The sequence below is a fragment of the Astatotilapia calliptera genome, chromosome 11 (assembly GCF_900246225.1).
Source record: "Astatotilapia calliptera chromosome 11, fAstCal1.2, whole genome shotgun sequence".
Lineage (NCBI taxonomy): Eukaryota > Metazoa > Chordata > Actinopteri > Cichliformes > Cichlidae > Astatotilapia > Astatotilapia calliptera.
In genome coordinates this window covers 12,309,672-12,429,998 of record NC_039312.1, presented here as the reverse complement: position 1 = coordinate 12,429,998, position 120,327 = coordinate 12,309,672, and the positions used below count along the sequence as shown (strand labels likewise).

The 120,327-nt window shown below is 40.4% G+C and overlaps 9 protein-coding genes, 2 long non-coding RNA genes and 1 other non-coding gene across 20 annotated transcripts; 3 read left to right on the top strand and 9 right to left on the bottom strand.

The window, feature by feature from the left end:
• Window positions 1–6,110: 6,110 nt before the first annotated feature.
• LOC113031585 (major prion protein) lies at window positions 6,111–18,063 on the bottom strand. 3 transcript variants are annotated; one of them, XM_026183783.1, is made up of 6 exons: window positions 17,983–18,063; window positions 17,566–17,834; window positions 17,212–17,431; window positions 16,972–17,107; window positions 16,195–16,515; window positions 6,111–7,454 (listed from the first exon to the last, which is right to left on the bottom strand). In XM_026183783.1, exons 4-6 carry the CDS (start codon window positions 17,095–17,097, stop codon window positions 7,296–7,298), a joined length of 606 nt encoding a protein of 201 aa, XP_026039568.1. In that variant the 5' UTR covers window positions 17,098–17,107; window positions 17,212–17,431; window positions 17,566–17,834; window positions 17,983–18,063; the 3' UTR covers window positions 6,111–7,295. The 3 variants fall into 3 exon arrangements, with proteins under 3 accessions (XP_026039568.1, XP_026039569.1, XP_026039570.1); XM_026183784.1 differs by having other exon boundaries at window positions 17,212–17,340; XM_026183785.1 differs by having other exon boundaries at window positions 17,566–17,625; window positions 17,983–18,058.
• A 1,653-nt stretch (window positions 18,064–19,716) lies between these two features.
• Window positions 19,717–31,219, bottom strand: fxyd3 (FXYD domain containing ion transport regulator 3). Its single transcript, XM_026183786.1, has 8 exons — window positions 30,934–31,219; window positions 24,926–24,959; window positions 23,364–23,396; window positions 23,156–23,179; window positions 22,845–22,919; window positions 22,698–22,734; window positions 22,209–22,252; window positions 19,717–20,440 (listed from the first exon to the last, which is right to left on the bottom strand). The coding sequence occupies exons 2-8, from the start codon at window positions 24,957–24,959 to the stop codon at window positions 20,421–20,423; spliced, it is 267 nt and encodes an 88-aa protein (XP_026039571.1). The 5' UTR covers window positions 30,934–31,219; the 3' UTR covers window positions 19,717–20,420.
• A 2,123-nt stretch (window positions 31,220–33,342) lies between these two features.
• LOC113031587 (uncharacterized) lies at window positions 33,343–33,997 on the bottom strand. The gene is made up of 3 exons (XR_003273753.1): window positions 33,944–33,997; window positions 33,586–33,600; window positions 33,343–33,391 (listed from the first exon to the last, which is right to left on the bottom strand). It is a non-coding gene; the product is annotated as an uncharacterized LOC113031587 (long non-coding RNA).
• Window positions 33,998–43,737: 9,740 nt separating this feature from the next.
• Window positions 43,738–44,223, bottom strand: LOC113031340 (uncharacterized). The gene is made up of 3 exons (XR_003273719.1): window positions 44,122–44,223; window positions 43,938–44,036; window positions 43,738–43,795 (listed from the first exon to the last, which is right to left on the bottom strand). It is a non-coding gene; the product is annotated as an uncharacterized LOC113031340 (long non-coding RNA).
• A 1,077-nt stretch (window positions 44,224–45,300) lies between these two features.
• On the top strand, window positions 45,301–45,372 carry trnaa-ugc (transfer RNA alanine (anticodon UGC)). Its single transcript has one exon. It is a non-coding gene; the product is annotated as a tRNA-Ala (tRNA).
• Window positions 45,373–47,114: 1,742 nt separating this feature from the next.
• On the bottom strand, window positions 47,115–51,686 carry LOC113032171 (uncharacterized). The gene is made up of 6 exons (XM_026184877.1): window positions 51,436–51,686; window positions 51,003–51,117; window positions 50,398–50,624; window positions 49,762–49,909; window positions 48,414–48,536; window positions 47,115–48,324 (listed from the first exon to the last, which is right to left on the bottom strand). The coding sequence occupies exons 2-6, from the start codon at window positions 51,085–51,087 to the stop codon at window positions 48,242–48,244; spliced, it is 666 nt and encodes a 221-aa protein (XP_026040662.1). The 5' UTR covers window positions 51,088–51,117; window positions 51,436–51,686; the 3' UTR covers window positions 47,115–48,241.
• A 721-nt stretch (window positions 51,687–52,407) lies between these two features.
• On the top strand, window positions 52,408–59,006 carry LOC113032351 (B-cell receptor CD22-like). Of its 3 annotated transcripts, XM_026185233.1 has the most exons (7): window positions 52,408–52,531; window positions 57,201–57,551; window positions 57,648–57,869; window positions 57,958–58,230; window positions 58,417–58,498; window positions 58,599–58,632; window positions 58,737–59,006. In XM_026185233.1, exons 1-7 carry the CDS (start codon window positions 52,492–52,494, stop codon window positions 58,770–58,772), a joined length of 1,038 nt encoding a protein of 345 aa, XP_026041018.1. In that variant the 5' UTR covers window positions 52,408–52,491; the 3' UTR covers window positions 58,773–59,006. The 3 variants fall into 3 exon arrangements, with proteins under 3 accessions (XP_026041018.1, XP_026041017.1, XP_026041016.1); XM_026185232.1 differs by lacking the exon at window positions 58,737–59,006 and having other exon boundaries at window positions 57,204–57,551; window positions 58,599–58,705; XM_026185231.1 differs by lacking the exon at window positions 58,737–59,006 and having other exon boundaries at window positions 58,599–58,705.
• Window positions 59,007–61,233: 2,227 nt separating this feature from the next.
• Window positions 61,234–67,431, bottom strand: LOC113031560 (lachesin). Of its 2 annotated transcripts, none has more exons than XM_026183736.1 (9): window positions 67,084–67,431; window positions 66,837–66,979; window positions 66,522–66,604; window positions 66,218–66,423; window positions 64,336–64,596; window positions 63,610–63,921; window positions 63,350–63,449; window positions 62,498–62,561; window positions 61,234–62,150 (listed from the first exon to the last, which is right to left on the bottom strand). In XM_026183736.1, the coding sequence occupies exons 1-8, from the start codon at window positions 67,136–67,138 to the stop codon at window positions 62,501–62,503; spliced, it is 1,221 nt and encodes a 406-aa protein (XP_026039521.1). In that variant the 5' UTR covers window positions 67,139–67,431; the 3' UTR covers window positions 61,234–62,150; window positions 62,498–62,500. The 2 variants fall into 2 exon arrangements, with proteins under 2 accessions (XP_026039521.1, XP_026039522.1); XM_026183737.1 differs by having other exon boundaries at window positions 66,837–66,907.
• Window positions 67,432–67,591: 160 nt separating this feature from the next.
• Window positions 67,592–90,507, top strand: hpn (hepsin). Of its 2 annotated transcripts, XM_026183735.1 has the most exons (13): window positions 67,592–67,989; window positions 69,780–69,922; window positions 78,112–78,219; window positions 78,400–78,441; window positions 78,656–78,785; window positions 78,872–78,991; window positions 79,181–79,221; window positions 79,508–79,673; window positions 79,986–80,176; window positions 81,083–81,178; window positions 81,437–81,579; window positions 81,763–81,927; window positions 88,978–90,507. In XM_026183735.1, exons 2-13 carry the CDS (start codon window positions 69,886–69,888, stop codon window positions 89,020–89,022), a joined length of 1,284 nt encoding a protein of 427 aa, XP_026039520.1. In that variant the 5' UTR covers window positions 67,592–67,989; window positions 69,780–69,885; the 3' UTR covers window positions 89,023–90,507. The 2 variants fall into 2 exon arrangements, with proteins under 2 accessions (XP_026039520.1, XP_026039518.1); XM_026183733.1 differs by lacking the exons at window positions 67,592–67,989; window positions 69,780–69,922 and having other exon boundaries at window positions 74,835–78,219.
• LOC113031561 (uncharacterized protein C14orf93) lies at window positions 84,190–85,847 on the bottom strand. Of its 2 annotated transcripts, none has more exons than XM_026183738.1 (5): window positions 85,507–85,847; window positions 85,127–85,424; window positions 84,679–84,996; window positions 84,514–84,572; window positions 84,190–84,424 (listed from the first exon to the last, which is right to left on the bottom strand). In XM_026183738.1, the coding sequence occupies exons 2-5, from the start codon at window positions 85,253–85,255 to the stop codon at window positions 84,316–84,318; spliced, it is 615 nt and encodes a 204-aa protein (XP_026039523.1). In that variant the 5' UTR covers window positions 85,256–85,424; window positions 85,507–85,847; the 3' UTR covers window positions 84,190–84,315. The 2 variants fall into 2 exon arrangements, with proteins under 2 accessions (XP_026039523.1, XP_026039524.1); XM_026183739.1 differs by having other exon boundaries at window positions 85,127–85,275.
• Window positions 90,508–90,578: 71 nt separating the features above from the next.
• LOC113031558 (B-cell receptor CD22-like) lies at window positions 90,579–95,964 on the bottom strand. Of its 2 annotated transcripts, XM_026183732.1 has the most exons (10): window positions 95,912–95,964; window positions 95,459–95,797; window positions 95,159–95,383; window positions 94,274–94,552; window positions 92,913–93,203; window positions 92,655–92,733; window positions 92,040–92,070; window positions 91,729–91,878; window positions 91,533–91,642; window positions 90,579–91,210 (listed from the first exon to the last, which is right to left on the bottom strand). In XM_026183732.1, exons 1-10 carry the CDS (start codon window positions 95,949–95,951, stop codon window positions 91,150–91,152), a joined length of 1,605 nt encoding a protein of 534 aa, XP_026039517.1. In that variant the 5' UTR covers window positions 95,952–95,964; the 3' UTR covers window positions 90,579–91,149. The 2 variants fall into 2 exon arrangements, with proteins under 2 accessions (XP_026039517.1, XP_026039516.1); XM_026183731.1 differs by having other exon boundaries at window positions 91,143–91,642.
• A 2,307-nt stretch (window positions 95,965–98,271) lies between these two features.
• Window positions 98,272–116,411, bottom strand: LOC113032876 (B-cell receptor CD22). Its single transcript, XM_026186035.1, has 20 exons — window positions 116,348–116,411; window positions 107,900–108,018; window positions 107,724–107,834; window positions 106,922–107,020; window positions 106,668–106,779; window positions 106,416–106,561; window positions 106,226–106,346; window positions 105,686–105,822; window positions 104,594–104,716; window positions 104,194–104,340; window positions 103,584–103,689; window positions 102,847–103,010; window positions 102,560–102,709; window positions 102,278–102,409; window positions 100,674–100,755; window positions 100,409–100,457; window positions 100,183–100,269; window positions 99,890–100,023; window positions 98,969–99,091; window positions 98,272–98,769 (listed from the first exon to the last, which is right to left on the bottom strand). Exons 3-19 carry the CDS (start codon window positions 107,770–107,772, stop codon window positions 98,989–98,991), a joined length of 1,941 nt encoding a protein of 646 aa, XP_026041820.1. The 5' UTR covers window positions 107,773–107,834; window positions 107,900–108,018; window positions 116,348–116,411; the 3' UTR covers window positions 98,272–98,769; window positions 98,969–98,988.
• Between the last annotated feature and the right edge of the window lie 3,916 nt (window positions 116,412–120,327).

The window sequence follows — 120,327 nt, the reverse complement described above, 5'->3', positions numbered from 1 at the left end:
AAAGACTGCATTACTTCTCGCTTTGGCTTCGGCAAAGCGAGTGGGTGACCTTCATGCGCTCTCTGTGCATCCCTCCTGCACACAGTTCTCTTCTGATGGCCACAAGGTCGTATTGCGTCCAAATGCTGCCTATTTTCCCAAGATCATGCCTGCATCTTCTAGCTCAATGGAGTTTGAGTTGCTGAGCTTTTGCTCCCCTCCTTTTGCATCTGAGGAGCAGAGGAGGATGCATTCTCTTTGTCCAGTGCGTGTGCTACGCACCTACATTGAGCGCACTCAGAATGTGCGTTTATGTGACCAGCTGTTTGTCTGCTTCGCTAATCCAAATAGAGGTAGAGCTCTGTCGAAACAGAGGCTGTCCCACTGGATTATAGAAGCTATCTCACTGGCATACGGCTTGGTCTTGCTTTGCCCCACGGGGTGAGAGCTCATTCCACCAGGGGGATGGCAACCTCATGGGCTCTTTTTAAAGGGGTGCCTGTAGCTGATATTTGTGCGGCAGCTAGTTGGGCATCACTGCACACTTTTGTGCGGTTTTATCGGTTGGACGTTACAGCCCCTTCGATGGCTCATGCTGTCCTTTCTGCTGGGTCTACCATTCACTAAGGATGTGGTGGTCCGATTCCAGTTCGGTGGCTGCTCTGTGGGGCGTGTATATATGTCCCATACTTATGTGTTGTACCGAGTAAATCGACTGAAAGGGAACGAATAGTTATGTCTATAACTTCTGTTCCCTGAAGGAGAGGAACGAGGTACAACACAAGGTGGCCCCACTGAGCAGTTTGGCTTGGTGAAGAGCGGCTATCGAACTGAGGGATGACTGTGATGACAGCGGCTATATGTGCAGGCGGGGCCATGCGCGTGTCATCACACGTCATCTGCCTTAAAGGCGTGATTAAAGGTTTCTTCAGCCAGGACACGCGAGGGCGTGATATCCCATACTTATGTGTTGTACCTCGTTCCTCTCCTTCAGGGAACAGAGGTTATAGACATAACTATTCGTTTTACAATGGGTGTTTGTGGAAACTGGTGAACAACAACTGGTGCAACAGTGCGAACGTGGTTCCTCTCACACGCTCCTGTACACCAAATCTGGAACTACTGTCCATCATGTGTCGTCCTTTATATCTACCTCGGGAATTTACATCGGTCATTGTAAGTGCCGTTTATATTCCACCACAAGCGGACACGGTCACCGCCTTATGCGAGCTGCATGAGGCACTCACACAGCACCAGACACAACACCGGGACGCTGCGCTTATTGTGACGGGGGACTTTAATAGTGCCAACCTCAAACGCGCAGCGCCGAACTTTTATCAACACATCACCTGCCCCACCAGAGGTGAAAGGACACTAGACCACTGCTACACTACGGTCAAGGACGGCTACAAGGCACAATCCCGCCCTCCGTTTGGCAAATCCGATCACCCCGCCATCTTCCTCATGCCAAAATACAAACAAAGGCTGAAACAGGAAGTTCTGGTTCAGAGGAAGATCAATCGGTGGCCGCGTTAAAGGACGCACTCGATGACGCAGACTGGGGCATGTTCAGAAACAGCTCCGATGATGATGTCAACGTGTTTACGGAAGCAGTTGTGGGATTCATCGGGAAACTAGTGGATGATACCGTGGAGACAAAGACTATCACAACGTTTCCCAACCAGAAGCCGTGGGTGGATAAAACCAGAAGCCGTGGGTGGATAAAACCATCCGCGACGCTCTGAGATCCCGCACCGCTGCCTACAACACGGGACTCACGACGGGGGACATGGACCCGTACAAAGCCGCATCATATAACGTGCGGAGGGCGGTGAAAGAGGCGAAGCAGCGCTACGGGAGGAAACTAGAGTCACAACTCCAACAGAGTGACTCTAGGAGCCTGTGGCGGGGACTAAGGACAATGACGGACTATAAAGCACCAACAACCGGTATGACGAACGCGGCCGTGACTCTGGCAGACGAGCTGAACACTTTCTATGCTCGCTTCGAGGCTGCAGCTAAGGACTCCAACAATGCTAGTGCTAGCGGCGCTAACGGCTGCAGACAGGAAGATACTGCCAGCACCGGAAACGTTCTCGTCATCTCCGAGCATGAAGTAAGGAGAGCCGTCAAGAGAGTGAACACCAGGAAAGCAGCAGGACCAGACGGCATCCCAGGTCGTATCCTCAGAGACTGCGCATACCAGCTAGCTCCTGTGTTCACTGAGATATTCAAGATCTCTTTATCTCAGTCGGTGATCCCCACATGCTTCAAAGAGTCCATCATTGTTCCTGTCCCAAAGAAACCCCACCCTGCTTCTCTCAATGACTATCGCCCTGTAGCCCTCACCTCAGTAGTGATGAAGTGCTTTGAACGCCTGGTCAGAGACTTCATCATTTCTTCACTACCAGACACACTGGACCCACTACAGTTTGCTTACCGTCCAAATCGTTCCACAGACGATGCCATCTCTCATCTCCTCCACACATCACTCACTCACTTGGACACTAGAAGGGGGAATTATGTTAAAATGCTCTTCATAGACTACAGCTCTGCATTTAACACCATAATTCCCTCCACACTCACCACCAAGCTGGAGCATCTGGGACTCAGCTCATCTATGTGTCAGTGGATCTCCAACTTCCTAACTGGCAGACCACAGGCAGTAAGGATGGGCGGACATGTCTCAGCCTCCACCACTCTCAGCACTGGAGCCCCCCAGGGGTGTGTTCTGAGCCCCCTGCTGTACTCTCTGTACACATATGACTGTGTGGCCACTACCAGCTCCACCACCATCATCAAGTTTGCTGACGACACCGTCGTGGTGGGCCTGATCTCTGATAACAACGAGACGGCCTACCTGAAGGAGATTAGGAATCTGGAGAACTGGTGCCAGAGGAACAACCTCCTTCTAAACGTCAGTAAGACAAAGGAGCTGATAGTGGACTTCAGCACTAAGCAGGAGAGGAACTACCAGACCCCCGTCATCAACGAGTGCCCAGTGGAGAGAGTGGACAGCTTCAAATACCTCGGAGTTCACATCACGCAGGACCTGTCATGGTCCTGTCACATCAACACCGTGGTGAAAAAGGCCCGTCAGCGTCTCTATCACCTCAGACGCTTGAGAGACTTCCAACTGCCCTCCAAGGTGCTCAGGAACTTTTACTCGTGCACCATAGAGAGCATCCTGACGGGAAACATCTTAACCTGGTTCGGGAACAGCACCATGCAGGACAGACGAGCTCTACAGAGGGTTGTGCGGTCAGCTGAGCGCACCATCCGCTCCGAGCTCCCTGACCTGCACTCAATCTACAGCAGGCGGTGCTGGACCAAGGCCAGGAAGATCGTGAAGGACCTCAGCCACCCCAACAACAGACTGTTCTCTCTGTTGAGGTCAGGAAAGCGATTCCGCTCCCTGAAGACCAACACAGAGAGACTGAGGAGGAGCTTCTTCCCGCAGGCGATACGGTCTCTCAATCACACCACCACACAGTACTGACCCACACATATAGTTCTTACACACACACTGGACATTCTGGACATTGTTTTCACTTCATCACTTAAATCACTTTAAGCATATTTGCACTGCACAAGACATAATGTGGATTGCACAACACTGGTTACTATATTCTTCATTTCCAGTTAATACTTGTACAGCTGCTGTTATTGTGAGTACAGGGAGTGCAGAATTATTAGGCAAATGAGTATGTTGTCCACATCATCCTCTTCATGCATGTTGTCTTACTCCAAGCTGTATAGGCTCGAAAGCCTACTACCAATTAAGCATATTAGGTTACGTGCATCTCTGTAATGAGAAGGGGTGTGGTCTAATGACATCAACACCCTATATCAGGTGTGCATAATTATTAGGCAACATCCTTTCCTTTGGCAAAATGGGTCAAAAGAAGGACTTGACAGGCTCAGAAAAGTCAAAAATAGTGAGATATCTTGCAGAGGGATGCAGCAGTCTCAAAATTGCAAAGCTTCTGAAGCGTGATCATCGAACAATCAAGCGTTTCATTCAAAATAGTCAACAGGGTCGCAAGAAGGCGCAAAATAACTGCCCATGAACTGAGAAAAGTCAAGCGTGCAGCTGCCAAGATGCCACTTGCCATCAGTTTGGCCATATTTCAGAGCTGCAACATCACTGGAGTGCCCAAAAGCACAAGGTGTGCAATACTCAGAGATATGGCCAAGGTAAGAAAGGCTGAAAGACGACCACCACTGAACAAGACACACAAGCTGAAACGTCAAGACTGGGCCAAGAAATATCTCAAGACTGGTTTTTCTAAGGTTTTATGGACTGATGAAATGAGAGTGAGTCTTAATGGGCCAGATGGATGGGCCCGTGGCTGGATTGGTAATGGGTAGAGAGCTCCAGTCCGACTCAGACGCCAGCAAGGTGGAGGTGGAGTACTGGTTTGGGCTGGTATCATCAAAGATGAGCTTGTGGGGCCTTTTCGGGTTGAGGATGGATTCAAGCTCAACTCCCAGTCCTACTGCCAGTTTCTGGAAGACATCTTCTTCAAGCAGTGGTACAGGAAGAAGTCTGCATCCTTCAAGAAAAACATGATTTTCATGCAGGACAATGCTCCATCACACGCGTCCAAGTACTCCACAGCGTGGCTGGCAAGAAAGGGTATAAAAGAAGAAAAACTAATGACATGGCCTCCTTGTTCACCTGATCTGAACCCCATTGAGAACCTGTGGTCCATCATCACATGTGAGATTTACAAGGAGGGAAAACAGTACACCTCTCTGAACAGTGTCTGGGAGGCTGTGGTTGCTGCTGCACGCAATGTTGATGGTGAACAGATCAAAACACTGACAGAATCCATGGATGGCAGGCTTTTGAGTGTCCTTGCAAAGAAAGGTGGCTATATTGGTCGCTGATTTGTTTTTGTTTTGTTTTTGAATGTCAGAAATGTATATTTGTGAACGTGGAGATGTTATATTGGTGTCACTGGTAAAAATAAATAATTGAAATGGGTATATATTTGTTTTTTGTTAAGTTGCCTAATAATTATGCACAGTAATAGTCACCTGCACACACAGATATCCCCCTAAAATAGCTAAAACTAAAAACAAACTAAAAACTACTTCCAAAAACATTCAGCTTTGATATTAATGAGTGTTTTGGGTTCATTGAGAACATGGTTGTTGTTCAATAATAAAATTATTCCTCAAAAATACAACTTGCCTAATAATTCTGCACTCCCTGTATATATATATTTATTTATTTATATTTCTTCATACATTCTTATATAGTTCTATACTGTTTATTTTGTTGTACAGTTATTTTATTTTCAACTTTAATTTATATATTTTATCTTATTCTTTCCCAGTTAAATTTACCCTTCATTCTAATTTGTGTTGTACAGTTATTTCATTTTTAACCTTAATTTTTATATTTTATTCCTTCCTAGTTAAATTTACACTTTTTAATTTTTTATATTTATTTCCTATCTTATTCATAGCCTTTTCCTTTTTTTTTTCTTTAGGTCACGAGCAGTTGTCTAAGCATTTCACTGCATATCGTACTGTGTATGACTGTGACAAATAAAATTTGAATTTGAATTTGAAACTGCGTGTCACAGAAATAAAAGGCTGCAGTGGAAGCTGGTTCTTCGAAGTGGTCTGACACCAAGGGCAGAAGGGCTGCTCTGAGATCCTTCCCTTGCTAGCATGTGAAAACCGGTTGAGCTGCTCTGTCTTGCTTTGTTAACAGAAATAAGTCTAAACCAGTGGGACCTGTGGAAGTGCAGGCCCCGCTCAAGTCTAAACTTGTTGTTTTGGCACGATGCTTTCTCAAATGACACTCAGACCCTTGAGGTTTTTATACCGTGTGTACATTGGAAAATAAAACCCATCGCTGGTTTGTGTTATGGTTTCTAGGGGGGTGGGGGAGCTAATAATATCCACTCAAATCATTTTGTTTTTTTAATGGAATAATTTTGTAGTTGTGTATTAACAGAAACAGTTTTCTTTAAAATGCACCTGTACACCTGTAAAATAATGTATTCAACAGTTAAGCTGCAAACTCACTTATTCCACAGTTGTGTTCCCAAGGTTTCTATGGGAAGGCTCTGAAACTGGTCTGATAAAACTCATCCAATTAAACAACACAAACATTTTTCTCATGACATACTTCAACTTTATTTATAAAGAAATTTGGTATACAGTCTTAAGCATTGGCTACAAAGAAAACACAGAGCGCAACAGAACACCAGCGATACCTACACAAGTTTGAATACAGAGCGAATTGGAGCCCGACTGAACTGCTCCTCATAATGCCTCAACTGTTTCTACTTTACTGCTGATTTCGTGAGAAGCTTTGCACTCCTCTAAACAGTCTATGACATCCTGTTTAAGATTGCAAAACTGATGATCAACAGACTTCAGTCTTCCACTGTTTTTCAACATGGACAAAACACATGTCTCCATCAGTGAGGAATTTTAATGTTCGTAAACATTTTAGCCTTTTAATACTTTCACAAAACTCAAAGTCAAACTTTAATCTCACAACCTAAAGTTGTGATAATCATTTGCCATTTAATCATGAAACATAAACTTTGTATGGCATGAATTCTGCTTGTGTAATGACAGCACAATAAACTCTCATTCATAAGGCATCAAAATTGAGAAACAAAACCCCATACATGTCAAAAATGTGACGATAGATGCGTGATAACATACAAAAGCAAATCATAAGCAAAATAACTGATTAGTAAATATGAATCTTTGGCAATAGATGCTAGTCTTCACACTGCTGAAGAGTAATGGGTTGCAGTGATTTGGATGTATTCAGCAAGATCATAACAATAAATTGCCAATCACTGTTGATAATAATTTGATTAACTCTGTAAGACCCAACCCATCAAAAAATAACCAGAAAAAATTCAAATTGTTTTGGAACTGAGATGTTTAATAACCCTTATAACCAAATCCACATTTTCTGTGCTATATTATGTTGTTTATGAGATATTTATGAGATATTTTCTTTGTATCACATTTGATACATTGGGCGTTTTTGACAATTTTTTGTTAACAACAATGTTAAATTTAGACTCTTTTAAAAAAGAGTTTTGTCCATAACATTTTAAAATTATGGAAGGTATTGATTATGTTGATGAGAAAGAGGGCAAATATGATACAAATGCCATTATAGGGTTAACGTCAAAGATTTTTCAGCACATTAGGGGCCACAAATTTAAAAAGTTTCCAATAAAACGTCATCCTGAAAGCCAATAATGTTCCTGATATGATCACATAACCTGTTTCTGAGCATGAAGAGGCAATATAGAAAAAATGTTAAATCAGTATTTGCCAACGGCATTTATCACAACTGCCACATAAACAATTGTGAGGATCAGGCCAGCAATACCGAGTCCCAAAGCCACATGGTTCAGTGTCCTGGCTGTCCTGCTGCTCCGCTCCGCTGACATCCGATCGCCAACGTGGTTGGATTCCCGAGTCTGAAAGTGATAAGGAAGAAAAACAAAGCAATTTGGTTGTTGTTGCTGCTCTTGGTTGTTGGACCTCCACTACACAGGATGATACTTGTTTAGAGCTTAAAAACCCAGAAAGCATATACTCTGATCTTCTGAAAATGGAAACGTGTGGAAGATGTAATGTTTTCCAGCAGTTTGAACATTGAGACATTCTACAACCGTCAACATTCATAATGTAAAGAAAATTATTAAATTACATAATAAAAAGAATGAGAAGTAGCATAGCCACGCAAGCCAGGACGTTTTACATTATCTCAGTAAGAATTCCAAACCAAGTTTTCCTGCTTGATTATCAGAATCAGAATACTTTATTAATCCCGAAGGAAATTATAGGTTACAGCAGGCAGCACGCTAATGGCGCATGCACACTTACAAAGGAACCTTCTGACCAAACTTACACAAACAACACATTGGGAAGACATGTCAGAGAGGTAGGCTGATAGGAAAGGATGTGTATTGCTGTTCTGAGTTCTGGTTCAGGTTTTCATTTCCCTATTTGGAGTTTTTGGTTACATTTTGGCTTTAGTATCCTGGTAAGAACTGGTTGTGTCCCTCTGTGTTCCCTAATTTGGATTTGTGTTAGTGCGTGTGCCCCTGCCTCTATCATCATGTTTACTGTGGGGATTTCTATTGCTGTGTGGCATTGCTTGCTTGGTTCCTGTTTTACTTTCACAGTCAATTGTCTCTTCTAACCGTCGTGATGTTTTCCCATATCTCATTCCCCATTGGTTTCCTGTGAGTCCCACCTTCCTCTTCCTCCTTTCAAATTGCCCGTTGCTCCTCCTAATGTGCCTTAGATTTACCTTGCCTAAAGAAATTGTGTCTCATATGTACGTTTCTAGTTACATCCTTTGTTGGATTTTTGGGTTCTCCAGTTTAGTACAAACCCTTTTGTCAAGTATTGTTGGCATCCTATGATTCTGCACTCTGCATTACTCTGTAGTGGACATGCATCAAGTTCATTTTTTCTCATCAGCCATCTCATCTCATCCTGCATCCTGTTCCCTCTTAATGATGATGTAAACAAAGATTATTTTTCACTTTGGAAAATTTGAAAACGGAGTATTGAGGAACTGATGCATGCACTTTCAGAAACACAAAAGCTTAGCAGTAACTCTTCACAAACACAATCATGGCACAGAACACTCTAAATTACTGTACCAACTGTTATGTTGTTAGAGGTGTGGCAAGAACGTTTAACTTACGGAAAACAAGCTGACTGTTGAGACTGTGGAACAAATGGCCCATGACGGTGATATGCACACACTGAGAAGGAACTCTATGTGATGATTACTACTTATGGGTAAACTGTAATTTGCGAGCAATTGCTGTTTAAGAGCCACACTGCAGAATATTTACTGAGGCAATATGAAGCACTCCCATCGTTTTATCTCTTAAATAGAAGTTTACCAAGAGTTTTAATCCAATATTTACTCCATTAAAAAAAACAAAACCTTTTAGGCCACATGAAAACTTTAACTGACATGTTGGGACAACGTGGGAAACCACAGGACTTTTAATAAAATAAGAAACAACAGACCAGCTGTTGTTAGCATACTTTATTCAGTACTTAGACTGGACCACACCTATCCTCCATCTTTATTTTGAGCTCCCACTAAAAATGCTGAGGAGACATCTGCTTAATGTTTGTCTAATCCATTAGTTTAAAAAGTACCTTGAAGCCTTGAAGACTAATAGGGGCCACAACATACAAAAACAACATCACATTGCATTCAGTGACTCTTACAACTAGCAATCGAGCACAACCTCATCAAGTGAGGTTGTACACAAGAAAGCAAAGGGCTGTTTTCCTACAAACATTTAAGAACCACAGAGTCATCTCTGCTGCCAATTAGGGGGGGAAAATTCCTACAAAAGCCAAGGAATAAAACATTAAAATATATTCTTATGGTGATATTACAGCTGAATTATTTGTAGGAAGGAGCTTGGCTAACAGGATTAGACAGTCCATTCAACAGAACAGCAGGCCCAAGGGAAACAAACTAATCTGATAAAAACACAGCCCAAACTGGTTTGTAGAAAGGGCAGCCTTATACAGACTAATGCACTAGTGTCCCAAAATCGAGAAAGTGCTCTTTGAAAGCACGGCTCTCCTTTCCTTCTGACTAGCTTGCCTTGTTGTAGGTTAGACAGTATAATCTGTGTGCCGTCTCAATGGAGGGTTATCAGTGTGTCTGCCCGTGCTGCTTCTTCGTCTTCTTTCTGCATGGGATTTGGTAACATTGCAGCAAGCACAGCTGAACGCAGCTGATAAAAAAGTCTGCATAGTTTTGCCACAATGAAATGAAAGCAAAGTGACGGGCAAAGAGTAGTTTAGCTAGCTTATTCAGTGAGTTAATATTGTTCAGATGTTCTTGTTCTGTCTCTGTCTTTTCAACCTACAGTTTACCAACAGTTTAGAGATTTCCTGGAACATGTACAACATCCTCAACACATCTTAACCACACAAAATGTCACTCACCTCTGTGAGCCATCCGAATCTTGTGGTAAGGCTAACAGCAGGGGGGTTGAGTGACATTTTGCTCTTTAACAGTTTTATGTATTTGTGGTTGAAACTCAGAAGCATATTTCTATGTTAAACACGTACCAACACGTACATACTTGTGATATATATGGAGTCATGGGAAAAAACGTTTTCACAGCCTTTTGGCCAAAGGTCAGACTGTTCAATACTCAAAGAAATTAAAAACTAATAATACAACAACAACAACAACAACAACAACAACAACAACAACAACAACAACAACAACAATAATAATAAGAAGAAGAAAATTCAAGAGCCAATGACAGTACAATTAGAAGAAGCACAGCTTGTATGGAAGGGTTGCCAAAAAGAGTCTTTCCTCTCTAAAAATAAGATAGCAACAAAGCTTAGGTTTGGAATTTTCACAAGACTCCTGGAAAAATGTCTTTTGGATGGACAAGCACAAAGTAGAGATGGTTGTTACGGTCATAATGCACAGTGCCATGTTTGGGGAAAACCAAACGTGGCATATCAACACAAACAGCTCATACCAACTGTCAAGCACAGAGGTGTGGAGTGATGATTTGGGCTCGTTTTGTAGCTATAGCATTTGGGCATAGCTCTAAAGTGATTCTGTTTCCCACACTACGCCGCCACAGTAGAACTTGGGGTTTTTCATTATCTGCCAAATCACAAATCTGTCTGCGGGCAGGATGTGGACCTAAATGTACTCAGAAACAGGAAGCTAACAGTTGCGTTATTTGCTAAAACACTCTTTGTAAGAAGTAAACTTTACAAAAACAAAACAAGAACCTCAAACATGAACTAACTAGACTCAGGAAACTAAAACTAGGAAGCATAGACTAGGAGAGTGGAACTGGGAACCAGAACTTCACCAGAACACAGAGGGATGAGACACAACACGGAGAAGGTGTGGATGACGTTAAAGATGTGACACAGACAGAGAGAATCGCAAGGCTTAAATACACAGACTGACAACGAGAGGATAGGGAACAGGTGATAACACAGCAGGAATAAATCAGAGCTAACAAGACACAGGAAGCAACGCAGACCAAACGCAAGACACGAAAACTTAACACAAAGACATCAGACACAGCAACAGGGAGGGAACACAGATGTGGGACCAGGACAGGCACAGAGACACAGAACAGGAGCTAAAAATACAAAACAGAAATCAAACCCTAAGAACAAGAAAATCTTAAGAATTAATCTAAAACATAAGATAACAGTATTCAAAACCAGTGAGTCAACTCAGGACCACGACAAAATCTCAAATTGAACTTTTAAAAACCCAATTGTTTTTTTCTTCATTACATTTGCAATTTAACTTGAAATAAAGATTGTATTTACCTGCATTATCATAATTATTTTATTATTATAACTAAGTGGCAGGTGAAGGTTCAGATAACACTGCACAAAAATAGGTGCTACACAAATACCTGTGCGTCTACTTAAGTGACAATTGTATGTGCTTTTCGCACTGCTCTGTTGCCCTGCTTTTAGATTTGTTAGCGATGACTTTAAATAAATAAACTTTTTACAGTCAAATATGCCAAAAGTTTTAGACATCAGAAAGGAAAGGGTTAAAACCGGATTCAGTACACTCAGTGATGCATTCTTACCTCACTGCACAGCTCTAATCAATGTCTTGCTAACCACTTATCATGGTGAAAACAAAATAATCTCTCATTAGATCTTTTTCACATCTTTCTACAGTTCTCCTGTCATCAACTGTTATTTCATTTAACCGAGTGAACGTAGAAAAGACGCCATTCACATCTGTCAAATAACATTTTCAAGTAAGTTTAATGTAATGTTCAGATAGAAAAGTGGTTATTTCTCTTTAGAAAAAAAAATATAATGTAAAAAAACAAAACAACCAAACAAAAAAAACAGCTTCTTGTTGCTATCAGGTAGTTGGTCACACTGATCTGAGTAAAGTCCTGTCGGAACAAATATTTACTTTGGCTTTATCGGTTTTGGTGACTACAGACAGTTTTACATGAAGATCCTTTTACAGAATAAAATCTAATTTTCTTTAGTGTTGATCAAACATTTTACACTTTAATATTTAAATTTACCTCAATCAGATGCTACAGAGCACCTGACATTACAGCCAATGACCAGTGTTTGCCTTTATGTTGCTCTCTGTAGCTCCGTGGTTAAACACAAAACTGTCTCCACTTTGATTTCAATACGTAACATGACAGTTCAGTAACAAGAAATGCCATGTTAGACCAAAAATAAATTTGTATCACATTTTAATGTGACACAAACTAAAATGTATGCCACATTTTAAGGTCAGCAAGAGGAGCTGAGGTAACTGACTGCTCGAGCCTGATTGCGACAAAAGTGGGGATTTTTGGAAAGCCCGGGGGCATGTAGTGCTACTGAAAGCTCCACAGTATTTTGTCATAAAGCAATTAATTCAGAAAAGCTCACAGAAAAGGAAGAAAAACCCGGAACTTTTCCATTAGAAAGAATGGAAACAAACACGAATCACCGTTACCTCAAATTGTTCATAACAACAAGCCACAAGCTGTTAAGCCCCTGTTGCAACTGGCGTTGTTGCTTTCACAAACAGCAGCGTGCACCAAAACCTTTGGTCTTTATTCCGCTGGTTGTGCACCTCTCAGTGTCTGTCACCTCACACATGTGGTGTGGCAGGTGGTGCCAGGTTGAAGACATACAGTAAGTGTACCATGTCTTCAGGCACATGCTGCTGTAAATGCCATAAAATTGGTTTTACTGCTGTTTCAATGATTTGTCAGTACTGAAGCTAAGAGATTCACAGATTACACAGAGGCAGATTAAAAACAAAAATAAATCAGTGGGCATTCTCCATATTGCCAAAATGATGAGATCCTCATGACCGCGTGATCACCAACAATCTGAAATTCCTCAGCTTGACAAAAGAGCCAGTGTCTATGAGAAGAACTGCATTATTATGTCTAATGTAGACCAAAATGACCAGCCCCAACACAGAGATACTGTTTCTACAAGACAACACCAGACAAAGTGTTAGACCCAGCGGCTGTGATATAGTAATGGAAAGAGGTGGGGCTGCTATAATGCCAACTTTGTGTAGGCACAGACAAAACAAGGGCCAGGATGCGTGAACCTGCAGGAGAGACGAGGAAGACAGAGAGGGAGACATCGAGGAGTTCATGTTCTTCCAGCACGAACTGAAAGTGTGTCTATGCATGATTTGGGAGAGCAACAAATCATCAACCTTACATAAGTGCCCTTTATGAATGTGAGAGTGAATGAATAGTGGTATTGTAAAGCGCTTTGAGGGGTCCCGAAAAGCGCTATAGAAATGCAACCCATTATTATTATTATTAAATGCTAAAAGAGGCCGAAATAAGCCTTGAGTGATTAATTTTAAATCTTCTGCCTTAAAGCATAAACTTAGTGAATAGAGTTTGTTGATCTTATCGTGCCTTTGTCGTATCCCAGCATTTGATGCTAATTTTTTTCATATTTAATCCGCACTGGTCAATATAGATGCCTTTTTAAAAATTGTATTTATTTATTTTTAAGCAATAATCCTACAATGTTATGTAATGGTAAAAAATATGTTTTAGTTTTATTCTAATTAGGTTCACAACAGCAACTGTGGGAAACTGTGGACAACCACAATGTAAATACTGAAAGATACATGTGTAACATTTTAAAAATAACAGCTCGGAAGCATCTGCTGCTTTGGAAGGTATGTGTCGCGAGTTATAATTAGCACAGCATGACATGTGTAGTCTCAGCCATAACTTTAACAAAACCTAGCACAGGAAATTTAGAAAAGCTTAAAAGCTTAATGACTCTGTTTTTTCATCTGTCATTTTCTTTGTCTCAAGAAAGGCTAAAAAAAAAACAACAGAAAATGCAGGGCAATATGCACGCTTTGTGTTTCTGTAGGCTTCTGAATACTGATGAAAAAATAAACATAATATAAAACATTGTGCACAGTCACATAGAAGTGCATTGCAAGTCACTATGGCAAAAACATTTACATTAAAGCTTCAGAAGTCACCTTTATTTAAAAGTGATACTCTGCAGGAGTCTCTGCGAATGCAGTAAAATGTAAGGTTATTTTTGGCCTTTAACTACAAACATGGAGGAAGCAAGGGTGTCTTTTCCATCCTGTAAGAATCAACTACCACAACTTCCAGAGACAACGTGCATGCAGTAGCACTCTAATGAGACCGTGTTAAAAAAGGCATTAAAGAGGGCTGTTCTGCTCATTTTCACCTCCATATTTGTATTCCTGGACTAATTGTTGTAACTTTGAACAGTTACTAAAACTAAGATTTGTTCTAGTACAGCTATAAAGCAATGGCTTTAAGCACATCCTGCTTTATAGCCCTTCTTGACACTAATAATGACCATATTTTACAAAATAATCATCATATTGTTTTCAATACCACTTAAAACCAGGGACCATAAACTCATCAGAAAAGGCTTTACTGAGACCATGGATAAAGGGAGCCGTAGACTGTTTTCCCCATATATTCCTGTTTAACAATATTTGTTACCACAAACATAAGAATTGCCCCCTGCTGGCTGGTATAAAGAATGCAACTTCCACATTGGATTCACTTTGAGACCCCTTTTATTTGCAGCCTACGGAAATTCTTTTTTCTGTCCCTTTAAAGCCCCTCAGTAAAGACCTACTTTCTTTTAATTGCTCTTAATTGCAAATGACAATTTTTCAAATCTACAGTTATGTCTTGGAGCCAGAATCTCGACTCTACCAGAATACAAAGAGCCCAACGTCAGCAGCAACAACGATTACAGCAGGACGTGCCTGTAAATATTGCATTCACTTATTGTGGTGGATTTAGTCCCTGAATAACTGGGATGGTTGTTGCTGATGATCTCTTTTACAGGACAACGCCTCTTTGCTGCTCACTGTGTGCCTCAGAGGAAATTATGTGGGTCTATATTCAATTACGCCGGTAATTACAGCTGCCTTCTTTCAAATGCAAGTGAAACCCTTGCACTGCAGAGCGTTTCACCACCAGCGTGTTCTTACTGCTGAGTTTTCCCACAATGGTTATCTACTCTACTCTCTCTCTGTCTCTGTGAAAGTCACACCTGCTGACTCGAAAAGACAGCCAGCTGTTTTATGATGGCCACACCCAATGCAGCCACTACTTACTCTTCTCCCTGCCCTCTGCAAAGACATTCAGGTCAATCAAGTCCAAAACCAACCATTTAAAAAGCCATTCGTTCCAGATGGAAGTAAAAAGCAATACCCATCCTCCCCTCCTCAAGACTGTGGGTACAATATTTTTTGTTTTGTTTTTAAACATCTCGCTCTCATCTCTCGTGCCACATTGGATATGGCATCTTTACTTATTCCCCTAGTCTTTTTGATTTCCATGTGAATTCTTGTCACACAGTTATTGCACATCTTTGCATCTTTCACTTCTCCTTTTCTCTGCACAAATTTTTACACCTTCTGGTAACCTAAGCATGTTCTCTAATCTGGTTCCCACGCAGTAACATGTGGGTGTTAGATGTTGTTCTGAACAGCATGGTTTACTTTAATACCTCAATGAACTTTATACTGAATGTTTTAAAACTATGGAGGGCTAAATGTGCTAAATGTGGGCTAAATAAAAAAAACTGCGTAAATAATAAATGAATACATTAAATTTATCATTAATTAATTAACATTTCAATTTGTTTAATTAAACATATCTTTAAATATTCCACTTTTTAATCAATTACTTCATGGTTCCTGTCCTGGAGTGCACCATAAAATTATTTTAAAATGTAAATTCTTGCTGTGGCTTTTCAACAGACCCCAACATCTAACAGCAAGTCAACACAGATTATCCAAGGTACTGAGTTGATGCAGTGTTACAGTCAACTGAATTGGTGCTGGTGTGGACTTGATGTAGCCAGGTCTCCCAAAATACATTATAAATGAAACCACAAGCATCAGTGGTGGAAGAAAGCCACCAGAACTATTAGTAATCTTTGAGTTTATTATTTTGATTATTAGTAGAATTATTATTTATTCCCAAATTTAATTACTTAATGACAAATTTAATTTATTATTTCATTTCATTTTAGAACTCTTGGAATTCTTTAGGTATCATCTCATCTCCTTAAACAAACAGCTTTATGATGTGTATTTATTGCAGTGCAACAGTCCATGAAGAATGAAAAACTTTCTTTTTTGAGACTCACCAAGATGGAGAAGATAAGGGCAGCAATTCCAAGTGGCAGGCAACAGCACAACATGGTGAAGATGGAGTAGCCCAAGTAGTCATTGACGGGGTTAGTTAGAGGACCCTGAGCCACATACACTGTGGGCTGGACCACGACAGTACCCTGCTGAGGTGCAGGGTACTGTCCACCCATGGGATGAGCTGGCTGTCCATATCCTGCCCCTGCAGGCTGTCCATATCCTGCCCCTGCAGGCTGTCCATAACCTACTCCTGCAGGCTGTCCATAACCTACTCCTGCAGGCTGTCCATATCCTACTCCTGCAGGCTGCCCGGGATAACCCTGCAGGACACAGAGGTGAAATAAGACCAACTCATTTCCACTGCAAACGAAACAGGTGGTTGAAGTGGGAAAACGGGTTGGATAAGTGATTTATGGAAAAACGAGACTGTTGTTGATAGAGGTTAAATATAGAAGGAGTACATCTTACCTCGTCTTTAGATCTCTCTCTCTCTCCATATTATATATATATATATATATATATATATATATATATATATATATATATATATATATGTATATATATATATATGCAGCTAACCAACTCAGCAGGATGAATATCATAATAACACAACCGAACGAACTGATGGGAAAAGTCATGATTACATGATAACATTGTTTAGCAGTCTATAGGTAAATAGAGAAAATATAACTAACGTTTTTATTGGATTAAATACCTCTCTCTCTCTCTCTTTTTTAGATTGTCTTAAAAAATGTGTCTTTAAATGTGCTGGTTACCTGCAGTGGATATCCAGGGCCAGGGTTACTGTCGTCCTGGTAGGGTGGAGGGGGCGCTTGGCCCATGGAGGACTTCTCACTGGACCATCCCGCTGGTGGAGCGCATGGGTGTTTCCCCGAATCCATAATGCAACTTCTAGGTTTTCACACAAAAAAGAAAGTCAGCCTTGTTTTTTTGGCGCCGGGTTCGCGTATAGCTTACTTCTCTAAAATATTTAATTTTTTTTTCCTTTTTCTTACCAAGCCCTTTTTAATTTTACAGCTGAACACGGTCCGCTACACGTCGTAGTCCTATTCCAAACGCTTGACAGTCAGCGTAGCCCCTCGTCGAGCATTGCATATCACACTTCCGCTTTCAAATTAAAAGAGCTGCGGAGCATATTCGCGGTTTTATTTTATCTTGTACCTGCTCATGCCGCGGTATTTTTGGTCTTGATCAATATTGGTCATAATGAGAAAACTGAAAATACAAAAGTAAAACAAACAAACAAACAAAAACAGCTGGGTCTGTACTCGATTTCACAACTTGAATTTGATTATGGTTTTCAAAATTAAATGTCTTATAGTTAACATATAAATGTAATTTACACGCACCTAGGAAAAATGCATAGGACAATGTGCTTCAAAAGGTCCCCCTGCGATGCTCAGGTCCTGCTGTAATGTAATTTTAGTCCGTCGTTAGGTGGTTGCCAGGCAAAGTGGGTGCGTCATGACTTGTCATGGTAGGGATTATGGTTGGAGTTAAAGTGACGTGATGCTTTAAGATAAGTCTTGGGTTCATACATGTTTAAAATTTGTAATTTTTAGTCCGTTAGTTGGTGGTTGTTAGGAAACGAGATGATGCCTGCCTTTCTATGTAGGCTCTGGAAACAGGTGAAGAGACAATATAGAATGAAAACAAGCTTATTTTTACCCTCAGCCTCCACAGACACATGTACAATTTAACCAAACCAATCTTATGATTATATGGGTCACACGAAACACATATCAACAATAAAACCCGGAAAATACCTATCTATAGCCACAAAAACACGTATAATTTCCACATCCAAAATGGTGTCTCCGTCTTGTTTCTTTACGGTCTTCAACGCAGTACGCTTTTATTTTGTGAATGCAAATATGCTTAATTTCCGGTCTCAATAGCTGGCTGGACATATGTAAATCAGGACCTATAGAGCCTATAGTATGGGTCGGCTCGGTGGGCATAATCAGGGGTGACGGTCTCTCACAAAAACTGCGAGTTAACTGGAAAACAGCCCTTTATGTGAATAACTGAGAAATATTATGGTCTTATGGTTTGAAGTTGTCATACAGTTAATTAAAAGAACGACTCATGTCGAGTTCTTCTCTGTAGATTTACACACCATGTAGTTTTGTTACTCAAGTATTTAAGTCTGTATCTCACGGGTAAACACGAGGGCACCGCATGATTGGAAGGCTCATTATGCGGTCTCACTACCTTAATCAGGCAGGGGGAAACAGATTGTCCACTAGATGGCGACAGAGCATGTCTAATAAAGAAGAAAGAACATGGCTATGAAGGCCACTCATTATACTTCTATTCATTTACTTACTTTGAAAACCCCTTTAACGCTTACACAAGATGCTTTATGTGAGCTCCCTTTTTGATATAAAAACCAGCACAACTATTTTCAAACAATAAAAGTGAAAAGACAGCACTTTGTAACCAGCTTTTACGTCCCCTCAAGTCATCTTAAAAGACAGAAGCTACGGAAGTTTCTGGATTGTTTTTGTGGATGCAGTGGCACCCTGTGTTCACTGAACATAGGTAATGTGAGGATTTCCACTTTAAGGTTGTCTGTTTTTTATCCCACGACACAGAGTGACACATTTTTATTTATTTTTTGTTCATTGTATACTTTTTTGTTGTCTTTTTCACCCTTGTATACAGCGACTTAAACCTCAAATTCTTTTCTACATTTTTCCAACAGATGAGGAAATCAGCAGTTGATACATAACATGGTACACAGCCTTTTAAAAAGTGGTCGACTTCTTCTCTCGGGTGCTCCCTTTAGGGGTCGCCACAGGGATCTGCTCCCATCTCACCCTGTCCCTAGCATCCTCCGGTCACATGTATGTCCTCCTACACTACATCCATGAATCTTTGTGGTCTTTCTGCCCCCTGACCGCTCCATATTCAACAGCCCTATGCCTCGTTTACACATTTCCAGCTATTCCTCTCCAAATTGCTCTGATATGATCATTTCTATCTTGCTAATCCTTTTCACTCCCAGTGAAAATCTTCATTCTTCTACTACTTCCAGACCGACCTCCTGCCTTCATCCAAACATCATAGCAGGTCTCACTACCACTTTCTGTCACAAACCACCTCTGACACTCATCTCCACCCACTTCACCCTGCCTGCACTGTATTCCCCACCTGTGTTGTAAACTGTCCGTTGCGTCAGAACGTTGACCCAAGGTATTTAAATTCATCTACCTTCACTACACCTACTGCTTGCAGATTGTTACACCCATGAGGTGAATCTTTCCAATTCTTTACTCCTTAAAACATCTTTCAGAAAATCAGACACACAGCGTACAATGAGAAACGTATCCAGTTAAGCCTCATTCAATTGTTGGAAACAACACAGCTCACTCTCAACAACTACATCATTTTTGTCTCTGTATTACTGCCTTCGGTATACTGGTATTGTACAGCAGGCCTTAATTTGAAACTTCATAAAAAGCCCCTTTGTAAAAAAGTAAGAAGTAAAGAGCACATAGGTGTTTCAGCATTTCTTTTATAGAAACATGACTCTCTGAACAGTGCAATCCACTACACTCTTTCAAAAGGCAAAACATGGAAACGAACAGATTTTGATGAATTCCCAGCAGCACCCTAATTACTCATGAATACATGGATTTCATATAATTCACACAAAAGCACACAGGGTTAGGCCGGCCACAGTAAGTGACTAACATCTACATCAATGTTTGACTCAGACATACAGTACAGGTATGAGGAGTAATGTGAGACATTTATTTGGGAATAGGTTTGTGCTACTATTTTACTTAGATACATTCAAAACTACTAACATAAAAAAAGACCTGTGTGTCAATGACCAATTTCTGTCGTGAGCAGCTGGGTATCACAGCTGGTTAATATCGATTTATTCATTTTTATTTTTACACAGTGTGCAGTATCACAAAAGGTAAACTGATTGAAATGAAAGTGGCAAAACCGTGTGTGTATATGTATATATATATGTTTTTGAACGTGGGTGTATGGGTTGAGGGGCGGATTGAAGATCAGTAGCTCAGGTAGAAAGCGCCACACCTCAGATCAGGTGCACACAGACTACTCTTTGTTTATCTCTCTAAATAAACAACAGTAGGGTGTTGTGGGTTGTCACGAGTCCCAGTGCTCATCCTCTGCGGTGTCTGTTGCTTGCAGATTTGGGAAGTCGGTGTGTTCTGGCTGACATCTAGCAGTCGCAGGCACGACCTACAGAGACACACACAAAGGAAAGCATGGTTGACTTTCTTCCTGAAAATATGATCGCCAACATGAGGCACAAACGGGGTCCTTTAGTAGGGTCTGCATGACTTTGCTTTAATCTGCAATATAACTCAAACTGCATTTTTAAAAAAAAAAAAATTAAACCTCTAGACTTTAGAGAACACTGTGACAAAACATTGCAGATTTAACTGGGATCTTGTGACAGCAGTAAACATATTTAGAGAAGTAACTACTGAAAAGTGTGACTTTTTTTATTAGGCATTAAAAAAAGGAAAGAAGAAGCAAAATACTTCAAAAACAAACAAATAAAAAACACCCCCCAGCTCAACCCCATCATGGCAAGTGAGGCCGTAACAACGTAGCAATCATAATTTTATGTAAAATGATGAATGTTTGTGGCTCTTTGTAGAAAATCCACTCTTTGTTATATGCTGCTCATCATCTGAGAATGAACGTCAGAAAGAGGAAGAGTGTGTGGGCCTGTGAGTGGAAACTGCCTAACAGTGCAGTATGTCCCTGTGGGATCCTGCTGAGTTGCCTGTATACACACCCAGTGTTTTTTTCCATATGGGCCACCTGTGTGTTTGTCCTATATTAAAGCTGCTAAAATCAAAACAGCTTGGCCTCAGTATCAACAGCTCCAACACAGAGTATACAAATTAACAATATTTCTGTGTTAAAAAAAAAAAAAAAAACGCTAAAAAATGCAAAGTTAAATGAAACAGCAGTACTTTTTGCCTTCCTCTCTCCTTCCCTTCTCTGCCTGCCAGACTCCCAGAGTCCCTGCACCTGTTGAACAGCGAGGTCTGTGCCATCTCAGTCCAGCACTATGAGCGTTTTCCATTCTGTGTCAGTGTGTGCGTGCGTGTGAGAGACACATGGGGATGTCTACAGTGAAGCAGATGGACCGAGTATATATAACTTGAGATCTAGGCAGGATGCCAAGTGGGTGATAAAATTGTGAATATGTTGATAAGAGAAGAAGTTGTTTATCCGGCTTCACACAACTCATAGGTATGCATTAAAAAGCTGAAATAGAGTGTCCTATACAGGAACAAAATATTCCATTTCCAATATTTATAACTTCATCACATGACAGAACATCAAACTTTTTTCCTCTTTTTCACTCAGTTTAACTGTCTAATGAGTGTTTTTGTTATAAACATTTATGTGGTTGTTCCCCCACTTAGAAGAACTTTATCTTTGCTCTCTGAGAGGAGCCTGCACACTGTGCCGAATGGGACATTAAATGGACTGGCCTGTAATCGGACACACGTGAGGCTGACCAGTCAGTCACTGATTCAGGGAGAGAATGCTGGACAACAGTCTCTGGCCGGTCGACTGGTGCACCTTTAGTTTGTGAACCAGTTAATAAGGTAAAGAGTGTTGTCAATGGGGCGACCGTGGCTCAGGGGGTTGGGAAGCGTATCTGTAACCGGAAGGTCGCCGGTTCGATCCCTGGGCTCTCTGTCCTGGTCGTTGTGTCCTTGGGCAAGACACTTTACCCTACCGCCTACTGGTGTTGGCCAGAGGGGCCAATGGCGTGAAATGGCAGCCTCGCTTCTGTCAGTCTGCCCCAGGGCAGCTGTGGCTACAACCATAGCTTGCCTCCACCAGTGTATGAATGCGAGAGTGAATGAATAGTGGTATTGTAAAGCGCTTTGGGTGCCTTGAAAAGCACTATATAAATCCAATCCATTATTATTATTATTATTATTATTATTATTATTATTAATCAGGATGTATGCATTACCTTGATCGGTAAGCATCTGCTGAGCATTGCTTCCTGTCCTCCGCCTGCAAAGAGAAGCAAGAATTCAAGAATTGGGGTTGAAAAAAACAAAACAAAAGCCTAACATGACTTGCAAGATAATATTTGATATGCGGTGCCATTAAGGTCCGTCCACACTGGAAGTGCTTTGTTTCTTGTGCATTGCTTTGAAACTGAGGGCTGGTTGCAGATATTCGAGGCTCCAGTTGTCAGGAGTATCCTGTGCTCTCATTGGCAGTTGCTTCAATCGCTTAGCTGGAAGTGCCACACAAAATGTGAGAAAAGTTTATCTCAGGTCCTGGCCGCTTCATGTTGCCAGCGGTTATTTAACCTGTAGTCACTTGTAGTCAAATGTGATCACTTTCTGTGGTCTCTGGTGGGCACATTGCTGCAAAACATTTCCGGTGTGGCCGCAGCGTTAGTTTACTCCTGTTACACAGATGTTTTTTAAATATTTCGATGACAGATCACCTCTTATTCTGGTTGAACTTGCACCTGCAGTGGCCGCCTGAAGTGAGAGAAAAGAAGCAAAGATGACTGCGTGCCTTTGATGGAGTCTATTTATAGCTGTGCATATATTTGTATAATGCATGTATCTGTGAGTATTTTGCCACTTACTGAGAAGGATGGTGATGCCAATGAGACAGAGAACGGCAGCTAGGATGAGGCCTCCGACACGCAGTCTGTGATAGTCTGCACGAACACATCATGTTAGCCATTGGACAACAACAACAACTTGAAGTAAAAAAAAAAAAAAAAAGTCAGACAAAAATCGATGCACCAACAAGTAAATAAATATTATAGACATTTACCCAACAATATTTATATTGCATTCTTCTTTTATATAAGGGTGCAACAATCAATATAAGGCATCATCTTCTTACTTTAATCAACTGACATAAGACAGTAATAAATTTACAGATAATTACCAAAGGTGAAGGGGTCATCTTCCGCTGTAGGAACAGAAATAAAGAGGATCAGTTAAAAGCAGACACACGGGAAACATTCAGAAACATCTAAGTAGTGTTATCATCAGTGGTATTATCAGAGTTACTAAATCGTGGCATGCCTAAGTGTCAGGAGGACAGGTTTCAAACATTAGGCTCTATTGAATCTGACGTCCAGGACTGTACTTACCGTTCTGTTCTTCTGCGAACACCAGGGACACAACTGCAAGGGATCAGACACAACAGTGAAACAGAGCCAATCTCGTGCTGCTGATAAGAGATCTTGAAAGTGGAAGCTGATGTTAAACTATTTCATGCAGCATTCAAAGACAGGCAATGAAATTCTCTCAGTGGCAATTCATAAATACCCCTTAAAGCTTTCGTATTTAAAATTATAAATAAAGCTCCGTTTCACCAAATATCATCTCTAGTTTCCACTTGATGAAGCCTCGCTTCATTACCAATGGAAACTACACTGTCAGAAATTAGTTCCACATACGGTGCTGTGAAAATGTATTTCCCCCCACTTCCTCATTTATTGTTTTTTTTTTAATGTAACATATTAATGACACTTAAATGTTTCTGATAAAACATTTTATTTTTAGACAAATATAATCAAAGTGAATACTAAAATGCAATAAAAAAAAAAAAAAAAAAAGGATTTTATTTATCATGGGAGAAAAGTTACCCAGACCTATTTGACCCTGTGTGAAAGAGTTTGGTTTGAGGTCACAATAAAATATCTCGATCAGTTTTCACTCAAGATTGTTTTTTTTTGGGTGGGTGGGTGTGGGGGGGGGGGGGGGGGTTGTATTTTGAGCCATTCACAGGTGGACACGTGGTATATCTAACTGAAGTGTTCTTGAGCTTTAGGACATGAACTGATGGATGGACATTCTCCTTCAGGACTTTCTGGTAGAGAGCAGAAAGCAGCCCAGACCATCACACTACTGCCACCATGTTTGACTGTTAGAATCTCGTCGGTGTTTAGAATATTTTCTGCAAAGTTTTGGGGGTCATCAAGTTTTTTTGGTAAATGTGAGAAGAACCTTTGGGTTCTTTCTGGTCAGCGGTGGTTTTCTCCTTAGAACTCTCCAATAGATGCCATTTTTGCTCGATCTTTTTCTTGTTGTTTAATCATGAACTCTGACCTTAACTAAGACTAAGTGAGGCCTGCAGTTCTTTAGTTGTTGTTCTGATTTCTTTTGTGACTTCCTGCATGATTTCTCCAATCATCAAGTATTTTTTAATTTATGATTTAATAATTGAGGCAATTACTTTTTCACACAGGTAGGTTTGAATACCCTTTTCCCTTAATAAATTACATCATCATTTAAAAAGTGCATTTTGTATTTACCCAGGTAGTCTTTGTCTAGTTTTTCAATTTGATGTGCAAGAAAAAGGAAAATCAGAAAGAAGCATATACTTTTACACAGTACTGCATTACTGTAAACCTAATTAAACCAAGACTGAAATGGTGACCAGATGATATCTGTAGCCACTCATGAACTCTGCTGTTTATTTTCTCCCCCCACCACGTTATCAGGAGTCCTCAAATATTTGTACAATGTTCTGACAGGAGAGAGACTTGCAAGCTCTGTTAGAAGGAAGTGAAGCTAACTGGTCATGCTTTCCGATTTAACAAATGAATGAAAATAACTTAAGTTTCTCATTTTAGAAAAAGAAAAAGAAAAAAAAACGTGATACAATTTTTTCCCCCACACTATATTAAAAGACTTGAGTTTTACTTACTTGTCATTAACACCAAAACACAGATCTTCAACATCTTCAGGATTTACATAAGGACAGAAACACAAGCTCTAGTTAGTTGAAACATCCAGAACTTCATGTTTCACTTGTGCATGCATGTTGACTGAAACCATTAACTTCTAGTCAGTACAAGGCTCTGGCTAGTACCAGCCAACAAAGTCAACAGACATGATGCAACATTTAGCCTCACAGTATTTTCTGAGGGGCAGTAAAAGGACTAAACACACAGAGATACGCTTACAGGACATGCATCTGTCCCCTTTGAAGCACACACAAAGTCAAATGATCAAATTCAAATGGATACAAAGTGGCCCCTCCTGCTTTATTTTCACACACAGAAACTTGAGCTGATGTTGATGGACACAAAGTGCTCTAATGGAGCCTCAACAGGAGAATTACATCTCTCGTGCATACTGCATTGCACTGCTGCCATCTTAAAGCACCGAAGCATTAATGTTCTATAGCCTGAATATAGACCACATTCTAATGTCATCATGCATTATATATTGTGTGGCCACAGCTATGGTGACTGTCCAGGTGTTTGAAGTTTCCTGTCAGTTTTTTTTTAAGTCTTCTTTGTAAATTAGCTTTCACTTGCAGATAAACAGGATAAATCCACAAGAATATGGTAAGTGCACTCAAACTTCACAGCTATTTCTGTCTGAAAAAACAAGAACAAAACAACTGAATTCAACTTTTTTTAAAGGTGAACTGTGCATTGGCCAATTGAGCTATTTCTACTGTTGCCTGAGGAGCTTGGAAGAAAAGCATCTGGACTTCTTTAAGTTTCTTGAAGACGTTTCTCCTGTCATCCCAGAAGCTTCCTCAGGTCTAGGAGCAATGGTGTTCCCTTAGAAGTGAAGAAGATTCTCAGATGAGAGGTGAAATGTCTTCAAGAAACTTGGAGAAGTCCAGATGCTTTTCTTTCCAAGCTCCTTAGACTAAGACGACCTAGATACATCTATAAACTTGTGTCACTGTTTATAGAGAAATGTATTTCCAGAGAAGGGCACCCATATTAAACACACTATCTGAGGTATTTGTGCTGTGTGAGGTGGAATATCGGAGCAGGGGTATCATGTGCTCTCAGAAAGGACACGCCTTAACCCCCTGCCCCTGAAAGAAAAAAACCAGGGCAGCGATTTTCCACTTGGCATAAACATTCACACATTGGAAACCTTTAAAAAGTCTGGCATCCCCTGACATCCTGAGACAATGGGTTGGTCTGAGTTTTCAGTCATAGACTATAAGACTTTTGCAAAGATCTGGGATCTTGACAGGATTAGTTTTTTTTCCCCCAAGACTGCAACAAGATTCTTTTTGGGATTATTCTCCATCATGCTCCTGGTGGAAATTTACAAGAAGAAAAGCTGTTGATCCATGGGGGAGAAACAGAAGCAGCGTTTAGTAACGACTGCCTTGGATTGAATGTTGTTTGCATGAGGCCAGACACAAAAGTTAAGATAACATTAAAGAGAGAGGGCTCCGACTGAGCTTTGCGGCCACCTTACACCAAACAAACCAGATGGGGGACACAAATTTAGCAAAACTGTCATGTATGCCCTGCAGCATTTGTCTGTGAACTGAAAGGCTGCCATAAGAGGAGATCTGAGTGCACCCCTAGTTACTTGTCAAATTTGATGCCCCACTTAGCTTGTCTAAACTGTCCTGAAACCAGTAACAGCTTACCACTTACCCCCCTCTGTTTTTCATGAAACTACTATTTCCTGTAATTTCATGAGAAACATGAGAAATTATTGATTTTCTCCACCATACTTGATATGGGAAAGACTATCTTTGGATTTTGGACTGACAGACAAAAACAGACACCTGCCAATGATCTGATGGGTCTGTGAGAAAATCTGTATTTTTCACGTGTCATTTTATATACAAAATTATTAAATTGGTCAATTAATCTGGTATCTTCTAGCATTTTTGCTTGTGTGAAAGGGAGACATGCTGGTCACTATAAAGAATGTAAGCAAGAACAATGTGTCTCCCTGTTCAGCTGGTGGTATTTCGGAGTTTGGCAGCAAAGAGGAGAAAAAGAAGATCAGGACGAGCGCCTCCATCACAGTGCCTCCCCACAGCAACCCAAGGCGAGCCAGGGGGAATGCACAGTTGCTGGAAATAGGCCAACAACCACTGGAGAATGGTTTACCTAGTTAGAAAGGCACCGGGGGAGAGAGAAAGGTGGGAGAAACAAAGGCAAAAGCAGACAGAAAGACAGTAAGAGAGAACAAAGATGGAAAAAAAGAAGGGCAGCTGAAAGGTCAGGCAGGGGAGAGAAAGGTGGCGCCTCCCAGCTCCTACTGAAAGATCATATTCTAACGCAAATGTTAGTGTAGGGTGGGGCGAGGCAGTAAGTGATGAAGGTGTGTATCCCAATCATTGTGTTCATGACTTGCAGAAACATAAGAACAAACCACCTGGTGTGTAAGTAAAGTGTTCAAACTTGGCCAGAATATGCGGATTGTTCATGAATAACTCACATTTACACAACTACTAGATTTTTCATGTATAAAAAGAACAAGAAAAGCTGCAGATCTTCAAATTGTAAATGCTGGAAACATCAATCTATATTGTATTTTTGTTTAAAAACCTACAAGAGTTACTGGCTAATCATCCTGTTGTTTCTGACCTAATTTAGTTATGGTTTCAGGCCACTTGGAAATCACAAATGTTTCCAGAGAACCACTAAAAACCTATATTCACAACTGCGGGCACCAACTCCCCGTGGAGCTTCTTCTGCTCCAAGGATAAAGAGCTTTCTGTTCTGGCTCTCCCCGCCTGTCTCCAACTATCCCTCGCGTTTTGTTGTCAGCTCTCGGAGCATCCCTCTCCCTCCTGACCTCGGGAGTGCTTTACACTCCGTCTCATGCTCTCTTGCTGCGTCCTTTCACCCATTGCTTCTTTCACTTCATCTTCTCTGTCCTCATCAGAAAGTGTTCAGCAATCGCATGTTTGTTTAAACACTGCTGTTTCATACAGCTCTTCTGTTTTTTAAGCTCCTGTTACCCTTCCAGTGCCCTCCAGTCAGTTTAGACCTCTCCTTTATTCTCTACACTCTTCAGTTCCTGGACACGCTTCGTCACGTCCTTGCACTTTCCCCAGCATTCTCTCGTTTATCCCTTCCCTTACAAATTCCCTTGAAGATAGGCTCTCTACTCTATACACTCGAGCCCATGGTGAGCTTCCCTTTTCCGCCCAACACTCCTTCTCCTCCCTTTTCTACAAGTGAGGTTACGCAATAAACTTCAGCTACGTTCCACTTCGACTTCTGCTAACAAGTAAAGCTTCTGCAAACTGATTTTTAAGTAACGTGAACATTTTGTGATCAGAATTTTTTCCTTGTGTTGGTGCTACTGCAGGAAAGATCGTAGGGATCCAAAATACACAAGGAGCGCTCCTCGGCTACCATTCAGTGTCAAGAAGATGATCTTTGGGGAATGAAATGAGCAAAGCACACAAACATGTGAGCACCTCGGCTTTGAATGTGAGCCAACTGCCAGTTCCACCAGATCATGCTTAAGCTGCTTAACTATGTTTTGAGCCATGAGGGTAAAGTACAAAATGAATCAGTGATACAAGTACGCGTGTATGAAAAACACACGCATGCAGTACGTTATAACTACACTCTAAGTCTTAATATCAGAGCTTCCTCTACTGTGTGTGTGTTTACAGCATGTATGACTTGGTTTCTGTCTTCTAACAATCCCCCCACCCCCCGTCCACCTGTTTGAATGCTGGACACTGGTGTGCTTGGGGTCATGTAATGCACTACAAAGCCAGCTGCCTATTTTCAGAGGCATTTTTTTATTCCTAAATTAGAAGCAGTGAATTCCAGTATGCAAAACATCCTGTACGAGTCACACACCCACAGGGAAGTCTTTGTCCTCGAAGAAACACACTGCACACAGTGTGAACCTGCTTTAACCAATACTTTTCCTCTACTTGCCCAAGACAGAGCAGAACCTCCCTTCACTTTGTGACTCCGGCGTTTGATGATTTTCCAGAAACGAAAGGCTGGAAACAAAATGTGTGATCACAAATGCAAGCTGAAAACAGCAACCACAAAATGGGCTCTGTTGTTGCAAAACTGTGTGGACTCCATTGACAAGTAAAGAGAAACAAGCAACAGAGAAAGGAAGGAAGAGGCATGAGGTGGAGGAGATCAGCACTGGCAAAGAAAATGAAAGAGTGACAAAACTGAAAAAAAGGGAAAGAAATACATCACATGACATAAAGTTTTGAAGTAGGATTTAAGCTGACAGTGAGTGGGAGAGAGGAAGATGAGGGAGAGTGCGGTTGGGTAAGAGAGGGGAAGAGGAGGGACACAGAGAGGGAGTGGAGCATACTAAAGCCATGAATCACTCATGGAAACCACAGTGAGCGGCTAGAAACAGTCTTTATGTTGTAGAGTCATACTCAGCAGATCAACAAAGACCGTACATTTCCATAATTTAACCTCCTCTTACACCCATCAATCTCCCAAGTGCTGACTAGCAGCTGCTCAAAACAAAATTTTTTGGAAGACCTCTGTTTCTCTTCCAACATTATCCCAGAGAAGGAAAGGAAATGCTCTGAAGGTCACAGTCACATGGCTGATCTAAAATCAATGTCTTCTTGTTGCAGTTTCTAAATTTGTGTTTGTCAGCCACTGAACTGATGCAATTAGGAAAGGTGAGCAGCAAGTGTGCCACCTAAGAGCGCTTCCTCGTCCTCCCTTTTCTCTCCACTGCTGGTCCCGTTTTCTTTTTAGGCTTTTGTAATTTACATGAGGAGGAGAGGACGTCCAGACAAGTCTGTCTCAGCTAAGAAAGGAAAGAAAACGCCATTGCAAATACTTTGACTATATAAGTGAAGTTATTATCATCACAAAATCATCTTATTTAGCTTCTGTCCTGTCTTCTTACCATCTCTTCTATTATATCACCAGCCTATTATCCTAATGTTTGCCCCCTAGCTTATATCACTGGAAAAACAGGGAAGAACTGTTGGGAGAGAGTTGATCATCATTTTCCACAGAGTACATTTGCTCTGCAGCACTCCCATCACGTCTTTGCACAACACATTTCACAGCCTCACTGTGGTTATTTGGTTCTGTGGGGGCTTTATTTTGGTGGAAAGTTAACTTATTTGCTCCATATCTGAATTCCTTGTGCTCTTGCAGAGTCTTCTTTGCACATGCACAGTCTGTATCTGAAACCATGACGATCAAATGATTGCTTTGATAAATTAGCAGCATGCTATGCATGTCCTGTGCAACATAATCTGACTGCCTGTGTCCTTGTCCCACTCTGTCCTGGTGGCACACAGTCACTTCTGCTCTTATCAGCTGGTCACACATACCATTTTGCAGTCCTGTTAAAAAAAAGACCGTGTATACAGCCTACAGTATGAGCACGTTAGAAAAGTCTAAAGTAGGAAAGCTTACAACCGAAAACGGAAAAATAATGTGCGCTTTTTAAAAATCCAACTCCTTATTGGTGCGATAAAATATGCCGCAAATATTCCTTTGAGTTTTTCCTCTTATCTGATGAATTTAAACAAGGACCTATCTACAAAAAGCTGGTGTACATTAAGCCTGTTGAGCACTTAAAAAAATAGCAAAGAAGGTGATGGACACACGCACGCAAATAAGCGCGTGCAGTCCCGTTGTCCTGGCACTGGTGGGCTCGATGGAAACGGCCAAATAGACGTTATAGGCGCCTGACGCTCTGCTTTTCCGCCTACGTTGTATTTACTCGTCTTATTTGAACCTTTAAGTGTAGAAAAACACAATAACAAAGTTTTTCCCCCCAAAAGTTCTTCTTTTCTAAGATGACAACCTAAATGTGACGTGACCCTACAATTAGCCCGGAATGAGATTAACGCTTTCAACTGACGAAAAAAAACGTAACTTCATCAACAAATTTCCGCAACTAAGGATAGACGAGGGCGTCACTGCTGTGTGAAATGTGAGCTAATTTATTTGTTTCGGCACTTACCTTTGTGTTTAGCAGCGACAAGCAAATCACGAGGAAATTTCTCACGAGCGGACGGATACGTGACACTGAAACTGCGACTTCTCTCCACGCGCTGCGCCAACACCCTGCCTTCAGCACTCCGTGACACTCTACAGGTTGGCTGGGTTTTAGGGAAAAGGGGGCAGAGTTTAAACTGCTGGAGCTTTGTTGCCGTATCCTGATCCCAGGTCAGTTTTTGGGGGTTACGTTTGTCAGCAGAAGGGTTGGCGGCTGGAGAAGAGCTGGGTGTGGAAGCTGATCCAGAGTCAGTTGTAGGCGCAGAGTTGGAGAGGAGGGGAATGTTTGCTTGTGGAGAAGGAGACGAGGTTTGTGGGGTCGGGGTTGGCTTTTCCTCCGCTCTGTGATGTATGTTTACAAAAACGGGCAGTAATAATTTTATAAGTACTGTAATAATAGCATTTGTCACCATTACAGTTGAATATGAAATAACGTCTTATTTTACTGCTGGAAATGAAAGTTTGCTAATTTGCTGTAGGGAAGTTATGAAAATGAGACTCTTGGTTATTGACACCGACATTTATTTTGACTTTAATTTCGAATTGACTCAGGATATTTGACAGAATACACTTTTCATGATTATTCCAATAGTTTAGAGTTTGACAGCATCAGTATGGACAACTGATCAAAACAGCAGGTAGTAATGCTAAAATGCTAACTGTGTATTACTTAATCAGCTTTACACAATATTAATAACTAAAGAAGCACCATATGGCAGACTGGATATGATGCATGGATGAGTGTGTATTTACAAAAATAAACATCAACGTATCAGCACAGAAGTGGACATTTACTTTTTCTCTTTGCATCTCCTTCTAGCAGACCGGAAGGAAGTGATGTCAAATTTGAGCAGTACTTGATTAAAAAAAAAATAGGATGTGTCTTCACACAGGTATCTGAGCAGGTGAGCCTCCTCTGAACCCCCCTGCTCTCAGGAGGCAGTCAATCTCTCCGCCCCATCTCCTGCCAGCTCTTCTTTCAAGGCCAAAACCAGTTTGTCAAGCATCAGATCAGATTTCACTGCTGTTGTCAGTATGTTTTCTACAAAGTGACAGAGGAGCGAGAGGAAGTAATTAGTGAAGTTTCAACAGAAAGACGGAGATGAAGACAATAAATAAGAGTCACTCAATTAGGGCTGTCCCAAACGATTATTTTGATAGTCGACTAGTCACCGATTATTTTTGCGATTAGTCGACTAATCAGATCATGCATCCATTGAACGTAAAACGTACAGCTTATTGCACCAGCATGCATCTGCTCTTATATAACTATCATTAGCTTACAGCTTTAAGTGTTTAAAGTATGTGCTAACTAAAAATAAAGACAAGATAGTTTATTAAATTTAAATGAAATTTGCAGATTGTTTCGGTGAAGTTTAATAAACTCAGCCGTCTGCTCCTTGCTATCTAAAATATAACAGGACACCGGAGTATATTCTCAAGCATCTCACACTTCTGATAATCAGCTGTCTGCTTGACGTTTATTCAGCTGTGTATAAACTATAACTTTAATCTCAGCCAAACCGATTTACTCAGGAACAAATACTGAAAAAAGCCAAACACTAACATTTTTAAGTTATCTAAGTGACTTATATTACATGTTTAACCTGAGTAGCGAAAGACGGCGGTGGGTTTGAAAACGATTTGCCGGGAGTCCGGTGTTCTCACAGGCTCTAGTGAGCCTTGCCCCCGGCTAACTATCGAGCTAGTGGGTAACAGACGTCTCTGAAAACTTCGGAGCACTTTTGAAAATATGTGGTGTCTTGATAAACTGAGCAGATATTTCAAGTTTACACAGCTACATTAACATAAAATATGTTAAACGTTTATTTTGTGACCAGAAAGAATAATAAGAGTAACATTAAAACTAAGTAGCTGCCGCCATTGTTGGAAACTGAGCTGGGCTGCACTATGAATTCTGGGACACAGTTTCTTCTTCTCCGGGGTTTAACGGCAGTTGGCATCCTTGTACATGCAGTGCTGCCATCTTCTGTTTCAGTCCGTTATTACACTCTTAAATCCTGCTATTATTCCTGCGTCTTTTGGGATCTTACAAAGCTTCAAACAACGCGTCGACTATTAAATTAGTCGTCGACGATTTTGATAGTCGACGTAATCGTGACTAGTCGACTAATCGTGGCAGCCCTACACTCAATTTATTTTACAAAGTGAGGCTTAAAAAAGACACAAAAAGAACAGCTTACCCTCTCTTCTTGCATTTGCCATCTGTGGAGAGAAACCATGATGTAGTCAGTCCCAATTCAATTACAGTGACCTTTTTTTTCTACAGAGGTTCAGAGGCACATTTTTGTCCATGTGTGTGTTTTTGTTGCGATTACAGTACTTACAAAGCAAAAAACCGATTCCTGCACTGATCAACAAGATGGCAAAGACCAGTCCTCCAATCCGTAGGCTTTCATAGTCTGTTTGATGCAAAGCAAACACATCCGCAAATCAAGCAGAGAACCAGCACATTTTCATTTATGATATGGATTAAACTGAACAGAATACACATTGTCATACTCTGTTCTTTTATAACTTTTTAATGAGCACATATTATTGATGTGGTAGATTTCAAATTGTATATGATAAAAGAAATAAGAGCATGTACACTTACTGTAAACAAATGAATCTTCAGACACATGAAGGAGGCGATATAAGAGAGGGAAAAAGAAGTTAGTGACAAATTTGAAGTAGTCGTGAAGTGTGACAGCATTTGGTTTCCTTGAACCAGAGGAAAGAGAGAATGTAAAGCAAATGGAAATAAATAAATATGGTGTAGTAATGACATTCTGTGAATTATCAGTTGAGTAGCTATTATTAGAACTAAGCAAACTGATTTATCTGCTCTGCGATGACCTTCTGCAAACAGTTTGACTCTAAAAATATTAGTCAGGGCTGCAGAAGAATGACTTTGATTGTAGGGAGAAATACATTTGTGGATGGCTTGTTTATAAACCAGGACTGCGACAAACCCATTCTCAAGGTTAGGTGCACGTAGTTTTGACCTTACTTGCTTCGGCTTCCACAAAAAGGCCGAACAGCACTGCAAGAGAAGCAAGGGTGATAAAATATGAATTCTATGGATTTTATGTGGACTTTGTCTTTAATGTCATTTTCTGCATTTCTGTTTTGTTTACCTGTGAGAAAAGCCACAAGAGTGAGATGGCCCATCTTCAACACAACTGAATGAGACAGATGGAGAGAAATGGTGAGACACGATTGCGAGACATCACTTTTTCTCACATGCATACATAAGAGAGCCAAACAGCGCACGCTCTGCCCTCTCCTCGGGAAGATTGCCCTTGCCGTGTGAGAGGTCGGTGTCTCGTCAGCAGGGATGCACTCCGAGTGTTTGGAGAGTAAACAGCGGATCGCTTTTTGTTTTGGGGAGGAACCCAGCGGGTCCTTTCCCTCAGCCTACGCTCAGCTCTGCAAATGTTCATTGCAACTGGATGAATGCTGTCATGTGCTTTCCAGTATCGTTTGTTTTGGAAGTAACATGCTCAGTGGAAAAAAAAAGAAAGAAAAGTTTTGCAGTCTTTTAAAATGTATGGTGTCTGAGGAAATTAACCTCAGCGTCATCCCCGAGTTCTGAATGACCTTGGAAGACCCCTGGGCTGGCAAGAGTCAAGGCATTCTAGAAATTTAGCACCTTTTCTCTTATTGGCTCTTCTCTCTCTTGCTAAAAGTGATTTTCCATCACTGTTTGGATTTTTAACAGCCATGCCTCTTTTCAAACCACGCACAAAACCCAGCAAGATAAAAGACACCTCGTGCTTTTAAAACACATCAGATTTGCCTGTCAAGAAGATCAAAAAACACCTTGATGCATAAATATGCCGTCTGATTTTTTTTCACCATGCATTGATCCAAAATCACAACTGCACAGAGTGATAACGGAGTTTACCAGGAATGGGAGAATTTCTGAAAAAACCCATCAAAAATGAAAAAAACAACAACAACCCCAAAACAAACAGACCGTGGTTGCAGTGGACACCTTTCTCAGTTTCACTTCAGCTCTTTGTAAGCTATAAGTTTGTAGTTCTCTATGGCTCACCGATGGACCAATGTCAGCAAAAACACAAGTAGTACGAGGTAGGTAGACCGCTTGTTTGAAGCTACATTCAGACTGCCAATGCATCGCCAGTGCACTAGAATGGCTGAACCATAATTTGCCCATCAGAAAACAGAGCAGCAACATGTTTCGTTTTTACAAGATCATTGATTTGATCTATCCAGAATTGACTTTTCAATTCTGAATATGCAAAGAAGACACCAAGACAAAAAACATCCTAAATATGGAAAAAGATAAAGTTTTGCAGTCTTTTAAAATGTATGGGGTCCGAGGAAATTAGCCTCAGCGTCATCCCCGAGTTCTAAATGACATTGGAAGACTCGGTGCATAAATAAACCAAATATCCTAGATGCCCTTAACAAGTCTACAAAACAAAAAAGATTTGCTAAGCACTCTCTTAAAGCAAGCTCAGCACACCTACACCATCACCGAACAGCAACTACAAAGAATCATAACCTTGGCGCCTGATTCCTAAGTCCTAATTCCCATTGTACCTCGCTGCACCATACCTGTGCTTACCTGAGCTGATGGTTCAGTGGCAGTGGTGTGTGCGGTGACAATGTTCTAAGACACTGTCTTGTTAAAAGCGTCTTTCTTATTTTACCTGACTAAGTGCTCCCTCCTCCTCCTCCTCCTCTTTATTTGGGATATAAACAATTGTGTGTACACGTGTCCGGTGTGGATGTGAGATTGGCTGCTGTGTTGACGCATTTACACATGTATCAGAGACCAAAGTCACTGTTGCTACATAAACATCTGCGTGTGTATGGGGATAGCAGGAACAAAGCCTGTCATAATGTCCCTCAGAGAGGACATTCTTAAACGTAGTTGAGAAACTCTGTTATATATGTTGATAGACATTATTATCATGCTCTAAGCTAAGCACTGCTTTGAACTGCAAAGGATGCTTTGACATAACGGTGAGTCGATGAATCCTTTAAATAGACTCATTTGCTGTCCCTGCTGCTTTCAGAGTGGATAGAAGTCAGGAAAATACACACACCAACTCCCTGACAGTAGCATATAGACCACCTTGCTAGCAACAGGTTAGGTCCCTTTTGCCTTCAGTTCTTTAATTTCCGAAAGATCAGCAGTTTCTGAATTACTCAGACTGTCCGGTCATGTCTCCTTCAAAGTCACTTACATCACCTTTCGTTCTCATTCTGATGCTGGTTTGAATTTCAGGGGGTCATCTTGACCATGTCTACATGCCTAAATGCATTGAGTTTTTGTCCCAGGTTGGATTTTCTAGCGTATTTACAGAAACACTAAATCAAGTTGAAGCTTCAGCTCCCTGCACAGGTTTTTCTATGGATTTGCTACGGATTGGCTAAGCCCCTCCATGATCTTAATGTGCTTCTTCTTTAGCCCTTTCTTGCCTTGGCAGTATGTTTTGGGTCACTGTTATATCATGAGACCCATCTACTAAAATATAACAGAATAGCTCTTTATTGTCATTGTACATGTACAATTTGTTCTGGCTGAGGGAAATAAGTTCTTATGGTAATCCACAACCAGTGAGGCAAGACCTTGCTTGGAGATTCATACTGAGGGCGATTGATGGTCTTTTTTATATTTCTTCCATTCCTGAATAATCACAGCAACACTTGTCACCTTCTCGGCAAGCTTCTTGGTGATGGCCATGTTGTTCAGTCCATTGTGTGTGTTTATAATCTTGTCCCTTACATCCTTTTGCATGGGATGGAAGAAATTGTTTCTGCGGACAGGTGTGCTTTGCACATATAATGAGTTGCGATCAGGATTGATTGATCAGTGGGTCACATGGGCACACAGCCAAGCTGTGGGAACCAGAATTCTGGCTGTTATTCGAGATCAAATACTTATTTCAGTCAGTGACATGCAAACCGTTTTATAACTTCTATGTAATGTGTGTTTCTGGATTTTTGTTTTATATGCTATCTCTTTTCATTAAAAAATTAAAATACCATAAAAAGTAGAAACTGTTCATTCCTTTGGAAGTGGCAAAACTTACAAATTCAGATATCAAGTAAGAATTTTTTCCTATTTTCTACTCTATTCATTTTTTGTATAGTGTTATATATTTATCAGTTTTTATGTTTGAAAGTAAAATTTTGCCTGAATTATTAAGGCTTACCTCTAAATGTAGCCTTAAATAAAGACATGCTTGTGTGAGCCTTTGTCATACATGTTATTTTTCATTTCCTTCTCCTTCTCCTTTTTTGGTCATGCCCCCCCCCCCCCCCCCCCCCCCACACACACACACACACACATATTGTCCTGTTTCTGCCATTTGAAGATCTGCTAAGTTTCCAGGTATCCCCGGTGCTCATCTTTCTGTGGAATATGTTGCACTGTTTTGGTCTGATGGTTGCTGGGCATTTTCCGTTTATTTGTCCTGGGCAGGATATAGAGGTCGTTCTGAGAAGAAAACTTTCAGCTTTCTCCTTGGTTAAAAGATAGCATAAACAAAAACACAGTTTTCAAATTGCGATGTGTTTGTTTTTGTTTAATAAGGTGTTTGTGTACAAGTATGCTGGTTAGTTATCCGCGTAGATTTTCTTTGGTGTTACATTTTCTCATGCCGTATAGTGGTGCCATTCCTTGTTCTGTCACACAGCAGAAAAAAGCCGAGGTAGACTGTATCCGTCTGATACCTGCAAGGTTAGAAAAGAGAGACAATGACACAGACACAAGAATGTAAAGTATGTGTGCTGAGGTTTTGGTCTATGGGAGAGTAAAATACTTTGACACATGATAGTGGCAAAGCTGATGACAAGAAAGGAAAATGGGGGAGTGGAAAAACTAAAATCCAACATTTTTTTTTTACATCCCAATGCTATGCTTATGCTTAGCTTAACTAATTTATAATTCATCAATGGTTTGAAGTTATTTTTTATACAATTAAATCACATTATTAAGCATACAGGGGTGAAAGAATGAGGCACTCAATAACAGCTGTGTGTGTGGTGTCTGTCTGCATAAAGCACCACTTGCTTGTCATAAGTGAGGTTAAATAAAGGTCATTTTCTTCCATGACATTGGCATGTCACTGATAGAATTACAGGACGTGTCCTGTACAATATGTAAAGGACACTCATGCATTTCTTTTTGTGAAGGTAAGAGGTTTCTATCTGCAGGCGCTGTTTTCTTCTTCTCTGGCCTCCTATCTATATTAAAGAACATTTTAACAGCAATAAGAAACCACAGTAAAGTTTATCCTCGAACAGGTATGAAACTACTCTGAAACTACCCCAGGTCAATATAGCATACTATTGTTCTTTGACAGTGAAGCTGTTGAAAGTCTGGTTCTTTTCTTTAAATACAGGTTGTAAAAGTAAAACAAGCTCTCAAAAATAACATTTACAGTCGCAGGACATCATTACAGTTCGTACAGAACTAAGAAAGAAGGCATTTTCTGCCCCGTCTTCAAGGACTAGATTATAGAAGCTCTCTCGATGATCGATTTCACTTGCAGACTTTAAAAGACATACAAATGACCTTGTGAAATCATCACTGGGAACTAGTTCCTGTTTTTGACATGACTGTGTAAACATTAGACAATTCTTTGCTCTTTTTATGTTTTTTGTTTTTTTTATTGTTGTAATTTTAATATGTTGTCTCTCTTGTATTTGAGACATTGAGTCTCAGTGGGACTACCTAATAAATAAAGGTTAAATAAATAATGTCAACTACTTGTTTTGGAGACATAATGTTTTAAAGCATGGCATAAACCAAAATGTTTATAAAATATTTATGTTATGTGTTGATTTTTGGAGAGCAAAATTTAAATTTCAAATCTCTCAGGAGCTCTCCGAAGGCGAACAAATCCTCCTTAAAAGCACAAAAAAATAGAGGCTGTATCTAAAAGTTGTAAAAGCTATAAAACTGATCAACTGCCCCACAACTAACTCAACTCGGCCAGTGCTACTAGTTATTACTAGTCTACTACTAGTCATTTCTTTCGATATAATGGAACAAGTTAAATAGTTTCATTGTATTTGACAAAGGTCATCTTGAGAAGACACACTGAACAGTGGACACACACGTGCGCCTCTGTTATGGTGGTATTTGAGGGTGTTTTTCCATAAACAGGAGAAAGAAAGGTGTGAGGACAGGTAAGCTTACGTAATAGTTAGAAGTCAGACCTAGAAATGTGTATAATAATAATCCTTGCACATAATTATCCTTACAATGATATCATTATAATGATATCATAACAATAACAATAAAAGCCCAACAATAACAATAAAAATGATAAAGCCCTTCAAAATAAAGTCACAACATGGTTTATACGCAAACAGAAAGTCATTCAGATTTACTAGTTGGTGGCCATGTGAGAGTCCTGTGTGTTTAGACAGTTAGATTTAATCCCAGCCAGAGTAAGAAATAAAAAGTGAGGAACATAACCTGACTGGCTCCTAAACACATATCCATCATTTTCCTCATTCATCTTTTAGCCATGCTAACACTACGGGCTAAGATGAGACACTAGAATATGACAGAAACCTATCGTGGTGCGGACCGAGGTGCAGATGAGCAGCTGAATCAACACTTTGCTCCAAACTACCTCACTGTATCAACTAAAAGTTGAGGGAGAATTCTCTCCTGCTGATCTCACTCTCTCTCTCTCTTTCTTTCTCTCTCCCTCTCTGTCTGTGTGTGTGTTTTGCTGGGCTCGTCAGTCAGGTGTCACAACACACAGCAGAGTGAGTGAGGATCCCAGTCAAAGGCAATCAAATGGCAGGGTAAGCGCTGTATTACTAATGAGAGACTTGGTCCCTGTTTTATGCACCCAGACGTGGCACGTTTTATGAGTAGCAATGTTTTAGTGAAGTTGGAGAGAACTTTAGCAACATTAAGTTTAGAAATAAATGGTTAGTTTATTGGAAATGTTATGAGCAGCTTGCTTAGACTGACATGAGGGTGGAAAGTTAAAAAAAAAAGCAAATACAAGTAGGTAGTAGCTGGTCCTGAGACAAACTGTAATCACCACCAGGGGGAAGCAAAACACAAGAGGTCGCTAAAAGAGATTTACTTCATATCAACAGGGAATTACAGTTTTTTCTGAATGCTTAAACCCTAACTGTGATTCCTGTAGCACAATCTCTAAAACTATTCAGACTTATAGCAAAACCACTCACTGAGTTTGCAAAACTAAAAGCACAAAAACTGCTTTGCACTCAGTTTGCAATTTTGTAACACACACTTTGCACAACTGTAGGCACAATTCACTGCACAACACTCAATTACCAAATTTCCAACACACTCCTAGCAAAAGTATACACATGTATGGCTATCATTAACACTAATTTGCCAACTGTCTGGCACACTTTCACATGTGAAAACTTTCTTAGATAATTAGTTCACTTTGCAATCAGCCTAAGCACTATAATACAGGTAAGCTGTGTGTGCGGAGTACAATGGAGGGAGCAGAAAGAGTGAGAAGTAGAGGAGGCCGAGGAAGAGGACGTGGAGGTGAAGAAGTAGGATGAAGAGGACGACAAGGACAAGGAGGAGCAAGAGGAAGACGAGGAGGGGGGAGAGGAAGATGAGGAGGGGGGAGAGGAAGGGTAGGAAGAGTAAGAAATAGAATTGCTGATGACATCAGAGCTACAATAGTGGACCATGTAATCAACCGTGGAATGACCCTGAGGGAAGCTGGCCAACGGGTCCAGCCTAACTCGAGCCGCTACACTGTAGCAAGTACCATAGGGACATCTTGAAATGAGAATCGGTTAGTACAGTCACTTTGCACAAAGATTTGTAGCACTGCCATATGCTGATGAGAAACACACCAATACCATTGATGTAAAAATACTGAAATTGTTACTTTACAGAATTGCTAGATGACCAGATGCTGGGGCAGAGGAAGCATGTTCACTGCAGACCAAGTAACCCATATAGTCATTATGGCGATTGCAAATAATCCTATACTTGGAAATAAACACTTGTGTTTGTTTTGATGTGTTTGAATAAACACCAGTACTTGAAGTTTGGATCCCTCTATGCTTATGGATCTATGACAGAAGTATGAGCTCAAACTGACATAGCCTACCTTGTGCACAGAGAAAGCAAAAGCCAGATGTGTTTTGTATTCATACCATCAGTGTGCAGTTGGCGCATTGTGTGCTTAGTAGATGATGGCTTGTGTGTACTGTTTGATACGGAAACACCATTTTTACGAAGGTGTGAAGAGTTAATCTAGCTGTGTTTGCTTTTGCAAGAGAACTACAATGTTTTGATTATTGGGTGACAGGTTTTCTTATTTGTGTGAAGAGTTTTGCAAAATTAGCCAATAGTTACAAAAAATGTGCTTAAGCAATCAGAAAAAACTGTAAGTCCATGCTGAAGTGGCAAAAACTGCAGTTCAACACAGACTCTTGTGATAAAAAGTCAAATTTTAGAGGATTCAAAAGCATATTTACTCACTGTAAAAAGGCCTTTGCATGGTTTCACCATTCATAACAAAACTGAGAAGGGTGGTTTATTTATTTATTTATTTATTTATTTATTTATTATTATCATCATCATCATTAGTAGTAGTAGTAGTATGCATGTATGAGGCCACCTCTGGCTTCATTTCATGGCTCAACAGTTTTCTCTGGTATCAACTGCCTACTGTTATATGCTACTAAGTCACTCTGAGAGTAGATAGTTAAGCATACTGTAACTCAAATTTGTGTATAAAATGTGGCATGTGTAAGACTAATGCAGACATTACGCAGTGGAGTTCCATCAGGAAAAGTAAGGCAAGTAACGCTTGCCTTACTATCACATTTAGAAATAGACATTAATTAAATAATACCGAAAAAAGGGATCTCTCTCCTTTCATTTCAGACAGTGCTGTCATAAAGCTCCTTGCCTGTTTACATCCATCCGTTACATTATTGCCATCTGTATGGTGTATCCATCTCCTGTTAACAATGGCTTGAACTGGGCAAGCTGAGAGGCCAGGAGCTTTTTTCTGTTTTTTTTTCACATTTGCATCATCGATAAACCTCTGCCATGTTAAACAGATGTGGGGAATCATCTCTGGATGCCTTTCAGTGGTCCTCGACACTGACATAGCTTTGACAGGCATGATTTGCTCGTCTTGGTTCAGGTGTCCATTGTTCTTGTGGTGTTATCATTTGGAGGATTGAAGGTGAAAGCTTTTGCAGATTGAAGAGCTTTGCTATGGGCTCAACATGTGGTCATAAATATTTTGTACTTGTAAGTCAGTTTTGTACTTGTAAATCAGGATTTGTATGTGTAAAAAGAATTTGTGTGTGTGTAAAATTTTTTGTATGTGTAAAAAGATTTGTGTGTGCGTAAAAAAGATTTGTGTGTGGACTTAGCCAGAAAAAAACCCTGCAAGTTACAAGTACGAATTTTGACCCTGTTTTTCTTCCTTTCATCTGATTGGTCAATGTCATGTCAATCACAAATGTAACAATCCAATCAGAGAACAGATGGGTTTTCAAGAAGTCATCTAAAGTCATTTAAGGTCCTTGAATAATATATCTGTCATTAAAGGAGCCTTTGTCACTGTAGCTCAAAGCCATGTAATGCTTTCGTGTTTTAATGATGCAACTGATCTTGCCTGATCTGCACTTCTCGTTTTAAAGTATCTACAACCTCAGAGTACACCGTTGTTTTCAGAGATCATAACATATGTATATGGTATAATGTGTGTTACAATGAAAGGATTAATAAATAATATTAGCATCACACTTAGCATAGATTTGATTAGTGCATAACTCTAACGTACAGATAGAACAACCATTACTATCGCATTTGATGTTAAGCTGCCAGTTTCATTCACTATGGGGTCACTTCAATGCAGACAAAGTTTCTTCTGTCTGCGCAGTCCCTGATCATCCACGTGCTGTTTGTGTCAAACTTGGACAAAGTCCCACAGTGTTCCCAGTTGGACGGACAGTCCGGCAGCATATCTTTGGGACCTGGTTTGTCTCCATTTAACCAAAACCATTTTCCTCCCAGGAAGCGCAAGCCAATCCAAGCCTGAGAAACACAGGACAAAACTGGGAGAGTCACTCCTGGCTGTGGAAGTGTTGATATAAGAGATTTCTATTTGCAAATTAAGCCGGACACAAATACTCATTACCGAGGCTTTAGTGAAGCCTTTCCTGAAATGAATATTGATCCTTTTTTTAATTTACCCCCACCCCCTCCTTCCCCCCCCCCATGCAGTTGTTTTGTACAGTATAGATTTTAAACACATTGGACATGAAAGGACATCTCCACAGCACAGCCTGCCTTAAAGCACTGAACTAGTAGAAAGAGTAAAGCCACTTGAACGTGAACTCCTCTGGTGTTTAATGCAGAATCTATGAACAAGTGATGCATTTAGAAGAACATCTATAATTCAAAACTAATAAACTCAAACCTCATCAGTGGTTGCTCTGTAGATCCTGTCTCTGACATAGTTGTACTGAGAGACATCGGTCAGGCTCAGGAGGTCGTACGTACAACCAGCACATGATGCTTTCATCTCTCTGCAGTGAATCAAGGCATCCTCCCATGTCTTGTTCTCATTCACCACCACCAGGTTGTCAACAAAACAAAAAGGGTTAAACTTTTCAGAGCAAGCATAGCCTACCCAGCCTCCGATAAAAGCATGCAAAGAGCCACAGTCTGCAGTGAGTGGCTGTCCTGGTGCCCAGTTTCTGTAGCTAGATGCTAAACTACCCGTCCAGTTCCAGGTCTTGCCTCCCACTCGATACAGTCCAATCCAGCCCCGTTTGTCAACATCACCTGAGTTTACCTGGGTGACAGTGGCTAGGTAACCATAGTTTTCCATACAGTACTTTACAGCGTCATACCAACTGAGCATAACAGTGTGATACTGGATTACATCACCTCGGGAACAGTAGACATTATTGATACTTGAACATTGTGCACTGTACCACATGAGGTCATCTCCTACAACTGCACAGTAGTCCTGCTGTGCAGAGGCCCATTTGCTGGTATGTGAGAGGTCATCACCTGAGACACCTTCACCTGTTCTGAAATCAACACAACAATCATCTCAAAATCAGCATAAACAGACATGGATATTGACATAAAGGTAATTTCAAAATTGACACTGACCTTAGATTTATAGACTTCCAGAATGAGTCATCTTCAGGATCTCTGAGCAGACCAATCCAAGTGTTTGGGATATTCCTTTGGACCAAAAATGGTATAATAACTTTCATATTTATCATCTCCAAAGTAGCCAAGTCAACATAATGTGTCTGGCAGAATAGTCTTGCTTGTGTCCAGTTCTTTTTCCCAATAAAAATTTGTGTGTCACGTTCAATGTTTCCTTTTAAGCCACAGGCAGCCGTTAGTACGAGGCAAAGTGCCAGTTCAAAGTTGCTTTTCCCCATATCTGCTCCTGTTTGGACAACAAGCCACACAGATCAGTTTTCAGAGATTGTATTTGCTGTCAGTCAGTTTATGATGTGATCCGTGGCTGCTGAACAGCAATCACCCTGCTTTTATAGCAACCAGCTATGTGATCAGTGCCACCTACACACACCTCAACATCCAGCTTACCAATAGGAACTCTGCACAATTTCAAATACATTTCAAATGGCCCTGTTGTTGTACTCTCCTGTTGTCACCTTTGACTTTGTTCTTAAAGATGCTCTCCTACTCTACTGTGACACTACATGTTTTATTTTATATTTGTTGAAATAGTTTGGGAAAACTCTTCCTTTCTCTCTAATTGGGAAACTAATTGCATCTGTTTGAGAATGTCTAATTTCTTTCTTAATAAGTGTGCAATCCAGTTAACTCCCACTACTACTAATAAGTGAGGTTTTAACAACAGCTCAATCATATTCAGTCTTGTATGGAGCTTGAAACAGAGTTAATCTTAGTTCAATCTTAACCCTGTATCCCTAGCATTACCCACTGCTAAAACCCCCACCAAATCTGGTATATATTTATACGATATTTGCATGAATGGGGGTCTTTGCTTCTTTCAAGCAGTTACAAAGGAAATAGGGATTGCAAAGTAACATCTTATCCCTGCTACCTGCAGGTAACGTCAGGTATAAATTAATTTTGAGACTATAATAGAGAGTAGCATGTAGAAAAATATGTTAAAATCCCACCTGACGCTCTCTTGTCTGCAGGCGCCTCCTCTTCTGCTAAGCGGGAAAATTACTTTGGAGAATGTATTCCAGACGACATTTGGGAGAACTGCCTTGAAAACATACAAGAACGCTTTCCATTGTCTCATTCAGTTTAAATTCATTCCCAGGCTTCATTATGTTGTCAGGGGATGTAGCTCAGTGGTAAAGCACATGCTTTGCATGTCTGAGGTCCTGGGTTCAATCCCCAGCATCTCCAGGTTTTTATACCATCAAGCTTCTGAGCTACAGCTCAAAACTTCTACTGAATTTCCTGGAGGAATCCACCCGAGGGATTAATAAAGTTTCATCTAATGTAATCTACTCCGAGTTGCTGTATAATATGTATCGAAATGTGTCCAGAGTTTTTGACTATCCCACAAAATCCAGCTTTTTTTGGCTGAGATATGTACCCCAATGTATGCGGTCACTAAGAAACTGTTTAGACCAGAACCTTTTTTTTTGCTCACTCATGGTGTTTCTGAGACTTTCAGAAACGTTTTCTGTCATATTGTCTTTTAGCAGGCAATAAATAAATAGATAATAAATAGACTGCCCACTCAACCTGACAAATACACTCCATCTAAAAAAGATAAGACACGCTGGGGATGACAAGAGATGTACCTGGAAAGACTGCTGAGTGAGTGAGATTCTACATTGGACTTATTTGTGGATGTGAGAAGGATTTTTATTTTCTTTCTTTTCTGCCTCCACATCAATCTTTCCCTAAAGTTTTCATAAAATGTAGGTGTGTCTAACAAAGGATCAGACGTTTCTTTCTACTAGAAAAACCATGACAGTAAAAGTGGCCTGATCTCATTTGCTCCTTGTGTAAGAAAATGGGAATCGTAAAAAAACAAATTTTAAGTAAGCACATAAAGTGGACCCAAATGCAGCCATGTGTGGTGGAGTAAAAGGCTCTGATGCTCTGTGTTTTAAAGCCCCAAAGAGATTTTATACATTCAAATCCAGCCAGTCTCTGGGCTTAGTTGGCAAATTAAGGTTAGGTAAATGTCTGAATTTGAATCTTATTCAATATGACAGGCTACTGACCTCTGTCTCTTTCACGAGTCTTAGTTATTGGTCCAAATGACTGAAGTGCAGAAGAAGATGATGAAATGATAAAAGAAGATATCAGCAGAAAGCAAAAGAGCAAAGGACTTTCAAACTGGATCTGTTAAAATAAAACCTTTGGTATGGTCGGCCGTTCTGAAATATTTAACTGACTCAGGATAATGAGCCAAACATGTGAAGGGAAAATCCATCAGTTATCATCATAAAGCTTAATAATTCATAATGTGGATCAGCTGTGGACTGCCTTTCTTAATTTTGAATATAAACAGAGAAGAGAAGAGAGTACAGTCTAATACTCTAAAACCATCTGCATTGTTGAAGCCGGATTGATATAAAAGTTAACTTTAACAACAATTTGTATTTGTTGTATAAAAATGTGGAATTTTTCATAGATTCAACTAAAGAAATGGGAGCAGATGTTGCGCCGGATATTGTGATGTCTAATCGCATTACTGACTCGTGGTTGCAGGGACAATTCATCCGGGTGTCTTGTTCTAAAGTGAATACAAGAAGGTCTGACCAGCACAACATTATAGAAGGAAAAAAAATCTGATGGTAAACTTCCTACAGACTACAGAAGAAAATCAAGCCTACATCTACAACAAATGTCATAGACATAGACATCCAGATATCTCATTAAACACAACGAAAGGCCGTATCAAACGTAGTTTTTTTATCTAACTTATCTTCTTAGGCTTTTCTGGGCCTGGATTCTACAAAAAACATGGTCATAGAATGATTTTTTGATATATTGATTAGGAGTTAGAGCACCTAACCTGCTCCTCTAATAACTAATGACCCAAGATTACATAGTGACCCACAGAGCGAATCAAACAGCTCAATATGGAGAAAAAAAATCAGTAAGGGCTGGATTAAAGTGCACTCAGCTTTTATTTTTAACATCAGTGTGTCTCATGAAAAGTGTGAGCAGCTGCAGCAAGATATATGTAAAGAAACATACAAATATATTTAATATATGAAAAAATTAAAGTAGAATGCATAGACGGCAAATAACCACATACACACAAAGCATAAAGAGTGATACACCCTGAGCTGTAAAAACTTAAAGCAACTCTGCTCTGTGCTGTCTTTATGGAAAAAGCAACATATAAATATAGATGCTCACTTCATTCAATAAACTCCAGTACATCAACATCTACAGTGTACTTTTAATTTATTAGCATATGCAAATTATGTTGACTAAGAGTTTTTATTCACAGTCATTCTTTGATGATCAGCTTTTCCTCAGAGTAAGTGCTTCCCTCAAGTGGACAAACTGACCTACTGTTAAAAGCACATGTAGTTCCTGCATTAGTGAGCAGCCCATTGTCAGGCTGAAAGCCTTCAAAAGCAGGCATAAATGGAGCAGAGAGAGAAAAATGTCAGTGCCATGTAGTAAAACATGGCACCGACTGGCTACAATGCACCGTCATTTCTTTCCTTTTCCTTCCACCTGGAGCTGAGATGAAAACATGTTTACAGATTCAAAATCATCAAGTGATACTAAATTACTTGTAATCACAATTTCAAGTTTAAGTGGCCTAAATCACATCGTCCTTTCAATAAGTAATCAGAATTGGTACAGGTGATTTTTGCGTCGTTGCACTGCATAAATGTGGAATTATAATATTTCCAAAATAAAACAGCTATAAAATACCAGTGTTGTTTTTCAAGCTAAGAGAACGACTTATTTAGATGTAAATGAGCTCATTGCTCTTTGTCTGCCTGATTTTTCTTTTCTCTACACACATACATACACTAATTTTAAGTAAGTAAGCAAGATTTATTTGGCTTGTGGTCACGAATAATTTAAAGCGTGAGAAGAAATTATTCAAAGCATCTAAATTGAACAGATCAAAGTGTAGGAACAGATTGTCTCGTCATATCTATGAGCACTTTCAGTAAAAGTATTGATTTTAAACATTTGCAACAGCATTATCTCCAGACCTTGGCTCAGTCCAGCTCTCACTTTAGCTAGCCTGGTAACAAAATAGAAACAGTTTGTGTATCTATTTTCAGTCTGTCACATCCTGACTTGATTTCTTCTTTTGTTCCGTTGATACAATAGTGATCATATCATCTTCGGTTTCTTCCCCACCTAAAAGCACAGACACATTGTATATTAATTGTCAGGCTATTTATTCTTCTCAGTCATTTCTTGTGCTAATAAATTTATCCATCACTCACCGAAGCATTCCTGGAAGGACTCAGATTTGACCAGGAAGGTGTATAACAAAGCTGCCACTAACAGGACGCCAAAGAATCCTCCAAGAATACAGCCAATGAGAAGGACATTGGTTGCACCAGTATCTAGGCATAAAGTAAAAATAAAAACAACATGAGTGCAAAACAGGACACCGCCATGTAAAGGAAACTTTACATGCTGTCTCAATTACACAGGCTTTTCGTGGTCTCTGCAGATTGAGCCAGCCTTGTTGCATCGTGTTTAAGAGAGGTCTCACCTTTCAGAGGGTATCATTCTTTTTCTCCTTATCAGAGGAGAAAAAGATCACTATATCTAAGATTATAACTGTATCTGGATCCTATGTATCCAAGTCATGCCATGAACAGATATGATGAAGAAGGCTTTCAGTTTTAAGGCATTCCTCAGAGATGAGCACCTCCCTGTAGTTTGTGTGCTTAGAAATGTCCAAAAATCTCAATGCCCATATATGGATGAGCTGGATGATGTAACCAGAGCAGCCCTAGTCTCGGCAAAGTAAATACATTAGAAATTAGACTTGCACCTGATTATGTACTGTGTGTGTGTGTGTATTTAACTGAAAAGGCTGAAAAGACGCATTGCTTATTACACTTTCAGTTTGTCATAAGGTGCGTCCTGCTTCGAGGTAGGTAAAACTATATGCTCTCTGTCTCCTCTTTTCTGCCTCACTCAGTCCTCTACTTCCTGGAGAGATTGAAAATGAACACTGACAAAAAAACAAACAAACCACTCAATAAAAAGCTAAAGGGTTAAAATGACTGCACATTAATGAAATGCTGCCAAATTGAAGTTAAGAATCTCATATTGAAGAAACAATTTGAGTTTTAGTGGTTTATCTGCAAAAAAATGATCACTTAAACTTGTTGCCATAAGATGTAAAAGCTGCAATGCCCATTGTCTGTGGAAAGTCACTAAGCTCAGGGTGTCCTCTTGACAGTACAGCAGGACTCCATAGACTGCAAACATTTTGTTGGGCACAGTGGTCTCAGACTTAGTGTCCCCCACAGAGAATTGACAGGTCTTAGTGTGTAATGTTGAGGTCCTACAATTAAGAGAGAAAACCCAAAAGTCAGATGATCCCCTCTGAGAAAGAACTAGGAGATGATGTTATTTCTCCTTTTAACCCCCTTTTAATGGTAAGAAACTACGGGAAACGCTCAAAGTGGGGCAACCATCTGATTAAACTGCAACTACTGAAAGGTACAAATAAAGCGACTTGGACCTGAACCCAAGAGACTACTGGATTGAATTAAACTGAAGACATGCAACGTTAGGCAATGCACTTAGTTTTACTGTATTTCAATACTTCACCATAAACATGCAGGACAGCAGAGAGCGCTCTCGGGTTGCTCAGCTGCTGACAAACTACTCTTGTGCCGTTGTGGGGCAAGGCAGTTCCCAGGAGGGTCCACGTAGCCAGCGACTCTCCATTCTTCATTTCACAACGTCCATAGACAGCCTGAGGATGGAGAAAGAGGAGAGAAAGGAGACTGAATAAGGGATTCAAAAGTGCTTCAAAAGAAGACGTTTTCATAGGGTGATTGATGGTGGTCAATTTACAATGTCAGCACAATCTTAACACACGTAAGACGATGATACTATAAAATGATCCTGGGTCGTTTGATGGGGATGAGTTGAAAATGCACCATAGTGCAAACATGTTAAACTCATGATTGAATGTCCTTATAATGACCACTTACAATGAAAAAAATGAATATGCAGACACGCTTAGAATATATAAATCCACGGCACAGTGAGGGCTGCTGTAACCTTATTGTAAATGTGACTTGGTTCTACTTTGGTTTCCTAGAAAAGCTTTGTCATATTTGTTCCTCAATGTGCACATCCTGTTTCTGCTTCTTCAGAAAGACTCCCTGTAATCTAATAGCAGCTGTTTCCTGTCAGAAAACAACAGTCACATGGTCACTCCCCCCTCCCCTCCCTCACCTGGGGGATGTCTTCCACGTGGCCACCGGGGCAGGTGAGGCTGTAGTTGTGATTACTCCCATACAAGGTAAACGTGAGGTTCGGATGCGCTTCGGGCACGCCACAGTGAAACACTGCAGGCTCTCCCACACCCACTGAGATGTTAGATGGCTGTGTGCTGTACTTGAGAGCACCGGTGCTTGGAGCTTTGGTGGTGGTGCTAGCAGTACTCAAAGTTGTGTTTTGAGCTGGAGCAGTGATTGGGTGATCAATGCATGCGCGTGAGAGAGAGAGAGAAGGAAGAAAAATGATCAGGTAAAAAGTAAAAAGTTGCAATTTAACAAATGCACTGCTAACCCAAATATATCAGCAATTTATATTTGGTAAAACTAAAGAGTAAAAAAATTCTTATAGAAAGTAAATAACATCAAAGTTATTTCACAAAATAAATACAAAACAAATATCCAAATACAGAGTCACACCTCCTCTCCTAAATGTATATCTAGCCTAATGACTGGAATGAAATGGATGGAAAGATTTGCGACGATGGAATGAGGAAGCGTGAGAGAGGAATGTCTCAGTGACTGCAAAGTATATTTTGGAAGTCATGGATGTGGTTGGTTTACCTGAGGAAGGTGTGCTGATCTGGAGCACAGTCAGAAACAAGCACATCAGAGGAAGCGCCCTTCTGCTCCTCATTTCTCCGTCCATATTTTTTTCACTATAGTTCCAGTTAGTAACCTGCAAACAACAAAAACTTCATAAACCATAAAAGAAGTTCAGTGAATGCAAAACCAGGTTATACGGGTGCCTGTGTGCGGGAGTGTGTAGATAACCAGTTATTTATGCAACCATTCTTTTCATGGGTGTAGTGCAGCAGTAGATGAACACTGTTCTAGAATTAGATATAGCAAACTGAGAGTGTTGACAACAACATAGTTTTAAAAATACTATAAATTAAACATACGCGCAATCTAACATGCTGCTCTATGTCACCTGAGCAAATGACTTACTTTTTTCATTTTAGAAAACATATGAATTTCAAATGAAATTACTTACACTGAGCACAAAACGAACTGGAATTTCCCAACCAGCTCTACAGAAAGCTTCCTTATTTGAAGATTGTTTGACGGTGCCTCTTTAAAAAGAAAATCCTATTTATTGCACAGATGTGGTGGAGACCGGCCGCTGTGACGAACATCTGCGCCCACTGTCCATAACAGTGTCACTGTCCTCACACTTCTTACCCTTCGCTGCTTCACTTCTTTCTGCCTATCTCCATCCGCTCGCTTCAGAAGTTCAGGACAACAGGGCGCTTTTAGGAATGTGGAGAACTTCCTTATGTGCAAGCTGGATTGATGAAAACAAGTAACAAACAGGTTATGCAGGCCCAGCCTGAACCGATTATAGCTGGGTCAGACGTCAGGTTCGCGCACGCGCACACACACACACAAACAAATGTCTTAAACCTGTCTTCTTTGTTCACCCTTCAATCAGTGATGCTTCTCTTTGAATGGTTTAAAAAAGGCACAAGGGACAAAGTTCATGGTAAATGATCGTGACCTGCCAGAAATGCCTTCCTTCTGTTAGAGGGTTTTCTTCATTTTTACATTTTGGTGTTTGGCTGGATGGAAAAAATAATCGAGGGGCATTTGTTTTCAAAGTTGTCATATTTTCATTACGAAGTGAGAGTAATAACAGAAATGGAAGTTGAACTAGTGAAACACAAGTTCCCCATCTGCCAGCTTATAAAAAAAATCTTGAAAAAAGTGAATAATAAGTTACAAATAAATGAATATTTGCTGTAATTTATTTATGAATGGGTTTCACAAATGTTATTAAATTAGTTTAAGGCCAAAATAAAACCATTCTGTCTTCTGTTTTGTTGTTTTTTCATCTGACTTTAAATTGTCACATTTTTGGCAATGAGTCATAACGGAGGATGGGTGAGAGACCGCTGAGCCCTCCCACTGTCTGAATCTCAAGTTCATGCAGAGGTCTCAATGCAACTCTACAGAGCAGAATGCAGAAATGTGTAGCTGGCATCTACTGTATCAGCTACAGTAGACGCCAAGACTTCAAAGCTGTGTGGAAATATTGCGCATTGATGTGGAGATGATGATCGCAGTGCTGCTGCTCCTGACTGTGAAGTCAGGTAAGAAGATTATTTATCAATTGAGTTTTAAGATAACATAAAAGCTTGGAATGGAATAAAACTTCTTTTGATTGCAATTCTAGACTTTTTTTTAAGTATACTTAGTAATTATCTGTTATGTCTACACTGCATGGGGCTGCTTTTACTTTGTAAGAGCCAAAGAGTGAATGTGGAACATGAGGATAGAAAATAACACAGTTGTTAAGATGACTGTACCTGCTGAAGCAATGATGCATCAAACAGGAATAAATAAAAAGATGAGACAATGAGTAGAGGGATTATATTATTCTGAAAGCAGGTACTTTCCAAGATTCAAATTTTTACAACCAACCATCTTTTTTTCTTCAAAGTTTCACTTTGATGTTTTGGACTTTCAGTTGCTAATGTGTAGCAGTGGAAGACTTAAATGCTGAAACAGTTAAAATGCTGTTTAACTGTTTCAGGATGTGTGATTTTCAGCGACTGCAGACACTCAAATACAAAAAAGTACTCAGTGGGATTTTCCTCTTTGAAAGTTAAAAGGCAACAAATGAGCAAGAAAAAACATTGATGAGGATGAGAACAGCAATATTATTCTCCTTAAATTTTATCGGAACCGATTGTAATCCATCAAATATGAAAAGCTTGGTAGAGAGCTGCCAGAAGAATATTATCTGATAGCAATTAGACAGTCACGTCACAAAAAAGAAACACACCCAACCTCTACTTGCTCTCAAAGGAACCTACTTACTTTCCTATTCTGTACCCAAAACACGTACCCAGTTTTCACTGTGGCAGTTCACATGCACATTTGAAAGTATTTGCATTACACGCACTGCTGGCAATCATGTAATCGGGTAATTTCCCCTGATTAACTGACTGTTTTAGTATCTGTCAGGTCAATGTTTGGTTATTTGTTTCAGTCTGAAAAGCCAAACCAAAATGATGACAACAAAAAGCTGCAGTTAGTGGAGGCCGAATAAGAGTGAACAGCAGAGTGATCTTCACCTTCTTGTTGTTGCCTTGTTTTGACAACTTCACTTCCTCATTTTTTTGTAAGAAGTAAAAAACACACTGTTCAGCGGTTTACTTCAATTTCCCCTTTACGTCTTGTCTTTGAATTCTCCATAATACAGTTTTTCTCGATTGCTAAAACACATTTCTTGAAACTACGCCTCATATCCTCACAACAGTAAACACAAATCCATAACATCTCACTCAATTTCCCAAACATCCTATTTCCAGGTCAAAATGAAGCTCCACACCCAAAACTATTCACTCCTGCTGAAAAACCAAACTTTGCCCTCAGACATCAAACACAAGCCCTCAAAAACACACACACTACAACAGAGTTTTGCACACTGGTACAATTAATTCAAAACAATAGTTCCAAAACAAATAGGTTGCTTATGGTTCTCCCCTTCAAAACCCTTGTCACATGATAAACACAAAAGACGCAACCAATGTATGTACAGTGGCACATTGTCATTCATGTACTATACAGTACAACACACACCAGAAACATTATCCCACCTCAGCATCTTGTCTGTGGTCTGGGTCAGGCCAGAGAATCTCATCCACATCACAGACTATATTGGCCCCAGCCAGGCAGCGGGGGGAAAATCCTCTTGCATGCATCTACTGATATGTCTAGGCAGGCCTCTTCCATGGCCTGAAGGAGGTGAACACGGACATAAGGTTCTCGGTCATACACTTTCCACCGCCATGCCGAAAATAACTCCTCTATCTGGTTTAGAAAGGGAGAGTATGCAGGCAGAAAGATATTAGAAAACCTTGGGTTATTGGTAAACCAGTCACGAACCAGAGCAGCGCGATGGAAGCTGACGTTATCCCACATAACAACGTAGTGAGGCTGCTCTGGCTGTGCTGGTTCCCTGTAGTCCAGCTAGAACATATGTTGTCTTAAACCATCAAGAAAAGCAAGGAGAAGCATAGTGTTATAGGGTCCTAGTACGGCATGGCGGTGGAGTACCCCTCATTGGCTGATGGCTGCGCACATAGTGACATTCCCCCCACGCTGACCAGGGACATTTACAATAGCCCGATGGCCAATTATGTTCCTCCCCCTTTTCCTTCTTTTGGTCAGGTTAAAACCTGCCTCATCCACAAAGATTATTTCATGGGGAACAGGCCGTCCTTCAATCTCAAAGATTCTCTGCAAAACACATAACACAGTAGAGTCAATCGGTACCCTGAACCACAGTTCAGGAGTGCTGAAATGGCAGCATAAACTGCCATGCTGTGATGGTACACAATACTTTATACAGTATCAAAACTCATTCCTGAACATATTCCACACGTTGGTTTTTCACTCTGTCAGAGTTTCGTTCGAAAGGGACTCGGTATGCCTGTTTCATCTGGAATTGATTCTTTCGGAGGATGCGGTCAATTGTGGAGAGGCTGATGGCATTTATGCCTCGAAAAAGATGATCATCCTCAATCACTCTCCTTTGAATCTCTTGCAGGCAGATTACATTATTTGCAATTACCATGTTTACAAGTTCCCTCTCTTGCTCCTCCGACAAAAGCCTTAACCTGCCTCCACCAGGTGGTCGTCTCTGTGTCCTACAAAAATAGAAGCACTCATTACTGTAACTGTCACACATTCATTTTACAGGAAAATAATGGAAACATACTGAAACTCAAGACACACAAGTTCAGTAACTTAAACGTTACTGTACAAAGCAGTCTTACTGCAAGTACACCTACCTGTTTTCCTCCCTGAAGGTTCTGATGATGGAGGCAACAGTGAAGAGACTCAAATTTGGTTGTACTCGTTGCCCAGCCTCCCTCATAGTCATCCCATGGACAAGGACATGGTCAACTAAAGTGGCTCGAATTTCATCCGAGACTGACTGTCTTCTTGCCCTTGCTCTTCCCCTTCCTTGTCACCGTCGTTCTCCACCTCCACCTCCTTCACCACGTCCTCCTCCTCCTCCACCTCTCCCTCCTCCTCCACCACCTTCCTGTTGTCCTAGACCACCTCCTCCTCCTCTTCCACCACGTCCTCCTCTTTCACCACGTCCTCCTCTTTCACCATGTCCTCTTTCTCCACCACGTCCTCTTCCTTTGCATCTCTTTGGATCCATTGTTTCAAACCTGAATGAGCTGACTTTGGCCCTTTTATCTATCCATCGCAGGTTCTGATTGGTGTGTGCTAAATTTTGACTCCTAGTGTTTCCACCTGGTTAATTGTGTGCTAATTGAGCTCAAGCTATGCTGACTTAAGTTACAGTTTTTCTCAAATGCTAAAACACATGTCACAAACGTTACCACCAGGTCCCCCAATGTCTAAACACAACACCCTTCTCTAAAGCTACATAAACACAACCACACCTTCCCACTGCAAAACTCAAACTCCCACACCAAGAGAGCAGCTCGAAGCTGTCAAAACTGTAAACACTATACACAGCATTACACACTACAGCAAAACTATTGAAAACACAATGCCCAATTTGTGAGAAGGTTCTTTGTTTCATAACTGCCAATGCATATTTTAGAAACTATACAGTAACGGATCGTCGTAGATCTCTGCAGAGGATTAGGCATTTAGATTTGTGAGTTTCATATGAGTAGTATAAATCTATAGAAAATCCTGCATGTACGTACACTACTGTAACACAACTCAATGCAAAAACAGAATCTATTGCACACAACAGTAATCTTGAAAACATGAACAGGGTGTGAAGTTTTTTTATTTACGTTATTCACACCACACACACACCACAATCACTGTGCGGCATCATGTCGCTGAGCTGTTGCTCGCATCTCGTCAGTAATGATGGTGCGAGGTTGTCTTGCTCTCCCTCCTGGACCTTCTCCTCTCCCATGTTGGCCTTCTCCTCTTCCTCGTTGGTCGCTCCTCTTCCTCCTCTCATTTGAACTCCTCTTCCTCATTGGCCTGCTCCTCTTCTTCCAGGGCCAGCTCTTCTCCCTCCTCTGCATCAAATTCCTCTTCCCCTGACTCTGCCTTCATCCATTGTGTTTGTTTGGACTCTTCAGCATACTGTGCACTCTGAACTTGCTTTTACATGTGGGTACAGCATTAGCAACAAGTGTCTTCCATTTTGAGTCATTGTGTGTAGTGAATGACGCCAGGTGTGTTCCCTGTGTTCAAAGATTGGTGACTGTGGCAAGCATTTTGCATCACATGGGCTTTCATTTGAGAATATGAGCAGAGTTGTTTTGCAACATGTGTTTTAGCAAGGAAAGATGTGTTTAGATTTATGAGTACAGAGGGTTGTGTTTTGTGAATTGTGTCTTCATGTGACATGTGTTTATGGTACTGGAATATGGTGGCTACATTTGGTAAATGTGTTTAGACTACTGGTCATTTGGGTTACAGGACTGGCTTTTGTGTTTTAACATTTGAGAAAAACTGTAACATTATTGCATGCTAGTGCTTTCTAAATGACTACATGGTGTAAGCACTGTAAAATGTAGGGATTTGTGTGTAGAGTTTTGCAGTAACAGTTCACCAAATTTGAGTCATGTGTCAAAGCAGGGAATAGTGTTTATAGTTCAGGGAAATGGGTGAGCTTTTTGAACAATAGCGTTACGGTTTTGAAATTTTAGTTTAGAGGCCTGGTTATAGTGTTTAAGCAATTGAGAAAAACTGTAATAAAAGAAACTAACAAAATATGTTCTGTCGTGTTTCATCACCTGTCAGCAGGAACTGTGAGTGCTGCTTGGTCAGTGACATTTGAAAACCCAGATCTTTGTGCTATAAAGGGATCATCTGTGACTTTTAGGTGCGTATACAACTACACAGCTGGGGAAACTGTTAGAACGACTGGATGGTACAAGGGACGTTTGGAAAATGGTGTCTGGAAACGAGTTGAGCTTTCAGTCGACCTTCTGTCGTATCGCCATCGTTATGAATATCTTGGCGAACAGCAGCACAACTGCAGCCTGAAAGTTCATGACCTGCAGGTTAATGACACTGGATATTACTACTTCCACTTTGGCACGGATACGATAGGAATGCGTAGCAAAACTTCTGTGCATCTGACCGTCTCAGGTAAAGTGATTTTACATTAAACCTGCTCTCCAGACTTAATGTTTCCAGCCTCTTGTTCTTTTTAAAAAAAAAAATATTTAACTGACCCACATCCAGAGATGAGAGCCACAGTGCAGCCGGAGAGAGTGAGAGCTGGAGAAAAGGTGACTCTTGAATGTGTGACATCGTGCCAACTTGGAAGCACACTCTGGTTCAAAGATGGACATCCAATGACAAAAACATTGTTGTGGGCGCAGGCAGAAGACACTGGGAAATATTCATGTACTGTCAAGGGGTATGAGTCAGTGCAATCACACCCTGCTGCTCTGGATGTTCAGTGTAAGTAGATGAAGATAATATTGATTCTTGCAAGCTGAGTTTTTACTCATACAACACAAAGTGCAACCAGTGACTTTGTTTAATGCAGATTCTCCACTGAACGTGTCTGCTGAGGTGAGTCAGGCTGGCCTCCTGTCAGTGGGCAGCAATGTGAATCTTACCTGCAACAGCGCTGCTAACCCTGAAGCAGATAGTTACACCTGGTACAGCTCCAGCTCCAGGCTTCAGGTGGCCTCGGGCCGGGTGCTGTCTCTTCCCTCTTTGGAGGTGTCCCACAGTGGAGTCTATCTCTGCCAGGCCGGGAACAGTCTCGGAGAAAGCAACTCGACGGCGGTCCTGCTGGAAGTGGAAGAAACAAAGAGTGAGTCTGTCAGACGAGTGGGCATAACCTATTGTTCAAATGATGCAAATTATTAGTAGATATTTCATAAAATTGTTGAGAAATCCAATCTAGTGGCTCAAAAAAATGTGCATTTATTTTTACATTTTTGCAGAGGAAACTATGCAGGCTTGGTCATTTGTCATTTTCTCCTACTTTTCTTAACAGTTGATCGTGTTATCCTCCTTTTTGGTATTGGAGTCAAAGTGGTTTTGATGCTTTTCCTTACACTGATTATTATCTGGGTTCGGTAAGTGAATCATACCAACTACTCCTAATTTAGTAGCAGTTGGATGATTTTGAATGTTTTTGTGCTGTGTTTGCAAACGTCTCTCGTTTCCTTGTTAAAGGAAGGGGTGGTGTAATCCTGCTGGGGACAGTAAGGTGAGAAGGATGACACGTTGGACTCGGGTCTGTTTGAAATATTGATTCAAACTGATTATAACCGTCTCTCACAAAATGTCTAATGCTGTCCTTTTATGTTTCAGATGGACAGCAATGATTATGAAAATATGACAATGTGAAATGGGTAAAAATAACCCAGAAAACAAGAATCCACACATACTATTATCATTTGCTAAATGTTGTCAGTACAAAAGCAGCAGGCTTTAAAGCAAGTTTTAGAGATAGGAAACATTTTATGAAAGTTTGACCTTATTCAACCTTGAAGAAGAGATCAGAGGTCTAAAGTAACATGATATTTAGAATATCCATATACAGCAGGTAAAACTTGTATATAATATAATATAATATAATATAATATAATATAATATAATATAATATAATATAATATAATATAATATAATATAATATAATATAATATAATAGGGGCACGGTGGTTAGCACTGTTGCTGCACAGCAAGAAGGTACTGAGTTCAATTCCACCATCAGTCTTTGTGTAGAGTTTGCATGTTCTCTCCGTGTTTGCGTGGGTTCTCCCCGGGTACTCCGGCTTCCTCCCGCAGTCCAAAGACACGCTGTTAGTCGGGATAGGTTAATTGATTAATCTAAATTGCCCATAGGCGTGAATCTGAGTGCGAATGGTTGTCTGTGTTTCTATGTGTTAGCCCTGCTACAGACTGGCGACCTGTCCAGTGTGTACCCCGCCTCTCGCCCCATGACAGCTGGGATAGGCTCCAGCGCCCCCCGCGACCCTGGAAAGGATAAGCAGAAGCGAATGGATGGATAATATAATATTTAAGCATTGACTACGTCAACAAGTAAATATACTTCCAAAGGTGCTAAACTGATCAAATCCACACATTATGCAATATTTTGTGCAAAATCCTTTGTTGGTGACTACAGCTTCAAAATGCCTCCTATTTAAAGAGAAATTATTTGCATGCATTGCTCAGTCGTGATTCTTCCACACAAACAGTCCTGATGGTTCAGTGGACCCTTTCTGTGAACTCTGACCTTTAGTTCTTTCCATAGATTTTCACTTGGGTTCAGGTCAGCTGATTGGCTGGATCATTTTAGCAGCTTTATTTTCTTCCTCTGAAACCAACTGAGAGTTTCCTTTGCTGTGTGTTCGGGATCATTGTCTTGCTGAAACGTCCACCTTCATCTTCATCATCCTGGCAGCAGATACATTTTTTCATTCATCCTTCCTTCAGTTATATTAAACATGTTGGCATGGTGTTGTTGGGGAGATATATGTAGTGCCTTTTAAACATGGTGTGTTTTTTGGCATCTAAAGAGTTTTTCAATTTTGGCCTTGGCATTGCTTTCTAATTACTGATAGATTTCCTCTGGTGCCATGACTTTCCACATCTTTTTGCGTCTCCCTTTTTTCCTGGGTTCAATACTTTTTCCCTGTGTCATTTCCCATTATTACACCTAATTTGTGGACATCTGTGGTTTATTTCCCTTGCATGTGTGGATTGGATGGGTTATTACTGACATCTGGTGAGAATTTCATGTCAATAGCACCTTTAGAAACACATTTACTTAGAAAATTGGTGACATGATAAATACTTATTTTACCTGCTGAATCAGTCCTTATGTGCCCAAATGTTGTTAATAAAAACAATGGTAATATAAATGTAGTTGTAAATAGCTCTATATAGCATTAGTTACTTTTACCTTGGAGGAGAGGTCAGCGGTCATGTGACATGAAATTTAAAATCTTCATACAGTGCTTTCTATACGTTGCCAATACGCACCACACTTGATGGTCTTATAGTCTCTAAGTTATAAGGATTTTTATCTTTGTCCAATAAATGATTAACTTGACCTAGACGACCTTGGTGGATGTAAGCCAAATTTTAATGGATCGTTAACGTGACCTCACTCTATGTTCCTACAAAGTTTTATCAGAATCAATTCAGATTTTTAGCTGACAGACAGAATGACAAGCACAGAAAACATAACAGGTTTATGCAGAAAGAAAGAAGAAGAAGAAAAAGCTGAGCTGCAAGGTTGCCTTCGTTAATACTGGGTCATTGTTCAATTTCACGGCGCAGGGAGGGAGAAAATATAAATGTTTAATTCAACAATTGAGGCCCACAAGCCTTAGTGTGAATAGGAATTCTCCTGGGTGAAACTGAGAGGACATGTGATCTCTTTAAGTCTTCCTTCACACCAGTGTGTTATGTTAGCCACATTGCTGATGTGTGGACATATGGCTTTCATTGGTTACAACACTTTCTGCTCCCCCTTGAGTTACAATAAGCATGTGCATTCTCTTCTGCTCACAGGTCACATGACACCATCGCTCTCATAGTCTTTTCTGTTGCTAGAACTGTGGTTAATGTTTTAAAATGTTCAATGTTAATTGTAACAGAAGCTTGGATAAATATTTGCTGCCATATAACTGTATAAAGATTATTGTGTAAAACTTGTTGCCTTTTGATCTGCTTCCGGCTCTTCTTTTTTTAACTATTTTTTTTTAATTTCCAAGTTCAGTTTGACTTTGAAAACGGTCCGAAGTCTGAGTTTTGTAAGTTTTGGTCCCACTGCAGTTTGCTGGATACTTTTCAGTATAAATTTCAGCTCGTGAGCATTTAATGAAATTATAAGTTGGCACTGACAGCACAATACATGCTCTACAGATCACATGAAAACATCAAATGGCTGCAAAAATGTGTATTAAATGCAACTTGTTACAGCTAAGAGTCACATGTGCAAAACTGTCTCTTTGGATAGTTGTTAATGAAACACTTTATTGTTTATTAAAACAACTTTGCACGTCACACCTCACTTTAATATGGCAAATCAAACAAAAGCAAAATCCTAAAATAGTGCAGTTTTTAGATGTCTGGGTGTTAGAGTCACTGTCCTCTTGGTTTTCATCCTCTCCCACTTCTCCTCACGCTCTGCTCAGTATCTGCTGGAGGCTTATCGCTCTCAGGAGTTTACTCAAAGCCACACAAACAGGATCCAGTTGGACTTGCCAGCAGCACTTAATTGGGTTATCATCTTCGCAGTCATCATCACTGGCAGGCCTTCAGTAATAACTTCTTCAATGTTTTCTCTTTCTGGACATTGCTTGTACATTACCCGGTGCACTTTGTGCTGTGTGGTTACAACCCTGTGTCAGGAAGTGTTAGCGAGATCTCCGGATGTCGCCTGTAGTCGTGTTATGCAATGAACCGTGGAGGATATTTAAATTCAAATCTGTTACGGCAACACTCCAACAAACTGAAGCGAATAACATAAAATAATAAAATAAAATACAAATAAAATAAACTTAAAAACAGTAATAAATAAATTTGAGGTCATATGAAGGGGTGACATTTGTTTCCTAGCTTCTTTCTTTTGGAATAAAACCTTTTCTTAGAGATGCATCACTTCATCCTCGACTCAGTACTAGGCTTAATCCTAAAGAAGAAATGCATTTAAACTAATGGAAAACAAGCGGGTGAAATACATTCTGACGGTGCTCCATTGTTCGCTTCTTTCTGAAAAGGAAACGAAAGCTCAGGTCAGTGCTTTGAAATCTGTCGCATCCTGCTTGCTTGAATGAACATTGATGTTTATCACATGAGCTGCACACGCTCACAGCTGGTGAGAACTGGTGCCAAAATTTGATTACCACCTTAGACTTCAGCCATAGTGTAATAATCATTTAAAGTTAATGTGATGTGGTCTTACTTTGGGGAAAGTGATGTTAGTAACCACACAGGAGGAGCTGAAGAAAAATATTTGCTCTGTGTGTGTGTGTTAGAGAAATGTACAGATCTGTTGTTGGTGCATGTGCTGCACTGTGGGTAAGATTCTAGGTAGAATAAAGCCTGATTTCACTGACTCTTTAAGGCTCTGACGCAGTTGCAGTGAGCACATATGACTGACGTCTGGATGACTTCTGTCTCCTGAAAGCAAAAAGAACAAAACATTTTAAGAATAAAGACATTGTCACTGCAATCTAAAGTCACTTTTCATGTTATATAATGAACTAAATTCATTAATTCATCCTTTCAGTCATATTTAAACCTACTGTTTAACTATTTTGGTTCCTTAAATGATCAAAGTTAGTAACCAATCAATCTACCTCAGAGATTTAATTAGACTCAACTAGACTTCTAAAAAGGTATTTGATATATGAAATTAAAATTAACAGCAATCATTACTGTATATTCAAACTTCGGGCCATAACATTTTTATGCATCGGTGATGACTCAGCAGACAAAATTTTTTAAAAATATATGATTATATAAGAGAGACCCAAGTCTTGAAAATGAAAATGTGCACATATTTAACTACATCATGTTCAGTGTTATAGTTACAGTACTATGTAGAAACGCTCTGATATATGGAATTAAAATTTCACAGGACTCATTATATAAATTCAAACTTCCTATCATAAAATTTTTATCCAAATCTGAGATGGTCGAGCAGAAATCTCGTGTTGATTTGAGATAGAATGACCCAAGATAATTGATTGATTTATCTTTTTGGTCATATTTAAACCTAACCTTTAAGTAATAACTCATTTGCTTAAATGATCCACGCCAGTAACCAATGACTCTGACTTAAGCAATGACCACTCTCATTTGATTTTAATGAAATTATTTTACACATATTGTGCACGAGCCCAGCTACAGGGACTGTGAAGTGAATTATGATGAAAGTTACTGGTTGTAAACAAACAAAGGCCCACCTTATGACACAGATGGCTATGACAACAATAACCAGAAGGATTCCAATGAACACTCCAGCAATCACCCCTTTTCTTTTTCCAGAGAGGGGTGGGATCACAGCTGCAGTTGACAACAAAATACACATTAGTAACACTTAATGTTTGAAAAAAATGGATATAATGATATTGTGGTGGTAAAGTTTGGCTTTATGTGATGTTTGACACTGTAGGCAGGGAAAGGTCTTAATATTATATTAAGACCTGCCTCTTCATACACCTACCTCTGGAGGCTCTGGGCGTTATACTGAAAGTCTGAGATCCATGTCTGTTTCGTGCCACACAGCAGTGCTGCCCAGATTCCTCAGTGGTGATGTTGGCACTGCTGGATGTCTGGCTGCTTCCTGTGGTTGTAGCTACAGTTCGTCTGCCTTGATGAAAGCTTTTGTCTGCGTCACTGAGACATGCTGCACCCTGGTACCAGATGTATGTGTGCACGGGCGGGTTAGCATCACTGCTGCAGGTCAGAGTCATGGGGAGCTCGTAATCTAGCTGTCCAGCAGGTGACACTGAGACGGTTGTGTTTCGAGGAGCATCTAGAAGGAGGCATTAGAGATAAGTTAAATCTTCAAGTGAGTTTGATTCAATTCAAATCAGTTTTATTTATATAACACCAAATCACAATAACAGTTCTTCAAGGCACTTTATTGTAAAGTAAAGGCCCTACAATAATACTGAGGAAACAGAGGAAATAAAAACTCTGTAAGAGCACTGCTTGTATCCCTGTTACAAAAGGTTAACCCAGGCTTAATGTGGAAGTTTTTTACTTTTAGAATTTCTCTAGAAAGAGTTAAAATGCTTCGTCAGCAGCACATATTTTAAGCTTGAAAATTTTCTTTCTGCTCTTTGGAGTTCTGTGTGTCAAAACAAGCTTAATAAATAAACAGATGAATGACCTTGTATATAAATGTTGATCTGATTTTTACATTTATAACAAAAGCTTGACTTACACTGCACATCAACTGGTAGTATGGTTGAGTTATGCACTTTGGCTCCAGTTTGCATCTGACAGTAGTAGCTGCCAGAGTCATCTGATTTAACTTCAGTAATATTCCACACCTGTCCAGTGTGTGTTACGCTGTTACTTGTGCTCTTGTGCCAAGTCACATTGGCCTGTGACTCTGCAGGGCTGCAGCAGGCCAAACGTAAGGTTGCACCCTCTGTGATGCCCCTGGATGGATTTGCTAAGGCAGTGACTGCACTGGGGGAGTCTGAAGGGAAAAAAAACAGAAACAGACAAAGCACATATGTGGAGATTATTATTTCATATATTCAAATGGAAAAAACAATCATGAATTACAAAAAGCTAAAAGTCAACAACTTTTAAAACACTATCCTAATAGTTAACTAGTTCATTTTTGTTAATGAGGACAGTATTCAAGGAACAAGCTCTGCAGCTGAAAAACAAAGCCAAAGTAAAAAAAACAACAACAAAACAGTTCCTCTAACGGTAACTGGAGGCTGACTCTAAAAGTGAGTCAGCCTCCATAGGTGCACATGTAAAAATGCGCAAATAGAGCAGAAGGAAGTACACTTACAGCCTGGTGTCTGTAGTCTTTAGGTACCCGTCCAACAATGCAACAACCAAAATACCACATTTGAGTCTAAAAAAAGTGGTTGGTAAGCCAATGGGTGGAGTGATTTATATACCATTTGTACATGCCTATTTTCTATTTAAAGGTAGGAGGAAACCACTATGAATGCTTTCTATTCCATTGTTTTTTGGGCCATATCACTATTACATGTGATAGTATGTATGTACTATTTAATTTCTTTATAGATCCACAGAAGACCACCAGTTTTAAAGGACAGGACTCTGATGCTCTCATATGCATGCAGAACCAGACAAGCTATACCAAGACATAGAGCTGAGAGGCTCATATTAAAGCACACACACAGGGAATGTGTTTTAATTTAATGCTAAACACTATTATTCCACAGTGTCTTAACATAATCATATAGCTATTTGCTGTCATTTCTCACACCAGCTTTATGTAAGACAGACAAACTCAACTCGATTGCCTCTCAACAGGTTATAATATCTTTTTCTCCCAAGCTCTGCAAATACTAACCCGTCTTTAATGTTTAGCTCTAAGAGTAATTTGACTACAACCTCAAAAGCATCAAAGGTTATGAAACAGAGTCTTACATCAAGATTACTTAAACCCAACAAGTCGTCGGTTTCACTTCAGCTTCTCATAAATAGCACAAAATGTCAGACAAAGGGTTGCACAAAGGAAACTGTTACTGAATATTGCAATGGTGCTAGAAAAAGCAACGAGCTTTGCTAAGCAGTCATTTAAGAAATACAGTAAGGTAAACTGTAAACGCTGCTAGCTTTAGGTTATTGGACAGTAAATGCTGGTCTCTGACTGCGCTGTGTTTCTGACAACAGGGAATCACACTCAGATCCATTCATCAAGAAAACAAAATAAGAAACAGAGCAAACAGAGATATATTCTGTGACAAGGAAGTTGAGCAACTTACAGAGAAGTTTTTTTTTTATCTTACTTACAGAGAAGTTGACCAATACATAGCAAAAGAAAGAGAAAGACAGACAAAACCACAATGCACATAGAAAATAATAAGAAGGGATGTGTGGTTTGTCTTTAATGGTTTGCCAGGTCATACTGATGTGACTCATCCAGGGTATAAAATGATCACGACAACAGGAGGAAACTCATAAAAATAGATATAAAATAAGGTATCTTTTCTTGCGTACTTTGCAAATCTATAAAAGCTTTTGAATGATGGGGGGACGATGCGTTTGCTGATTGCACACCATCATTGTTAACAATGAGAATGATATTTTTACTCATTTAAGGTTCACACCTGCCACCAGGAGCTGTACGCCGGCCTGCTCTGGCATCTTCTCTGTGGAGTGGTTGGTGATGAGGTAAAACACGTAGGTCCCGCTGTCTGACTGCCTTAGATCAGTAATCCTCAGAGAGCAGACCTTGCTTCCTGGTTCTCCCAGGTACTGCACCCTGTTCTGGTAGGATAGATCTGGGAAGATGTGATCGCTGTGGTACACGTATCTAACACAGACAGAGGGACAAGCAGACAGACTTAGACACCTGTGCTCTTTACTTCCACCCTCGTGTGTGTTTCTGTGACTTCAACACATCATTGTTACCTTGCCGTAATACACCGGCTGTCTTCAAGGCACCACATCTCAGACAAAACCATGTACTTTTGTCCTCCTTCACCTCCTCCACCCTAACAGATACACAGAGCTTTTTAAATCAGTGGATACTGTAAAGTGGAAAATTCTAGATTAACTTGACTGTATCTGTTCAAACCACACCCAAAACATCACCTGTAAGCTTAGCATAAAAACTAATTTTGGCTAGTTTTTATCAAAGAACTGACACTTGTTTTTATTCTGACTGCAGTTTTTAGCTCTTAATGCACAGTATAACTGCTAACAATGCCTTCTTTATTGAAATACCTGAGCAGAGGGCCACCCCTCTTCCCTGGTTTCATTGGAGGTCTGCGGGTAGTCATAGGAACACGGGATTTCTATGGAAGAACCAATCACAGCACAGATGGGACCAGATGGGAGATGAACTGACCAATCACCAGCAAGAATACCTGTAATACCAACAAAAAAACCCCCTAAATTCTAACCATCACTGTCTTTGCGTGAAGCTCGGATCCCAGCATGACTGCTGCAGCGCTTTTATATATGTACCTACCTTTAAGAGAGAGTGTGACCAAGAGCCAGCAGTTCTGAGCCATGCCTCCATGCATCTTTTGCCTTCTTTGCTGTCTGTTTAGCTGTGGTGCTCTGATCCTCCCAACCTTCTTTGGCTTCACTCTCACCCTGTCTAACAAGGCGTCCTCTTCTAGTCTTTGGGTAATTCAGTGCAGTTGTATGTGTAAGTCAAATGTCAAATTCCCTTTTATACTATCTGCCAACGAGGAACTAGGACCGTGACTAGGCTTTCATGTCAGTAAAGAGAACTTGGTGTGTGTTTGTGTGAGAGAGAGGGTGCCGGCTGGTGGATACTGCATGCATCTGCTGACTCAGATTGAGGTCAACAAGTTCAGTATAATATACAAAATAACAGCTGACAGTGTTTGTCTCAGTGAGCTTGTGTTTATATGTCGGTGCGTTGAGCTGCGGCAGGTCTGTAGGGGTCCCGAGAGAGCCCTCGCGCGCGGTTTGTCCACTCAGAAACGTGTGCTGACGTCACTCGTGCCCCTCTCTTGTGCGCAGATGACCGCTCGCAGGACGACCACAGCACACGCACACACAGAGCGACGAAACTAAAAGTTTGTTTTAATTCGTCCAAATGTTCCTCTCTCTCCAGTTAGAAGCGAGCTCTGGTGGTTTTGGTTGACAGGAAGAGCTGTCGTAGAAAACGGCTATTTACTGTTTTTTCTTCGTCTTCTTTGTTGGGGTCAGTAACCTGTGGAGAGAGCAAAAAAAGGGGGGGAAGGATTTACTTGGCAAAAGCTCGGAAAGTTTTGGATTTATCCGTGTTGGCGTTTAAAATTGCTATCCAATTTCTTCCTATTAGAGGTTTTATGGGCCTTCTTTTGATTTGTACATCTTTTTAAAGCGAAAGGCTCCACCTGTAGCTGAGGAAAACAGACAGGTGAGTCATTGTCTGGAAGGCGATTTGAATGGTGTCTTTAAGCCTTGTTGGTTATTAGCAGTCACGCTCATTTCGTTTTCTCCTTAAGGAGTTAACCTTGCTCAAGTTATTTGAAATAGTCTAAACTAAAGTTGGCAGTGATATTTTAATTATTTAAAGTTTATATGGCGAGCTTCTTAAAATGCCCTTGGGTCTGTTTAACCTGTTTAATCAGTGACACTCAGCGGTTTAAATTAGTCTCCAATACTCACTGCCAATATTAGCCTACAAACAAACACTTTTCAAACGTCACAGCACAGGTTTTACATTGTGATGTATAGAATGGCAATGGGATAGACTTTTATACAGCCAGGATACATTACTTTAAATGAGATCTTCAGATCTCAGCGATCTCATTTGTATGTTGTATGTATGTTGTGCTTTTTCAAAAGCAGCAAAAATTGTAACTAATTTTTAAATGACCATCATCCACTTATCTGTTATTACGCACATGTAATTACACTCACTAGCCACATTTTTAGGTCCTTGGCAGCAAACCGATGCATTTAGGCAGGCAGACGTGGTTAACACAACCTGCTGAAGTTCAAACCAAGCATCAGATTAGAGAAGAGGAAGGATTTAAGTGACTTTGAACGTAGATTGTTGTTGATGCCAGATGGACTGATTTGAGTATTTCAGAAACTGCCGATCTGCTGGGATTTTTCCAACTCAACTATCTCCAGGGTTTGCTGGGAATTGTCAGAAAAGTAGAAAATGTCCAGTGAGTGACAGTTCTGTGAGAGAAAATACCGTGTTCATGTCAGAGGTCAGAGGAGAATGACCAGACTGCTTTGAACTGATAGAAAGGAAACAGCAACTCAGATAACCACACATTACAACGAAGGTATGCAGAAGAGAATCTCCAAACTTGTCAAACCTCGAAGCAGATTGGTTAATAACAGGAAGTCGAGATTTCAATTCACACAGGCTTATCCTGTGTGTTGTAATCTAAAGCTGGATAATAGGAGACTGAAAAAACATTATCTGGATTGATGAGTCTTGATTTCTGCTGATAGGGTCAGAATTTGGTGTTGCGTGGATCCACGCTGCCTTGTTTTATATGTTCTGGTCGATGGTGGTGGTATAATGATGTGGATTATCTTAATAATGAATATTATAATAATGAACCATGTTGCAAAGTTCAGATCATCTCAGCCTGGTTTCTTGAGCACTGCAATGAGTTCATGGTACTCAGATGGCCTCCACAGTCACCAGATCTCAATCCAACAGAGTGCCTTTTTGGGATGTGATGAAACAGGAGATTCCTAGCAGCCATCAAGTCTGCAGCAACTGTGTGATGCTGTCGAGTGGATATGGACCAAATGTTTCCAACAAATTGTTGAATCTATGACATGAAAAATTAAGGCAGTAGTGAAGGCAAAAGTGGATTTAATCTGGTACTAGCAAGGTGTACCTAATAAAGTGGCAAGTGAGGGTGTAATTCATAGTCGAGCCCAATGTAACAGGAACTTGTTGGAAAGCCTGGATGGGTGTGGGTCTTGGGTATAGAGGATAGACATACATCCTCCGAATTAAACAAAGTCAGTGACTAACAGCTGCTGTAACATCTCAGAGTTTCAGGAATTAATTGAAAATATAAAGATCAGATGTTTTAGAGATCATAAAATTTATCAAAGCAGGTTTTGAGTGAATTGTTTCTGCCCAAAGATAGACTATAGTACAATATTATACTACCCGCTTTATCGATTTTTTATCTTTTTTACACAATCCTATCAATGTCATGCTGCCAGACAAAAGGGAGCACCAAGGACTTGGACCATCTGCCTCAAGGAGTCAAGGAGAGGAAGAGAAAGGAAGAAACTGCCGCTGTCGACTGTTGCTTCCTGTTGTGCACAAATGTATGCTGAAAAATTTGTGACTGAAGGAAAGATGGGTGAGTGCGCATGTGAAATATACAAGTCTTTGCAGTCTTATCTCCTGCCTTTCACACACACACACACACACACACACACACACACACACACACACACACACACACACACACACACACACACACACACACACACACACACACACGCGCATGCATGCATGCATACATATCTGAAGATTGAAATGCTGCGCTGGTCATGCTGCAGCCCATGCTGCCTACTTTCTGTGTCTGGGAAGAGACATCAGTCCACATGACAGTTAACCATTAACTGCTTTTTGCAAAGCTGGCTGTCTCTATGATAGTCACTGGAGTTATTTTTGAGGTTCTTTTAGGGTGAAAAACATATACTTGAACTGGCTGATGTTTTTCTCTTACAACAAGAATAAGCACCCAACCCAAGTAGAAATCTGATATGTCAAAGTCCTTTGCACACTAGCACGGTAAACTGTAACACAATATACTAACTGCAATAACAACATCATCCCTTGGCAATCGTAAACTAACTACTTACTGTAACCTTAGTTCTCTTGTTTTATTCCAACAGCATCAGGGAAAACCAACATTAAAAAGAAACCAGAGACTCCACATGTCCTCCTGTCTTTTGGTATTAGCTAAAATGTGATGTGGCACAGTTTTATACGCAAGTTTTACAGCTGCAAATGACTTGACTGTAATTTATGGAAGGAAAGATAAGATTATTTGCCATGTTATTGCTGAAAGGCACTTGTGTCAGTATGAACTGTGACATTCTGTTTGTGATGTCTACATAAATATGTGACCTTTCAAGAGCTCTTATCATTTTAATCCTAAAACAGTACTTTAACACTGTTTTTATCTCTTTTAAATGTGCTACTTATAAGTTGCTTTCCTTACCTTACACGAGGCACAGCTTTCCAGCATTGAAGCCGATAGTCTCCCAGGAAATGAAGTTTTCCTTAAAATGATTTCCACATCTTCCTCGGTTCTTCTCCTTCGGCAAGGCTTTGCTGTAATTTACTTTCTGTGTTTCAGCATGGGTTTGCGAACCACTAATGCCTCACAGAAAAGGCGTCCACCCAAACACAGGCTGCGTCTTTAATGTGTGTAATTATATGGAAAACACACTTCATCTTAGGTGTGTCACATATGTTGGGGCTAATTTTGTTTTTGTCTGAGCTAAGATTAGGTGGTACGTCATCAGCTTTCAGAGGCAATCTGTGTTTGTCTCAACCTCTACATGATTATATACCACGTAAGTGTGAATAAGTAAAGAAAAGGAAATATGCACATGCGTGTAAGCACACTCTTCTCATAGGATAGTGTGTCTGTCTTATTAGATTAATATTTCCTGTGTTCGTGTTTAATTTTAGTCTTGTGTGATAATGGCCGCTACATGTATGACTCATAGCTCGTGTTGTAACTTTAGCTGTGTGTGAGGTCTCTTTCTGCTCCTGTACTGTTATTATCCCACTCCTACTGTACCACACCTAGGCTTACTTGATGATGGACATTCCTCTGTTCGTTTTGCGAACCCCTTAAACCTTTTTCCTATTTATATTGCAGGGGATGTGTTTGTTGAAGCAAGATCAGACCTGTTTTGATGAACCAGTTACATAAATATCTGATCTTCCTGGTTTCCCCATGTCCAAATGTCGCTGCTTAGAGGATAAAGGATGATACATTAGATGCTGACAATGCAGTAAGGAATGGAGAGGGTCAGCAGACCTAATAAACATTAGCATAGCACAGGGGTGTGAAACATAAGGCAGGGGGGCTGAAATTGGACAGACTGCGATCCGGCCCACTGAACAGCTTTTAAAAATGTGACGGAGGGCAGATATTTTTACTTTAACTGTAGTTTAAATAGGTTTTTATAGTTTTTCCTACTGATAAAAGTCCCACCCACATTTTTTTTTACAATAGGTTCACAGCAAAATAAAGAAATTAATTATCAGATTTTTTTTCTGTAAGCAAGGTCCATAAAGACATGGATGAGCGAGTTTAGTGTGGAAGAACTTGACTGGCCTGCACAGAGTCCTGACCTCAACCTAACAGAACACCTTTGGGATTAGAGCAGAGACTGTGAGCCAGACCGTCTCGTCCAACATCAGTGTCTCACCTCAGAAATGTATTTCTGGAAGAATGGTCCAATAAATACACTTATAAACCTTGTGGAAAGCCTTCTGAGACAAGCTGAAGCTGTTATAGCTGCAAAGGGTGGGCTGACATATTCAATTAAATTCTTCATTATTGATTAAGAATGGGATGTCTCTTAAATTCATGTGCATGTGAAGGCAGATGAGTGAATACTTTTGGCAGTATAGCGTATCATAAAATGCACTGTGGTAACATGACAGTAGTCATGTGGTGTGGTGTTTTTGTGTTTTTTAACTTGGTTTAGGGAGGCTTAACCTGTCATCTGGTGCATAGCTGTTGCTTTTTAACCAGCAGTCAGATGCTACATGCGATGTTAAAAGTATAACGTCCAACATCCCACAGAATGACTAACATGTGACTCATGATTGAGAACAGACATTGGAAACTATAAAAGAGTTTGTGGATGATCTGCACGTCTCTGTGGATTGGTCATGTACTATATTATGATTCATTCTTACCCTTATTTGCCATAAAGACAACAAACCATGGCAACAATCTATCCAGACACACTTCGTAGCAGCTATAAATTTGGAATTCATGGTAAAATTACACCAAAACAGTGATGTTGCTAATACACACTAACTAAAATGTTTTTGTTGACTAAGCTTGTTGTTAGCAAGAGCTCAGGGCTCAGACTTTGTATCTTGTAAAAACTTTTGTTAGTAGCTTTTATGTTTGGGTTAGCTGTCAAGATAAATGAACAGGATTTGCTAGTGCGTTCTTTCAGGGTAGCATATATTCCTAATATCATTCATATGGACTACACTCAGTGCTTTATAGGAACATTAACTATTTTAATCCAATCATCGACTATAAGACCACAGCGATTTCAGAAAGCCCTGCCTCATAATACACACATTGACATGTATACCCACACACACAAGAGAAAAGTGGGTCTCAGGTAGAGGTAGATACAATGGAGAGCTTGTTCTGACCTGCTTTGTGATTAGGAAAATGGCATGTGGGGAAGTATAGCTGGAAAAAAGAAGGAACGGCCAATATGAGGAACAAGAAGGGTGAGTGGCACCAGTCTAGAGATGTTTCACATGTAAACTGGGTATACTGGAGAGAGAAACAGTTAGAAAGTGACCTTTATTCACATGTAGAATATGATTACATGTAGCTAAACAACAAGTCTATATGATGCTTTGTCATTTCTTCAAACACATTAGATTTATGTGTGGGTGTTGATGGCTGGAGTGTGCAGGTGGCAGGAAACACTATGCCCACTAGTGTGAATTCTCTAGACAGTTACTCTTGTCTCTTGAGTGGGCTGAGCTGGCCATCACATGGAGTTTGTAATAGGAAGATGGAGGGGTATACCTCCTTTAATGTCTGACCTGACTGAGTTAGACATTTTTTGGTCTCACGTCTCTGTTGGATGTCTATCAATGTTCAGGGCTGCAGTGTATTAAAGCAGCAGTAGTGTAGTGGTTCTATCCAGAAATCCCTGTGGGGTTGTGCCAAGAAGGACATCTAATGTAAAAACCAACAACATTTCTTTGTGAAAAGAGAACAGCCAAAAATAGCTTTTTGGCATGTTTTTGTTAGAGCTGAGGTATGGTGGAAAGAAAATGTGAAAGAGCAAACATGGGTCGTTAAGCTTAATCATACATCTCTATACCTCTGTTTCTATCTTCACCATCTCCTTCTGACCTTTGGGTCACAGCTGTTACTCACAGTTTCAAAGAACAATAACACCATTGTTTAGCTGGATGGGAAGCCTGAGGACAGGAGAGGTGGAGGAGAGGACAGGTATGGAATGGGAGGAGGAGAAGGAAAAAGGTACAAAGAGAAGAGAGGGAGGAGGCAAGAAAGACGTAGGGAGTTTTCAAGCATCTGTGTACAGGTAGAGTTAGTCAGGGAGCAGTATCGGTTTTTGATACCGGCGACACGGGCGGTTGCCCGGGGTGGCATCATGGTGGGGGACGGCATCACGGGCATCGACCAAAAAATAAATAAAATTGCTCGTACTCATGCTGCCTCGACGTCATGCCAGCGCATATTGGGAATGGCATAGGCACCGATCGGTTTTCTATCGCCCATTTGCTGGGAGTAAGGGCGCCCTCCGTTTGCGAGGTGCGCCTGCTGCTTGCGGCACAGGGAGGAGAGGGCGGGGCGGCGGGGGATTCTCTAGCTGGCTGGCTGGCTGGAGCGGCGTCTAATAACCAACTCGCAAAATAAAACAAAATAAAAACAAAACAACAAACACGAAAACACCAGACATCATGATACAGACTTATAATTTGCACCGATGTTTTTTCGAAATTCTATACACGAAAAGTGAGCGCGAGAGCCCTCGGTGCGCCTGCTCGCTGCTGAAGTCAAAGTAAACTATACTGTCGTCTCCGCTACTTACAGTCCAGTATATAGAGAGACGAGACGACGAGGCTCCAGTTACAGCAGTGCAAGTAAACAAACAATAAATATAAGAAGAGTAAGAAAATAAACATATACATTAGGAAAGGGATCAATGACAATTTAAAATTTATAATTTACAGTTTGAAGATTTAAAGTCTTACACACAACCCTTCGAAAGGGTCAAAAGCTCTTTCCAAATAGAGCACATTTCATTCATAATGTTGTAAATCCAAGCCCATAATGTATTATTATGTATTCATGATTTGAATCCCGGGTTGTGCGAAATCCAAGAAATAAACCCTAGACAAAGCATATCTGTGAACTAAGGTGTAGGTCTATTAGGTTATGTTGTGGTGATCCTCGAGTTGGGGGATGGGTGTTCATACTGGAGTGCAAAATTAAAACCAATGGAAGATGGACAAGGGAGTGTTCGCCCAGGGCGCCAAACAGGCTAGGACCGCCACTGTCAGGGAGAGGTTATGTTGTGCAGTGTGAGGAGTTAGCAGAGTAGAAGGTTAAGGTCCCTGGATCAGCAAGTCTACACAACTGTCACGTTTCTTGATAACAACATAAAAATTCAGCAACTGTGGAATTGAACAGTCTCACTATATTTTCTTTTTAATGCAGTTTAATGCAATTTTTAAGATTTTTTAAAATTTTGCTGTTACACTTCTGCTGATCACATACTGGACAGAAAAATCCACATAAAGTCAGTACCTGTGGGGCAGGAGGGCTGATGGGGAGTAGATCTAATAAGAAAACCATTTAAGAACCCTTTAAAATGACCTGATCATGTTTGTTTCAGTGACATGTGTAGGCCAACTCAATGTGTCTGAGCCACAGATGTCAGGCATGAACTCTGGAGGTCAGAACCGCCCACCAAAGGGTCCTTTTGATGGATTTGCAGTTTGAAAATTGCAGAGGACACAGGCATAATTTTCATACTGTTCACTGTTATTAAGAATGAGTCACATCATAAGACAGATTGTCTAAACTGTTAATTTATCCAAACTAGTGTTCTGAAGTATCATTAGGTTTATCCATCATCTGCCATACTACATCAAAGTAAGGTAGTCAAGCAAAGGAGCCAGGGTGACATGTAAAGACTAAAAATATGCAGAAAAATTAGACATATTGTTGAAAGTGCACTCATTACTCAGACATCTTGAAATGGTTATCATGTTTAGGGAATGTCATGGTAATTTCTGGGCTTTGTTATGAACTGTTCTCTTTTAAAAGTGGAACGATTGTACAGCATGCATCTTTAATGACTTAAAAAACAATAATTGAGTGCACAAGTTTGTATTTATTTTGGAGTTACACAGACTCCCACTAATATTGATTAAATGTCTATTAGCAGCGTGCACCTTGACCAGATGCTTTTTACAATCATAAACAAGCTTTGGCATAATTCTGGCTGGACATGTGACCACTCTTCACAGCAGAAGAGTTGGTTGGTTTCCTGACATTGAACTGGCCTTTAAACACAGAACACAGATTTTCAATAGGATTAAGATCTGGAAGTTCATTCCAGACACGTAATGGGCCATTTCTCAACTACTGCGGAGTACAGGATCTTCAGTTTAAGCAATTGCATGTAAGTACAAGTTATTCTGATATGTCATCACTTTGTCAGTCGGTGCTGAGCAAGAAGGAAGTTCCTTTTCTAAAATTGACATCTTCAAGCTCGAAACTTGTAGCCAAATGCTTTCTGGACAAACATGTTATGATCAGACGAGACAAAGATTGAACTATTTGGCTAAAATGGCAATAAATATGTTTGAGGGTGAAAATGTGAGGTTTTCAAACCTAAGAAAAATGTATGAGCTGTCAAGTATGGTGGTGGTAGCATCATTGCTGTTCTGCTGCCAGTGGTACTGATACATTGGACAAAGTGATGAAAGAACGAAGATGGACTGCCTCCAGGTTCTTCACCTCAAATTATTAGCTAGATGGTTGAACCTATGACACAGCTGAATAGTCCAACAGCACAAGGATCCAGGCACACATCAAAAGTTTTAGGAATGTACAAAGTATAGTAATGTTAAGCTTCTGAAATGGCTTTTTCAAAGCCCTGACCTCAAACTTAACTAATATTAGTGTACATATTCAGCTCCTGATGCTGTGTGGATTTGAGAAAATCCAAAAGAAATCGTTCAAATTCTTGTTTTTTAGATACTTTAAAGATGTATGCTGTACAGTCATTCCACTGACTGTACAGCATACGTACAGTGATCAAGGAAATTAATGGAAAGCCTCAAATCACAATGCCCATGATGAGTGTTTGTAAACTTCTGACCACAAGATGTAGGTATCCTTGCATCTGTCCCCATGATCTAAAACGAGCTTAGATCTCTGTATTCCTGTCTTTATTAAACGACTTGAACGTGAAATGACCAGCAATACTTTTAAACACTTGTTCACATAGCTGAGGCTAGAATGCGGTGTTCTTATTATTAAATTCAGGAGTACATTTTAAGGTTCTTTACACTATAAGGTAAAGATGCTACAGTACAGTAAATGACTTGTCAAATTGTGAAGCACTTGTGTACTCAAGTAGCCACTTGACATATTACAGTTTAGTATTTCCATAAGTTTCATCATGGCCAGTTAATAACTATACTAATGCTGGTGTGCTTAAGTATATCATAAGTGAAATATAAGTTGATATAGTCAGTGTGGTTGGGTATTTTATTTATACTTGTATCACTGTGGATGCCAAGGACATGAAGGAGGAGGAGAAGTGGAAGTACAGTAGTAAAGATTTGAAGCTGCAAGTCATCTGATTTTAGATGTGCTGTAGTTATAACCTTGATGAAGATTGTAACGACAGTGGGTTTGTGTAAATGGTTGGTAGTGGGAAGAGACACGGGGAGACATATAATTCACTATAAGGGATTGCATGGCAGACTGACAGTTATCGTAACAAGTTTCTTTATTATTATTTGAGTGAAGTTTAACAAACTTGTCAAAGCAAGAACAGGACTTATGAAACTGTTACAACAAACTGCAGACCAAATGGTTGTAGATCATGACAGTGAGCAACCCGACACAATACCAGGAACTTGAGACTGGCATACTAAAATGCTGTAATACTGTTAGGTTTTCAGTCCATCACATGTGTGCAATGAAAAATGAGTAATTACTCAAGGTCAAGTTGACAAGCTGTTCTCACAGCAGAGAAAAGCAGACAGGAGGGGAAACACTGAGAGCGACACCCCAGTGCAGGTGCAACACAAACAGACAGTACGTGCACTCAGGACAGCTTTGGCACTATATCATAGTTGAAGAGTTTGTTCTTGCTTGGTGGAGAAATCCTAGACTTTAGACTATTGATCAGTAAGTGTCACTTGTACTTTTCAGTTTGTGCCAGGGAATGTGCTGTATGTCTGCTCTCACTGGGGCTTGAGCCATCTCTGTGAGGGTTTGAAGGGCAGCTGGAAAGTAAAAACATGAACTACACAGCAGCTACGCAGCTAGTATAGCTCACTATTTACTCTTTTAGATTTCATCACCTTTTCAGCAAAGTGTATTTGTTGGTGTGTCATGTAACGTTAAAAGCTGGAGTGCTGCACAAGCATGTTAGCATGCGAGCTTTTGTGCTTGTCAGTGTGTTGCTGTGCAAAGATGCTTTTATATTATCCTCTGCTATTTTATGTATGCTTGTTTGTGTGTCCTCAAATGTGTGTGTGCAGGGAGCAGGGGCATCTCTCTGACCTGTGTACTGACCCCCTGTCGGGTAATTGGAGTGTGTGTAACGCTGATGACCTTGGGAGCCATTGGAGCAGCCGTTTGGGCCGTAGGTCAGACTGCAGTTCTTGCACACCTACACACATTTGGTTCAAAAGTGTTGACGAACATAATCTGTTATTGTTGATATTTCAAGCAGTTGATATTCTGTGCTCTGTGCTCTGTCTGATGATGCAAATGCTTTCATTGTTTGCTGTAACAGACTGATGTGCTGTTTTTATTAAACTTTGTAGTTACATATTGCACAATGGAGGAAGACATAGAACAGTATGATGGTGAGTCTACTGATAGCTTTGAATGTATGTCTTTCTTTCTTTTTTCTTCATTCTTTAATTAGTGATACCGTCAGAACCCCCCCCCCCCCCCCCCCCCCCACACACATATATATATATATATATATATATATATATATATATATATATACTACATTACAGGAGTATGTGCTATTGGACCAGTAGTTTTAAAAGTTGCTCTTACAACTCCCCACAGTTCAGGTAAATTCACCTGACCAGCATCTCAGAGTCTTCGACTCCACTCACAGGAGGTGGCGTCAGGTGTGTTCCTCCCCAGTTGATGAACTGCTAGCTAGCATCAGCTGTGAAGAAGTGGGATTTGTCAGGTGTGGTAATTTCACAGTTGTATCTCGTTGTTTCAGTGTGACACACTGTCATCCTCGGGACTAATGTGTGCGCGTGCTTGTTTCAGCGTGGTGAATTACTCAGTCACAGCCGTGTCAGAGGCCAGCGGCGATGCTGGAGACTTCTTCTGCGTCAGACAGGAAGAGCTCAGCTATGGCAAGAAAATCAAAGACTCTTTGTATCCATGGTAACGCATACACCTGAGTGGCTGTCTGTCAGCGGTCTGCCCTTCTACTACACTGTCCTCTCTGTTGCTCTTCCTGTCTCTTCTTTCACTCGTCTTCTCTGTTAACATAGAGGACAGCCGAACACTGGCTTCAGTTTTTGGATGTTTTCTGTGTCAGGTTGTTACTAACTCTGTCCGTCTTTGTTTCAGTGACTGTGAAAGCCGGGAAGTTCTCACACTGTTGTGCCAAGGTAAGATCGCAGATCTCCACTCATTCTGTCTGACACACTGGCCCACTTTATACACCGACACCCAACACCAACACTGTTTTCACCCCGGTGTGTAGAGCTCCCAGACACAGTCTGTTCTTGTCTTCTTTCTACTAATCTCACATGTATTTATTAAGCTATTGTCTGCTTTGTTTACTTTTTTAAATGGAGCTATTCTCATTGATTTCTTGTCCATAATATATCAGTCTTTCAACTAGAGTTTAAAAAGTAACTGGTCTTTTTCCTCACTGTTACTATCTTAAACCAGACTGCGGCAGACGTAGTTTTGCGGCAGACCGTATAGTGGGTGGTGTGGACGCCAGGCACGGCAGCTGGCCTTGGCAAGTCAGTTTGCAGTACGATGGTGTTCATCAGTGTGGAGGATCCATTATCTCAGACCGCTGGATTGTTTCTGCAGCTCATTGCTTCCCAGAGTAAGTGAAACAGATAGATTTAACACAGAAACAACAGCTTGATGGATTATTGTAGCTTTTTGGAAAATCCAAGGCATACATGAAAGTTTAATAAATTTGTACAGACAGTTTGAATGAAACTGTAATTTTACTTCTATGAAAAGTTCATTTTCAACATAGCTGTGTGTGTATTTTGCCCTCGCCACATAGGGACAATCATCAGACTGCTCTGCCTGCTGTTTTGTTTAACGTAGTGTTTGCATGTAAATTTAGATGTTTGTGTGCATAAAAAAACACATCACAGCTCTCCTATTTTTGCTCTTCTAATGCTAGGCGGTATCGCTTTGTTAATCGCTGGCGTGTGCTGTTGGGCTCCATCTACAATAAACCTGTCAATGCCAACGTAGCGGAGGTTAAGACCATTGTTTACCACAGCAGCTACCTGCCCTTTGTAGATGCTAACATTGACGACAACAGCAGAGACATCGCTGTCCTGGCCCTCACTCAGCCTCTCACTTTCAATGGTAGGACGCATTTGCACATCATCAAAATCTGCCTGGTTTCAGTAACTTACCTCCTAAATTTGATCCAACATAATTGTTTCAGGATAAAAAAAATTGCAACTGTTGGTTGTTCCTGATGCTTTAGGGTGACACTAAAACTTAAACAAGCACTGTGTGCAGAATATTTTACATATTTTAAAAACATATATATATACATACATACATACATACATACATACATACATACATATATATATATATATATATACACACACACACACACACACACACACACACACACACACACACACACACACACACACATCTTGGTAATGTGATAGACTAGAATTACTACAATCAATTAGTTACAAGATTTTAGGGGGGGAGAAAATAAATATCAGAGCATAAACAGTATTTATACTGAATAAAATACTGGAAAAAGTATCAAACAACTCACTCAAAATTCTGAAATATGAAATAATTAATCACAGGTTTTTAAAAATCTAATGTGACGATACCTTATAGGCACTGAACTAATTACTTCAATTACTCTAATTGAGAAAGACTGCAGATAGGAGATGAAGTGCGTCAGATACTGTTACATCTCTGTGCTGTCATCTACTACAAGTGTTATTCCAGTACATCATGTCTGACATCTAGTGTTCAACATTTAGAACTGCAAAAAAAGAAAAGAAAAGATGGAAACACTTTGGGTGATGTCAACAAGCAAGCATGAATGAAAGGGGAACAGCTGAGGGGTTTGGGGGAATCAAGTAAGAGGGAAGGTAGGAATGGCTGGCTTTCTTCAGGGGGTGACATGAGTTAATGAAATGTGACAAAATCAACTGCCTGCTATTTTCATTAAATGTATGCATTTGTTTTGTTAATAAATATTTGTTTGTGTTTCATGTTTGTCTCTGTGTGTAGAATACATCCAGCCTGTTTGCCTACCTGCATATGGCCAAAGGCTGATAGATGGACAGATGGGAACAGTGACAGGCTGGGGAAATGTAGGGTACTATGGTGAGTATACGTTACATTAGTTATTGATAAATTTGGTAATATTTCTATAGAACGTCGTCTTCTTGCATTCAGTCGTTGTTTTTGTATTTAAACTTATCATATTTTGCATGAATACTGCGGTGCACTAAATAACAATAACATAAATATAATGGGAAAGGTTTCAGTAGCGTGACGATAACAACTATTCATACGTGACTGTTTATATTCAGGTAAAAACACAGTTGCTCATATTTAAATTTTGATCATTCTAAACTATAGGCCATCTAGCAGATGTTCTACAGGAAGCCAATGTCCCCATCATCAGTGACGCCGTCTGCAATGCTCCTGACTACTACGACAACCAGATCACTACTAGTATGTTCTGTGCTGGCTATGAGAAAGGAGGCACTGATGCCTGTCAGGTCAGATTGTGCTCATGCAGCATTTCTGTCTACTTTTGTTTAGTCTGATAAGTCCTTCTTTTACTGGCATGAATATAAATTGGCATGCGTACTGGTTTGATGTTATATCAGTGTCATGCATGTGATTTTCTCTTATATTTTCCCATGGGTAGTTAAAATGTGAGTGTGTGTCTGTTGTTTTAGGGAGATAGTGGTGGACCCTTTGTGGCTGAAGACTGCTTGTCCAAGACCACTCGATATCGTCTGCTAGGAGTAGTGAGCTGGGGAACTGGCTGTGCCATGTCCAAGAAACCTGGTGTCTACACAAGAGTGTCCCGATTTCTGCCCTGGATATCCTCAGCCATGAGGGTAAGAGTCCTGCCATTTTTCATTTCATCGGACACTGCATAAAAACTGTCTGTGCAGCCCCATCCACTCAGCCAAATCTCCTTCAGTCCCAGCACTTTCGATCTTAATTGTTTGCAACATGTGATGTTCACTTGTGCAAGAATGAATCACTTGCAGGGGATGGGGTTGGAAGTCTGAACACATCTAATTAGCATCTGAAAAGGAGTGACTACATTCGCTCACATTCTGTCACTGGAAGAAGCCACCAAGAAATATCACTTGTGATTTGTCATAAATACTGATCCACTGTTATACAGGCTTAGGTAAACACCTTCATAATCACAAGTCTGTGTCAAAAGAGACTTGTCAGAAGCCTCTGGACTACACATTCCTGATTTATATTTGTATTGCAGTTGCACTATATTGCATTGATAGAAATCATTGACTTCAGGTGTCAATGATTCTACTTTTATGGCCACAGGTGTGTAAACCAAGCCCCGAGGCATGCAGACTTCTACAAACATTTGTGAAAGGATGAGTCGCTCTCAGTGAATTCCAGTGTTTTATTGTGATAGGGTTCCACCTGTGAAATTTCCTCTCTATTAAATATTCCACAGTCAGCTGTTAGTGATATTGTAACAATATGGAAGTGATTGGGAAACAACAGCAACTCTCTTTGGGGGAAAGAAGATTATGGCATTGGGTTGTTTTTCAGGAATTGGGCTCAATTTCTTAGTTCCAATGAAAGGAAACCTTAATGCTTCAGCATACCGAGACATTTTGGACAATTTCATGCTCCCAGCTTTCTGGGAACAGTTGGGGATGGCCCCTTCCTGTTCCAATATGAATCTGCACCAGTGCACAAAGTGAGGTCCATAAAGACATGGATGAGCGAGTTTAGTGTGGAAGAACTTGACTGGCCTGCACAGAGTCCTGACCTCAACCCGACAGAACACCTCTGGGATGAATTAGAGCGGAGACTGTGAGCCAGGCCTTCTCGTCCAACATCAGTGTCTGACCTCACAAATGTGTTTCTGGAAGAATAGCCAAAAATTCCCATAAACACGCTCCTAGACGTTGTGGAAAGCTTTCCCAGAAGAGTTGCAAAGGGTGGGCCAACATCATATTAAACCCTATGGCTTAAGAATGGGATGTCCCTCAAGCTATTGTGCATATGAAGGCAGACAAGCAAGTACTTTTGGCAATAATGTTCCCAGACCTACGAACTGGTGGGTTTACTTCTGACATCCTCAGGCCTGTAAATCTGCAGTTACACCCAAGACTATATATTTATGTTTCCTGTGAGCAGAAAGTGAAAATATGCAAATACAGCGGAAACTACTGGATCAGTTAGTAATAATAAAGTAGATTTTTATAGCACCATCAACATGATCTCATACACACACAAACACACACGCGCAAAAACACAATAAAGAGCAAAGTCAGCTTGAATAAATAGGCAAGCATAAAACTTAAAACAACACTCACTTTATCTCACAAAGTGTTTCATGGAGTGACACAGTGGTGCAGCAGTTAAAAACCTGTTTTATGGTATTGCTTTTAGGTATTTGACTAGGGAAAGGGGTATGCAACTATTGCAAACATGAATATGTGCCGTCCTCCATGGACCCTCAATGTGGTTGAACATTAACTGGTTGAAAAGTGGGCTGGAACAGTGGTGTTCACCACAAACGAGAGAAGCGCGAGAGACATATCAAAAACATAAAGCATGAAAAGAACAGACACAATGGACACTATTTCACTTCTGCTCTTTCTGTGTTCTAACTTTGCTCTTCTCTGCTGCTGGCAACGACCAATAACAGCACTAACAAGAGTAGTCCACAGGCCAGTCATGTATGACCATAATCAGCTACAACATGTAGACAGCAGTCCTCAGAGTGGTCTCTAGGATGTGACCACCATTGAACCATGTTGATGCCTGAACATTGCCACAAAGTTCTTGGTTAAATCCTGCTGGTTGCTTCTTCTTACGATTTTCCAGAACCCAACAATATATTTGTCGGGTTAATTTCAAACTGGCAGCAGGTTTGGATAAGAGAGTGATTTCCTGCAGCTTTGTAATGGATTTGCTTGTCATCCTATGTCAACTGTGACAATGATTAAGAAAATGGATGGATAATTGTGTGATAAAAAAATAAAACAACTGCTGTATCTCAGAGGCTTGATGATCTCCTGAGAGGAAAAATTGAGACACTAAAAGGAAAGAATGGACTGTTGTACATCGGCTTCATGTCATACTGTGATAGAGAGGCTCAGGACCAGTTCAAAAGAGCATTTCCTTTTAATTTCAGCTCTGCCGTTCTAGTCCCCCCCCCCCATGTATACAGGTCAGTGGTAGTGTGGAGATTGACTTGAGGTGACATTCAGTCAGAGATTTAATTCATTTCATTAGGCCACAGTCACACGGAGGATCTCATTATCCACGCGGTGATTTTCTGGACTTTCAGCTAGAGCGTCGTCCAAAGGAGGCAAGTCTGTGTCATCGGGCGAGCTCAGTCTGTCCAAACACAAAGCAAATACATCATAAAACATACAGCAGGTATTTAAACAGAAAAATGTGTCTCATGCTTTTGTTTTTAAACTTACAGTTCTTCAGTTTTGTAACTAGTGCAGTCGTTCTCAAAGTTGTGATGATTCATAGCTCTCTATAAAAAACACACCAAGACACAAACTGGATTATAATCTTTTTCATCTATATTCTTATAAGGAAGCTTGAGTGCTATGCAGTTGTTAATAAAACCATCACCCAACCTGGGGGATAAGATGCTCTTTGAAATGTTTCTTTGCTGCATCTGGATTGTATGCGTTTGGAGGATTTCTGTCTGAATCCGGTCCAATATGCAGACGTCTGTGATGTGTAGATGTGTATTTTGGATTAGCTTCCAATCTAGCCTGAAGAGTCGCACACAGATCGGTGAGTTCTTTGCTTCGAAAGGAAGGAGGCCTAACAATCCACCCAGCCACCCCTTCAACAGCACCATCCTCCTCCTCGGACATCATATCAATTGTTACACCCCTCCAGAAGTCCAGTTCATCTGCACTGAGGACTCCCTGCCTGGCTTCCAGCAGCTGTAAGCAGAAGCAGTACATACAGTTGTGGATGTGCAACCTCTGTGTGGTGACAGTTTGTGCACTAATGTGACTGAAAAACAGTGCAGCAGTACTGTCAGTGAGTTTAAATCACATCAGATAACTTTACCCTTTTCCTTCTCTGATGGCTGCGGGCTGCAGTCTTCATTGCTTCAGCCTGGGCTGCAAGGTCCGGCTGGCTGTAGCGGAAATTCCTGCGTATGGTCTCATAGTATGTTTTACAGGCAGCTGGAACCATTAAGAGAGCATGTCACAAACCTGGAAACAGACAAAGCTACAGTAAAAGAGTAAAGCACAAACAGTGCTTACATAGAATGGCATCTCTAGCCACGTTGTGCAAATCCGGACTTTCAGCCAGAGCTTGGACCAAATGAGACGTGACTGCCTCATTGTGAGGCGAGCTCAGTCTGCGAAATCCAGATGTTTACACGTCAGCGATCACATTGCGATATATATGTATATATGTATTATACAGCCTGTACAACTTACACGACATAATATCTCACCCTTCTTCGGGATTATAGCGCTTGCGATTTCCCTTGGCGTTATGAAAACGACGCACCGCCTCCTACAAAATAAAACACCATAATTGACTTTATGAACAAACTCTCTCATCCAGCTGTTCCCAGCTCGTCAGATGTGCTAGTCGTTTAGAGCTTAGCAGTTAGCGGTGGCTTCTCTCTGCCTCTCCTGCTCGGGGTGTTTGTGCGGCTCTCCTCTGCCTCCTTAACGCACACGCCGCATACATGCACACATACATACCGCAATCTTGGGATTGTGCGCCCGTCTTTTCCTCTTCTCCTCCACACAAGCGCGGGAGTTCACTACTTCTTCTAAAGCGGTCATCCTCTCGTCTATGGAGAGCAGCTTTGCGTTTACCGCTGTTAGTTGGTCATTCACATCAGCAGCAAACCGAGCCAGCTGACGAGACAGCCCTCTCACAGCAGTGAGCAGTTTGTGGTCTCTGCTGTCCGGAGCAGCCAGCCCCGGTCTGTGCGGGGAGTTCCCGGCATTGCACGGAAAATCCAAGCCGCCAACACACGGTGTCCTAAATCTACCCAGCCTGTAGTGATGGGTCGTTCGCGAACGAAATGGCTCTTAGAGCCGGCTCTTTGACGTGAACGACGCGAGCCGGCTCCTTATCGCGAGCCGTCACGTGGGTTTTTTTTTTTTTCTTTCTCTCAGCCTCTCTCTCGCACTTTTTTTCCGTTTCACTCTGCACGCGAGCCTTGTGCTTTACGCTGGGCAGAGGGGGGAGGGGCGGTAGTTACACTCAGTAGCACAGGAACAGAGCCAGAGAGAGAGAAAGAGAGGCAGGGACAACAACATTAGAAAGGTATAGTAATCATCCACAACTATTTTCGGTTGCAGATGATAAAGGATTGAGAAAGTTTATTCATGCAGGTCCATATGACAGAGAATATGCATGTTCTTTTAGTTTTCATATTATAATTTATATTTAATTGTGTTGTGGTTTGCAGTGTTTTGTGTTCTTTTCACTTTAAATTTGTGAAAGGAAAAAGCTGAAAATTTAAATAGTTAAAAGTTGAAATGTGAATAGTTGATTTTTGTATTATATGATTTATTTATTACATTTTATGTGGAGTGAATAAATAAAAGTATATTTACGGTGGCCCCTAGAGACAAAGCACATACAAACTTCAAATCACGTACGAACTCTGAAGCATGTACAAACTCCAAAACACGTAAAAACACGTACAAACTCCAAAACACGTAAAAACTCCAAAACACGTAAAAACACGTACAAACTCCGAAGCACGTAAAAACTCAGAAGCATATAAAAACTCAGAAGCACATAAAAACTCAAAACACGTACAAAAGACAACAGAAGTGCTCCAGGATGCTGGGCGCAGTGTTGAGCCTTTGTTATCTTGTGGCTACACAAGCCAGCAAGTACCAACGACCGGATTTGGTGTGTGGTAATAACAGGTAAATGAACTTTTTTTTAAATTATTTGAATATATATATGAGTGCCTGTGTATAAATACACAAACAATACACACATGCTTTCAATTGTGTAATTTAAGTGATCTAGTAGCTCTGCTTTGGAAGTTCAGTTCATGCTAGAAATGTGTTTTGGAGTTTGTACGTGTTTTGTCTCTAGGGGCCACCGCATATATTTATATATAAACATATATAAATAAAACCACTTGTTTTTACGTTAGTAATTCCTTTTGTGCATAATTTTATATTATTGTTAATAATAAATTAATTAAAGCAACAAAACAACCTGAAGAGCCGGTTCGGAGCCGAAAGAGCCGGTTCTTTTTAGTGAGTCGAACCGAAAGAGCCGGCTCTCTAAAAAGAGCCGGAAATCCCATCACTACCAGCCTGACAACTTCTCACCAAGCGGAGAATAACATGCTCATATGGTAATAAGAGACGCTCTTCGCGAGGTTCCTCCAATCACCTGCAAGATCCTGGTCACATGGAAACCTCATCCAATTATATGCGAGGCTAAGGTCACAGGTACTCCCGGCCGGTGTGGCGCCCCCCGCCCCCAACCTCATTTGCATTTTTATAACTTACAGCATTTTCATTTGCGTGTGAAAGCCTCCACCTTACCTGGGTGGTGCCAGGCTTCTCTGACATGCAAAACTAGCTGAAATTCAAGTTCAACATAGATTCCCAGCAGTTCCTGATTTTATGTGCTGCCTACAAATTCCTGATCTCTACCTGCACCTCTGCTGCAATTCACTGTGCTGCTTACTTCAAAACCCCCACTTTCATGTGGTGATGTTCTTATTAGCGTTTTACTGTATTACTTGAATTTTATTATCTTCTAATAATAACAGAAACACAATGGTGGTGTTTACATATGTTGGGCAACATAACCTGCTGAAGTTCAAGAAAACATCAGAATGGAGAAACTGATAGGAAGGCAACGGCCTGTTACAACAGAGGTATGCAGATCTCTGAATGCACACCAGCCACAGGAGTGATGGTGTCACTCCTGCCAGCAAAGAATGGAAAAATTAGACTACACAGGCTCGTCAAAACTTGACATCAGAAGACTGGAAAAACACTGCCTGGCCTGATGAGCCTGCACAATTTGTGAGGTCAGACACTGATGTTGGATGAGAAGGCCTGGCTCGCAGTCTCTGCAGCAATTCATGCCAGAGGTGTTTTGTAAGATTAAGGTCAGGACGTTGTGGAGGTCAGCCTTCCACATTTAACTCGTTCATCCATGTCTTTATGGACCTTGCTTTGTGTATAGTCATGTTGAAACAGGAAGGGATCATCCTCAAACTGTTTCCACAATGTTGGGAGCATAAAATTGTCTAAAATGCCACGGGGCGACCGTGGTTCAGGGGGTTGGGAAGCTCATCTGTAACCGGAAGGTTGCTGGTTCAATCCCCCAGCTCTCTCTGTCCTGATCGTTGTGTCCTTGGGCAAGACACTTTACCGTACTGGTGTTGGCACGATGTGCTTCTGTCAGTCTGTCCCAGGGCAGCTGTGGCTACAACTGTAGTTTGCCTGCACCAGTGTGTGTGAATGAATAGTGGAATGTAAAGCGCTTTGGGTGCCTAGAAAAGCGCTATATAAATGCAGTCCATTATAAAATGTCTCTTTATGTTGAAGCTTTAAGGTTTCCTTTCACTGGAACTAAGGGGCTGAGCCCAATTCCTGAAAAACAAGTTGTTGCAGTTGTTTCCCAATCAGGGATACTTTGTTATAATACCACTAACAGTTAACTGTGGAATATTTAGTGTTACATTGAGACCTGAGAGCGACTCATTTTGTCACAAATGTTTGTCGAAGCAGTCTGCATGTCTTAGTGCTTGGTTATATACCTGTGCCCATGAAATTGATGAGAAGACCTGAAGTTAATGTTTTGGATGGGTTGCTGAATATTGATGTTTTAAGATGAATAGAATGATACAATTAAGAATTTCATCCTGTTATAACATGTTCAATTCTGCTTTTGTTTTTCCTCAGAACTATCAAAACTCACCCGGTGTTCATAAAATGGCACGGACATGAGATTCCTGCTTTCATGTTTCTGCTTTTTCCACTCTTGGATGACAAAATGGACAGTCCCCATAAGTGATACTGTGACTACATAGGTGCTACGACAGGGGGAAACAAGGCTGTGATGTTCCCCTCTCGTCAAGCCTTCCATTCTCACTGAAGCATTTTTCTGAGGATTTTAACAACTCTCTGAGCCTTTACTGTAGAGTGAAAAGTCTGGACACACATGAAGGTGTGACACAGTCACACCTTCATACCGTACATATTATCAAATGTTAACAGAGGCTTATGTCTTTGCAGGGATACACAGACAGAGCCCAGACATGAGGATCTCAAGTGATGAGCTTACTGATTCACTGCAGTAATCAGAACCACTACAGTTTGTAAACTACATTATTTTTCTGACACCATTTTATTTGCATTTCTGTGGAAAAAAAAAGTTACCAGAAGTAAACCTATAAATACAACATCAGTTAATTGCGTACTTATAAGGTCTGTTTGAAGAATTCATGATGTAATTTCAAGCCTCATTTTATGAAATTCTTCTTTATGTGGAGATTTTATTTGTTCGCCCCACACAAGTCACTTTCTTCAGTGTTGGTCTTCCTGCAGCCTTCTACTCAGCAAGCCACAGTGAGTGCACCCTGCATCATCAATTAGTACTAAATACTTAAAGTACTTTGGTCTTAACAGAAAACTAGAGATTCGTGCTAATTAACATGTAGAGAAATCCTGGAGTTTCTGTTTTTTAAACTTAAAACTCATAACAGTCATTTACAGTTCAACCTGTACGTGTGTGATACACGCCATATCTTTTTATATGCAGTAGCTTTACTTTTTTATAATAAAAATAATAATAAATCATACAGATTACAGTTAAAATCAATCAGTTTTTTGTTGTTGCCTTGTAAATATTAGTCAGTGTCTTGTTTATGTAGATGTTTATTTGTGACATTTTACACATGTCTAAAAGACTTGCTGATCTGAAGAGCCAACAGTGCAATACCGACTATAATCATGTTCTTATTAAATATGTACGTTGCAGACTTTTATACTTCTACTTGTGACTTTCAACTTTCAAATGCTAAAGGTGTCCCATCACATTAACTGGTTTTATTCCTCCTACACACATATACGCACACACATTACTGTATATCTTGGTTTTGTTCTTACTTATTAGAGTGGCTGCTGAAAATTGAATTTATACATGACCCAAATAAATGATTCGATATTCTACATCAAGAACATCAACATCTTTTTATGATGTAGGCGTCAGTGGTAAGATTGACTTGTAAACAGATTTTACCAAGCAGGAAGTACTGCAGTTCAATCAAGTCTGTTCAGTCTAATAGTTACTATTTCGGACCACCATGTGGAATAAAATTGTTTTACACTTACAGGATTTATCATGTGCATACTATAAATATTGTAAAATGTAATTGTTGCATTGAGTGTTGCATTGAAATAAAGCTTTAATTGGCCGCAGGCATCTTGTAACAATATTCATTGTTCATTCATTCGAGCTAAATAAATAAATTCAGCTAAATAAAATAACAGTACAGAGCAGTTTTACAGTAACCCAGACTTAACAGAAATAACACGAGTACTCTGCCACTGCACAGCGTACACCCCTGCACCCACAGGAAGAATATCGAGACCTGGATTCGTTTGTGATGTTTCTTGAGAAAGTCACACTTTGTCCTGTCTGTAAATAGTAAAATATTATTCTTGAAGAAATTCCTAAAGCGCCAATCTCCTCCTCCCTGTCAGCTAAAATTGTGACTCATATCTGTTTATAATATATTAATCAATCCCATTAACAAATTAATTCACAAGCTGAACCAGTCTCATTACCTCTTAGCTGATGGAATGACAGAAATGTCATTTTTTCTCCTTGCCATCCTTTAAAACATATTTTAAATTTCACATGCTATTAATTTGATCAGTTGTGTTTTTACAACATAAACAGTGCAACAACATGATTGCTATAAATAATTAAAATTATTTCAATAAAAAACATTTAGTTTTCAAACGTTTTAACACTCCTGAAAACAGGTTTGCCTTAAGATGACGGTACACTGAGCTTTAAACTTGCTTATTTTCTTGAGAGGAAGAGGGCACATGACAAAATGCAGAGACTCAGCTGGATTTAAACACAGAGGCGTAGATCACAGAGTCGTTGTTTTCTCTTGCTTCGGACCTGAGGAGAAAACAGTGGAATGAACAATGTGGTTGGGTCGCAGTCTGAAGCTGTGTCAGGTGTCACTTCTGTGATAACCTTTATGATGAGACACCGATAGCAACACTGAGGCAGTTTAAGATCAGTTTTGTTATCATGGAGTGTGGTTGTGTCTCCTTTAGTAACGTTTCTAGAAATGTGCAGGCTTTAGCCATTGTTATAAAGATAAATCTTAATTTTTTTATCTGTGATGATTTCAGTTATTTTGCTTTAGTTGGAGACGTGTGTGGAAACCCTACAATGCTGTGCTGTGAACATGTCAGAGTTTGGAGAGGAAGCATACCAGGAGTGCTGTGGCCGTCTGTTGGAGTTCAGGTGATGTGGAAAACTGGGGTCTTTGGGCCTGATGGTCACTGTGGAATAGGTAACCTCATCTTCATAAGAAGTGGTATCCTAAGAGAAAGAAGAAGTTGATGTAATATGAGTGTGTTGTGTTTAGCAGAAATGCTGAACAGTTACGACTGTGGATCATTACTTACATCCCGGTGTGAGCTCCTCTGTGAAGCCGTAGAAATGGCAGAGGGAGTCGAGGATGGAAGCGGGTGGATGTTAGCATAAGTGGTGTCAGGTGGATCTTCGGCAGCTGATGATCTTGATCTTGTTCTGATGAGCCTGGAGTCAAACACTCTCTGCCAGAGTGGACACATCCAAATCATCACTCTACTAGAATATTTGGTCTGCTATCTGTGTGTGTGTGTGTGTGTGTGCATGCTCTTCAGCGGGATACTTCCCAAACCTGTGTGTAACTGACAGATATGGCTTATTTAAAGATTTTTTTGCATGTACTCACTTTCTTGTCTGTGCTAGTCTTCTGTTTCTTCCTGCCATGACAACAAAATTTAAAAAGATAAATAAATCAAGGGTTAAATATGTGTTGTGCCAACTCAAGCCAGAACAGAATGTTCTACGTTGCTCAGTCACGTTTCCTAATGTTTAAGGGAAGCTGTTATGTAATACTAGCAAACACAGGCAGCTTACATGCTAAAATACTGCCTTCTAGGAGTTTCTTAATATATCAAAACTAACTAAATGTACAGACACAATCTATAAAGAATCCATGAAAGTCGTTTTATGTATAGTAGTGACCTTCTGTGCTGATATGGACCCTAGCAATGAATGCTCCCCTCCCTACTAAATGCCAAGATACCGACTGTCAGTGTAGAAATATGCTGCGGTGACTGATGTGTTAAAAATGGCAGCAGCAGAATGGAAATTCAGATGACACACACGGTGCATGTTAACACTCATTACAGCATTAGGTAAGACACGTTTTTAAAAGTTCTGCAACACGTGAAAAAAAATACAGTGACATAAGAAATATGCACATTTAAGTAAGTGTTTAAGTGCAAAAAATGACATGAGTCAGCCTCACTAAAGCCTCACTCTCCATCTCTTACTGACTCACCGGAACAGAAGAAGCGCCACCACTAGTGTCACAAGAAGAAAAACTCCAATTCCAGCCACGACTGGGAGGGACTGCCCTTCTGAGGGGAAAGCACACACTCAGCTTGGAAATAACATATAGTCAATTAGCTCAATAAATTTCAATAAAGGAATTGAGGCAACTTAAGATTTATTTTTCATATCAGATTAAGAGGTTGTGGTATTTGGCACAGATTGCCTTTTGAGGATACAACGAGCATCTGTAAGTATTGGCTCCTACCATCCTGCTTTCTCTGCATGGACAGCAGCACCTGAGTTGAGTTGCTCTCCCCGAGACTGTTCCTGACCTTGCAGAGGTACACTCCACTGTGGGACTCTTCCACAGAGGGAAGGGAGAGCAGCTGTCCTGAGCCCACCTGCAGCATGGAGCTGGTGGCGTCAGAGTCAACCATTTTGTACCATATGTAGCTGTCTGCTGCGGGGTTAGCCACACCGCTGCAGGTCAGATTGACACTGCTGCCCTCATCAAACAGCTGTGGATCCACTGAAATGGAAATGTTCGTTGGAGGGTCTGAAAAAGCCCAAACATCACGATTGTTAACAGATTTGTTATAAAAAGACAGGAAAAATGGTGATAAGTGATCAGCTGTTCACAACCTCTTCTTCTTTGAGTGCTAAAATCTGAAGAGACACATTACAACTAAAATAATTACATTTAAATGTGCTCTCTTGTCTTCCTAATAAAAACAGAAGAGATACACTTTTCAATAGCTTTAAGATCCAAAATGTAAATTAAAAAAAAGGATGACACACACACACACACACACACACACACACACACACACACACACACACACACACACACACACAAAAGCTGCTGACTTTAATTAATTTGGTTGCATGTAATCTTGCATCTAACTTTGATGCCTAACTTCAGTGGAAAATGTTACATTTGTTGGAATCTTGTTAAAGATTAATTCTTTGAATGAATAAACCTTAAGAGTATCAGTTAAACTCTAATTTCATCACGTATTTGTTAGGACAGGACAGACTTTGTCTTCCAGAAGTGATCTCTAAATTAAAGTGGGCATGTAGGACTAATTTGGACCATGGAGCCCTAAAAAACTGTTATAGATTTAACTCTTTCCGTGAAGCTCAATTTAGGAAATAAATGTTTAAAATAAAAGTTTTTAGAACCCACATAAACCCACCTAAACACTAAAAAACAGTCTAAGGGGGTCACCTTAGACTGCAACAATTAGATTTTTTAAAAATGTGTTTCTGGTCCTTTCATTCATCAGTCTCTTCTCCCTATGGACAACACTAAAGAACTTGTTAACTTGTGAATAATCAGGTCTTAGAAAATTTCCTTTTTAAGTAGATGGTGAAACCAGTTAGACGACATGTGTGCTTTACTGTAAAAAGTTAAAAAATGATGCATCAGCATGGATATTTTAATATCACTTCCTCCAGACTGAACTTTTTGACACATTGTGACAGCAAACAGACAGACTGTAGCAATCATCAGGAAGTTGTGATATCAGTCAGTTGAGGATTGCCTTTGAAATGTCTGACACTGTACTCATGACCATGTGTCTAATTGCCCTCCTAGATAGCTTCCAAGTAACCAGACACACTCACATCTAACGTCAAGGTGAACCTCTGTCGAGTTGATCAAGTCGATGCCCCTCCAGCTGATGTTATTCCATGCCTGGCAGTAGTACCATCCTCTGTCGCTGGGGAGGATGTCAGAGATGATGTAATTCTGCCCTGAACTGAGAAGCTGTCCATCCTTATACAGGCTGTATCCGCTGTGTGCCACAGGAGGGTTGGCATCGCTGCTGCAGGTCAAAGTCGCTGTCCCTCCACTGCGGATGTCTCCCCATGGACTCACTGATAGTGTCACTTCTCTGGGAGCGTCTGCTTGAGAGGAGATAAGGAAGTGTAGCCACATGGATGATAAATCCTGATCGTAATGATGGAGTCATTAAAAGTGTCAATACATGCAACAAAAATAAAATACAATGAAGGAAAATTTCAGTATTTTACTTCCCCTTTTCTGTTTTTAAAACTAATTTTTACAAGCCACAAAAAAACTCCTCTGTCATCCTGCTGTCTCTTATCTCATCGGCATGGGCCACAACAATGGTGCTCATGCTGGATAAAACATAACCTTATCTGACCTTATTTCACACTTAGATCAAACTTCAAGCAGCCTTTAACCTAATTTCCCAGAGTAAAGGTGATATATTGTGATGTCCAAGTGAGGATATGTAAAAGTACAACTTGAGCCAATTTCTGGACACAATTGTCCAAAAATGATTCTAATAATTCACATGATCAAAGTTATTGAAATATTATGATGAGATTCAAGTGTACTCCTGTAACAATTGGTCTTCCTCACAGGAGACAGAAAGAAAAACACAGTCATATATAATAAAGTTAATCATATATTCATGTAGCACGTGAATAGAGCGGGGCCTGTAACTTGAATTCTGTGGTATGCTTTCTTAACCCTCTACTCACATTGAACATTCAGAGCCACAGGTGCGGATCTGACTGATTCCTGTCCATGGACTGCACAATAGTAGTCCCCAGCATCCTCTCTCCTGGCCTGGAAGACTGGATTTGACACAGGTTGCCCATCTCTGAACCAGACAATGTCTTTAGGCTCAGGACAGCCTGACATACAGGTCAGCGCGACATGACCTCCCTCTGTCACAGTGCTCGGCTCGATGACTGTGGTCAGCTCTGATAAAGAAACATAAATCAATAAATGTTTGCTAAACTCATCGAAACAGAAATGTTCTCGTAATTAGTTGTTACCTCCCACAGACAAGTACATCGGTTTTATGCTCATCCATCTGTTGAATGTTGTGGTAAAACGAAAATAGTAAGCTCCTTCATCAGTGTGTTGTACATCATTGACCTTCAGACTGCAGTCGCCGCGGAAGTTTCCCAAATATTTAAAGTGGTCCAGACTTGAAGTAAGTTTATCAAGAGGAAAAAGTCCCCATCTGCCAGATGCATACAAGTTTTTAAACCAGCTGACAGAAGTAACAAAGTGACCTACAGGGTAGTCATATTTGCAGTTGATCAACACTGATGTTCCTTTCAAAGCACACTGATTTTCAGACGTCACACTCCAGTCTCCGCTCCAGACACCTTTGGACAAAAATGCAGAAAATGAAGAAAAATGTATTTCCAGAATTAGCGCTGCAGTTCCATTTTAGTCATCACATATCCTGTTTATTAGATTTAAAAAATAAATCTCCTCACCTGGCGTTATTACCAGAATGATCAGGCTCCAGCTTTCCATTATTTGAAGTTTTACCTGCAACAATCATGACACAGGTCAATATACACCAGCTGTCCCAAAAAATAAAGAAACCATGAGTTAGTGATCAGAAGTACTCACCGGCTGAAGCAAAGTGGTTTATTGCTTTACACATTCTTCATTTTTGTGGTGCAAAAAGCAGAAGTAGGCACACATCCTTTCGTTGCTTCCTCTAATGTCACACTTTCAGAATGATTATGAAAAGTTATAGTTTCATTTTTTTTAAAAACGGATATCAACACAAATATTTCAATTTATAATTAACCTATTAAAATGTTTCCATACTCTATTAATAATTGTATTTAAAAAAAGACAACTAATTGATACAGCTTACATCTAATGAAGATGTTTTATTTATTTAAGATGATCAACTCTGACTTCGACTAACATCACTTTAAAATGACTGTTCTTAATTAAGGATTTCTCATTTGTTGAATGCCCGCTGTTCTAGCTCATCGCCTTTTTTTTGCCGAGGAAAGGAGTCAAGGATGTAGGAAGGGCTTGTAGACGACCTGAAATATATTTTTCCACCAGGTGGGGCTACCGCTCTATTTAAGTGAAGCTGGAGAACCCACCGGTGTCTTCATAGATATTTTTTGCTCAAAGTGCAGCGCTGTGATCGTCTTAACGTATTTTCATGTGATACCTCTGTGTGCAGCTGTCACTCTAACGCTGTGGCAATGGATTGTTTTGTGTTTTGGATCTCGCAGGCGTTTAAGTATCAAAAGCAATGGATTTTAAGAGCATGTTTCATGACTCATTCAGGTTTGTGGTTCTTGTATCCAACATAAGTGAATTATGCTGTGCACTGTGGTTGGTGTCCATGAACAGGAAGAGCCTGTTCTCAAAGGAACAATCACCATGTGATTTCCTCTCCTCTCCGCTGTATTTAACTAAGGCATTATTAAGGTACTTTTATATCGTGCGTCCAACAGGATGATTGTAACATCATGATTTGTCATGACTGATTTCTTAACGTTGTCTTTTCTGGACACATTGCCCCACGAAATATTGCAATTGCTGCAAAAGAAAGGAAATGTTACAAACAGCGCATTAGTGACACATTTATAGGCAAAAACATTTTCTAAACTTTGAAAGTTTGAAGCTATAGGATGAAGTTCTGCATCAGGTCAAATATGTAGACTCTTTCAGAAAGAGTGAGTGAGCCTCTAAAGAAATTTGTGTACAAATCTGGGACTCATCAATACTTTCTTGAATTTGTTCGTACTCTACGAGCAAATGTAGAAGCGCTTCAGAACATATGAACAAATGATAAAAGCCCGGATGTCTTAGAAAATTTAGTCACACATCTTTAAACTGAACACTACAACTACTAATTCTATTACTAATACTGGTTATTATAAGTTTCTTCATCATTCAAAGGTTTCCAAAACACTAAAAGCTTAAAGTGCTCAGAATTAGAATGAAATATGTGACAAATGTGAACACTTTTAACCTTTTTATTAATAAGCATATAACAGCTAACAAAGGCATTGTGGTGTCTAATCTTATCTCATCTTAAAATATTCTTCATTTCCATCCAGCAAGTATGGAAGATGAAGAGTATAGTTTCATTTCTCCACACTGTCCCAGCTTTGCTCGTGATAGTGGATGTTTTTCAATAACTGCAGTGCAGTTTCTCATCTGAGGCTGACACATCCTTGTCCTCAACTTTTTTTTTCCCAATATCAATTTAGATATATTCCAGCCCAAGCCTGGTGTTTTCTGCTTAAAAAAAGGGAAACAATCACTTTAGAGTAAAAATGCACTTTTTCTTCAGAGACTATAGTTTCAGTAGCCTCAGTCAGACTTCATTTATGAATTTATTTCCATTAATTTCAAGATAAAGAGATTTCTTTATATAGAGAAAAGAGGGTGTGGTATGGAGATTATGGTAGCAGTCAGGAGTAGTTGAGAGTGAATCCAACAAACGCGGTGATAACTGGGACAATACTGGTTCATGTTTGAGGTTTCACTTTCTTTCTTTTTTTGCGCAATAAGAACATTTAGGTTACTGAATGAGACCCAATATGTGCTTATTTTTCCTTTTCAGGCTTAAAATCTAAAGTGTTGCAAAACAAGACGTGGATCACCACAAGAAGCAAGACGTTCTTGAGTCGATCCATGTCACTGTGGAAAGTCTCAAATGTCCGGTGAAAACCGTGCACAAAGTACACAGTCATAGATAAATACATAAGATTCTTGTGAGAGTTAATTGTTTGAAATATTTATTATTTTATTACAAATGAATTAGATGATATTTTAAAATCAGCAGCAAAGAAAAACAGACATGCACAACTGATTGATTTTATTTTATTTTATTGACAGCTCATTTGCATTGATTGGATATAATACAAGCTCTATCAACTGCACAAACATCTAAATTTAGTGGAGAAGATCAATCAGTGCGGGAACTCATCAATGTGAAGTGCTGTATATCCTTTATGCATGTCAAAAATGATTCTACACGATTTCTCCCTCAGATATCAAGCTCTTATTTTCATACAAATCATCACTGCAAATGATAAAGTAGCAACCGCTAATAATTGGTCATCAAAAATTCCACTGTTAAGTATCAACAAACAGGCAACACTAGAAATATGGCAACCTGCAACGTGGAGTGCAAGCAAAAAGGCATTCAGTGTTATTGCTGTTCAGGTGCACAGAAAGAAACAGCAAAGTTAGGAGCTGGACTCCAGGAAAGAACACATGCTTCTCTCTTAGTGAATCCATAATGTGACACAATCCGAGTGTCTGATCCAGAACGGTGTACGGTGTCACCAGGGTGAGTTTCCTGTCCCTTGAGTGGACAGAAGCAAAGTGATTAGCTCAAATGAGGAAAGCTGATGTTCCATTCAGCTAAGAAAGAAAACAGGAGAAGAGAATAAAATATAAAACCTGCACTTAAACAGGGAGCGTGTCCAGGTAAGAAAAGCAACAACAAACCTACATCACAGTGCTGTTGCTGTTTTTGACACGAGCAGCTGTAAGTGACTTACCTGAAGCTGCTTCCTCCTGGTTAGTGACGAGGCTGGGGCAGTAAAGTGTAAACAACTTTGGAGGAATCCTTTGGTTTTTTATCAGCACCCAGTGGCCGGTTGTGCACCTGCACCTGATCTGTGCTGCATGGACAGCAAACAGGAACCACATTAGTTCATCTCACATCATATCATAAAAGTAACAGGTCAACATAACATAAAGCAATAGTAGAAAACAGCAAAAGTAACAATAGTACTGTGGACCTAAACGTTGGAGAAACAAATCGACAGTGAAACAGGAAGTGGGTCTTAAATTTGGGGACGATTACTGGGGAAAAGTAATTGGCAGAATTCCTCACCCTCATGAAAAAGACTCTCCCTTATTCAGGTTAAGACTGTATACAGATTGCATTTGTAAAAATCAAGACGATCTAAAACACATCCCGGCATCCTTTTAATACCTCTGCCCGTGATTTAACTTGCATGTTTTTTACCAGCTCAGTCATGCTGGACTTTTTATTTTGAGGTGCTTGCGCATGTTTTGATCGTGGCGCTGAAATCTCATCCACTAGTTGCCATTTTTGGTCTCTGAGGATTCCACTCTAAACCTTAGTCGTAAGCTGATGGATGTTTTTGCATTTACTTCAGTGTTGATGTAGAATTTTGCTGTCCTCACCCTCCAGCTACATCACTTTGGCTGAAAGATGTTTTTTTTTAAACTGTGAAAAAACTAATTCAGGCTCAGAGGGAATGCTAATAAGTTCTTGTACATGTGGCGGCTGTTTATCATTTATTTTAACTGCTTGAACACAATTGTACTAGGCTAATTTTGAGTGTATGTTTTTTAAATTAAAATTTTTTTATATATTGGGTGGGACCTTTGGGATGGGGAAGGTTTGTAGTTTGCGTAATATGGGAAAAAGATATGCAGGTGTGCCGTACCTGGACAACCTGGAGTAGTGCACAGTGATGTAGTTGGAGGCAAGGCTGCAACTTTGACCTTCTGTGATTGGTGGAGCATCCTTCAGAGGAACAATGGAGGGATGGGAGCTGTCACTCAAATCCTCTGGCTCCTCCTGCACACACACACACACACACACGCACACACACACACACACACACACACACACACACACACACACACACACACACACACACACACACACACACACACACAAATGCAAAAACTGCATTTCTCATCCATAGCCATGTATGCCTCGTAAATATTTTCTCACCGGTATGTCGGACATCTTGCCCTTCCTCACTGGGTAGATATGTTCAGCTGACTCATAAAACATAGTGTCAGCTGTCACTGATGGACACTGTGGGGGAAACGCACGAAAACACACACACACAGCAGAGAAAACTGAGAATTAGACTTACAGCAAAACTACAGCAAGAAATGAAGAGATAGAGCAATTCCATAACTGATCAAAACCAATTAAACAAAGATCACTGTACCTTGTTTGTCACGTCTACTGACTCTGTGTCTACTCTGTGCATGTTTTTACTGGGAAGGTAAAGAAAAGGGATTGTTAGCAAGTGACAACCCCTCTAACAACACTAATACAAATAAGCCAAAGGGAAGAAAAACGAGCAACTGACAAAACTGTCATATGTTCCTCCTTAAAACAGAGGAAGAAATTGTGCTTTTTTTATGTCTGCGTAAGATCACAGAAATAGCCCAGGAGTAGTAATGGATAAATAGCAGTGTACTTCCTGTCACCTGATCATAACAGCCACTGTCAGTGTGATGAGTCCAGCAGAAACACCCACTGCTGAGGCCAAGGCAATGACCTTTAAACGACCTGCCAATGGAAGGATTACAAGGGTTATCAGTGTGACTAGAGGGGGGAAGAAAGGAGATGAAATGATGGAGTACAGAAGTGCCGCAAGCTAAAAAAAGATCAGAAATAAAAATAGAAAGTGTATGTGACTAAAGAGGGAAAGAGCACGGCATTAGTTAGCTGCTGTCTAGACTTTAGTCTTGTGTTTCCAGTCCTGATTTCCAAACCCAGCTCCACTTCTTCGGCTGTCTAGACTCACAGAGTCGTTTTCCACAGCACCTCATCACCTCCTCCTCCCCCCTTGTAGAGAGAGGGCTTTAAGTGACTCACCATGACTCATACAAAAACAGTCAGAAATCATGAGACCATATACAATGAAGACCAGAGCCTGCGATACTGACAGGAAGGTTTCATCACCATTCAGACAAAGGAAAATCTATCCAAACATCTCCTATGGTAAAAAATTGCAGATAAATACTCGAAGCCTTGTTGAGTCTGCGCCTGATTGAGTGTGAGTGTGTAAAAAGTGAAGAGATCCCCCAAATTACTACAGTTTATCCGGAGGAAATGTGTACATTGTGTATGTGAGGACAAAGTTTAAAAACTTTCCAATGATTTTTGAGCTTTCATTTTGATGATCTCTTGCTGCTTCCAAAGAGCAATATCCTGGGAGGAAAGTACCAAAAACTGAAGTTCTGAAACTGGACATTGGCGCTAGCTAGTGCCAAAAGTGAGTCAATCTAAACTTGGGCAGAATTAGACCAACAAAGCTTTGGTCTATGGTGCTAACATACCTCTTTATTGAAAACTGTGCGGATATTTATGTTATTATTAATGTTTTTGGGGGGAGTTTTTCTAGCTAAAACTACCTATGCTGGTAAGGTTTGGCTAAAACCAACTGCTAAACTGCTTTTCTGCTCTCTGATAGCGCTTTAGCTATTAGCTATGTATTGCTTCAGCTAATAAGAATAAGAAGGAATTGTGCCTGTGGTAGCATTTTTAAAGCAATTATATAATGAATATCCTTCATTTTTTTCTTATTAACTGTGCTTTTTAACTATAGCTTGTTTCACACACATTTGGTGAACAGTATTCTAGTATCATTTTATTTTCATGTTAGCTCTAATTAGCAGGGATATGTGTCTGTTTGCAGAAGCACTTTGCTAACCACAGCAGGAGGCGTTAGCTGGTAACTTAGCACTCCACTCTGTCATAATCAGTTTTGGCTGCATATAACAACAAATACACTAAACTTGAGGCTTCAAACCATGCACATCTTTATATATATATATTTTTATAGTCTGTAGGTGTTGCTAGTTAATCAGTGTTTGGATCCTCTTTAAGAATATTCATGTCCCTACGTAATTTCATCTTTGTTCAGATATTTCAGTCTCAGCCAAAGTGGCGGGCAGACCAAACAACATGTCCTTCTTTAAAGTTGCACTGTGGTTAAAAATTACAGCCATATTTTTATAAACTAACAAAAAAACTGCTTGATAACATCCTGTTGACAGACATGTAACAAATGTGAATGTGTTTGTACCTCTGACTCTTACGGTGAGGACTGGAGAGCTGTGGGCTCCAATTCGATTCCTGGCCTCACAGTAGTACTGACCGCTTGCACTCGGGCCAACCTCAGAGATGGTAAAGACAGGACCAGACTTGGTGACCCAAGCTGCATGTGAGAGCACAGGAAAGGAGATTCTTGTTATGCATGCCACAACACAAATTCATATAACATACTTCCTGTGGAGGATCCTACAGATGGAAATGTTGCCTTTGTATAAATGCTTTAAAATGTATTAGTTAGTTTTTATATGCTGACATTGCACAGCCCCTCCATCCAGAGCTAATCGGTGCCATGTGAAGTTGTCCACTGCTGGGTTCGCCTGACTGCTGCAGGTCAAGGTCAAAGGTCTGCCAGCATCCACAACACTGGAGGGACGAGCCAGAACTGAAGTGTTCTTAGGGGGATCTTGAGAGAGAATAAGAAAGAATTAAGACAGCTTCAAACTTTACTCTATGAAGAAAAGCCACAGGAGTACAAGCAGAGCAGAAACTGAGACAAAACTGCTAAACGACACGAAGCCAGCCAACACATTCATTACTTACACAGCACAGTGAGAGTAGCAACAGGTGACGTTTGGTATCCTAATCCGTTTGAAGCTCTGCAGTAGTACTGACCAGCATGGTGAGCACGCACAGACGACAATGTCAGGTTCTGAAAGGCACCTTTAGCAATCACCTGGTCACCAATGATACGATACCAAGCATACCTGTAGCAGAGAGGTGATTATGGGGGTGGGGATGATGATGATGATTAGGGTGAAAATGATTCATGGGACTGGGCAAACATGAAGCAATCATTTTTTGTTAGTTTTCCCTGGTAGAAGACTGAAGATTAGGGGGGACAGGGGCTTTTAGTCTGTGGCACCCAGACCCTTTAACAGGTATAATCAGGCCTGCTGTTGACATTCATTTGTCTTTAAGTATTTTTTTTTAAATTCTGTTTTAAGATGTTTCTCTATTGATGTTAATAAAAGTGTCTTAATTGCTGTACAGCACTCTGTGCCTTTTATGGCCACAAAATGTGCTAACTAAATAAACTTTACTTACTTATATTTTTAATGACTGATAGTGCTGGGGGGTTTTCGGTGAAGAAATAATAAAATAATTCAGGACTTGCAAAATATCCAGTTTTAAATGAGAAACAAGACTGAAGTTTGAATTTACATAATTTTAATGTGGTGAAAAGCCATGAGAGAATCATGATACTGACGAGGAAAAACACCAAGACAAGGAAAAAATACGTAGTAGAATTAAACTTGGTTGTTGCTGTACCCTCATACCTGTTGGCAGGAGGGTTTGCGTGGCTGACACAGCTCAGGTTTGCAAATGAGCCCTCTCTCATATCCCCTCGAGGACTCACCAGCACATGAGTGTTCTTTGGAGAGTCTAAAGAAGCGGACAGACAGTCAAAAAAGAAAAAAAAGATGCTATTATTTATAATGATTATGCAAATTGGTCAGGTTGCGTCAGTAAGGACGTCCAGCATAAATTTCCAAATCAAACACACAGAGCTAAACACTGTGACAAACCCTTGTGGTAAGAGAGCAGCCAAAAGAGCTTTTTTATTTGATTATTAAACTTAATCTGTGTGGAACAGTATGAAAAAAAAAACTGTCTGAGCTGAGGTTGTATCACTTCCTGTTCCTTTATCCATATGACATTTATTTGAGTACTCGCTTCATATCTCGCTTAAAATAGAGTCGTTGCTTAATCAGTTTAACCCAGACTGCCCTTTGACAGATTTACACAATAAGAACTAGAATAAAACCCTGACTAGAATAACCATTTACAGAAAATGACACCAATCTATTACTAAACACATGATTTTGATTGGTTTAATTGGGGGCAGATTGTCTCTGTGATATTAATAAAAACATGCAACAAACTTACAAGTGACATTGAGTAGAAGCGCTTTGGAGCGATCCGTTCCAAGTGAGTTACGGGCTACACAGAAATACTCTCCTCTGTCTGTGTATTTGAGGTTGGACAGGTGGAGCTGAGGCCTGAAACTATCTGGGATGCTCCCACTCTCCATGTCTGGAAAACACACAAAGGATTAGTGCAGGCATAAAATTTAAGTGTGGTCATAATCCAAGAAATATGTTTTCTTCTATAGTACACTGTTTCCAAAACTTCAGTTAGTTTAGATTTTTTTATTTCTACAAATTATTCATTATTATGTCTACTTATGTGTAACTGTCATCAACCAGTTAGTCCATCCATCTCAATCAGGTGGACGTGGACGTATCACATATAATTTAAATACAATGAACAGAGGTGAGTCCGGTACCTTTGAACCAAGCAAAGCTCTCGACAGGCGGAGCTGCATCGCTGCTGCAGGTCAGAGTGACGGAGCTGCCCTCTGACACCTCTCCTACTGGAAAGACTGTGATGGAGGTGAAGCGAGGACCATCTGGTGAGCATGAGAAAGAGCAAAGAGGGACAACCCCATTACCAAAAATCTGAGAAGATGAGTAAGTATAACAAAATGAAAACCCTGTATTTAACAGAAAACAGTACAGACAACATATCAAGTGCTGAACTAGTCGAATTTTATTGAATATGCTCATTGCGAATTTGGTAACAAGAGCATGTGTGCAGAATATTTTATGTTTGTGATCTGAGGAGAGCAGATGTTGTTGTTGCTTTTTTGAATTGGTTGATTTTGGATTGCAGAAGCACAGCAGTTTAGGGGCAACTCTGTTGTATTTTTGTTCTGTGGAGTTCAAAATGTTTCTATTTCAATTTTTCTACAAATCCATGCTGTACATTTAGAATGTAGTTTGGCATTGTTTCACTGTAATAAGAAAGACGATTAAAGTTAATTTGGTTGGTCAGACCTCAGGATAGTTTTTGCAAATGTTCTTTGGAGGGCAATCAGTGTTGGTTTTCAACCTTGTCCCTGAAGGTTCGGATGTTTTCTCTGGATACTGAAGACTTCATTGTGGAATTATTGAACTGTTTAGCCACACTATATTTTATTCTGAAAGGACCTTTTTCTGCACATTACTTGGTAACCTCATTAGCTATGACATGATTAAAAAAAAATTAGTGTAACATACTTATGTAGTCTTTGTATGATTTTGAATTAAATATAAAATTTAATTGATTTCTAAATAAATCGTTATGTGTAGATTTACATTGTGCACAGCATCCTAATGGGTTTGTACACAATTTAACGTTTATCAGGGCCAGTAACATGCATATATGCCCTATATGTGTGAAGTTCAGTAAAATCTGAAAATTTAATTGCTGATCTTTCCAGCAGTTACATTTTCCAGCTATTCCAGGAATATCCTCCTACATGCCTGTGAACATGACATGAAGAGATAAACTAGAAGATATGAAAAGCTTTCAGGTTTGGTTGCCTGAGGTTGCTTACGTCCCAGTGCCAGTGAGAGTGATGGAGACTGTACGTTCTGGGGTGGGATCGGTCGACAGGTGTATGCTCCGGCATGCTGCTGGTCAAAGCGGTTAATGATCATCCATTTCTCATAAGAGCCGAGGTTTAGACCATTCCTGCGTGCACAACAGCACAGAAAATCTACACTTAACATGGACTGTTTTTATAAATGCTCAACAGACTGGTTCTTTTTTCTAACACTCGAAGCATTTTACACAACATGCCTCATTCACACCCATTCACTCAAGCACTTTTCTATGCTTAAGTGCTTTCTGTCTAGCATTCACACACCGATGGATGCATTGGAGAGCAACTAGGGTCTCAGTATCTTGCCCAAGTATACTTTGGCATGCAGGCTGGAGCAGCCAGAGATCAAACAACCAGCCTTCACATTAGCTGATGACCTCCTCTACCTCCTGAGCTACAGCCACCAACAACAAACAACATAATTCTAACTTTACTCTAATAACAGTTGAGAGACATGTACGGTGTGTACTGTGTACATGCACACTCACGCACCTGTAGAGCGCAAGGCTCCTTCCTGGAGCAGCACATCCTCTGGCCTGGCAGCCCACAAACACAGTGTCTCCGAAGCCGAACATGTTGCCAGGCCTGGCTGGATGCAGCTGGACCTGGAGGTCTGAAGCACAGCTGTTAAGACCTTATTACATAATAGCAGTCATAGCAACTTTCATTAGTGTGAACCTACCTGTTACATCCAGAGTGATGGTGTCCGGGGAGGTCCATCTCCCCAGGGGCTGATCTGTCTCAAATCTGAAGTGATACTGACCTGCATCACTCAGCTTTACACCGCGAATCTGGACTGAACAGCTGGAGTAGCTACCCCCAGTATAACTGGAAGATAGATTTATATTAAAACACATTATTTCTAGAAGTGTTAAAAGAACTTTCACAACCAAACTTTCACTTTAATGCATCTGTGATGTGCGGGTGGTCCCACCGTGTGCGTCCGCGGTATGACAGGCTGATCTGGTTTGGGTCAGTGTGGTGGGTGAACTCCCTGCGACCCTCAGCAGACACACGGAACCACATGACCCGCTTTACAGTGTGACCTGTGAAGATCATAAAAACAAACATACAAACAAAAACTGCAAATTTCATCTTTCTTTAACGCTTTACATTTTTATACTATTTCTTACTATCCAGTGTTTATCTGATAGTACAGAACCCATCTACCATACCCATCTTCTGTACCTGATGGGTAGTCATATCGACAGGGCAGAGTGACGGTCGTTCCTGCCCACACACAGATCTGCTTCCTAGAAAATGAGACACTCCACCTGCTCTGGATGCCTGCAGGGGGCACAAACAGGTATAAGACAGAAATATTGAAGAACACACACACACACACACACACACACACACACACACACACACACACACACACACACACACACACACAGTTAAAAGAAAGCCTACAAAAACCACATGTGTATGATTCACCATCTCATCACGTCATCTTATAATACAGGCTCCACCAGGGTCAATGAATACATATTTGGGAAGTAAAAGAATAAATCTCAACAACCCACAAGTTAGAGTGACTCCTCGGAGGGAAAGCTGTCAAACCACAGCTCTCACTGCTCCGTTCAGAGGGACACATAAAAGTGAAGCAGTGTAAATGAGGCTTGATGAGCAGCCATTGTGACTTCCTGTGCGCCTAACAGCCTGCCTCGGCTGACTATGTTGCACAAAAGGCAATCAATACTTATAAATAACCTGAGCGTAAAGGCAAGGACACCTGGCTGCAGAAGCCTTGGTGCACAATACATCTGTAAAAACTGTTGTTGTTTTTTTTACTCCTGTCATGTAAATCCTTTTGCATGTGATATACTTTTCAATAAAAATCAGTTTAATCTTTGATTAAAAAAAACAAACAACCCACACATCTAGTAATTAATCTCAAAGAATGCACAAAGGTTTAGTTTGCTTCTTGTTTGATGCACAAAATGGAAAGAAAAATGTCATACTTTGATCTCTCTGTGATTTCTCTTACCTGGTAAAGCTGTAAGGATGGTGCCCAGAACTAACGCACCTGCCAACATCTCCGCTGACACGAGCGCTGGAATGTCACCGGAGACGGAGAAAAACACGGGCAGACGGAGCGCTAAAGATCACATCAGTCAAATTTTTTAAAAAAGTCATCGAGTCAATTAGATCTGAAGTACTCACCTCTCAGAGGGTTTACTTTCACCTCGGCCAGTCAAACAGAGTTGTGGGATGTTTGCTACCCCTGATAGTGATGGAGGTGATTTTTATAGTGGTGAGAGTTGCATGGTGATCTGAATCGGCTGGCAGGAGGAGCGGAAGGGGCAGGAGGAGGAGGAGGAGGAGGAAGAAGAAGAGGAAGTATAAGTAAAAAAGTAACCTCTGATTTCTCCTCTGTCTTCATCTTGAAGCATTTTCACTTTTACTCCCATAGCTTTTTTAAGGTCACTCCTCTGGTGACTTACAGTTCCTATTTTGTGTGGCTGTGAAAATGTGACATCCTTGTGATCATCTCACTTGGCAATGTTGCAATTATTCTTACTGCAGGTTAAATGTCATTGACCGGTGGTACGTACAAATAGGTGGTCAATCAGTTCGTAGTATAGCCAAACTAAAGAAGTGACAAAGAACTACCAAGATCTTTGATTGAAAGTGGTTTAAATACGCACAAAATTGGGGCATACTGACCATTAATTTTTTCATATCTGGTCGCAGGCTGTTGCTGTAACATGTCTCCCTCGATTTTCTAAATTGTTTTTAATTCTCTGTAGTTATAGCATTATGAAAAAGTCTTGAGCTATCACTCATTTTTTTCAAATATTTTTAAAAAGGCAAATGGGAACTGTGTGAAACAAATGCAATCATACATGGAAATACAGCATACAAGGCAGAAAAGAGGTTTGTAAAACTAATAAGCTTGAAAGTCAAATATTTGCCATGACCACCTTTATTTCAGGGATAGCTCTTCACGAAGGACATCCAAAGCTCTTCTTTGGATGTTGGCTTCCTTTTGGTCTGTCAGTAAAGTTGAGGTTAGGACTCTGGGGAGACCAATCTATGATAGTGTCCCACTGTGTTTTTTCTATCCAGGTATGCTTTTACTCCCCTGGCAGTGTGTTTGGGATGATTGTTATCTGAAGAATGAAGCCCTTTCCAATCAGACGCTGTACTAGTGGGTGGAAATGGGAAGCAATGTTTCTGTATTTATAATTCCATCAGTTTTGAAAAGATGCCTAACACCACTTTTTAAGGCATTTGACATTTTTCATGGGTTCAATCAAAGATATGGGAATAAATGATCTGCTGTTGCAACAAAATGCCTAAAAATACAATTTACCAATTTAAAATTGGTTCTTTGCTAAGTTGTCTGTCATGTGGCGACACACGGCACTGATTAATCTCTTGAATTAGGTGCTTTTTATGCTTTATTCACAGGTCAGTGTTAAGTGGTTCAAAAAAAAACCAAAAAAAAAACCATTCTTCTGAAAATGGTCAGGTGTTAGGACTGGACTGAACTTGAGCAGCCAGTGTTCAAAGAAAAAATTTGAAAGTCCTTCAGATAGCCTGGAAAACTACTGCTCAAGATCACTTTATAAATTAACAGTCTGTGAAATTGAATTTTTTTTTTTAAATTTTGCTTTCAAAGGGCCAGCCAGACTGTCACATGGTACTGCAATTACAGTGTAAAATGGGTAAAATAAGTCTAATAAGTGTTTACTATGCTTTTTGCATGTTGCAATGTTTAAACAACTATGCTTATGTCCTTTTGGGTTAGAAGAGTCAGGCTTCTAACCCAGAAGCTTTACTGAACCGTTTTTTATGCCTTATACCTTTTTTCTTCACTGGGAACAAAACTGAGATTGGGTCCAAGAGTTGACTCCAGTTGGTTCCAAATGACATAAATTGTCTATGTACTATCCAATTTGTTGCGACCACTTCACTGTGAGGGCCAACTGCACACACTTCCTTCAAGCAGACTAAAAAGCAGTATAATAAGAACAGCTCGTCTGCGGTATCTGCAGCTGTCCATGTGCGTCAGCAAGGAAGTATAACCTCAGCCTTCACCTCAGTTCCTGCTGTTCCTGCTGGCAAGTGCACTTCAAAGCAATGTACAGAAACAAACGGCTCATTAATAAAATATTAAAACAGAGTAGAGACTATTTCCAGTTTTTATCTTGGTATCTACCAATCTACCTCTATGGTAAGTTTTGCCAGCTTTATGTTTTGTGTTGAGCAGGTAATCTACCGTGAGTTCATCAGAGATTTCTAGAGAAAAGAAGAAGAAGGAGCGCTAATAAGAATAGTGATGAATCTGTGTGAGCTGTCTGCATGAGCAACACCTTCCATGGATACATATTTAACCAGTTTGTTGAAATAAGATCAATGCAGCATGTTAATCCTGCAGAAATGCAGAATTACTGATCTAATTGACTGCAGTGTAAACGACACTGACATTGTCACAGACTGGTGGAACTCTGACCATCCCGATTGACTGATGCGCATGCACGGTTCATTTATGAAACAAGACCAGGCCTGTTGGCGTACATTAATATACATTAGTCAAGTAGACATTGACTCAGCAGCCCAGATGTCCTCTCATCCACTGCTCTAATTGAGAATTGTTGGCACTGAATCTACCCACAACCAGACGTGGGGAGGTACGAGACCTCTCAGTCAACTGTGTCCACTTAGGCTGATGAGTCTAAATGACTTTAACATCCTAGCCTGCCACAGCTTGGCCAATAGATGTCAGTTTAGCGTCACGGCTCGGCCAATTGGCTACTTACTCCAGCTTTGACCGAGGAGTAATGATGATGTACAGTTTAACATATAAGTCAATCTTCATTCATGGGCATAGAGTAGAATAAAGTGTGTGGGGGGGAGTTCAAAGTTTCAGAGATGATATTGATCACCATCTGGAAATGAAGCTTGATATTTTGCTTTCTAGCCAGCTGATCATGAAAATGATGGCGGGTGGGCGACAAAGGGAATGCTGTCCGATTATATCCAATTTATACGCTGCAAGATTTCAGCATCTGTAGGTCTAGCTTTTGTTGGGCTTCAGGGAAAAATGAGAATAGTTGTCATTTATTAATACAAATATATTGGTGGAGTGTTAGGTTAATGACACTCCATATGCTCCCAGTTTGGGTTCCTAAGAAGAGAATTTTGTTCAAGGGATCTGCACTAAGTTTAGTGGGAAAGCTCAACTTTAAAAAGCAGCTTTAATCAGGAACAGAATGTCTCTGGTTGGGAAAGTTACCTTGAGAACATAATGAAAGTTTTCAGGATATGAGGTTAAACGAACAATATACTCCAGTTCACAGATTGCTTGGTTGGATTATGAGTTGGACCCCACTCTACTGAGCCTCCACATGACAAGAAGTCTTGTATGATTTAATGATCCTGGATCCCAGCGTAAAAAAGTCATTTTGGTCGCTGGCTGAAAAGTTTTTAGAACCTACACTGATTTTTTTCCTCTCCCCTCCAAATACTGTCTGTATTATGTTGAGTAAGAAGATTGGTGGGCTTTGAGCTTAACCTGTAACCACAGAATGACTTCAAAAGGATCACGGCACACTAATAGGTCAAAGCCTGATGTAATCTTAATCGAAAACAGAGGGGACTAAATGAATGAAGAGAAACAGATGGATGGAGCTAGATTAAGTGTGACTGACCACAAACAGAGAGAGAAAGAGGACAAGAAAGGGAGGAATGAGAAAATTTGAAGGGAAGGTAGCAGAGGAAGGGGGGATAAAGACAAAGGCATAAGAGAAAGAAATAAAGGATATACAGAAGATGGAGCTTAGAGAGGCCCAGAAAGCTGAGCAGAATATAAAAGAGAAAAGGGGGGACGAGGCTGAAAAGTAGAGAAGTGTTACATTTGTCAGAGAAATGGAAAAGAGTGTGAGCGGGAGCAACAGACAAATGCATGACAGCGTATCCTGCCCTGACGGTAGGGAAGATATCCATCCGCTGACCGCAGCCTCCAGGCCAGATGAAGTGTGACTGTCTGGTGGTCAGACTGGACCTGAAGATTTTCCGCTGTTGCAAAACACTTCCTGCCTGCTGTGTTCATGTAATGTGACCGCTCACAGTTTGCTCCCCTGCCATACTTTAAGTTGTCCAATATGTTATTTCTATGTTTTTCCTTATGCCCACAGATTAGACTCTTGGCTCTGCAGGCCCTCCAGCCTTGGACGAACTCCACATAAGCAAATAATCATTCGACTGTCCAACATGTGTTAGTCTTCATATTGAGTGGTGCTCTCCGCAGGGGGAGTCAGGGCAAGATGATCAGAGCTGCAATCATATCTGACAAGGTGATATGTTGTTCCTGCGCTGTCTTTTAGGAGCTCTAAGTGATGACTTGATGAGCAGGATTTCAGCCAAGAGAATCACTGAATCGATGGGGAATTAAAGAAAAGAACAAAAGAGAAACAGAAAAGCTTTTCTCCTTAGCCTACCTCATTCATGTTATCAATAAAACACACAGAATTTACTCGTTCACACACTTGACTTTTAACAAAAAAAAGAAGGAAAAAGCCAATCCAAACACTTGGTGATTTCTTAAAACTCCTAAATCTTTGAAACTTATTGAAGGCCTATTAAATTTACCCTGGTTTTGCTCATTCCGGTCCCATTCACAAACTCTGCTGTGGGGTCGGATTTCTGTTCCATGTCTGCCAGAGACCTGTCTGTGGCTGCTGTGGTATTCCACGCTGAATGAGTCATGTCTGGTGGTTATTATGGGCAGGCGTTTGCTCCCCCCCCCCCCCCGTCCCGGCTCTCGCCCCGTCTAGTGGCAGCAGACAAAATTACATCTGCTTTTGAGCCTTGTCCAACCAAGCTGACTAAGATCAGGTTTTCATTTGACCAGACTAGATGAGTTAAGTGCACATTTTTGGTTAGTGGCATAAGAATAAATTGTTGTTTTAACTTCATGTTGAGGGAATTGTGTGCAGAAAGCTGATCGAGGATGGTAAAGTAAATTTGAAGCTGAATAGAGGTGGTGATCAGTATCATGGTGAGCATTTTGGAATGTTTTGGGGGCCCAAACAAAGGGGAGCAGTTACTTAAACTTGTTACTGAAAACTTGAAAGAAGGCACACTGTTTGTACTGTCTATAACAGCTTCACAAAAACGTCTTGATGCATTCCCAATCATCCAGGTAAGTAAATCTTATAAACAGTACATTTGCATAATGACTGAAACCAGCTGATTGAACCAGTGGGCTGGTTTCAGTCATTATGCAAATGTACTGTTTATAAGATTGGGGAAACCTGCAGTCAGCTGAGACTGAAGAAGTCACTTGGATGAATGACGAAACGTTCCTCCCACTGAAAACGCTACGTCCAGATGAACAGAATCAACTTTTGGAGCTTCACAAAATGTGCTAACACATCATGGAAGTAGGAAGCTCTGTCCCTATTGTGAAGATTTCAGACAAATTAAACATGACTTTTTGGTGTTTGGCCTGCGGCCTCTGAAATAAGCCTGAACCACTTGTGCCCTTGAAATTTCAGCACGAGTATTTCCAGACTGATGATGCCTTGGAAACGGTACATGTTGCAATGTGCTGCTTGTTTGTGTTTATTAGTGAGAGAGAGCTGCAAGCTTGCTGTTTCCCCATTTTCAGCAAACTAGTTGCCAGAGTTGGGAAGTAATGAAGAACAAATACTTTGTTACTGTACTTAAGTAGAATTTTGAGGTATCTGTATTTTACTTGAGTAGCTTTTTTATGACATATTTTACTTATATTCTCTACATATTAACACAAATATTTGTACTTTCTACTCCTTACATTTTCAAAACGGGTTTGTTACTTTTGGTTCAACACATTTAAAGTGAGTAAATTCGTCACTGCGAGCCTTTAAATATCAAATCGATTTAAACCTAAACCGTAACAAATGAAAGTTAGTCCTGTTCACGTATTAATCACCAGGGGATGTTGCATAAAAAGAGATGACGTGTGCCACACTCAGGAGTTAAAGTGGGCTGGCATTTTGTGTATCTGTCACAACACCGGAACAACTGCAGGTGCCAGTAAGTGGTGATGGTGGCACTTCAGCATCTAGCTAGCTGTACAGAACACGAGCGAGAATAAAGGAAATAGCATGTTGTTTCAGGTAATTTCAAACGCAGTGTTTCTATCAGCTCAGGAAACATAAGCGAACACACAAACTGTTTGTGTGAAGTCTGTTGCTGACTAAAGGTCCAGCTGCTGTACTTAACAGAGAGAGAAAAGAAAGAGCTAACTTCACTCAGAGATGGAGAAAGATAAGAAAGACAGGAGAGGAAGAAGAGAGGTTATATTTAAACCTCAGAGCAGCAGTAGCTTAGATCCGCTCTATTGGAGCTCTGATTAGAAATAATTGTGAGTTGTGATTCTTTTTCCCACACTGAGCAATTACTACAAATTTTAGGGTCCCACTAAGTGCTGAATCCCTCTTTAAACTATTCATTTCCTGTTTAGAGGCAAAGTTACCCTCTGCAATGTAGGCAACAAAAAACAGAGATATATTCTTCTTCTGAGTCAAGCTGAGTACAATTAGATTTAAACTTTAGACTAAAATAAAGTTTGTATTCCTGTCTACTAATGTTCTAAAAGCATGAGGCTCAGTTAGCTTTGCACTAATTCCTCCAAGCAGCTACTTTTTACTTTCTTACTTTGAGTACATTTCAGAGCCTTTACTTTTTAACTTTTACTTGAGTAAGGTAGCTGAATCAGAACGTCAACTTTTACTGGAGTATTTTTAACACTACTATCTGTATCTTGATGCATTCTCAATCATCCAGGTAAGTAAATCTCCAAAGGTTGATTCTGTTCATCTGGACGTAGTTGTTTCAGTGGGAGAAACATTTCATCACTCATCCAAGTGACTTCTTCAGTCTCAGCTGACTGCAGGTTTCCCCAGTCAGATGAACAGAATCAACCTTTGGAGATTGGTATCTGTACTTCTACAGAATGTCTGTACTTTTGCCAACTCTGCTAGTTGTTGGTTGTAGCTTCCTTTATACCACACGGACGTGAGAGCGAAATCTTTTCATCTACCTCTCGGGAAGAAAGCAAGTAATTATATTGGGTTGGACACACCTTTTACCCTCAGGCCTGCCTTAATTCTTCACGGCACAGACTCAACAAGGAGCTGGAAATATTTCTCAGCTTCATGTGACAGCATCACATAAGTGCTGCAGATTTGTCGGCTGTACAATCTCCTGTTCCACCACATCCCAAAGATGCTTTGTTGTACTGAGATCTGGTGACTGTGGAGGCCATCTGAGAACAGGGAACACATTGTCAAGAAATCAGCTTAAGGCGATGTGAGTTTTGTGACATGGCCCATTATCCTGCTGTTCAATTGGTAGTAAGGAGCCAATGTGTGCCAAGAAATCCACGCTTTCATGTTATGGACACCAAATTCTGACCATCCATACATTCATAATAAAAATTAAGATAATAATAAGATAGATAATCCATCCATTCATTCTCATCCGTTTCTCTAGTACAGGGGGGCGGGGAGACTGGACCCTATCCCAGCTACCATAGGACGAGAGGTGGTGTCCACCTTGGACAAGTCGCGAGCCTGTCGCTGTACTAACACAGACAACCATTGCTTTCAGTTGAGCAGGGTGTGTTATCATGCAAGCACAGTTTTATTTACTTTTTTTTAAATGATTTTTTTGTGTATATTGATTGTAAATGTAGTGACTGTCATGTATAGTGTACATTTTGTTTAACATGTACAGCACTTTGGTCAACTGAAGTCGGTTTAGATGTGCAATAGAAATAAACTTTGATTTGACTTGCTGCTGCCTTCTCATCAGCTCGAAGAGTCTGTGACTCCTGACATTTTTACCCAGGGAACTGCTGCACACTGGATATTTTCTATTTTTCAGACCTTTCTCTGTAAACCATAGAGATGGTTGTGTGGGAAAATCCCAGCAGATCGGCAGTTTCTGAACCACTCAAACCAGCCTGTCTGGCACCAAAAACCATGCCACCATCAAAGTCACTTAAATCCCCTTCCAACATGATTCAGGACCTTGGTTTGAACTTCAGCAGGTCAAGTGATTGGCTGACTGGATATTTTGCGCTAACGAACAGCTGCACAGGTGTACCTAATAAAGTGGCAGCTGACTGTAGTTCCCAAGATAACACAGCAGCCATTTTTAACCATAGCTCAATACCATGAGAGAGGTAGTTAGCTTTTTACATTCATATTACACAATTCAGGTTTTTGCAAATTGTTTGCATGTGGCTGGTCAGTGTGTTCCAATCAGTTCCAGGCAACGCAGAAAATTCATTCGGCTGTTTCGATGGAAACACTTTGTGCAGCTTAAAGTGGTTCTGGAAATCCAGGGTTCGCTGTGTGAGGAAGAGAAAGGCACACCTTGTTCATTTCTACTATCCAGATATTCCCAGCTGGGAATCTTGATCCGAGACAGCAATGGCACAAATTTTCTGCTGCGAGCCAAACGTCTCTCCGTCTGTCTCCCTGCACTTTTTTTATTTGAATTAAAAATAAAAGCCATTTCCTGGTTGAGCTTGAGTGAAACGTGCACGTCTCCTGTGTGTGAGAGCAAGGCAGTGTGTGGGAGTGCATATGTGTGTGTCTGTGATAGTTTTACCATGTGCAGAGTCGCTGCATGAGGCTGAATGAAGTCGGATGTGAAGGAACCTGTCAGATCTGGGCTACCGTCGGAAACACTCCTTCTGCTATTACCTCCTCCTCTTCCTCTTCCTCCTGATTGAAGACTGGACAGGAAAACTCTGCTATGCATGCTGCCAGGAACTTTGTCTTTATAATGTGTATGCATATAATACATTTGCATGCTGCAAATGACTTGAAAGTTAAAAACTGTTGTTAGAACATTGTAGTTTTCTCTTGCTGTTGTCAGTTTGTATGTCACTACCAAATATTTTGATACCAATAAATCTAAAAAATAATAAGTATATTCTATAGACTCTATAGTTTGGGGTTAGTCCAGAGGGGGAGTCATCAGATTTGTCCAATGTTCAGTCCCACCCTGGCAGCCCTTTGGCTACGCCCCTGGTTTCACATCTTCCACATGGAACAATCTCAGTCCAGGACTTTCCTTCAATCCCAACCCCAATCCTAACTTTAACCTAAACCCTATAATTAGCTTTTCGGAGGGAAAACTGTCCGCACAAGTCATTTTCTGGTAATTGACTGCAAGTAGAGTTTAAATGGTCACAGGCACATACGCATGCAGCGTGTGCACGCAGTCACTCCTATAAACAGTGGTCGTGTGCAGCTGCAGCGTTTGTGATAATGAGACAATCCTTGGAGGGGCTCATCTGGACCAAGTTATATCATCGCCCTGGAAACGGTCCACAGCTCTAAAATAGGAGTGTTTGCTCCCAGTCAGCTGCAGCATGATGTCATCCAATATAATTCAAACAATCAAGGAAAAAAAGGGATATCTGATGACATGTGAATGTGCAAAGAACGGTGGTTTCCTTAAATAAGGAGATTTTTGTGGTGCAGACTAATTTTGAGCTCTGTCTGCAGCTGATGTTTGTCTAAACAGAGACGTGCCATAAACAGAAAAACATGTTGCTTTAACCGGAGCACCTGTCCCTTATTATTCGAAACAAAAAATATGCAAACCATGTGAACTGTCAGTATATTTGATACATGTGAAAAACTAAAGACTTTATACAGTGCACATGAAAAAAAAGCACCTCAGTCTGCTGTTTCTCAGGTTCTTCCAGGTGTTCCACTTTTCTAATGAGTTTCACTGAACTACTGACTTCATAGCAATCACTGGGTGTCCCCCTGCTGTGGCTTGTATTACTAACCCCACATCTGGATGAGGGAGTTCTACAGTACATTCACGGCTTTACGGTAGAACCATATGCAGGCAAAATACTTATAATTGCGCACATCACCTAAAGAAAACAAAACAAAACACAATGTTCAAAATAGACCATCATTTTAGGTTATGTGTTCTTTTTTCCCTCCTTCTGGTCTGAGGAATAAGGCTGTCCTGTACTGACCCATTAACTGCCTGAATCTATATGAACGCGAGCGTGACCGTGTCACTCTCGCCTTAAAAGAGCTTCGGATTGGTCGAGTCTGGTCTGTTTTACCGAGCAATAGCTTTATTAAAGGCTGCGTTTGTGCGTGTCAGTATGTGTATGTGTGTGTGGTTTACTAGAGGGCTGTGGTGGTTCTCAGGGGACAGCCCACTCCAGCTGCTCCTTTACAAGACTCTAACATCAAACACACACACGTACACACACACACTTAACACAAGGGCTCGACTTCACACATCTTTCCCTTACACCGTCAGCCTGCTTTAACAAGTTCATCAAATGAACGCTTCTCATTTCTTCCATTCCTGACATGCCGCTGACCTTCTCTCTCTCACACTCGCCCTGTGACATGAAATATAAATATACATATTATATATATGAATGTGTTCCCTTTTTTCTGTTTAATATGTTGTGTATGCAGTGCAGTTTCCTATTGTTTATAATGGGATAACTCACATGATAATCACCTGCAATTAAACAAGAGTTGTCAACGCGCTGCTGCTTTTGAGCTTTTGAGCAACATTAAAATATCTTTAAATATGAGCTATACACCAATAGGTGTAGCACCAGAGGTGACCATGATCTCTGAGCCGCCAGGAGCACAACGTGCAGAAAGGTTCTCTTCAACCCCTGCCACCCAATAATTTCAGTGTCACTTTTAAAGAGGGATTATTTTTCACTCTCCAAGGTCTGATGGGTGAAAGCTGCTTGACTGCTGCAACACAGTAGAACTGTCATAAAATGTAGTATGAAGTATGAAATGTTTGTACTTGACCTGCCATAAAACTCCCTTTGCACTTTATATTTATTTTCATCACACCTCTGCATTAACGTTTCAAAAGCAGAACTTTGGAAGGAGTCTGCAAAGTGGTCCTGGGTACATTTATGTAGTCAGAAAATAATGGTACGCCTGCATGTCTATTGCACAAAACAAGGCTATTTTCCAAGATGTGAGAGTATAGATTTGCAAGGTGGGGTTGGAGCCTTGGTACTGACTGTGTGAGAAGCAGGGTGCACCCTGGAAGAACTCCCAGCATATCATGGGAGTTATGCAGGAATATAGAAAAACCTCACAATGAAAAATTTCTGTTGCAGTGCAATAGTGAAAAATACTTCTAGTGTGTTTTTTCAACATATTTTATTCAGCTCTGTTTTATTAGCCGTCATCACAGGGCACTTTACGTTGTGAAGTAAAGACCTTAGATAAAAAGAAACTCAACAGCACCCAAGAAAGAGACAAAACAAGACCACAGGGAGACAACGTGCAAAATAACAATACCTGGAAGGCAAGTAAGGTCAGTAACTGGAGCTCCAGAACCAGAGATGCCTGGGAGAAGGCAAAGGGAGAAAGAGGACAGACAGGAGAGAGGACAAAAGGGTAATGACACACAGTATTGGAATGTAAATAAAGGAGAGCAAAAAACGGAAAAACAACAACAAAAAAACAAAATTGCAAACTGCCACCTAGAATATGCTCTGTAAAAAGGGTAAGTGTAATGAGCTAAAGTTTAAGGCTATAACTTGATTGTGTTCTCAAGCACTTGTTAATTATTCTTGTTCACCTTTTTTGTCTTATGTGCTTACACACCACTCTGCATTTAATCACTGGTTATGAATAATCTCTGGCTCTACTTCACAGCATGTTTTGTCTGTTTGGTTGCCCCTCCCTGACGGTTCTTCCTGTTAAATGGGAGTTTTTCCCTCCCACTCTCGCCAAGTACTTGATTATTGGGGTTTTTGCTGTATTATTGTAGGGTTTTTACTTTACAATATAAAGTGCCTTCAGGCTACTGCTGATGTGATTTGGTGCTATATAAATAAAACTGAAATGAATTGAATTTATTTTTCTTGGTGGTTGTTGTTCTTTCTGAAAAACTACAAAACCTGCCAAAAATAAATTAATCTCAAAACCTCAAGTAAGCAGATCCCGTTTCTCATTTTAAACAATGCTAAATAAATGTTTCTGTGTTTATGTCTGTGTTTCTTCCAGTACCTCTCAAAGCTCACTCATGGATTTCACACTCAGTAGCAAGTTGCTGCTGATAGGCTATAGATAGTCCATACCCCTTTCTCTCTTTCTCTCTGTTGCGCTCCAAGCTGCCCTTTCTTTGTCCCCCCTTTCTCTCGCTCTCTTAGTGATGTGAGCTCCCTGGCATTTGAGGCAGCCAGTCATTACACCATGGAACGTATTGGAGCCAACCAGAGCTTCAGGAGTTTGGAAAACCAATGTGTAATGTTTTATTTATTATTACCTTTTAGTTACCACTCATTTATTACAAACAATCCTGTTTGCATAAATGATTTGTTTCATAAGAGACTTGATCAAAGGTTTAGCGAGGTTTTAGTTTATACCAGTGATAGCTGCCCAACTCTTCCATTCAAGTGTGGCACTGGAAATGATTGAAGTGAACCAGCAGAGCCGACTAAGCTCATATAACCAGTGAGGGAAAACACACAGCCCAGGAAAAAGAAAAAAAAGAGGGGGGACGGCAGAGATGGTGGCACATGGGAGGGGAAGAAAAAGTGGGTGAGAAAGTGACTGAGAGAC

Coding starts and splice junctions, on each gene's coding strand:
- LOC113031585 (XM_026183783.1), bottom strand. CDS start 17,097: ATGGATTCGGGGAAACACCCATGCGCTCCACCAGCGGGATGGTCCAGT. Junction 16,516..16,971: donor GCCCTGGATATCCACTGCAG/GTAACCAGCACA, acceptor TGTGTCCTGCAG/GGTTATCCCGGGCAGCCTGC. Junction 7,455..16,194: donor CCCTTATCTTCTCCATCTTG/GTGAGTCTCAAA, acceptor TATCACTTTCAG/ACTCGGGAATCCAACCACGT.
- fxyd3 (XM_026183786.1), bottom strand. CDS start 24,959: ATGTTGAAGATCTGTGTTTTGGTGTTAATGACAA. Junction 23,397..24,925: donor TGTTTTGGTGTTAATGACAA/GTAAGTAAAACT, acceptor GATCCCTTGCAG/TTGTGTCCCTGGTGTTCGCA. Junction 22,735..22,844: donor TGGCATCACCATCCTTCTCA/GTAAGTGGCAAA, acceptor CTCTCACTTCAG/GCGGCCACTGCAGGTGCAAG.
- LOC113032171 (XM_026184877.1), bottom strand. CDS start 51,087: ATGGACGGAGAAATGAGGAGCAGAAGGGCGCTTCCTCTGATGTGCTTG. Junction 49,910..50,397: donor ACGTGGAAGACATCCCCCAG/GTGAGGGAGGGG, acceptor CTCCATCCTCAG/GCTGTCTATGGACGTTGTGA. Junction 48,537..49,761: donor TGCTGTCCTGCATGTTTATG/GTGAAGTATTGA, acceptor CTTTATGCCTAG/ATACTGGTGCAACCAATGTC.
- LOC113032351 (XM_026185231.1), top strand. CDS start 52,492: ATGATGATCGCAGTGCTGCTGCTCCTGACTGTGAAGTCAG. Junction 57,552..57,647: donor TGTGCATCTGACCGTCTCAG/GTAAAGTGATTT, acceptor ACCCACATCCAG/AGATGAGAGCCACAGTGCAG. Junction 57,870..57,957: donor TGCTGCTCTGGATGTTCAGT/GTAAGTAGATGA, acceptor TGTTTAATGCAG/ATTCTCCACTGAACGTGTCT.
- LOC113031560 (XM_026183736.1), bottom strand. CDS start 67,138: ATGCATGGAGGCATGGCTCAGAACTGCTGGCTCTTGGTCACACTCTCT. Junction 66,980..67,083: donor GGTCACACTCTCTCTTAAAG/GTAGGTACATAT, acceptor TTGGTATTACAG/GTATTCTTGCTGGTGATTGG. Junction 66,605..66,836: donor AGGGGTGGCCCTCTGCTCAG/GTATTTCAATAA, acceptor TGTATCTGTTAG/GGTGGAGGAGGTGAAGGAGG.
- hpn (XM_026183733.1), top strand. CDS start 78,072: ATGTATGCTTGTTTGTGTGTCCTCAAATGTGTGTGTGCAGGGAGCAGG. Junction 78,992..79,180: donor AAAGACTCTTTGTATCCATG/GTAACGCATACA, acceptor TCTTTGTTTCAG/TGACTGTGAAAGCCGGGAAG. Junction 79,222..79,507: donor TCTCACACTGTTGTGCCAAG/GTAAGATCGCAG, acceptor ATCTTAAACCAG/ACTGCGGCAGACGTAGTTTT.
- LOC113031561 (XM_026183738.1), bottom strand. CDS start 85,255: ATGGTTCCAGCTGCCTGTAAAACATACTATGAGACCATACGCAGGAAT. Junction 84,573..84,678: donor AAGAGCATCTTATCCCCCAG/GTTGGGTGATGG, acceptor TGTTTTTTATAG/AGAGCTATGAATCATCACAA. Junction 84,425..84,513: donor AGTTACAAAACTGAAGAACT/GTAAGTTTAAAA, acceptor GTGTTTGGACAG/ACTGAGCTCGCCCGATGACA.
- LOC113031558 (XM_026183731.1), bottom strand. CDS start 95,951: ATGGAAAGCTGGAGCCTGATCATTCTGGTAATAACGCCAG. Junction 95,384..95,458: donor GATGTACTTGTCTGTGGGAG/GTAACAACTAAT, acceptor TTTCTTTATCAG/AGCTGACCACAGTCATCGAG. Junction 93,204..94,273: donor GGTTCACCTTGACGTTAGAT/GTGAGTGTGTCT, acceptor GGGCTTTTTCAG/ACCCTCCAACGAACATTTCC.
- LOC113032876 (XM_026186035.1), bottom strand. CDS start 107,772: ATGTTGGCAGGTGCGTTAGTTCTGGGCACCATCCTTACAGCTTTACCA. Junction 100,756..102,277: donor CCTCACCGTAAGAGTCAGAG/GTACAAACACAT, acceptor TTCCATTGGCAG/GTCGTTTAAAGGTCATTGCC. Junction 100,024..100,182: donor GCAAGATGTCCGACATACCG/GTGAGAAAATAT, acceptor GTGTGTGTGCAG/GAGGAGCCAGAGGATTTGAG.